We start from the raw sequence: 144,179 nt of genomic DNA, 5'->3' as shown, positions 1-144,179 counted from the left end.
GTGTTGTAAGACTTCTTAATATCTTTCTTTCTGTCACACTCCTCGAAAGATCCTGGTCTGGCTGTTGCCCCTTTATTGCATAGAACATAGAACTGTACAGCACAGTACAGGCCCTTCGGCCCACAATGTTGTGCTGATCTAGTCTGAAACTAAGATCAAATCAACCTACTCCCAATCATTCTAGTGCACTCCATGTGCCTATCCAATAACCGCTTGAAAGTTCCTAAAGTGTCCGACTCCACTACCATAGCTGGGAGTGCGTTCCACACCCCAACCACTCTCTGAGTAAAGAACCTACCTCTGACATCCCTCCTATATCTTCCACCATGAACCTTGCCCCCTTGTAACAGCTACATCCACCCGAGGAAAACGTCACTGAACGTCCACTCTATCTATCCCTCTCATCATCTTATACACCTCAATTAAGTCACCTCTCATTCTCCTCTGCTCCAATGAGAAAACCCCTAGCTCCCTCAACCTTTCCTCATACTCCAAATGTGGTCTAACCAACGTCTTGTACAGCTGCAGCATAACCTCACGGCTCTTAAACTCAATCCCTGTTAATAAATGCTAACACACGATAGGCTTTCTTCACGGCTCTATCCACTTGGGTGGCAACTTTCAGAGATCTGTGGACATGAACCCCAAGATCTCTCTGCTCCTCCACATTCTTCAGAACCCTGCCGTTAACCCTGTAATCCGCATTCAAATTTGTCCGACCAAAATGAATCACCTCACACTTATCAGGGTTAAACTCCATCTGCCACTTTTCAGCCCAGCTCTGCATCCTATCAATGTCTCTTTGCAGCCTACAGCAGCCCTCCACCTCATCCACTACTCCAATAATCTTGGTGCCATCAGAAAATTTACTAACCCAACCTTCAACTCCATCATCCAAGTCATTGATGAAAATCACAAATAGCAGAGGACCCAGCATTGATCCCTGTGGTACACCGCTGGTAACTGGGCTCCAGGATGAACATTTACCATTCACCACCACCTTCTGTCTTCTATGTGATAGCCAATTACTGATCCAATCGGCCAAATTTCCCTCTATCCCACACCTCCTTACTTTCTGCATGAGCCGACCATGGGGCACCTTCTCAAATGCCTTACTAAAATCCATGTATACAACATCAGCTGCTCTACCTTCATCTATGTACTTAGTTACCTCCTCAAAGAATACAATCAGACTTGTGAGGCAAGACTTAACCCTCACAAATCCGTGCTGACTATCCTGGATTAAGCTGTATCTTTCCAAATGATCATAAATCCTATCCCTCAGGACCCTTTCCAATAATTTACCAATGACCGAAGTGAGACTAACCGGCCTATAATTCCCAGGGTTATACCTATACCGTTTCTTGAACAAGGGGACAACATTCGCCTCTCTCCAGTCTTTTGGCACTATTCCTGTAGACAGTGAGGACATAAAGATCAAAGCCAAAGGCTCTACAATCTCATCCCTCGCCTCCCAAAGAATCCTAGGTTATATCCCATCAGGCCCAGGAGACTTATCTATCCTCAGGCTTCTCAAAATTTCTAACACATCTTCCTTCTGAATATCTACCTCCTCCAGCCTACCAGCCTGTATCGCACTATCCTCCTCAGCAACATGGCCCCTCTCCTTTTTGAACAATGAAGAAAAGTATTAATTTAGGGCCTCTCCTATATCTTCAGACTCCATGCACACGTTCCCACTACTGTCTTTGACCGGCCCTAACTTCACCTTTGTCATTCTTTTATTCGTCACATAAGTGTAAAAGGTTTTCCTTGATCCTACCCGCCAAGGACTTCTCATGCCCCCTCCTAGCTCTCCTAAGCCCTTTCTTGAGCTCCTTCCTAGCTATCTTGTATCCTTCAAGTGCCCTAACTGAACCTTATTTTCTCATCCTTACATAAGCCCCCTTCTTCCTCTTGACAAGACAATCAACCTCTTTTGTAAACCATGGTTCCCTCACTCAACCATTTCCTCCCTACCTGACAGGGACATACATATCAAGGACACGCAGTATTTGCTCCTTGAACAAGTTCCACATCTCAGTTGTGCCTTTCCCTGACAGTTCCTGTTTCCATCTTATGCTCCCCAATTCTTCCCTAATCGCACCGTAATTATCCTTCCCCCAGTTATAAATCTTGCCCTGCCGTATGTTCCTATCCCTCTCCATTGCTATAGTGAAAGTCACTGAATTGTGGTCACTATCTCCAAAGTGCTCTCCCACAACCAAATCTAACACTTGGCCCGGTTCATTCCCCAGTACCAAATCCAATGTGGCCCCGCCTCTTGTCGGCCTATCCACATATTGTGTGAGGAAACCCTCCTGCACACACTGGATAAAAACAGCCCCATCCAAACTATTCGAATTATCGTGATTCCAATCCATATTTGGAAAGTTCAAGTTACCATGACAACTACCCTGTGACTACCGCACCTATCCAAAATCTGCATTGCAATCTTTTCCTCTACATCTCTGTTACTATTTGGGGGCCTATAGAAAACTCCTAACAAAGTGACCGCTCCTTTCCTATTTCTACCTTCAGCCCACACTACCTCAGTAGACAGATCCTCCTCAAACTGCCTTTCTGCAGCGATTATACTCTCCTTGATTAACAATGCTACTCCTCCACCTCTTTTTATCACCTTCCCTAAACTTACTGAAACATCTATACCCCAGAACCTCCAACAACCATTCCTGCCCCTGTTCTATCCACATCTCCGTAATGGCCACAACATCGTAGTCCCAGCTACCAATCCATGCTTCAAGCTCACCAACCTTATTCCTGATGCTCCTCACATTGAAGTAGACACACTTCAAACCACCTTCATGCCTGCAGGTCCACTCTTGTGACCTTGGTACCTTCCTCAGTACTGCATGACCCTCAACTTCCTGAACTCCAGCAACGCTATCTCCTAGACTACAAATCAGTTTCCCATTCCCCTGCCAAATTAGTTTAAACCCCCCCAAAGAGCTGTTGCAAATATCCCTCCCAGGATATTGATGCCCCTCTGGTTCAGGTGTAACCCGTCCTGTTTGTACAGGTCCCACCTTCCCCAGAATGTGCTCCAATTATCCAAGTAACTGAAACCCTCCCTCCTGCACCATCCCTGTAGCCACGTGTTTAACTGCACTCTCCCTGTTCCTCACTTCCCTCCTGCCCCAGCCCTGTAGCCACGTGTTTAACTGCACTCTCTCCCTGTTCCTTACCTCCCTCCGACACCATCCCTGTAGCCACGTGTTTAACTGCACTCTCTCCCTGTTCCTCACCTCGCTAGCACTGGCAGTAAACCAGAGATGACAACACAGTCTGTCCTGGCTCTCAGCTTCCACCCTAACTCCCTGAATTCCTGTTTTACATCCCCGTCCCTTTCCCTACCTATGTCGTTGGTACCGATGTGTACCACGACTTGTGGCTGCTCCCCCTCCCCCTTAAGGATCCTGAAAACACGATCAGAGACGTCACAGACCTACTTTTGCATTCATTGTTTGATAGGGCTGTGACATGTTCACCCAAAGGAGAATCCTTAGCTCTATCTGTTCTGTATTTTGTCACAGCAAACACCCCCATGTACAGGTAACAAGGACCAAACAATCAGCCTCAAGCAGGACCACCAAATGTGCGACCACTCATTCCATGGCCGCCACTGGATATCCGGTGGGTGACATTTATAGAATACGACTTCCTCGGGCACTCACCACGCGGCCCGCAACTCAACGCGGTCACCCTGGATCAATCCCGCCCCAAGCAACTACGAAGTTCGATGGCAGAGGTCCAGATAAACGGGTACAGCACGCCATGCCTCTTTAACTCCAGGAGCACCGAGAGCTTTATACACCCAGAGCTGGTAAGACGCTGTTCACTTTCTATCTTTCCGGTGAGCCAAACTATCGCCCTCGCTTCGGGCTCCCACTCAGTCCAAATCCAAGGACGCACCGTCGCTACGCTCACAATTCGAGGCGCTAGTTATTCTAAATTTAAACTTTACGTCCTGCCCGACCTCTGCACGCCACTCTTACTAGGCCTGGATTTCCAGTGCAACCTTAAGAGCCTCACCCTCAGCTTCGGCGGGCCCCTGCCCCCACTCACTATCTGCAGCCTAACCACGCTGCGCATCTCCTCCCCCTCTGCTCTTCGCCAATCTCACTCCAGATTGCAAGCCAGTAGCTACTCGCAGCAGGCGATACAGCCTACAGGATAGGGTCTTTATCCGATCGGAGGTCCGACGGCTGCTCAGTGAGGGGATCATAGAGACCAGTAATAGTCCCTGGAGAGCTCAGGTGGTGGTCGTCAAGACCAGGGAAACATTTTGCATGGTCGTCGACTATAGCCAGACCATAAATCGCTTTACGCTCCTAGACGCGTACCCCCTCCCCAGGATTGCAGACATGGTTAATCAGATCGCCCAATATCGGCTATTTTCCACGGTGGATCTGAAGTCTGCATGCCACCAGCTCCCAATCCGCCCGGAGGACCGCCACTACACGGCGTTCGAGGCCGATGGCCGCCTCTTCCACTTCCTCCGGGTTCCCTTCGGCGTCACCAACGGAGTTTCGGTGTTCCAACGAGCAATGGACCGAATGGTGGACCAGTACGGGCTGCGGGCCAAGTTTCCGTATCTGGACAATGTTACCATCTGCAGCTATGACCAGCAGGACCACGACGCCAACATCCACCGTTTTCTCCAAACGGCACAGAAATTAAATCTCACTTATAACAAGGAGAAATGCGTTTTCCGCACAAACAGACTGGCCATCCTCGGCTACGTCGTGGAGAACGGAGTCCTGGGCCCAGACCCGGACCGCATGCGCCCTCTCTTAGAACTCCCTCTCCCTCATTGCCTCAAGGCCCTCAAACGGTGCTTGGGGTTCTTTTCATATTACGCCCAGTGGGTCCCTCAATATGCGGACAAAGCCCGCCCAATCTTTAAGGCCACAAGATTTCCCCTGTCTGCTGAGGCGCGCCAGGCCTTCAGCTGTATCAAGGAGGACATCGCCAAAGCGGCCATGTGGGCGGTGGATGAATCCACTCCCTTTCAGGTTGAGAGCGACGCCTCAGAGGTAGCTCTAGCAGCCACTTTAAATCAGGCAGGGAGGCCCGTTGCATTTTTCTCCCGTACCCTATCCGCTTCAGAACTCCGACACTCCTCAGTCGAGAAGGAAGCACAAGCCATTGTGGAGGCTGTTCGTCACTGGAGGCACTACCTCGCAGGTAGGAGGTTCACCCTCATCACTGACCAACGGTCGGTTGCCTTTATGTTCGACAACTCGCAAAGGGGCAAAATAAAAAATGATAAAATCCTTCGGTGGAGGATCGAACTTTCCACCTATAGTTATGATATTAAATATCGACCGGGGAAGGTCAACGAGCCCTCAGATACCCTATCCCGCGGGACATGCGCCAGCACGCCGATCAGCCGTCTGAAAGCCATCCACGTGGACCTCTGCCACCCGGGGATCACCCGGCTCGCCCACTACATCAGAGCCCGAAACCTGCCTTTCTCCAACGAGGAGGTAAAAGCGGTCACCAGGGACTGCCCGATCTGTGCGGAGTGCAAACCGCACTTCTATAGACCAGACAGGGCCCACCTGGTCAAGGCCTCTAGGCCCTTTGAACGCCTTGCGATCGATTTCAAAGGGCCACTCCTCTCCACTAACAAGAACATTTATTTCCTCAATATCATCGACGTGTTCTGCCGATTCCCTTTTGCCATTCCATGCCCTGACATGACCTCCCACACAGTCATTAGGGCCCTGCATAGTGTCTTCACCCTGTTCGGTTTCCCCAGCTACGTGCACAGCGACCGGGGTTCGTCCTTTATGAACGACGAGCTGCGTCAGTACCTGTTCGACAAGGGCATCGCCTCGAGCAGGACTACCAGCTACAACCCCAGGGGGAACGGACAGGTGGAGAGGGAGAACGCGACGGTCTGGAAGACCGTCCTACTGACGCTCCGGTCTAGAAATCTCCAAGTCTCCCAATGGCAAGAAGTCCTCCCAGACGCGCTCCACGCTATCAGATCCCTCCTCTGTACAGCTACAAATCAAACCCTTCACGAGCGACTCTTCACTTTTTCTAGGGGCACTACCACGGGAGTCTCACTTCCGGCGTGGCTGAGGACACCAGGCCCGGTCCTCCTGAGGAAGCACGTCAGGGGGCACAAAACTGACCCCCTTGTTGAAAAGGTGCGCCTCCTCCATTCCAACCCCCAGTACGCATTCGTGGAGTTCCCGGACGGTCGCCAGGACACAGTATCCCTTCGGGACCTGGCACCCGCTGGATCCAGCCCCCCCCCTACCCCCACTGAGGAACCCCTTACCCCGTTCCCTATGCTGCCGCCCCCTCGCGCCCCCGATTCCGCAAGCTCACCCCACTGGTTCCACGCGCCAGAACCAACCTGCCCCCAGCGCCCCCAGTCTCCGGTCGAGCCAGAGGTGTATAAAGTTCGGACGGGACCCGCCCTGGAGTCTGCCATCGTACCCCAGCTCTCAACACCCACCCAGCCACCGCAAGAGGCTGCAACCCCGGTGCTCCGCAGATCGAAAAGAACAATTCGTCCACCGGACAGACTAACTCTGTGAGCCACCACCCCCGCCGGACTCGATTGTTTCACAGGGGGTGAATGTGGTGAATGTGATTCACACCGGATTATAACCTGTATATACATGTGTCTATATTGTAAGTGCAGTTGCACTATCTGACCTCCAGGGGGAGTAGCTCTGGGAATGCTTGAGAGTTGTACGGGACTTCTCCCTTGGCTCCGCCCAGGACTCCTCCCCCGGGAGCTGCTGTAAAAAGATCAGTGCCACAGGGTCAGCCGGCCAGTTCACCGAAAGTTCAATGGCTAACAGGCTGGCTCTGTTGTAAGTATATTAAAACCGCTATTCTAATCCTACAAGCACGTGTCCGTAGAATTGTTAGTTCCAACACTCTCGGAGACCATTGCGGTCAGAGACGGACCTCCGACAGAGCCCCCTTAGCGTTTGGCATGAAAAAGGCATTCCCTGACACACTACACGCCCCCCGTCCCGGTCCCACAGTTGCAAGAAGGACAACCAGGGGCAAAACTACGACAGAGACCCCCTCTACAAATGGCTAGCGAGGGACCTTTGGACTTTTGTGGGGGGGGGATGTAATAACCCTGACCAGACACACGGGGATACCCCAGTTGATCTCCCCATGGGTCTCATGGAATAGGAGCTGCCCTGTTAGTGGGGGAAATATTTGTTAAATGCCACAAGGGTTTCTGCCTCTAGCACACTTTCAGCCAGAACCCACCATCCTCTGGGTGAAATGATTTCCCCTCGAACCCCCTCTAAACCTCCTACTTCTCACTCTAAATCTATGCCTCCTGGTTCTGGGCTCCAATTAATGGGAGTGATGCCGTCTATCCATTCTATCTTCTTCTTGAATTTCCTGCCTGAAGGCGAGTCTGGCCACAGCACTGCGATCTTCACTGCAGGTAAGGCAAGGAGGCAGGTCCTGAATCCACCCCAGCCAGAAGGGAGATTGAACCCTGTACCAATCTGCATGTTCTAAAGAAAACAACCCCAGCCTCTCCAATCTATCCTCATAACTAAAATTCTCCAGCCCGGGCAACTTCCTCGTAAATCTCCTCTGTACACTCTCCAGTGTAATTACATCTTTCCTATGACCAGAACTGCACCCAGTACTCCAGCCATAGCCTAACTAGTGTTTTATACTGTTCCAGCATCACCTCCCAGCTACTATATTCTATACCTAGGATAATAAAGGTCATCTAATGCCTCCTATCTGACCTGGCACCTTCAGGGACATGTGGACATGTGTTGTGGGAGTGAGACCCACGCGGACATGGGGAGAATGTGCAAACTCCACACGGACAGTGACCCGGGGCTGGGATCGAACCTGGGACATCGGCGGCATGAGGCAGCAGGGCTAACCCACTGCGTCACCATGCCGCCCTAACTGAGAGGTTTGTAATTTCAGATTTTCACCATCCTCAGAATTCTGCTGATTGCCTTCCCCCTGAAAAGCTGCAATTAAATCCTCTACAGTGCACCATTATTCAGATTCTGCTGTCAGTCCCATGATTGCCAGGCTGCAGCAATTAGAAAGGGGAGGGGGAACATTCTTTCGAAGCAGCTTGCAAGTTTGCACAACACACTTTGGCGAATTCTCAATACCTTTTTCCAATGGGTTTCAACATGAAGCTGTATGCAAAGATGTCAGGGTGAAGCAAATTCATCAAGACTATTTATTTTCTGATGACTGCCGTATTCAAAGCTCAATTTGCATGAGTCACAAAGCGCCTGGAGCAAAGATCTTGTTCTAGCTTGTGTCCTTGTCGAAGCCAGGCATGAAATTATCTCATTTTTTCCCTCCACTGACAAGCAGATGTTAAGCGACCAGCTGGGCGTTTAAACAAAATGTCTCCTAAACCACACTCACCTTTTCAGATCATGTAGAAAATTGAAGTTGCGGGAGCAGTGTAGGGAGACCCGGACAAGCATATAAACTGTCCAGCTCAGGAACCTTGCCTGAATTCTTCTCCGAGAAATGCTTCTGCTCCCAAAGGTTTGCTCTGGGGAACGGGGGATGGACAAGGGGCCAAGATTGGAGGAGCGCGGAGATCCCTGGACGGTTAATAATCTTTATTATTGTCACAAGTCAGCTTACATTAACACTGCAATGAAGTTACTGTGAAAAGCCCCTAGTCGCCACATTCCGGCGCCTGTTCGGGTCACAGAGGGAGAATTCAGAATGTCCAATTCACCCAACAGCACGTCTTTCAGAACTTGTGGGAGGAAACCGGAGGAAACCAACACAGACACGGGGAGAACGTGCAAACTCCGCACAGACAGTGACCCAAGCTGGGAATCGAACCCGGGACCCTGGCGCTGTGAAGCAACAGTGGTAACCACGGTGCTACCGTGCCACCCATATTGTGGGGCATGCAGGAGATTATAGAGAAAGGAAAGGGGATGAGACTTGGGCGAGCTTTGGTAGCAGTTCGAGCGGGAGAGTGATGGGTGACTGGGAATTCTGCCAAGTTTTTCCAGCATTTTATTTATTTCAGATCGACAAGCTGTATTTTGCTTTCATTATGATGGGTGAATGGGACTTGGTATGAGTTAGGAAACAACAGAAGAATTGTGGATGAACTCAGACAGCCAGTCAGGAAGGCATTCTGACTTCACTCAGACAAATCACCATTCAGGTGATATTTGGGAGAAGTTGGTACTTGGGTAAAGTTGCCTGAAACACACGGTAGCACAGTGGTTAGCACTGTTGCTTCACAGCTCCAGGGCCCCAGGTTCGATCCCGGCTCTGGGTCACTGTCCATGTGGAGTTTGCACATTCTCCCCGTGTCTGTGTGGGTTTCACCCCCACAACCCAAAGATGGGTTTGCATTGGATAAGAGCGTAATTGTGATGGAGATTGAAGGGAGAAATCTGCTGAAATAAATGGAGCTCCCAGCCTGAGCAGAGTACACAGCTGTATCTGGGTTACTAGTATTGGGCGTATACTAAGCAGAGTTTAATGCTTGGTTATGTTGATACAGGTTTACTGTTAAGACATGCAGGCCCTCATATTTACAATTCCTCTCAAAACTGTAACAGAATCCCAAGGACATGCAACGTGGGGAACAATTACTCAGTCTCACCTGCCCGATCTCTAGGGCTTTCTGTTGAAAGGAATCTTTTAGTGAAGGGTCCCTTGAGATTGAAAGATTTTATTGTTGGCAGAAAAAAATAATAAATTAAATCAGATCAGCAGGTGACACAGGGCTTGACTGAATCCATTCAAAAAATATATAAATTATGAGTATCCAATCAATTTTTTCCAATTTAGAGGCAATTTAGCATGGCCAATCCACCGACCCCTGCACATCTTTGGGTTGTGGGGGCGAAACCCACGCAGACACGGGGAGAATGTGCAAACTCCACACGGACAGTGACCCAGAGCTGGAATCGAACCTGGGACCTCGGCGCCGTGAGGCAGCAGGGCTACCTGCCTCAGCGCCGTAGGCAGCAATGCTAACCACTGCGCCACCGTGCTGCCTATGAATCCATTTTAAACCACCAATCTGAGCTGAATTTAAAGAATGCATAAGACTTAGGGGGAGATATGTTAAAGATTGTCATGGGCTGCACGGTGGCGCAGTGGTTAGCATTGCTGCCTACGGCGCTGAGGATCCGGGTTCGATCCCGGCCCCGTCTCCCTGTTCGTGTGGAGTTTGCACATTCTCCCCGTGTTTGCGTCGGTCTCAGCCCACGCAACCCCAAAGATGTGCAGGGTAGGTGGATTGGCCACGCTAAATTTCCCCTTAATTGGAAAAAAATTATTGGGTACTCTAAATTTATAAAAATAAAAAGACACCACAATAATGAAAGGTATTTTAGAGACTGAAGCAGGGGTGGTATTGAATTTAAACAATGAGCAGAGTAAGCAGACTAGCAAGAACAAGCATCAAAAATGTATTGTATGTAGGGTGGGGACTCTGGAGCGAAGCACTGAGCAGGGCCAACTCCACCTCCTCCTGTGCAAGGCTCAGCCTAATGCAGCTCAAAGTGGTGCACAGAGTGCACCTGACCAGAACCCGGATGAGCAGGTTCTTCCCGGAGGTGGAGGGTAAATGTGAACAGTGCCAGAGGGGCCCGGCTAACCACACCCACATGTTTTGGGCTTGTCCCAAGCTTGCTGGGTTCTGGGCATCCTTCTCCGAGGTTGTGGGGGTGAAGGTGAAGCCCTGACCGAGGGTGCCAATCTTCGGGGTATCAGACCAGCCAGAACGTCATGTGGGAAAGAGGGCCGATGCCCTTGCCTTTGCTTCTCCAATCGCAATGGGGGGAGTGGAGAGGGGGTGCCAAAAAGGAACAGCATGTAAATTGTAAATAATAACCGTTTCAGTCGTCTCCTGTACAGTGTAAAAATGTAAACATCAATAAAAATATATATTTTTTAAATGCTCTGTATTTTTCCTTCTTTTTCCCTATAGGATAGCACATTTATGTAGCACCTTTCACATCCTCGGGATATCCCATAGTGCTCCTCAGTCAATGGAGTACTATTGTGAGGTCGAAAACGTGGCAGCCAATTTGTGCACAGCAAGCTCCCATAAACAACAAAGTGATAACAGCCAGATCATCTGTTTTCAGTGATGTTGTTTGGGGGATGCACATCAGCCAGGATGCCAGCAATAACTCCCCTGCCCTTCTTCAATTTGTGCTATGATGATGTTTAACTCCACCTAAGAAGGCAGGCATGGGCCTGGGTTTAATATTTCATCTGAAAGCCAGCACCTTCAACAGTGCAGCATGCCCTCAATACTGCACTGGAATGTCCACCTGTATTATGTGGGACATGAACCCACAGGTACAGACCAACACTGGTACACAATCATTTTTCAGGGAGTTATGGAAAGTATTGGCTCTGATAACACAGTCACCCCATGTCAAAACCTGCTGATATTGAACAATGCGGCAAAATTACCTCATGCAAGTATTTTACAGAGAAAGGATGACCACACCCTCACTCAAATATGTTTGCACATTATGAGTAGCAGATTGACTGAAGAATGAACCTTCGCTCCAAATAATACATTCTTGTTTTCTTCAGGACCTTCTGCAACAGCATCCTTGAAAAGAGCAGTTCAACTTCAATCTACCGCTTTCTCCTCTGGGACAGCATCAAGGATAAACAGCAGCTCTTTAAGAGCTGTTTTGTCACCTAGCCTCCCCTGATCTGCGCAACTTCCCATCCTATCATGTCCCGCCGTTATGGCGCAGGATTGTCCGTTTCTGAGGCGAAATGCTGGTGCGAATGGAGAACCCACGGGAGGTTCATGACAGGAAAATCAGCGCGAACCGCTCACCGATTCGGGTACCGGTGAGGGGCGAGCCCCAGCACTGCGGGAAACTACTGCAGATCGCGCCACAAATGGGCGGAGAGTCCCGGTCCGCACATGCGCACGGCTGACGACCTGCACCGGTCGCACCGTAAAATCTAACCCGCCAACCACGACTCCACATCCCGCCTCCTGGTCACCCCGAACAGTCCCCCCAGCCCCAGCAGAAGCCCCACCCGGTCATGGATGGATCCCAGACGGTTGTGGCGCCGTTGGACACTGTCCGCACGCGGGCACGCCGGGTTCCCAATCCCTGGGACCACATGTGGCCCGCTCCGTCGGGATCTCAGCCCATCGGGGGCGGAGCATCGCAGGTGAGCCAGCCGATGACTCGCCAACGGTGTTGAAATGGTGAGCATCAACATGATGACGGTTTGGAAGGGGCAAAGCATGGCGGACCAGCATCAAACTGGCGCTGGCCCCGATTCCGGCATCAGAATCCATTCTCCGCCCGATCGCCGATAACGATTTCAGCGTCGGGCTACGGAGAATCCAGCCCATGGTCTTTATCTAATTTCCTGTCTACCCCCTGGACCCTTTGACTCCCATGTCAGTCAGAAATCGATCTAACTCCGCTATATAAACATACAAAGACACAGGGGACGATTCTCCAAACCCTGCGCCGGGCTGGAGAATCGCCACAACCGCGTCACGCCGCCATGACACCGGCGCGCGATTCTCCAAAGTGAGGAGAATCGGCGGCATTTGCACCGGCGCGGTTGGCGCGGCGGAAGCCGCGGGCCGCTGGAATCGGCAAGGCCGCCGATTCTCCGGCCCGGATGGGCTGAGCGGCCGTGCCGATACGACAGAGTCCCGCCAGCGCCGTTCATCCCTGGTCGCTGCTGCCGGGAACTCTGCGCGAACGGTCGGGGGGTGGCCTGGGGGGGGGGGGGGGGGGGAGGGGGTGGCTCCTTCACCGGGGGGGGCGGGCACCGATGGGGTTTGGCCCGCGATCGGTGCCCACTGATCGGCGGGCTGGCCTCTCCCCCCCCCCTCCCGGGCCTACGTTCTGATGCGGCCGGCCCCTGAACACCGACGCCATGTTGAGTCAGGGCCGGCACACTAAAGAAGCCCCCCGCGCATGCGCAGGTTGGCGCGGCCCAACTGCGCATGCGCGGGGGCCAGAATCGGTCGTACCCGGGCCCGGTTTGCTCCGTTGTGAAGCGCGACGGTGTTCATGACGGCGCGAACACTTGGGCTCCATATTGGAGAATCGCCCCCACAGTTTCCACTTCTCTCCACGAAAGAGAATTAAAAATCCTCTGAGAGAAAAAATTCTCCTCATCTTAATGGAAGACCCCTTATTTTGAACTGAGTCCCGTCATTCTAGTCTCTTCCAAAATGGAGATATCCTGTCAATATCCTGTTGAGCCCGTTCAGAATCTTTATGTTCGATTGCCTCAAGTTCTTCGAAACTCCAAACGCTCAACCTAGAACATAGAACATAGAACGATACAGCGCAGTACAGGCCCTTCGGCCCACGATGTTGCACCGACATGGGAAGTCAAAAACTAAAGGCTTTTCAAAGCGCTGGACAAACATATCATGGCGTTCGTATGGGGGGGTAAAAATGCTAGGATCCCAAAGAAGGTCTTACAAAAAACAAAATCCAGGGGGGGGCTAGCCCTCCCGAATCTACAATTCTACCACTGGGCAGCAACAGCCGAGCGAGTAAGGGGATGGATCCAGGAGCCAGAAGCCGAGTGGGTGCGTGCGGAGGAGGCCTCCTGCATGGGAACCTCCCTCCGGGCCCTCGCCACGGCAGCACTCCCATCCCCACCCAAAAAACACTCCAGCAGCCCAGTGGTGACAGCCACCCTCCAATCCTGGAACCAACTGCGGCAGCAATTTGGCCTGTACAAAATGTCGGACAAGGCTCCCATCTGCAACAACCATAGGTTCAAACCAGCACTGACTGACGCCACCTTCAAAAGGTGGAGGCAGGACGGGGGGGCACTGACAGTCAGGGACCTATACACGGACGACAGGATCGCAACACTGGACGAACTGACAGAGAAATTTCAGCTAGCTGGGGGGAACGAGCTACGGTACCTGCAGCTCAAAAACTTCCTACGAAAGGAGACAAGGACGTACCCACAACCGCCACGACAGACACTACTGGAAGACCTACTGGACGCAAGTATCCTAGAGAAAGGGAACTGTAGTGACATGTATGACCGACTGGTAGATAGGGACGACACCGTACTGGACGCAACAAGAAGGAAATGGGAGGACGACCTGGGGATGGAGATAGGGTGGGGACTCTGGAGCGAAGCACTGCATAGGGTCAACTCCACCTCCACGTGCGCAAGGCTCAGCCTGACGCAACTAAAAGTGGTACATAGAGCCCACTTAACGAGAAACCATATGAGTAGGTTCTTCCCGGAGGTGGAGGACAAATGTGAGCGGTGCCAAAGAGGCCCGGCCAACCACGCCCACATGTTCTGGTCTTGCCCCAGACTTGTGGAGTACTGGACAGCCTTCTTCGAGGCTATGTCCAAAGTGGTGGGGGTGAGGGTGGAGCCATGCCCGATAGTGGCGGTCTTCGGGGTTTCAGACCAGCCAGATCTATTCCTGGGGAGGAGGGCGGACGCCCTTGCCTTTGCCTCCCTGATTGCCCGCCGTAGAATCCTGTTTGGCTGGCGGTCAGCAGCACCGCCCAGAGCTGCAGACTGGCTGTCCGACCTCTCGGAATCTCTCCAAATGGAGAAAATCAAATTCGCCATCCGAGGGTCAGACGACGGCTTCCACAGAACGTGGGAGCCATTCATGCAACTGTTCCGGGACCTGTTTGTGGCCAACGTACATGAGGAAGAATAGTCGGGTGGCCAAGAACCAGGGGAAAATGGACGGGAATCGGGGGAAGGTAGCCGGGGGGAGGGGGGGGGGTCTACGGGCTCGGTATGGGGGTTTGATGGCAAGCCAAGGCCCAAAACCAAACTATAAATAAATGCCTATAAACATGTGCCTCGGCCATATTGGGGAATGTAAAATATGTATGCTGGCTAAAGGGGGCGGCCACAATTATTGTTATGAAGATGCTTACCTGTAAATATTCATGTTAAATTTTTGTGTTTTCCTTTTTTTTTTCTCTCTCTAATAACTTGTAATTTGTCATATATAAAATATGAAAACTCAATAAAAAAACATTTATAAAAAAAAAACTAAAGGCCATCTAACCTACACTATGCCATTATCATCCATATGCTTATCCAATAAATTTTTAAATGCCCTCAATGTTGGCGAGTTCACTACTGTTGCAGGTAGGGCATTCCACGGCCTCACCACTCTTTGCGTAAAAAACCCACCTCTGACCTCTGTCCTATATCTATTACCCCTCAATTTAAGGCTATGTCCCCTCGTGCTAGCCACCTCCATCCGCGGGAGAAGGCTCTCGCTGTCCACCCTATCTAACCCTCTGATCATTTTGTATGCCTCTATTAAGTCACCTCTTAACCTTCTTCTCTCTAACGAAAACAACCTCAAGTCCATCAGCCTTTCCTCATAAGATTTTCCCTCCATACCAGGCAACATCCTGGTAAATCTCCTCTGCACCCGTTCCAAAGCTTCCACGTCCTTCCTATAATGAGGCGACCAGAACTGTACGCAAATGTACCTGTTCAATCATTCTTCATAAAATAATCCCTTCATCTCAGGAATCAGTCAAGTGAAGCTCTCTGAGGTCCTTCAAATGTGATGATATCCTTTCTTAAGAAAGGGGTGATACATGATCAGCTTTGTGTAGCTGCTGGACCTGAATATCATTACTGAACCCAGAATGCATACTGACGACAGTGCAGTGCTAAAGGGAATGCTGCATCGCTGGAGCTGTGTCTTTTAGATGTGACGTTACACAAAGGTCCTGCCTCCCTGCTTTGGCAGTGCACAAGGCCATTAAGGATCCCATGGTACTAATTGAAGCAGAGCAGAATGTGCCTTGGACAACATTCCTCCCTCAAACAACCCCACCAGTAAAAATAGGTTAATTAGTAGCTCATTTCTATGTGGTGTGGGGGCCATTTTTAGTGCAGAATGGCTGTCACGTCAGAAGAAACTGATCGTGTGAAGTTCTTTGAGACATTTTGAGGCGTTTAGCCATCCAACAATTACCATGAAGTTTGTATTTTGAACTGGCAACAGTCATTATTCAGGAATTTAGAATTTACAGTGAAGAAGGAGGCCATTTGGCCCATCGAGTCTGCACCAGCTCATGGAAAGAGCACCCTACCCAAGCCCACACCTCCACCCTATCCCCGTAACCCAGTAACCCCACCCAACACTAAGGGTAATTTAGCATGGCCAATCCACCAAACCTGCACATCGTTGGACTGTGGGAGGAAACCGGAGCACCCGGAGGAAACCCACGCACACACGGGGAGAATGTGCAGCCTCCGCACAGACAGTGACCCAAGCCGGGAATCGAACCAGGGACCCTGGAGCTGCGAAGCAACTGTGCTAACCAATATGCTACCGTGCTCAGAGCTGCAAAGCATCAGCAATGGGAGACTTCTGAGAGTAGGTTTCCCCACCCACCATTCGTGTCCCGAGCGACTTCACTCCCAAATGACATTTGCACCATTCCTGTCGATGTGAAGCTAAAACGACTAACACACCGATGCAAACCTTGTAGCTTAACTGGAAAGTAAGAGTGGGTCACAACCCCTCAGATTCAGCAAGGAGAGGTCAACAGGGATCATCGCTAAACATTCACCACATTGTTCAACTGGTTGTTTGAAGCAGCTCCATAATTACCAGCTTTCCAACTAGTTAAAGCTTGTCAGACACAAAGAATTCTTGTCCTGAACATGGAGTAAAAATTCCTTTTGATGAATTTGTAAAAGAAATGGGAATCTGGCAGAGAGACCTGGACATGCTATTACAGGAGCTGGTTCACAATCTAAATTCCAATCGATTGATTTATCTGGCAACTTTCAAAAGGTTCAGATTCACTTCCTTCCACCCTCCTGTGCTGGATGCATAACGGTACCAAACCTCACCAGCTCCTACTGCAGGGTTTTTCCTCACCTATGCCCAGACTGTATGCACAGAGGAAGTACCAGACCCTGCCTCTACAGTATTCATATCAGTTGAGAGGTAAGTCACGCTCCACCAGCTGCGATGGACGGGCTACATTGCCCACATGCCCGACTCCCGAAGCAAGTGCCCTACTCCGAGCTCCGCAATGGCAGGCGGTCACTAGGAGGGCAGAGGAAACAATACAAGGAGCAATAACAATACAAAGCCTCCCTAAATAAATACAACATTCCCTCAATATGTGGGGATCACTTGCCTCAGAACGCACCAACTGGAGAAAGAGTATCCGCAAAGGGACCAATCACCTTGAGCGACGTGGGATGGAGCACGCGGAGGCCAAGTGAAAACAGCGGAAGGAGAGCTGAGAATCCAGCGCGTCCCACCCACCCACCTCATCACACACCACCTGCCAAACCTGTGGCAGAGTCTGCGGATCCGGGATCGGACTATTCAACCACCGCAGGACCCACCTTGGAAGCAAGTCATCCTCCACCCTGAGGAACTGCCCATGAAGAGAGTCAATTTGGAGAGCCACCTTAACTCACTACATTTAGCAGGGCTGGGAGGAATTGGTACCTCTGGTGCTAATTGCCTTCGAATCATTTATGTCGATGTATGCTTCCTAAGAATGGTTCTTGGGTAGTCGACTCATGCTGGAGTCTGCATGTTCTCCCAGTGTCTGCGTGGGTTTCCTTCAGGTGCTCCGGTTTCCTCCCGCAAGTCCCGAAAGACGTGCTGTGAGGTGAATTGGACATTTCGGTCTACAAAATTATGAGGGGCATAGGCCAGAGTGGATAATCAGAGGCTTTTTCCCAGGGTTGAGGGGTCAATTACTCGGGGGCATAGGTTTAAGGTGCAAGGGGCAAGGTTTAGAGGAGATGTACGTGGCAAGGTTTTTACACAGAGGGTAGTGGGTGCCTGGGACTCGCTGCCGGAGGAGGTGGTGGAAGCAGGGACGATAGTGACGTTTAAAGGGCATCTTGACAAATACATGAATAGGATGGGGATAGAGGGATACAGACCCTGGAAGTGGTGAAGATTTTAGATTAGACGGGCAGCATGGTCGGCACAGACTTGGAGGGCTGAAGGGCCTGTTCCTGTGCTATACCTTTCTTTGTTCTTTGTTCTGAATTCTCCCTCTGTGTACTTGAACAGGCGCCGGAATGTGGCGACTAGGGGCTTTTCACAGTAACCTCATTGTAGTGTTAATGTAAACCTACTTGTGACAATAAAGATTATTATATTGTATTATTATATAGAATCACAACATTTGGGGATTTCAGTGACCAGGGGACAATGGTGGGGACTGAGATTTTAAACTTCCTAATATTTAGTTGAAGGAGATTTATACTCATCCAGGATGTCAGATTAACAAATCAGAGGTGCCATATTCAACGCTGTTTGGGGTTCCAATAATTAACCCCAATCCAGGCCTAACAATGTCCAACAATTTCCTAAATTTGGTTTTAGTTAGAAAGCGTAAAATGTTTACTATGGAGGGCTGACACTAAGGTTGGATAATCCTGGCAAAGAAAGCCAGTTTCAAAAACAAGCAAACATTTGAAGACTATCAGAAGCTCACACAAGCAAACCAAAAAAAACCCACTTTGATTCTATCATTGCACAGCAGAGGCAAGTCTCTCACTTTGCAACTACTCCATGAAGGATAAACCGTTCTATACATCCAGGAGGCCATATGTCACAGGGAGGCACTGACACAGCATCATAGAGGCTGCTTCCCAATCTTCCTCACAGTACTCTGTAGCAGGAACCTAGCCTGTCAATGGTGAGATACCCTTGCAGACATTCCAAGTGTTGAACGGTCAATCTGTTCTATGTGAGTGATACTGCCACATTCACACATGACACATCTCCCATACGATAACTTGCATTCGTATCACTGGTGGCTCAGTTGGTAGCACTTCTGACTCTGAATCACAAAGTTCCAGGTTCAATTTTGCCCTCCAGGGTATGAGTACAAAAGTGAAGGCTGACACTCCAGTGACACTCTGAGGGAGTGCTGCATTGTTGGAAGTACCGTCTTTCACCTGAAATGTTAACTGTACGGCACGGTAGCACAGTGGTTCGCACTGTTACTTCATAGGGTCCATGGTTTGAATCCCGGCTTGGGTCACTGTCTGTGCGGAGTCTGCACGTTCTCCCCGTGTCTGCGTGGGTTTCCTCCGGGTGCTCCGGTTTCCTCCCACAAGTCCCGGAAGATGTGCTGTTAGTGGAATTGGACATTCTGAATTCTCCCTCTGTGACCCGAACAGGCGCCGGAATGTGGCGACTAGGGGCTTTTCACAGTAACTTCATTGCAGTGTTAATGTAAGCCTACTTGTGACACTAATAAAGATTATTATTAAACTCAGGCCCCATCTGCCTACTTGAGTAGATATAAAAGATCCTGTGGCACTATTGTGAAGGGAGCGGGGGGTGGGGGGGGGGGGGGTGGTGGTGGGGTGGAGATCTCCGCGATGTGCTGGACAATATTTATCTCTCAGTTAACATCACAAAAACAGATCACCTGGTTGTTGTCACATTGGGATCTTTCTAAGCGCAAATTGACTTGTGTTTCCTGGATTACAACTCTTCAAAAGTACTCCATTGGCTGGTAAGCATTTTGAGATGTCTGGTGGTTGTGGAAGGTACTGCAAGTCTTTCTTTTTCCTTTTTGCATTTATATAGTGCTTTATGCAAACATAAAGACATGCAATAGAAGCAGGCATTTGCTGCCTGATGTGCAACTGAGTAGTACAGAGCAAAACGATCCTGGGCATGCCCCCCCAGACACTGCCAAGTTTGCTCATCGTAGTTGAGGTGATATTCAGAATGCTATCAACTAGGCCCAAATTGCTCTCGTTATGGAACTAGGCTGAGTGAGGGGAAAAGAGTGCTCCTACTCACTGTCCAATAGCCTCCTGCAGACAGGTTCACCTGTACGGACACCAGGGAGTGAAGACTTTTTAATTTAGAGTATCCAATTAATTTTTTTAATTAAGGGGCAATTTAGCGTGGCCAATCCACCTACCCTGCACATCTTTGGGTTGTGGGGGTGAGACCCACGCAGACACTGGGAGAATGTGCAAACGCCACACGGACAGTGACCTAGGGCCGGGATCAAACCCAGGTTCTTGCCACTGTGATGCAGCAGTGCTAACCACTGTGCTGCCCTGAGTGAAGACTTTCTCGATGCAGTGAATTGTAGCTGCGTTCTTTAGAAGTACACAGTTTCCAGTTCAGCTAAAACACAGCGCGTCTTCATCAAGTTAAGGGTCAGATCACACTCGGCTACAAAGCACTCTCAGTGAAATTGGTTCGCACACGGGCGGCATGGTGGCGCAGTGGTTAGCACTGCTGTCACACAGCGCCGAGGTCCCAGGTTCGATCCCGGCCCCGGGTCACTGTCCGTGTGGAGTTTGCACATTCTCCCCGTGTCTGCATGGGTTTCACCCCCACAACCCAAAGATGTGCAGGGTAGGTGGATTGGCCACACTAAATTGCCCCTTAATTGGAAAAAAATAATAATTGGGTACTCTAATTTATTTTTTAAAAAAGAAATTGGCTCATACATGAAGAAGGGCGAGTGGCAGCGGCAGGGTCGGGGGTGAAGCAGTAGCAGGGATTCACGAGACTTCCGGTGATGGCGGGCGGGAGGCAGCCGCACATTGGAGGGCTCCCGTTCGGGAATGGCATTTTCAGGGTTTAACGCCCGGTCCCTGAGGCAACGGAGGCGGCAAAAGCAGGGAGAAGGCACACTGAAGGGAAATGTCGAAAATAAGTAAAAAATCAGCCGTGAAAAAAGCGGCTGAATGTCCGTCAGGGAGTGGAAAGGCCACCGCGGGGACGGCAAGAAAAATGGAGGCTGGGGCGCCAGGGGAGGCCATATTGCCCACGGCTGCAGAAATAACTACGGTGATGGCCGTGGAACTCGAAAGGCAGTTCACGAAACACATGGAAGCGATGAGGAAGGAGATGGGGACGGTATTGAAAGTGCTGGTGGAGGAGGCGATTGCCCCGGTGAGGGCGGCGGTATTGAGCACAGTGGTGGAGGTGCGGGAGCAAGGGGAGACACTGAAGGAAGTGGAAGAGGTATTATCGCAGCGCGGTGATCAACTCACCTCGATGGGGAAGGAGCTGCGGAGGGTGATAGAGACCAACAAGGGTCTACGAGCCAAAATGGAAGACCTGGAAAACAGATCCAGGCGACAGAATCTGAGGATTGTGGGTCTGCCCGAAGGAGTGGAAGGCCCGAGGCCGACTGAGTATTTTGCCACGATGTTGGCGAAGTTATTGGGGGAGGGGGGCGATCCCTCCCGATATGAACTGGATCGGGCTCATCGGTCGTGGAGGCCTGTACCAAAGGCGAGTGAGCCGGCAAGAGCAGTAACTGTGCGTTTCCGTAGGTACAGTGTGAAGGAGACGGTCCTGTGCTGGGCAAAGCAGAAGCGGGTGGAGCAGTGGGCTGGAGCTGGTATGCACATATACCAGGACTTTACAGTGGAGCTGGCGAGGAGGCGGGCTGCCTTCAGCCGGGTGAAGAGGGCACTATACATTAGCAAGGTGCAGTGTGGCATTGTATATCCAGCGAAGCTGAGGGTGACCTACAAATCCAAGGACTTTTATTTTGGGACAGCGGAAGCAGCGGAGGAGTTTGCAAAGGCAGAAGGACTGTGGCAGAATTGAGAAATGGTCATGTAGCGATGTAGCCTCATGTAACTTTATTTTTCACTGCGTGTTGGTGTATGTACTAAATGAGCCAACGTTGTATATATTTGGGTAAGGGAAGAGATGGGACTTTCATTTGCAATGATGGTTCTTTGGGGCTTGGGTGTGTATGCGGGGTTTGTGTGCTAAAGGGGATCTCTTGGTTTTCCTGGCACCGGGCAAGGGGGAAAGTGACCCGGGCGGGGGCCTCCACGCTGGCCGGTTTAAGCCGGCCGGTAAACGGGGGTGAGGTGGGGGGGGGGGGGTGCTGTGGCAATCGGAGCCCGGCAGAGCAGGGTCCGATGAGTCTAGCCGGATGGAAAATTGGGGGCAAGGAACAGAGGTACGGGGGGAGGAGTTTCATAAGAGGAAGCGGAGGGGAGGAGTCGGGGGGGGGGGGGGGGGGGGTTTACAGTTCATGGCTGTCATTTATGGTACTCTTTCGGGGATTGGATGGAATTGAATGTCAAGGGGTGGGGGGGGGGGGGGGGGGGGCTCTATAGGTCAATCATGACCATAGGCCATTCCTGATTCCTTTTTCTTTTTTTTTCTTTTTTTTCCTTTGCTTTTCCCACCGTGGGAGGGTTTGTTTTATTTGATGCTTTTATTGTCAGGTGGGCCGTTGTTCGGGGTGGTGGGAGGATGGGATTGTTGTTGTTGATGAGGGGACTGACTTTGTATCTGTTACCGTTTACTGCTTGCTGGGGGGGTGTAAATTCTGAAGAAAATGTGAAAATGGAGAATGGGGGGGGGGGGGGGGGGGGGAAGCAGCTGAATAAAAATGTCAGTTCACTGCAATAAAGATGGATCACAAAGTAAGTCAATTTGTAAAAATTCTTACTTAGGGAGTGGTCGAACCTTTTATACCATTGACTCAGAGTCAATGAATAGGCTTCCTTTCTTGTCTGAAGGCCAGATACATCTATGATTCTAATCTGTGCTCAGTGATAGAAATTGCCTGAGGCTTTGAAGAGTATTTCTGTGAATGCTGTTCAGCAGCCTCACAAGATTCATATATTAGAAGCAGGATTTCTCTTTTTTAATAATGTGGATTACCCAATTATTTTTTTCCAATTTAGGGGCAATTTAGCGTGGCCAATCCACCTAACCTGCACATCTTTGAGTTATGGGGGTGAGACCCACGCAGACACGGGGAGAATGTGCAAACTCCACACGGACAGTGACCCAGAGCTGGGATCGAACCTGGGACCTCGGCGCCATGAACCAGCAGTGCTAACCACTTATCACTGATCCCTTATTGCCCTTGAACTGAGTGCCCCCCACCTCCCGATAAAGCTGTTGAGGCTGAGGTGGGCCATAGAAGCACAGAATTCCGGCAGTGCAGAAGGAGGCCAGGGGACTGGAGAATAGCTAATATTGTCCCTTTGTTTAAGAAGGGAAGCAGGCGAGGAACTGAAACACAAATGGGAAGAGGAGTTAGGAGGAATGATAGAGGATGGTCCCGGGCGGATTCGTTGAGGTAGAGTCAATTCATCCACATCATGCGCTAGGCTCAGCCTGATACACATGACAGTGGCCCGGATAAGCAGGTTCTTTGGGATAGAAGACAGGTGTGCGAGGTGTGTGGGAGGACCAGCGAACCACGTTCATATGTTTTGGACTTAGGGGATTCTGGCAGGGGTTTGCGTACGTCATGTCAAAGGTGTTAAAAACAAGGGTGGCACAGAGTCCAGAGGGGGGCGATTTTCGGGGTGTCGGAAGACCCGGGAATCCAGGAGGAGAAAGAGGCAGACGTTCTGGCCTTTGCCTCTCTGGTAGCCCGGAGACGGATACTATTAGCTTGGAGGGACTCAAAGCCCCCGAAGTCGGAGACCTGGCTATCGGACATGGCTAGCTTTCTCTGTTTGGAGAAAAACAAGTTCACCCTGAGAAGATCAATGTCAGGGTCCGTCCGGAGGTGCCAACCGTTCAGCGACTTTGTTAGCGAAAATTAACTGTCGGAAGAGAATCGGAGGGAGGGAGTTTTAGATTAGTGTGTAAGAAAGGTGGGACCCGTGAGGGAGGAAGACGGCCTTTGCACTATGCTTATATTTGTATGTACACTGTTTCTTCTGTTATTGTTACAAAATCACAAATACCTCAATAAAATGTTTTATAAAATAAAGAAGGGAAGCAGGGATAATCCAGGTACTTATAGGCCGGTGAGCCTGATGTCAATGGCGGGGAATCTATTGGAGAAGTTACTGAGGGACAAGATTTATTCAGATTTGGATGTGAATGGACATGTTAGTGATAGGCAACATGGTTTTGTGTGGGGAAGGTCATGTCTTACCAACTTGACAGAGTTTTTTGAGGAGGTGACAAAATTCATTGATGAAGGAAAGGCTGTGGATGTTTACATGGACTTTAGTAAGGCGTTTGACAAGATCCCTCATGGCCGACTGGTACAAAGGTAAAGTCGCATGGGATTCGAGGTGTGCTAGCTGGATGGATAAAGAACTAGCTGGGCAACAGGAGACATAGAGCAACAGTGGAAGGGAGTTTTTCAGAATGGAGATCTGTAACTAGTGGTGTTCCACAGGGATCAGTGCTGGGACCACTGTTGTTTGTAATATATATAAATGAACTGGAGGAAAATGTAGATGGTGATTAGCAAGTTTGCAGATGACACGAAGATAGGTGGAGTTGCAGATAGCGAAGGTGACTGTCAGAGAATACAGCTTAATATAGATAGATTGGAGAGTTGGGCAGAGAAATGGCAGATGGAGTTCAATCTGGACAAACGCGAGGTGATGCATTTTGGAAGATCAAATTCAGGTGTGAATTATACGGTAAATGGCAGAACCCTAAGGAGCATTGACATACAGAGGGATCTGGGCATTCAGGTCCATAGTTCTATGGAAGTGGCAATGCAGGTGGATAAGATCCAGAAGGCATGCTTGCCTTCATTGGCCGGGGTATTGAGTACAAGAGTTGGCAGGCCATGTTACAGTTGTATAAAACTTTAGTTAGGCCACGTTTGGAGTATTGCGTGCAGTTCTGGTCACCATTCTACCAGAAGGGCGTGGATACTTTAGAGAGAGTGCAAAGAATGTTCACCAGGATGTTGCCTTGTCTGGGGGGTGTTAGCTATCAGGATAAACAATAAACTCGGATTGTTTTCGTGTGAAAGATGGAGGCTGAGGGGAGACCTGATTGAGGTATACAGAATTACGAGAGGTATAGAAAGAGTGGATAGTCAGAAGCTTTTTCCAAGGGTGGAAGAGTCAATTACAAGGGGGCATAGGTTCAAGGTGAGAGGGGGAAAGTTTAGGGGAGATGTACGGGGAAGGTTTTTCACACAGAGGGTGGTGGGTGCCTGAAACGCGTTGTCAGTGGAGGTGGTGGAGGCAGGCACAATAGCAATGTTTAAGATGTATCTCGATATATACATGAACAGGCGGGGAATGGAGGGATACAGATCATATGGGTAATAAGTAGGAGGTCTAAATAAGGAGTCTGGATCGGTGCAGGCTTGTTGGGCTGAAGGGCCTGTTCCTGTGCAATAATCTTCTTTGTTCTTTATTCTTGATTCTTTGGTCCATGGAGTCTACACCAGTCCTCTGAAAGAGCCCATGGTTCAATTGAAAATTTCACAACTGAGATTGATAGCATTTTGTTGGATAAGGTTAGGGAAATGGAGTTAGAAGGCAAATCCACCAGGATCTCATCGCATGGTAGAACCAGCTCAAGAGGCTGAATGGCCTCCTCTTGTTCCTATGAATTCCACCAATTCTATTGACGTTACTGCTGCAGACAGCACTACCTCCATTCAAATTATCCAATTCTCCAGCAGAATGGTCATGGTTTTAGCTTGGTTGGTGGGCCCGTGCCGCCCGCCACACTCAGTGTGGTGGAGGATTCGGGCCTGAAGGGTGACTGTCCGAAGGCTGTTAGCTGCCCAGTGTTGGGAGCAGAGGGTGCACATGAGGCTCTGTAGCGGGGTGCGGGTCTCACTCGTGTCTGACACTGTGTCGCCCATCACCCCCTCTGGGGGAATCCCGTAATCTGGGGCATCGTAACTGAAGGTTCTTTTGTTTTCCTGCCTCTGTAGATAGTTCAGGCAGTGCCCTATTGGGGCCCCCCTTCACCAACACCCCAACTCCCTCCCTCCCCACCACCCTCCTTTCCCCTCCCTCCCCACCACCCCCCTTCCTTTCCCTTCTGTTGGTACAGAGCCGAGGGTATCTGGTTTCTCCAGCGGAAAGTTTAGTGCGTGTACCGTTTGTTTTTTGCACAACTGTGTTGTGAACTGTTTTAACAGAGTATCCACATCCCCCTCCCCCAGGGAGGGAACCCTGTTTCTCCAACACAACATGAGTGTACCGTTTGGCCTTGTATATATATTTTAATGTTTTAATAAAAAGATATGGAACAACCAATCTCCTCCCATCTGACGTAAATTAACCTCACAGTTTAAGAACGATTAAATTCAATTTATGCTACTTGTCTAAGGATGCTAAGGATATTGTTGGGTCATGCGTGTGAAAAAATTAATTGCTGGAGGCAAGGGGTGCGGGGTCCATGTAATTGCAGACATGTCATTAACCTTTAAAATCAAGTTTAGACAAGCGGCAATTATGCATTTATAGGGCAGGAACCAGAAAACATAGCAGTGATTACAGTCAGCGAATGGGACAGTGAATACACAATATCACACCAGAACTGGGCATTTCTTTTCTTTATTCCTTTATGGAATGTGGCTGTCATTGACAAGGCCAGCAGTTGTTCCTGAATAATTAGGACTTATTTGACCCATTTCAGAGAGCAGTTAACAATCAACCACATTGCCACATGTCGACCAGACCAGCAGATTTCCTTCTCAAAGGCACATTAGTGAACCAGATGGGTTTTTATGACAATCGATGATAATTTCATGGTCAACATGGCTGAGACTAACTTTATATTTCACATTCATTAATTAAATTTCAATTCCACCAACTGCTTTGGTAATTCTTCCAAGTCACCTACTATTGTTTGAATTTACTTTTTAAAAATAAGTTTAGAGTACCAAATTATGTTTTTCCAATTAAGGGGCAATTTAGTGTGGCCAATCCACCTACCCTGCACATCATAGAATTTAGAATGTACAGTGCAGAAGGAGGCCATTCAGCCCATCGAGTCTGCACCGGCTCTTGGAAAGAGCACCCTACCCAAGGTCAACACCTCCACCCTATCCCAATAACCCAGTAACCCCACCCAACACTAAGGGCAATTTTGGACACTAAGGGCAATTTATCATGGCCAATCCACCTCCCCTGCACATCTTTGGACTGTGGGGGTGAAACCCACCCAGACACAGGGAGAATGTTCAAACTCCACACGGACAGTGACCCAGAGCCGGGATCGAACCTGGGACCTCAGCGCCGTGAATGGGTAGTGCTAACCCACTGCGCCACCGTGCTGCCCCTGCCCCTGGTTGAATTAATGTGAACGAAATGAAACAGGAAATATTTCCTCCGTATTCACTTTATAACAAATTTTCATAGACATTCATCAACAACAACTTGAATTTATATAGCTCCTTTAGTAAAGGAGATGTGCAGATTCGGTGGATTGGTCAGGCTAAATTGCCCTTAGGTTAGGTAGGTTTACTGGGTTATGGGGATGGGGTGGAGGTGTGGGCTTAAGTGGGTGCTCTTTCCAAGAGCCAGTACAGACTTGATGGGCTGAATGGGATCAAAGCCGGGTCCTCAACATCGTAGGCTACAGTGCTAACCACTCCGCCACCGTGCCACCCGATATTCCCAAATCTAGGGCAACTGAAGGCATTGCCACCAATGGTAGGGCAATTAAATTCATAATGTGCAAACAGCCAGAATTAGAGGATCGGAAAGGTTTCAAAGGGTTGTGCAGCTGGAGGAGGTTACAGAGGTGGGGTGAGACAAGGCCATGGAATCCCTGCAGTGCAGAAGGAGGCCATTTGGACTATCGAGTCTGCATTGACCCTCGGATTGTGAGTCAAAAATGACTTGGGTACTCTAAATTTATAAACAGAATTAGCCCCTCAGGATCTTAAAGGTTTCAATCAAGTCACCTCTTACTGGCAACTCAGAACTGGATTGACAATGCTCCCCTCACACCAAACATTTGACATAGGAGGCAGAGAGGAAATTGCTCATCCCCATCAGGTTTGGAGGGTGACAGGACAGTGTCGAAACCTCTGCTGCACTACCAGACGCTCAAGTAGTGGTTAGCACTGTTGCTTCACAGCGCCAGGGTCCCAGGTTCGATTCCCGACTCCCCGTGTCTGTGTGGGTTTCCTCCGGGTGCTCCGGTTTCCTCCCACAAATCCCGAAAGACGTGCTGTTAGGTGAATTGGACATTCTGAATTCTCCCTCTGTGACCCGAACAGGCGCCGGAATGTGGCGACTAGGGGATTTTCACAGTAACGTCATTGCAGTGTTAATGTAAGCCTACTTGTGATACTAATAAAGATTATTTTTTTAAGCCTCTGCTGCACTGCCAGTCGCTCGGGTTAGCTCATTAACCCATTTCTCATTTATTGAAATTATTTTTGAAGCCATTGATGTCCCTGCCATTGAAGTAATTAGAGAACATTCTAAATCTGAGAAAAAGAGAGTCAGACAGTTGATGATTTCTGCCCTCAGATTAATGATAAAGTGAGGCATTAATCAATGGTGAGTCCAGGGAAGGGTGGGGTGGCTGTACAAGGTGAGGAAAGTTTGATTTGGTGGGTGTAGTCCAATAAATCACTGAAGCTTACAACTTTGCTATGCAGCTGACAGCTAAAGAGCGTGAATTAACCAGTTCTGACAAGTTCTATTCTAGGATTCCTCCAAGATTGAATGGGTGCAGTCATTTTACAGAGGAGCTTGTGGGGGTTTTTTTCCCCTCGTTCAAGCCAAGTTTGAATTCTGGCCTGGTGCAGAGACCCAGAGGACCAGCCAGGCCGCTCAGCCATTGCCCAGTCTGTGTTGGCTTCGCTGGTCTTAGTCAAGGCAACAGTTGACGGGCCATAATTGGGCTCAGAAAAAAAATACTTGACAGAGTCCACGCCCCTTACTGGTACCCAATGACCCTTGTCAGAAAATGTGAAGTCGGAGATGCCACCTCAGGGGCGGGATTTTCCGGTCGCCCAGCCCCGTGTTTCTCGGCTGCGCGCAGTTCGCTCACGGCGGGATTCTATCTTCCCGCCGCTTGTCAATGGGATTTCCCATTGTGACCACCCCATGCTGCCGGGAAACCCACGGGCGGGGGTACCCTGCCAGCGGGAAAAGTGAACCGCAACCAGCAGAGAATTCGGGCCCTGGTGTCGTACTTCTCAGCATAATGCGCAAGTTTGTCCGGAAGAAAGGTCGATGAATTAGGAGAAGACTAGGAATTGAACTAATGTAAGAGATCTGTTAATGGAGGAAAGGGTTTTATGGTTCTGAACCTATGTAGGTGGTGTTAAGGGAATGGGAATAACCTTTGCTTGTGCCCCCCCCCCCTCTTTAATTAAAGCATCGTTGTGAGAGGTTAGTTTTGAAGGTCTTAATTTTGGAGGGTGAGGTGTGTCCTGGTGCCCCAGGAAGACACAAGTGTGGTCAGTGCGTTAGAACATAGAACATAGAACAGTACAGCACAGAACAGGCCCTTCGGCCCTCGATGTGTGGTCAGTGCGTTACCTTGCCTGCCTGTGGTTAGGTGATTGAACTTCTTTTGGCACTGATATGCAGTTCAGTGGGTTAGAGAGTCAGCATTAAGTAACTGGTGCCAGCTCCCTCCAGTGGCCCGAGATATTTTTTAGCTGCCGCTTCCTCCCATGGAGACTTGAGTCTTTGCTCGACCTTTCCCAGGAGAGGTTAAAGGTCGCTTCTGCAAACATTGTGGCTCCTTCGCATCAGCGGGACCCCGGTTTGTCAACCCCATCATTTTAAAATTCTCACCCCTGTTTTCAAATCCCTCCATGGTGGCACAGTGGTTAGCACTGCTCCCTCACAGCTCCAGGAGCCTGGGTTCAATTCCGACTTCAGGTGACTGTCTGTGTGGAATTTGCACGTTCTCCCCGTGTCTGCGTGGGTTTCCTCCGGATGCTCCGGTTTCCTCCCACAATCCAAAGATGTGCAGGTTAGGTGGATTGGCCGTGCTAAATTGCCCTCAGGGTCCAAAAAGGTTAGGTGGGGTTACTGGGATAGGGTGGAAGTGAGGGCTCAAGTAGGTCATTGCAGACTCGATGTACCGAGTGACCTCCTTCTGTACTGTATGTTCTATGTATCTTCGACATTACAACAATTTAAAAAAATTTTAAATATAAATTTAGACTACTCAATAAATTTTTTCCAATTAAGGGGCAATTTAGCATGGCCAATCCACTTACCCTGCAAATCTTTGGGTTGTGGGGGTGAAACCCATGCAAACACGGGGAGAATGTGCAAACTCCACACAGACAGTGACCCGGAGCCGGGATCAAACCTGGGACCTCGCCGCCATGAGGCAGCAGTGCTAACCACTGCGCCACCGTGCTGCCCTTCAACAATGACTATGCCTCAAAAAGTGCCTCACTGGCTGCAAAATGCTTTGGGGGTATCCTGAGGTCATGAAATGCTCGAGGGAAATGCAAGTTTTTCCTTAAGACTGCTGTAGTTATGGATCACATCTTTCAACATCTAGGCACTTATTATGTCATGAAGTGTTTTTGTTACGGCTTCGCTTAATTCAAGTTACACCCTGAAGGACTATGACATGTAACTATTTAGGCTGCATTAAATGGTTATCTCCCACATCTGCCGGCTCCATCTTAAAATACCAGCCTGTCTGGAGAGAGATACCACAGGTGAACCCCCCCCCCCCCCCCCCCCCCCCCCCGGGGCGTCCTGTGCACTCAATGGGGTGAGATCAGCTCGTGAGCAGCTCCCAGGTGCGTTTCCCAGCCGGTCTACAGTTAACACTGGAACTGCAATCCTCGTGTTCAAATCCCTCCCAACCTTTGTATTTATGTCAACTGTTGCTGAGCTGGTGGCACTCTCACCTCTGAATCACAACGTTCTGGGTTCAAGTACCAGTCCAGGACTTGAGCACAGAAATCAAGGCCGACACTCTCGTGCAACACTGTCTGGGGTGCTGTATTTTGGATCTTCCCGGCGTACTGGCCAATATTTATCCTTCAAACAACAGCACTAACATTGATGATTATCTGGTCACTATCGCATTGCTGTTTATGGGATCTTGCTCTGCACAAAATCTCTCTCTCTCTCTCTCTCTCCCAAGACACTCCCTAAAATCTTTGATTAAGCTTTTGGTCACCTGCCTAATATCTAATTAGAATCAGGTTGGCACTGCTGCCTCGCGGCGCTGAGGACCCGGGTTCGAATCCCGGCCCTGGGTCACTGTCCGTGTGGAGTTTGCACATTCTCCCAGCGTCTGTGTGGGTCTCACCCCCCACAACCCAAAGATGCGCAGGATAAGCGAATTGGCCATGCTAAATTGCCCCTTAATTAGAAGAAAAGGGATTAGGTACTCTAAATTTATTTTAAAAATACAAGAGGTGTTGACTGTGGTGCTAACATTCGGTTGGTGTTTGAAGGCACCAAGTATTGAGAGACAGTGAACTTTATCATGGAGAATTCAATTATAATCATACATCTCAGAGACGACACACTTTACAAAAGTGATCTGACCTGTTTAAAGTCTTTGTCTTGGGAACGGGTGATAATTCACCACACCCAGGTTTAGCCTGTGGCAACCTGCTTGAAAGGAATGCAGATGCAGGCAGTTTCTAAAGCCATGTAAAATGTGCAGAATAGGTTGCTTTTCCCATGACATAAACTTTGTATCTTTAGACCCACATTACAATAAATAATCCTGTGCAGTTTCGAGAAAATTGGCAACTTGTGACACGTTGTTACATTTCCTTCTGTAAAACCTGTCAAGGTGCCAGACAGGCACAGTTCTTTGACAGGGGTATCATTGAGATCCAGGGAGTGGCTGTATCTTTAAACACAAAGGGACCATTGTCAAATCGCTTCAGCTCATCTCTGTTTTTTAGTTAGCAGTGCCATCTACTGGGCATTTTGTTCACTGAACGCCTCCGAGTTCAATTTGGTGGGGGCCAATTTATGATTCAGGATTCTTGTTCTTTGGCTTTGAGACAATGTGGGAAAGTTATTCGAGACAAAAAACATTCACAGAAGTTGCGCACAAAATTTTCAACTCTCAAAATAGGACAGAAGTTCCTGTCCATTTGCTTTTACAATGATTTTTCCCCCCTTTCCCCAAGGATAGGTCGACAAACACACCTTTTCGATAGGGAATCAGTTACCAAACAGTGTAGAGTTTCATCCTGCGTTAACTGTCAAATGGACAGTGTCACTGGGGTACAAACATTCGATAAACTGTCTGCTCACTTTGAACATAGCGCATCATGAGAACACCTTTCTATTAGACCGGTCACCGTATCCACAGTTTGAATGAAACGGAGCTGGAAAGCTGACACACACATTGGATGGGATTTTCCAGCCATTCCAGGATTTTCCAGTACCCCCCGCAGCAGGGTCCCCAGCAATGCAGAACACCGTAGACATGGGTGAGACCAGGAGTTCCAGCCTGCCGCCTTTGGCAAGGCACCTCCACCTCTGTAAACCATGTCACGCATGGGGTGGAAAATCTTACCCATTGTGTTAAATTTTAGCAGCTCAGGAGTTGCCCCCGCATTAATCTGAGGCCGTGTTTATGCTTCACACAAGCCTCCTTCCAACTTGCTTCATCTAACCCAACAGTATCTGTTGGGGATGGTTTAGCACAGTGGGCTAAATAGCTGGCTTGTAATGCAGAACAAGGCCAGCAGCGCGGGTTCAATTCCCGTACCAGTCTCCCCGAACAGGCGCCGGAATGTGGCTTTTCACAGGAACTTCATTTGAAGCCTACTATTATTATTATTATATCCTTCTCTTCCTTTCTCCCTCATGAATGTAATTACCCTGAAAGGCAACAATGATCAAGAACATACAGACAGGGCAGCACGGTGGCACTGCTGCCTCAAGGCGTCAAGGTCGCAGGTTCGATCCCGGCCCCGGGTCACTGTCCGTGTGGAGTTTGCACGTTCTCCCCGTGTCTGCGTGGGTTTCCTCCGGGAGCTCCGGTTTCCTCCCACAAGTCCCGAAAGACGTGGTGTTAGGTGAATTGGACATTCTGAATTCTCCCTCTGTAGCCCGAACAGGCGCCGGAATGTGGAGACTAGGGGCTTTTCACAGTAACCTCATTGCAGTGTTAATGTAAGCCTAGCTGTGACACTAATAAAGATTATTATTATTAGTTATGGTCTTGCCCACAAGTGGAAATATCTCTGTGTCTAGCGTGACAAGCCTTTTCCCAATCTGTTCGTCAACCTTTCCTGCTTTCTAGAGCAAAGAGCTCCAACCCTTTCAATCTTTCCTAATAAGCAGTTCTGGGGCGGGATTCTCCCGTGTCCCAGCCCCGTTGGTGGTGGGATTCTATCTTCCCACTGCTTGCCAACGGGATTTCCTATTGTAACCGCCCTACGATGCTGGGAAAACCACTGGCGGGCGTGCATTGCCAGCGGGAAGAGCAAATCACAATAACCAGAGAACTACGGCCACTGTTTCAAACTTGCCTGTTTTTCAATTCTGTCCCTGTGGAAACGAAATGGGGTGTTTTCTTTTATTGATGTCAAAAAAGGAGCACAGGAGACCTTCTCTTTGCAGCACTCTTGGTAATTAAACATCACCTCACCAGCAAGCCTGAAGGGGTGCAGAACTGGCAGACGCAGCCAGACACTGCATGAACAAACCAATTAAGAGGTAAAACTTTGCAAGTCTGAACAAGTGAACCAATGCCTCTGCAATGGCCTCAGTAAGCACAAACCCCACAATTGATTCAGAGTTAGACTGTCAGTCGGGGATGCCAACCCTGTGTCGGCTCCAGGGATAAAAGATTCACCTCCGCACTGCTGTGAGCAAAAAGAAAAATCAATTTTACAAAGTGTTTTATCCCCCCATATTCTTTGCAAATCTTTATTCATTAGTTATAAAAATATCAATCAAGCATCTTTGTTCTATCATTGCTCCTGGTTAACGATTGTCCAGAGTCTGTCTGCTTTCCAATTGGTCCAGGAAGAGTGGGCGTGTCGGCTGACCAATAGCAGGAGTGCAGGCGCAGTGTGATTGGAGGTGAGAGGTCATGTGGTGAAACCCCCTGAGATACGGCCAACCACAGTTGACAACCCTAAAGGTCACTTGCAAAAAGCACACTGTGGTGAATGTAACTTGGTAATTCACACTGTATCTTTGTAAGCGCAGTAGCGTTATCCGACCACTAGGGGGAGTAGCTCTGGGAATGCTCAAGAGTTTGCACGGGGCTCCACCCTTGGCTCCACCCATGACTCCTCCCCCTTGTGCTGCTGTATAAATACCCTTGTCCAGAGTCAGCCTGCAGTTCACCGAGAGTTCATCAACAGGTAACAGGCTGGCTCTGTAGTAAGTCAATTAAAACCACTGTTCATATCGGAAAGCATGTGTCTGGTGAATTGATGGTTCCATCAATTTAATCGACTTAAGAACAGTCAAGATTGATCATGGAATCGGCCCTCAAGCCTGGACGCCTGGAACTCGACCCACAGGATGCAGAGGCAAAATAAATCTTCTCCCACTGGCTGCGGTGCTTTAAGGCCTACCTGGCAGAAGCGAGCACAGCCAAAATGACAGAGGAACAGAAGTTAAGTCTACAGCACGCGAGGGTGAGCCACAGAATCTCTTCGCAACTAAAATCAGCCGGTTCATATACTGCGGCGCTAGCGATACTCGATAAGATATATGTAAGGCCCATTAACGAAGTTTACGCACGCCATGTGTTCACGACTCGTCGCCAGCGGCCTACAGAATCACTCGCCGAACACACACTGGCTGAAAGGACTTTTATCCAGAAGGGAGGTTTTGCAATGCATTGTGGGAGAGGCCCCCAACTGCCCCCCCCCCCCCCCGCAAAACCATTCCGCCAGCCCCAGCATCCCACTAGTTCAAGGAGCATCATTATAAAGGCTTTACATTGTCTACCACAAAACGGATTGGAAGAAAATCTGTTCCTGTGGGGATAGGGTGGAAGTGAGGGCTTAAGTGGGTCGGTGCAGACTCGATGGGCCGAACTGTATGTTCAGGTAGCATGGTGGTTAGCATAAATGCTTCACAGCTCCAGGGTCCCAGGTTCGATTCCCGCCTGGGTCACTGTCTGTGTGGAGTCTGCACGTCCTCCCCCTGTGTGCGTGGGTTTCCTCCGGGTGCTCCGGTTTCCTCCCACAGTCCAAAGATGTGCGGGTTAGGTGGATTGGCCATGCTAAATTGCCCGTAGTGTCCTAATAAAAGTAAGGTTAAGGGGGGGCTTGTTGGGTTACGGGTATAGGGTGGATATGTAGGTTTGAGTAGGGTGATCATGGCTCGGCACAACATTGAGGGCCGAAGGGCCTGTTCTGTGCTGTACTGTTCTATATGTTCTATATATTCTATGTCATGTTCCTAGTCCGCACTCCAAATTCCTTCCCTAGTCAAGAAATGCCTTGATTTTAAATTTCTCATCCTTGTTTTCAAATCCCTCCATGTCATCACCCTTCCCTATCCCAGTAATCTCCTCCAGCCCCACAACCCTCCAAGATATCATCGCTCCTGTGGTTCTGGCCTCTTTTGCGTCCCTGAATTTTATTGCTCCACCCTTGGTGATCGTACCTTTAATTGTCTCGACCCCAAGCTCAGAAATCCCCTCCCTATACGTCTACTTCCCTTTCCACCTTTAAGACACTCCTTAAAACCAACCTCTTTGGCCAGGTTTTTGTCGTCTGATCTAATATCTCCTTAAGCGGATCAGGTGTCATATTTTGTTTTATAATGTTTCGGTGAAGCACCTCGGGACATTTCATTAATGTAAAGGTGCTATTGTACGTTTGTAAAATGCCGAATCCAGCCCCCCTCCCCCACCCCCCCCAGTCCCTATCCCCACACTGCCTCCGTGGCTATGGGGAACATGCAATGCTGCCCTAAACAAAGCCGAAGAAGGCCAAAGGTTCTGTAGCCACCTAAGATGGGCACTGGGCTAACAAAATGGAGAACTGCTAAGACTGTAGGGAGAAAACAGTTTTAGCCAGGACAAGCAGTCTGCAAAGGCTAATTAGCATTCTGCACGTAACGAAACTAGTTTATGGCCAGGTGGAAGATCTCAACCAAAGGTGTAAATAGCAAAACGCTTTGCATAGTAATGAGGCGATCCAGATCTGGGCACACACAATAGCAACATTTGGTTTTGAATGGATACTTTTAGTGGACGCCCAGACGAAACGGCACCAGAAGTATCCATCACAAAAGACCCTAGAGACCGCCCCACCCATCGAGAAGAGACCCTCAGATTGGGGGATTTGTAAGACATCGATTGGGAAATGATCCAATCGATACATGGCAGGTAAAGGCCCGCCCCGAAAAGGCACGGACATTGGGGGCCCTATAAAGATAGACCCCGCACATGGTTCTGTCTGTTTTGCTCCGGCCTCGCTGTTTTTGTGCTCCGGCTTGGACTGCTGTTTTGACTCCGGCCCAGATCTGCTGTTGTATCCTGACTCCGACTCCAGCCGTTGATCCTGTCTTCCATCACCAGCCGTTGAGCACCAGCCATCGTTCAGTAAGTGCCAAAACGACGCTCGCTACGTGAACCCAGCCTTGCCTATACATTAATCGACTAGTAACGAACAGAAGGTGCAGCCCAGAGAGGAACAAAGGCCTTGTCCCCTGACCTTGCTGGTTCCTACTTAGATAAGTATTTAGTCGTTTAATAGTAGAAATAGGTATTAGTCTTTAGCGTGTGCATGCATATTTATTATATTTGTATAATAAATATTGATCGTTGGAACTTACTAATCGGTGTATAGTTTTATTACTTTGAACCTGACCTTGAAATACTTGTGAGGTGTCTATATACGGCACCTGGCGACTCCGAGCTGAAAATACACACACAGAGCTGTAGCAGTGTTAAGCACACGGCCTTTAAACGGAGGCGTGTTAATACACTCCAATAAACGCGTAATACACTCAAGTAAAACGTGCAACAGTTCAATCGCCAGCCTTTGGCTGATCTCAATTGTGGCAGCATTAGGAGTGAAATATTTGACTTTATGAAAAGGGGCTTTATCAGATTCCCGCTCCTGATCGCTATCTTGCTGGAAAGGTACGGAGGGGAGGATTGTTGCCTCCTTTGGTGAGATGAATTCCTGAATGTTTGGTGACATTTGTTGCCCATCCCTAATTGCCCTTTGAGAAGGTGGGTGTGAGCTTCCTTCTTGAACCGCTGCAGCCCCTGTTGTGTAGGTACACCCACCGTGCTGTTAGGAAGGGAGTTCCAGGATTTTGACCCAACAACGGTGAAGGAACGGCCGATATATTTCCAAGTCAGGGTGGTGAGTGACTTGGAGGGGAACGTCCAAGTAGCGGTGTTTCCAGGTATACAGCTTCTTCCCCACAGCTACTAGACTCCTCAACGACTCCCCCTCTGACTGATCTGTTCCCTGTAAGAACACTATTCACGGTGCCCTATGCTGCTCTTGCTCATGTATTTGCTTTGTTTGGCCCCTTGTTCCGCACTGTAACCAATCACTATTTGTTGATATGCCATTTGTCAATGTTCTCTGTTGATTATTCTTTTGTCTGCGATGTATGTACTGTGTACGTTCCCTCGGCCGCAGAAAAATACCTTTCACTATACTTTGTTACATGTGACAATAAATATGAATCAATCTGCTGCCCTTGTCCTTCTAGATGGTCATGGTCATGGGTTTGGAAGATACTGTCTGAGGAACCTTAGTGTTTTTTTATTTGTTCATGGGATGTGGGTATCGTTGGCTGTGCCAGCATTTATTGCCCATCCCTGAGGGCAGTTAAGAGTTTCCCACATTGCTGTGGGTCTGGAGTCACATGTAGGCCAGACCGGGTAAGGACGGCAGATTTCCTTCCCTGAAGGACATTAGTGAACCAGATGGGTTTTTACGACAATGATTTCATGGTCACTTTTTTATTCCAGATTTCTTTTTGTAAAATATTTTTATTCTCCATTTTCACATTTTCTTCAGAATTTACACCCCACGAACAAGCAGTAAACGATCAACGATCCCATCCTCCCACCACCCCAAACAAAGGTCCACCTGACAATTTAAGCATCAAATAAAACAAACCCTCCCATGGTGGGAAAACATAGTGAAAAAAAAAAAGAAAAAGGAATCAGGAATGGCCTATGGTCACCATTGACCTATAGAGCCCCCCCCCCTCCCTCTAACATTCAACGCCATCCAACCCTCGAAAGAGTACCGTAAATGACACCCATGAATTGTAAGCCCCGCTGCCTTCCCGACTCCTCCCTCCGCTTCCTCTTGTAAACTCCTCCTCCCAACCTCGGTTCCTTCCCCCAACTTTCCACCCTGGCTAGGCTCACCGGAATCTATTCTACCAGGCTCCGCAGCCCCTCCCCCCATCTCACTCCCGTTTACCGGCCGGCTTAAACCAGCCAGCGTGGAGGCCCCCGCCCGGGTCTCTTTCCCCCTTGCCCGGTGCCAGGAAAACCAAGAAATTCTCTTTAGCACACAAACCCCGCATACACACCCAAGCCCCAAAGAACCATCATTGCAAATCACGTCCCATCTCTCATATATACAGCGTCACCTCATTTCGTACATACACCAAAATGCAGTGAAAAAATAGTTACATGAGGCTACATCGGTACATAACCATTTCTCAATTCAGTCCTTCTGCCTTCGCAAACTCCTCCGCTGCTTCCGCTGTCCCAAAATAAAAGTCCTTGGATTAGTAGGTCACCCTCAATTTAGCTGGGTATACAATGCCACACTGCACCTTGCTGATGTACAGTGCCTTCTTCACCCGACTGAAGGCAGCCCGCCTCCTCGCCAGCTCCACCGTAAAGTCCTGATATATGCGCATACCAGCTCCAGCCCACTGTACCACCCGCTTCTGCTTTGCCCAGCACAGGACCCTCTCCTTCACACTGTACCTACGGAAACAAACAGTTACTGCTCTTGGCGACTCACTCGCCTTTGGTACAGGCCTCCACGACCGATGAGCCCAATCCAGTTCATATCGGGAAGGATCGCCCCCCTCCCCCAATAACTTCGCCAACATCGTGGCAAAATACTCAGTCAGCCTCGGGCCTTCCACTCCTTCGCGCAGACCCACATTCCTCAGATTCTCTCGCCTGGATCTGTTTTCTAAGTCATCCACCTTGACTCCCAGACCCTTGTTAATCTCGAACACCTTCCGCATCTCCTTCCCCATCGAGGTGAGTTGATCACCGTGCTGCGATAATACCTCTTCCACTTCCTTCAGCACCTCCCCTTGCTCCCACACCTCCACCACTGCGCTCAATACCGCCGCCCTCACCGGGATAATCGCCTCCTCCACCAGCACTTTCAATACCGTCCCCATCTCCTCCTTCATCGCTTCCATGTGTTTCGTGAACTGCCTTTCGAGTTCCACGGCCATCACCTTAATAATTTCTTCAGCCGTGGGCAATGTGGCCTCCCCTGGTGCCCCAGCCTCCATTTTTCTTGCCGTCCCCGCGGTGGCCTTTCCACTCCCGACGGACTTTCAGCCGCTTTTTTCACGGCTGATTTTTTGCTTATTTTCGACATTTCCCTTCAGTGTGCCTTCTCCCTGCTTTTGCCGCCTCCGTTGCCCCAGGGACCGGGCGTTAAACCCTGAAAATGCCATTCCCGAACGGGAGCCCTCCAATGTGCGGCTGCCTCCCGCCCGCCGTCACCGGAACATCTTCCAGATTCTTATTGAATTGAAATTTCACCAAATGCCATGATGGGATTTGTACCCGAGTCCCCAAAGCATGAGCCTGGGCCTCTGCATTACTTGTCCGGTGACTATACCACTGACTATGCCACTGTCTGCCCGTTACTGCAGTGCATCTTGTAGATGGTACACACGGCTGTCACTGTGCGTCGGTGGTGGACGGAGTGAATGTTTGTTGAAGAGATGCCAATCGAGCGAGGCTGCTTCATCCTGGATGGTGTTGAACCTCATGAGTGTTGTTGGAGCTGCGCTCATCCAGGCATATTGGTCATTAATGTGAAATTCATTGGATTTTGAATCTGGAGATCTGAAATCCAGTGGACATTACATTGAGATCCTTAGAAGATCTATTCTGACGTTTGGTAATTTTAGTGAACAAATGCTGAACAGATGATGTTTTAAAGGAGGGGAAATGCATTGAAAACAAACAGGTTAACCTGTGTGTTAAAATAGATGGCGAATGAGCGTATTTATACAAGCTCACCCATGAATAGCACCAACACAAAAGTTCTTTGAGAAGGTGACTGAACAGGTAGATGAGGGTAGAGCAGTTGATGTGGTGTATATGGATTTCAGTAAAGCGTTTGATAAGGTTCCCCATGGTCGGCTATTGCAGAAAATACGGAGGCTGGGGATTGAGGGTGATTTAGAGATGTGGATCAGAAATTGGCTAGCTGAAAGAAGACACAGGGTGGTGGTTGATGGAAAATGTTCAGAATGGAGTTCAGTTACGAGTGGCGTACCACAAGGATCTGTTCTGGGGCCGTTGCTGTTTGTCATTTTTATAAATGACCTAGAGGAGGGCACAGGAGGTTGGGTGAGTAAATTTGCAGACGACACTAAAGTCAGTGGAGTTGTAGACAGTGTGGAAGGATGTTGCAGGTTACAGAGGGACATAGATAAGCTGCAGAGCTGGGCTGAGAGGTGGCAAGTGGAGTTTAATGTAGAGAAGTGTGAGGTGATTCACTTTGAAAAGAATAACAGGAATGCGGAATATTTGGCTAATGGTAAAATTCTTGGTAGTGTGGATGAGCAGAGGGATCTCGGTGTCCATGTACATAGATCCCTGAAAGTTGCCACCCAGGTTGATAGGGTTGTGAAGAAGGCCTATGGTGTGTTGGCCTTTATTGGTCGAGGGATTGAGTTCCGGAGCCATGAGATCATGTTGCAGCTGTACAAAACTCTGGTACGGCCGCATTTGGAGTATTGAATACAGTTCTGGTCGCCTCATTATAGGAAGGACGTGGAAGCTTTGGAACGGGTGCAGAGGAGATTTACCAGGATGTTGCCTGGTATGGAGGGAAAATCTTATGACGAAAGGCTGATGGACTTGAGGTTGTTTTCGTTAGAGAGAAGAAGGTTAAGAGGTGACTTAATAGAGGCATACAAAATGATCAGAGGGTTAGATAGGGTGGACAGCGAGAGCCTTCTCCCGCGGATGGAGGTGGCTAGCACGAGGGGACATAGCCTTAAATTGAGGGGTAATAGATATAGGACAGAGGTCAGAGGTGGGTTTTTTACACAAAGAGTGGTGAGGCCGTGGAATGCCCTACCTGCAACAGTAGTGAAGTCGCCAACATTGAGGGCATCTAAAAGTTTATTGGATAAGCATATGGATGATAAGGGCATAGTGTAGGTTAGATGGCCTTTAGTTTTTTTCCATGTCGGTGCAACATCGTGGGCCGAAGGGCCTGTACTGCGCTGTATCGTTCTATGTTCTATGTTCTAACACACACACACACACAATCCAGCAGCAAACTAGGATATATGCAAAATAGCTGAAGATATATGCAAAGTAGCTGACAAACAACCAGTTCACTTCTAACTGCCCCTCCCTATGCCACTCTCACCCATTCAGCAGAGCTGGCAAAACAAACCGCCATAAATTGTGCGGTTTGAATCACAGAATCACTGAATAATACAGTGCAGAAAAGGCCCTTCGGCCCATCGAGTCTGCAGCGACACATGAAAAACACCTGACCTGCCCACCTAATCCCATTTACCAGCACTTTGCCCATAGCCTCGAATGTTGTGACGTGCCAACATCCAGGTACTTTGTAAAGGATGTGAGGCAACCCGCCTCTACCACCCTCCCAGGCAGTGCATTCCAGACCCTCACCATCCGCTGGGTAAAAATGTTTATCCTCAAATCCTCCCTAAACTCCTGTCTCTGTCTTTGAACTTGTGTCTCCCTCGTAACCGACCCTTCAACTAAGGGGAACAGCTGCTCCCTATCCACCCTGTCCATGCCCCTCATAACCTTGTCCACCTCGATCAGGTCGCCCCTCCGTCTCTGCTCCAGTGAAACAACCCAAGCCTATCCAACCTCTCTTCATAACTGAAATGTTCCATCCCAGGCACCATCCTGGTGAATCTGCTCTGCACCCCCTCCAATGCAATCACATCCTTCCTATAATGCAGTGACCAGAATTGCACACAGTGCTCCAGCTGTGGCCTCACCAACATTCTATACAACTCCAACATGACCTCCCTGCTTTTGGCGATACATTCGGGAATTGATGTATTTTGTGTATGTTTCCCAGGATCCCACTCTCTCTGCCAGTCAATTCAGCTCAATCTGACCTTCAGAACCTGCCTATACGTCCCCATCAGCATGGAGGGACGGGACTGGACATTATTTGTGTCGTTGATGAGGCCGTAGCCAGCGGTGGAGCTAAAAACAAGTGAAGATGATGGGACCTTCCTACTTTATCCTCCTCTTCACATCCCACTTCCCCCTCATCCCACAATCTCTTCTGATTTACAAGCTGCAGATGCTGTAAATATAGATTCTTGCTTTCCACCCTGTTCCTCCCAGAGTCACAGAGTCCCGAAGGAGGCCATTTGGCCCATCTACATCGACCCTCTAAAAGAGCACCCGACCCAGTCCCACTCCCTCACCCTACCCCTACCCCTGTAACCCCACCTAACCTGGCCAATCCACCGAACCTGGACATCTTTGGACTGTGGGAGGAAACCGGAGCACCCGGAGGAAACCCACGCAGACACGGGGAGAACCTGCAGACTCCTCACAGACAGTGACCCAGCGGGGAATCGAACCTGGGACCCTGGAGTTGTGAAGCAACAATGCTAACCACTGTGCTACCCTGCTCTCTCTCTTTCTCTCTCTCGGTTCCTGAATAGCATCAGGAGCAGGAAATGTGTCTGACTGATTCCCTTCCTGGTCCAGCAGTTGCTGTGACCACACTGCAGCTGAGAGGAGGTATAGCCACGGGAGGGGCAGAGCTGCCGGCGGGAAAAGAGCATCCCAACGGCTGGAGAATTCCCAAACGGGATTGCAAACTGTATTCCTGGAGGTTCTGTCACATGACTCGCCTCCATCCTCCAGCCATTGGTCGGCCAACACATCCATCCTTGTGACCCAGTGACCTTCCTGCACCGATTGAAAGCAAAACGACTCATTACCCAATTGGATGATGTTCAACTGTCAGCGTAACAGCCTCCCCCCCCCCCCCACCCCCTCAACTACACCTCCATTTTGTAACATGGAGAGAAATATTCAAACCAAATGACAAAAGAAAACAATCTTCCTTCATGTCCTGATGGTTTTTCTGCGGGATTACCCCCGGGGAGAAAATCTTCAATTCCTGGACACTCCAGGGCAATCCTGATGAGTTGGCAACTCAAAATGAGCATGTCCCAGTGCAGGGATCAAAGCCGAGAGTTTCAGCTGACTCAGTCTCCAATTACCAGGTTAGTCACATCCACTTGGCTGTCAGAGGAGAAACTAGGTGGGAGGAGCCCTGTTCCCAAAAGTGCAAGGTCAGGGAGTTACTTCTGCAGCTCCTGACTCTGAGTCTGCATTCCGGGATGTACTGCTGTTCGCTGGAGCTAATGGAGGCTCAGTAAGTCTTCACAGGGAGGGAGGAGATGGAAACCCAGTCACCCGGAACACACCAGATGTGCTGAGCGCAGGATTTAGATCTTGGCGACAATGCAACAGGGAAGGCCACCGATGAATTACATAGAATTTACAGTGCAGAAGGAGGCCATTCAGCCCATCGAGTCTGCACCGGCTCTTGGAAAGAGCACCCTACCCAAGGTTAACACCTCCACCCTGTCCCCATAACCCAGTACCCCACCCAACACTAAGGGCAATTTTGGACACTAAGGGTAATTTAGCATGGCCAATCCACCTAACCTGCACATCTTTGGACTGTGGGAGGAAACCAGAGCACCCGGAGGAAACCCACGCACACACGGGGAGAACATGCAGACTCCGCACAGACAGTGACCCAAGCCGGGAATCGAACCTGGGACCCTGGAGCTGTGAAGCGATTGTGCTATCCACAATGCTACCGTGCTGATGAAGTAATGAGACCCGGCCTCAGGCTCCTTCCTCAGAGGATTTCCTGATCCCAGTCCAGTTGTTTAGGGGGAGGAAGAAGGGGCTTCCCCCATCCATAGGAACCCACCTTTATTGTAACCCTGCAAAATGGTGCTCCGTGTTCGTCCACCCCAACCCAATAGCCCACCTCCTGGCCGCCCCCTACTACACCCCCCGGCCCGGGCAGAAGCCGCCCAGCGAGCGGCACAACTGTCAGCAAACTCTAGCGATGTTGGACACTTTCCGTACCCCTCTCTCTCTCCCTCAGTAACCACGGTGCCCGTTTCACGATTTTTAAAAGCACAAGTGAATCGCGCCGTCGGGAATTCAGCCCATCGGAGGCGGAGAATCACGGAGGTCCCGGAGAATATCTGGTCAGACCCGTTAATGATATGCCAACGGCGTTCACTGTGCGTGCGTTCCGGAATGCATGGACGCCGCTATCGAGTCGACGGAGAATTACGATTTGGCGTGAAACTGGCGCCCGCCATGTTTTCAGCGTGGAAACTGATTCTCCGCCCAATCGCGTTTCCCGATTCCGGCGTCAGCTGACGGAAAATCCTGCCTGTCAATTTTAAGGAGTGTCTTAAAGGAGGAAAGCGAGGTAGTGAGGCACAGTGGTTTAGGGGGCGAATTCCAGAGCCCAGTGTCCAGGCAGATAAATGTGAAGCCACCAAAGGTGGAGCGACTGAAATCACAAGACGCCAACGGGCACAGATATCTCAGAGGGTTTCGGGGCTGGAGGAGAAAGAATTGGCAACCCTCCACGATTGGCCTGGCGCTCAATCTCCAGGACAGTGCTGTGTGTGACCCTGGAGACAAATCATCCTGAAATTTGAAAAATTGGGCGCGGTTTACTGGCCGTGTCACCCAACCTGGTGACACGACCAGGCCATCGAATCTCACAAGAGATCTCTCGGGGCGAGAGACGCCTCGGGGCGAGAGACGCCTCGGGAGATTCAATTAAATTATTAGGCTCATTTAAATATGTCGGTGCCGGACAGTCCAAAGATGTGCAGGTTAGGTGGATTCTCCCGACACCCGGGATCTAACGGCCTCCCCAGCGAGGCCTTGACCAGACGTGTTTAGTGCTGAGCCACACAAACGTGGACCCAAGCGTTACGACATTTGGGGGGTCAGCCAGGCAATTGGAGACCCCTGGGCGGCCAGACACAGGGCAGTGTGTTACCCTGGCTCTCCCTCTGGCACCCGGGCACCTTGGCACTGCAAGGTGGCACTGCCAAGGGTCGGGGCCTGAGGGGGGCCATGCCCATGAAAGGGGAGATGAAGGAGGTTATGAAGAGTGGGGAAGGGAAGGGCGGGTATGAAGGGGCCTCATAACGATTGGGGAGGGTTAAGATTGGGGGTCCTGAAAGGGTGGGGGGGGGCCTGAAAGGGGGTGGGTAAGCCTGAAAAGAGGAGGGGCCTCAGCAACCGCAAAACAGAGTGTGCTCACTTGGGGAGGAGGGGAGGGGAGGGGGGGGGGGGGGGGGGGGTTGTAGTACTTGCACATAATTTAAAAAAATAATAATTTAGAGTGCCCAATCCATTTTTTTCCAATTAAGGGGCAATTTAACGTGGCCAATCCACCTATCCCGCACAGCTTTGGGTTGTGGGGGTGAGACCCATGCAGACACGTGGAGAATGTACAAACTCAACACAGACAGTGACCCAGGGCCGGGATCGAACCTGGGACCTCGGCACTGTGAGGCAGCAGTGCTAACCACTGTGCCACCGTGCTGCCCGTACTTACACATCATGACTGACGGACGTTCACCAGTTTATCTGCGAGAACAACTCACCTTAAGGGCAGCACGGTAGCACAGTGGTTAGCACAGTTGCTTCACAGCTCCAGGGTACCAGGTTTGATTCCCGGCTGGGTCACTGCCTGTGCGGAGTCTGCATGTTCTCTCCGTGTGTGCGTGGGTTTCTTCCGGGTGCTCCGGGTACCTCCCACAGTCCAAAGATGTGCAGGTTAGGTGTATTGGCCATGATAAATTGCCCTTAGTGACCAAAAAACTTTGGGTGGGGTTGCAGGGATAGGGTGGAGGTGTGGGCTTCAGTGGGGTGCTCTTTCCAAGAGCCGGTGCAGACTCGATGGGCCAAATGGCCTCCTTCTGCACTGCAAATTCTATGAAACCCACTGAGCTCCCCTTTCCCAATTGTCCAGTAATTCTTTCTCTTCCGATAATGATCCAATTCACTTTTGAAAGCCCTCAATTCAATCTGCCTCCAGAACATTCTTAGGCAGAACATTCCAAATCTTAACTAGGTGAAAGTTTTTTCTTATGACACCATTGCTTCTTTTGCCAATTGCCTCAAATCTGTGTTGCCTACATCTCGATCATCCCCCCCCCCCCCCTCCCCCACCCCCTGCAATGGGAATGGTTTCTCTCTATCGATTCTGTCCAGTCCCCTCATGGTTTTGAATCCCTCCATCAAATCTCCTCTCAACCTCCTCCACAGAGAACAGCCTCAGCTTCTCCAATTCATCCATGTAGCCCTCATCCCCAGAACCATTGTCGTAAAGGACATCTTTGTCAAAAACACCAAAGCCGTTTATAACCAGCACTGAGATGGCAAAGGCTGTTTTTTCACGGAAAACATTGGGAACAAAGTGAACTCAACCCTCGAGAAGTCTCCCTTCTTTATCTGTCTAATGTCACATCACAGTAGCGTGGCTGTCACTCTCGGTAGGAGATTAGATGTTAGCTCAACATACCATGGAACTAAAAAAGGAATTAGCCGCAGGGCATAAGAGTAACTATCTTATATATTTGCTTAAACCGAAAAGAACAAACATGTCAAAGGGCTGAGAGAATCTGAACTAGCCAGATCTATAAATGACAGGCTACATCCAAACAGAGCTGTTGATATTCTACAGATATTGCCTTTGAGGTACACTTTTCAATTGTAAGATTTTAACTATGAGCTAATGGAATGAAAGCAACCCCAGTGATTCTTTTAGGCAAAATGGATTGCAGTTGCAAGCTTGGCACTTCACATAAGGGTAGGCCTGGCTCTATTGAGTTTGAGTGTTCCCATTAAGCTGTTTACCTGTGTCCCAGTAGAAAACGCCCAAAGCCCAACTAACTGCCCTTGGCAATAAGCCTCGTTTAGCTGAACAGGCAGATTAATTGCAAGTTTGAGCACTCTCCCAGTTTAACTCAAGAATTTGCCTGAAGACCAAGCTCTCAGATTGCTACATTCTAGCCACTAACTTGGAGCGAGCCTGGGAAGCAGTCATCTACTGTCAATATTGGAGGAACTAAATATCCCAATATTTTTCCCAAGTTAAGCTGGAGGGTTGCACCATTCACTGGCACCAACCAATTCAACTGTCTAGGAAAGCAGGGCATAGCACAGTGTGGAAAAACATGGCTTGGCATAACATGGCAAGCTGTGGCACAATATAAATTCAAAGACTTAAGAGTTAGCTTTCGTCTCCATTGCCCTCTCTTCACAATGCCACTTCTCTGAAATTGTTTGGGAGGATTCATCCATGGGATGTGGGCATCGCTGGCTGTGCCAGCATTTATTGCCCATCCATGAGGGCATTTAAGAGTCAACCACATCGCTGTGTGGGTCTGGGGTCACGTGCAGGCCAGACCGGGTAAGGTCGGCAGATTTCCTTCCCTGAAGGACATTAGTGAACCATATGGGTTTTCAATGGTTTCCTGGTCAGCTTTAGACTTTTAATTCCAGATTTTGTTTTGAACTGAATTCAAATTCCACCATCTGCCGTGGTGGGATTCGAACCACGGGCCCCCAAAGCATGACTTTGGGTCTCTGAATCACGAGTCCAGCAACAATGGCACGATGCCACCACCTTCCCTGCCCTGCCCGGTGTGCACAGAGCCACTTCCACTTCACCCGCTGCCCATGATTTACAAACTCCAGCAGTCTGGCTACACTCTGTTGGGGTGATCCTTCCTCAGCCACACATCATTGCACATATCCCACACCTTCAGCCACCCTCCATGTATTTTTACTGGCCTGCGATTTGTTAGGATTGCATGTAGGTGGTGAATCTGTGGAACTCTTTACCGCGGAGGGCTGTAGAGGCTGGGTCGTTCAAGACTCAGAGAGACAGATTTTTAATCAGCCAGCGAATCAAGGGTTCTGCAGATAAAGCAGGAAAATGGAGTTGAGGATTGTATCAGATCAGCCATGGTCTCATTGAATGGCGGAGCAGACTTGATGGGCCGAATGGCCTACTTATGCTTCTACGGTAAGCTGCTGATTACTTTAATACATCAGTTTCTCACATAATGTGTGAGCCATGGCTTTGCACTCATGCCTTTAAATCACAAGGTTCCGTGGTCAACATAAGAACATAAGAACTAGGAGCAGGAGTAGGCCATATGGCCTCTCGAGCCTGCTCCGCCATTCAATGAGATCATGGCTGATCTTTTGTGGACTCAGCTCCACTTTCCCGCCCCAACACCATAACCCTTAATCCCTTTATTCTTCAAAAAACTATCTATCTTTACCTTAAAAACATGTAATGAAGGAGCCTCAACTGCTTCACTGGGCAAGGAATTCCATAGATTCACAACCCTTTGGGTGAAGAAGTTCCTCCTAAACTCAGTCCTAAATCTACTTCCCCTTATTTTGAGGCTATGCCCCCTAGTTCTGCTTTCACCCGCCAGTGGAAACAACCTGCCCGCATCTATCCTATCCATTCCCTTCATAATTTTATATGTTTTTATAAGATCCCCCCTCATCCTTCTAAATTCCAACGAGTACAGTCTCAGTCTACTCAACCTCTCCTCGTAATCCAACCCCTTCAGCTCTGGGATTAACTGAGTGAATCTCCTCTGTACACCCTCCAGCGCCAGTACGTCCTTTCTCAGGTAAGGAGACCAAAACTGAACACAATACTCCAGGTGTGGCCTCACTAACACCTTATACAATTGCAACATCACCTCCCTAGTCTTAAACTCCATCCCTCTAACAATGAAGGACAAAATTCCATTTGCTTTCTTAATCACCTGTTGCACCTGTAAACCAACTTTCTGCGACTCATGCACTAGCACACCCAGGTCTCTCTGCACAGCAGCATGTTTTAATATTTTATCATTTAATTAATAATCCCGTTTGCTGTTATTCCTACCAAAATGGATAACCACACATTTGTAACAACAGTGACTACACTTCAAAGTATTTCAATGACTGGAAAATGCTTCAAGGCATCTGGTGATCAGGAAAGGCGCTATATAAATGCATGCCTTTCTTTCAGATAAACATGTAGATATTTCCCTTCGGCAAAATTCAATAGATAGCACAAGGAACCAAGACAAGTAACAGCAAGTAATAGCTAAATGGTAAAATGTGGGCTGTGAACAATGTTATCCTCATATCTAGTTCCTGACCCGATGTTATTCCAGTTCACATATACCCAAGACCTCTTGATTTTTAACAATAACAGCCGCCTATACTAACAATATCTAGCAATGATAAACAGAAAGGTTCTTCCACACGAGCCTGTGATTTAAATATTTAACAGACTGAGCATTAATATTTCAGCCAGTGCTGAATGATAACCGAGCTGTTTTGCCAAGACTACTGTACCTGAAGTGAATGGCAATGGAAACATTTTAACCCTGGATCACACAGAACTATAGAATCATAGAATCCCTACAGTGCAGAAGGAGGCCAATTGGCCCATCGAGTCTGCACTGACGCTTCCTGAAAGAGCACCTCCCATCCCCAGGCCCACCTGACCTGCACATCTTTGGATGCTAAGGGTCAATTTGACATAGCCAATCCACCTAACCTACACATCTTTGGACACTAAGGGACAATTTAACATGGCCAATCCACCTAGCCTGCACATCTTTGGACACTAAGGGACAATTTAACATGGCCAATCCACCTAGCCTGCACATCTTTGGACACTAAGGAACAATTTAGCGTGGTCAATCCACCTAACCTGCACATCTTTGGACACTAAGGGACAATTTAGCATGGCCAACCCACCTAACCTGCACATCTTTGGACACCAGGGGACAATTTAGCACGGCCAATCCACCTAACCTGCACATCTTTGGACACTAAGGGACAATTTAACATGGCCAATCCACCTAACCAGCACATCTTTGGACACTAAGGGACAATTTAACATGGCCAATCCACCTAACCTGCGCATCTTTGGACACTAAGGGACAATTTAACATGGCCAATCCACCTAGCCTGCACATCTTTGTTCTTTGCATCTGAATGGGTACATAAGGAGGAAATAGAGGGATACGGATCGAAGGTGGGCAGAAGGCTTTGCTTTTAGTTGGGGTATCATGGTCGGCGCAGGCTTGGACGACCGAAGGGCCTGTTCCTGTGCTATGCTTTTCTTTGTTCTTTGCATCTTTGCACACTTCGGGGCATTTAGCATGGAGCCCAGGTCCATGCCGCTGTGAAGCAGCAGTGCTAACCACGGTGCCGCGCTGGAAAGTTTCCTGTTTGCATCGTGAGGGTTTTCTGGGCTGTTGCTGTGTTTGCAGCTTTAAGAACCTAATCAAGAGAGAAAAATAAATTCTGTATTAATTTGAAAATTAGCCCATTTGTAAAGTTTTGGCACAATCTGCAGAATGGAGGGGGTGGGGGTGGGGGTGGTGTGGAGAATGGGCATGGGGAACTTTACTGTTCTTGTCCCACTGATTATGGCAGCACGGTAGCATGGTGGTTAGCATAAATGCTTCACAGCTCCAGGGTCCCAGGTTCGATTCCCGGCTGGGTCACTGTCTGTGCGTAGTCTGCACGTCCTCCCCGTGTGTGCGTGGGTTTCCTCCGGGTGCTCCGGTTTCCTCCCACAGTCCAAAGATGTGCGGGTTAGGTGGATTGGCCATGCTAAATTGCCCGTAGTGTCCTTAAAAACTAAGGGGGGGGGGGGGTTGTTGGGTTACGGGTATAGGGTAGATATGTGGGTTTGAGTAGGGTGATCATTGCTCAGCACAACATCGAGGGCCGAAGGGCCTGTACTGTTCTATGTTCTATGTTCTATGATTTGGGGAGCAAGTTTTTAAAAATCAGACTTCCAATGATATTATGCAAAAGTACATGTGGTTATAGCTGAAGGATTATTTAGCAAGGATGATTGCTGATGGAGATGAGAGCATTAACACAGAAGCCAACTCATTATTGAACTAATAATTCATGAGAGCGTGTTAACACTGCGACTTTGACTAGAAGAGCCTTTTAACAGGTGTCTTCCATTTAGTAATGACTTTGCATCCTTAATTTTGGAATAATAAAACAGAGGGATAATTTGGAAAATAAACTGGTCACCACATTCGGCAACTGTCACTTATGCCTTTGAAATTGCAAACCGTGTTTGAGAAATTTACATTTTGTCTGGGAGACACACCGATATGCATATCACAGGATAAAATTTGGCTATGCCTCAGCTGGGTTGCTCAGTGGCGTTACGCAACCGATATGCAAATTCTTACGCCCTTCAGGGATGAGCTGAGTTGCATTGCACACCTCACTGAAACCTGTGCTTCACAGACAAGTTTGCACAGTGCAAGACTGCCATCTAATGGCACATACATAATACTGCATGGCCCTCAATGCTACAATGCAGGAAACAATACTTCTGCTCACTTCTCAAACAGAGTCATGTTGAGCAGTGGAAATACTGCCGATGGCCTGTGCAACTAATACTGACAGTAAGGTATGTTAGTGGCACCCTCAACACAGCCTGGGCACCTGACATCTCAACTAAACAGATGCTTGATCAAACAAAGGGAGGTATAATATTACAAAACATTCCCAGAATACCTGAATGCTTCACTAATAATAATGCAGATATAAATGTCCAGTTTCCATTAATTACAGATATCATCTCGATGTATTGGTTAATTATAGATCCCAGTGCTGTGCCTTATAGATTCACCTCCACATAGCTGTTACTGTTCATTATAAAACACCAGCCTCCAGGCATCTATGTTTCAAAGGAAAATGTTCCCCCCTTGTCCTTCTCTCCCTGTCCGCAGCCTTTGACACGGTTGACCATCCCATCCTCCTCCAACACCCTGTCCACTGTCGTCCAGCTGGGTGGGGATGGCTCCCACCTGCTTCCATTCTTATCCATCTAATTGTAGTCCGAGAATCACCGGCAATGGCTTCTCTTCCTGTTCCCGCACCGTTACCTCTGGTGTCCCCCCCCCAAGGATCTATCCCTGACCCCCTCCTATTTCACATCGACGTGCCGTCCCTCAGTGACATCATCGGAAAGCACAGCGTTAGTTTTCACATGTACACTGAGGACAGCCAGCTCTACCTCACCCCCACCTCTCTCTCGACTCGTCCACTGTCTCGAAATGATCAGACTGCTTATCCCACACCCAGTTCCGGGTGAGCAGAAATTCCCTCCAACAAAATATTGAGAATTCTGAAGTCATTCGTCTTTGGAAATTCCACTCGCTGCCTATGGCACAGTGGTTAGCCTTGGGTCACTGTGTGGAGTCTGCACGTTCTCCCCGTGTGTGCGTGGGTTTCCTCCGGATGCTCCGGTTTCCTCCCACAGTCCAAAGATGTGCCGGTTAGGTGGATTGGCCATGTTAAATTGCCCCTTTAGTACACAAAGATGTGCAGGTTAGACGGGGCTGTGTGAATAGGGTGGGGGATTGGGCCTAGGTAAGGTGTTCTTTCAGAGGGTCGGTGCAGACTCGATGGGCCGAATGGCCTCCTTCTGCACTTTAGGAATTCCATGGTTCTATGGTGCTCCATCCCTCTCCCTGGCAACTATCTGAGGCAACGAGATTGCTTCCAATTTTAGTGTCATATTTAATCCCAAGGTGAGCATCTGACCACATATCTGCACCATCACTAAGACCACCAATTTCCACCTCTGTAACATTGCCTGACTTTGTTCCTGCCTCAGCCTATTTGCTGCTGAAATCCTCACTCATTTTTATTTACAGGATTAACTATTTTTTTTAAATTTAGAGTACCCAATTATTTCCGACACATTGGTTGTGAAATCGCTTAGCTCTCTCACTTGCTGCTTGTGTTGTTTGGCACACCAGTAGTTCTGTGTAGTGTAGCTTCACAAGGTTGACGCCTCATTTTATAAGTACTGTATATCTAGTGCTGCTCCAAACATGCCCTCCTGCAGTCCTCGTTGATTTTGGCACAATGTGCAGCATCTATTAGCAAATGTTTGAACAAGATCAACTAGGGTTTGTCTGACATCCTAGCGATTTCTTTCAGCAAGCCATAGCAATCCAAAGCCTATTTGAATCTTTTATTTTGAACCAATCATATACATGGTGAATATAAACCTATTAATCTCCACTCGCCTGTCCGTGTGGAGTTTGCACATTTTCCCCATGTCTGCGTGGGTTTCACCCCCACAACCCAAAGGTGTGCAGGGTAGGTGGATTGGCCACGCTCAATTGCCCGTCAATTGGGGAAAAAAGAATTAGGTACTCTAAATTTATTTTTAAAATAATAATAATCTCCACTCGCATAAACAGAGAAGACTTGCATTTCTATAGCACCTTTCGCGATGCCAGGATATCGCAAAGCTTTTTACAGTCAAGGCGCTTTTGAAGTGTTGATGTTGTAACGTCGGAAATGTGGCGACCAATTTGTGCACAGCAAGATCCCGCACCTAGCAATGTGGTCATCTGTTTTTTGTGATGTTGATTCATGGATAAATATTGGCCAGGGCAGCAGGGAGAGCTCCCTCTCACTCAGAGCTCATTGGCTGACTGGGATTGGAAATAGAATATGTCTCCCTAGTAGCCCGGCGGAGGATTCTTCTTCAGTGGAAGGATGCGAGGCCCCCAAGCGTGGAGGCCTGGGTCAACGATATGGCGGGGTTTATTAAATTAGAGAGGGTGAAATTTGCCCTAAGGGGGGTCAGTGTAGGGATTTTTCAGGAGATGGCAACCATTCCTAGATCTCCTGGCAGAACGTTAAAAACAAAAGGTCAGCAGCAGCAGCAACCCGGGGGGGGGGGGGGGGGGGGGGGGGGGGGGGGGGTGGTTGTCTCTTTGTTTCTGTTTTGGGTTAAATATCTGTTTTTTGCCAATGACGGGCGTTAATTTATTGTTTCTCTTTTGTATTTACGGCGGGGGGGGTTTCTTTTTTTTTGTTCTTAGAATTTTCTGTTATTGTTTTCTTTTTTGTGAAAATGTGAAAATTTGAATAAAAATTATTTTTTAAAAAAGGAAATAGAATGTCAGAGTGACGCAATAAGGAGGGGTCACTCTTCTGAGATTGGAGTTGAGCTATATGGTTGGGGGACAGTGCAGGGGGAGCTTTCGTCCTGTACCTATGCGTGCCCTGGGAGTGCTTTCTCCCAACCCTTTGATACACCGCAGTATAAGACATCCCTCACTTTGATGAGCACTCAAACAGGGCAAATAAGTTGCAAGACTTTGACATGTGCTCCAAATTGTATTCATGCTCTCAGCCCTTTGATATTTGATATTCCCGTACCAGCCTCCCCGGACAGGCGCCGGAATGTGGCGACTAGGGGCTTTTCACAGTGACTTCATTGAAGCCTACTCGTGACAATAAGCGATTTTCATTTTTCATTTCATATACCGCGTGATTGTTGCACAAAGCTGTCTTCAAGCTGCAATTTCCCAAAAAGCAAACAAATTAAATGTTTGCATTGCACTTACGACATTGATATTTCTGAACTTTTTGTTTTGCACAGAATCAATATATTTATGTCACAGTCTCAAAACAGGAATATAATGGCATTGTTCAAGACATACACATTCATTGTGGTGAGATTTTGCAGAGCAAACCAGAAATATTGAAAGCTTCCAGTGGGTTGGGAGGACAACCTCAGAATCGCTCCCAACCTCTTCATGTAGTAACTCAAGTCTTGGAATCAAAATACTGAATAAATGCATGTGAGGAATGCTCGCAAACTAGCAGGGGTGGCCAATAACCACTTGAGTGCATGTTTCCACACAGGGTGTGTGCAGTCAACATTCTACAGCAAAGGACCCCTTGAGGCTAAAAGTTATGAATTGGCTATTGTTTGAGAATGAGAACAAAAGGCAAAACTTCAATGTCAGAACCAGATAAAAAGAAATGTAAAAACCATGGGCTGGATTCTCCGTTTCAGCGGCTAAGTGCCGGGTGAAACGGAGAATTCGCGGGCGTTTTACAACGGCAAAATCAGCGCCGACCCCTTACTGATTCCGGGACCAGTGAGAGGCTCGCAGCAGCGCTGGGTGAGACTCCCGGCTCCGAATGGCTGGGTCTGTGGCCGAGCATGCGCACAGCGACGACCTGCAGCGGTCGCGCGTACAAAATGGCACCGGCCGTGCGCGGACCTGACCCACTATCCGTGACTCCACAGGCCATCCCTGGCCAACCCTCACCAGTCCCCCCAGCCCTTGCAGAAGCCGCCCCGGCCAGCGGCACGGATCATGGCCGAGGGTGGCGGCGCTGAACACAATCCGCGGCCGCCGCGCCGGGTTCCCGTCCGCCCAGACAACACGTAAACCACACGGTCGGGAACTCGGGGGCAGAGCATCGTGGGAGAACCTTCAGGTGACACGCTGAAGTCATCCCAACGGCGTGCAGCGCAAGACGTAATTACGCCACTTCCGCTGCTGCAGAGCATGGCTGACCAGCGTCAAACCCGATTTGGGCGTAGGAATGGATTCTCCGCACAATCGGCGATTACACTATCGGTGTCAGGCAAAGGAGAATACCGCCTCAAGTATTTCTGACAATGGTGGCTCGCCACATTTACCCTGGAACTGGGCTCAATGTGTCTTGTATGTTTTGCACAGTGTGCTGCAGAGAGAAGCATTGTTTAGGAACAGCCCTTAGAGAACAGAGTCCACCACATCAAACTTCCGCATCGCTTCCCCCGTTCCTGAACCATGAACGCCAATGTCCCTTTACAGCCTCTCATCTGGTCCATGAGACACACATCTGGGTTACGCGGAGAGGGTAGAAGTGAGGGCTTAAGAGGGTCGGTGCAGACTCGATGGGCCGAATGGCCTCCTTCTGCACTATGTGTTCTATGTTCTACATTCTCTCAATACTGTTCCCACCAAACTGCTGACCATCCAAATGTTGTCCTCGGCCTCATGTTAGCCGTTATTGTTAATCACACCTCCTCCTTTGGTCCTGTCTCAATTCGGAAGATAGGTAAGCGGATGTTGTGCATTTCGATTTTCAAAAAGTGACAAATTATATCCTATGTGAGTGTGACAAGGGTATAACTATCCCACCCATCCTTCTCAACCTGTCTTTTATAGAATTGAATCTCTACAGTGCAGAAGGAGGCCATTCGGCCCATCGAGTCTGCACCGACCCTCTGAAAGAGCACCCTACCTAGGTCCACGTCCCCGCTCTGTCTACCATAACCCCAGTTAACCCGCATATTTAAGGGTCAATTTAGCATGGCCTGTTTTTATTTTATTTTAATAAAAAATAAATGTAGAATACCCAATTATTTTTTCCCAATTAAGGGGCAATTTAGCGTGGCCAATCCACCTACCCTGCACATCTTTGGGCTGTGGGGGTTAAACCCACGCAGACACAGGGAGAATGTGCAAACTCCACACAGACAGTGACCCAGGGCCAGGATGGAACCTGGGACCTCGGCGCCATGAGGCAGCAGTGCTAACCACTGCGCCACCATGCAATTCAGCATGGCCAATCCACCTAACCTGGACATCTTTGGACACAGAGGCAATTTGCCATGGCCAATCCACCTAACCTGCACATCTTTGGACACTAAGGGGCATTTTTTTTAACATGGCCAATTCATCTAACCTGCACATCTTTGGACTGTGGGAGGAAACCGGAGCACCCGGAGGAAACCCACGCACACACGGGGAGAACGTGCAGAGTCAGTCAGTCACCCAAGCTGGGAATCGAACCTGGCACCGTGGAGCTAATCACTGTGCCACTGTGCTGCCTCTGACACGGTTGACCACACTATCCTACTCCAACTGCACAAAGTCCCATTCTCCCAACACCCCTGTGCTCGCTGACCTACAGTAGCTTCTGCTCCGGAAACACCACAATTACAAAAATTCTCATCCTTGTTTTCAAATCCCTCCAAGGCCACACCTCCTCCCTATTTCTGAAAATCTCCGTCAGTCCCACAACATCAGAGATCTAGCTTCTTGAGTATCCCAAATTTTATCGTCCGGTCAAAACTGTGCACAGATGTGAAATAGCCAAGCGATAGATGTCACAGGGCAATTTCATTCCTAAACCTCTTCACACGTCCACCTTCTTTAAGGCCTAATAGCTCCTAATGTGGCTTGTTCTCAAACTTTGCCTGATGATGCCTCTGCGATGCGCGGTGGGAGACTTTACCGCATTAAAGGCGCTATATAAATGCACGTTGATGTTGGTGTTCCATTCTCTGACGTGCAGTTTTGCCAGTTCATTGTGAGGCCAACTTTTCAGGCCCAGTTTCTGATGCTGCAACCAAATGGAAGCAGGATTTTTGACCCAAACACCCTCAGCTAGGAGTTGATTGCCTGGTAGTTTTGAGAATTAAATATGGGCAGTAGAAATTCTTGTTTTCACCTTTATTATTTAAAACTGCGCTAACGTGAGGCCTAGTTTGTACCCATCTGACTACTTTTGCATCTGTGTAAGCCAAGTTTGGACTGGGCAACATCAAAGCATTGCCATTTGGGTTCTATGCTGCGTAGGCCGCAGCCTCAAGGCTTTGATAATTCATTCGAGAATCTCTGTAGTATCGGGTGCGGCCCAAGATTTACTTCCTCTGAAAGAATTTGCTGTGGTATTTAATTGTAGTGTTTTCAAGCAGGAAGGGCCCAATTTGCCAACATGTACAACTGCAGCAGTGCGTAAGCCTGGGAACAATTCTGGAAAAATAAACCCAGAATCTCACTTCAGCACAATTACTGGGATGACACAGTGTGTTTCGCAAACAAAAGAATTTGTCAAGCACTTTTTCCCCACACAATCTTCAGTTCACACAGCTCGTAAAACATTCAGCAAGTTCCCACAAACAGCATTGTGATAATGGTCACATAATTGCTTTCAGTGATCCTGGCCCAGGACACTGATGATTTGAATTGAATTTGATTAACTGTCACATGTACAGTCCAGATAGATCGTTCCATACAAAATATAAGACAAACGATAGATACACAATGTAAATACACAGACATCGGGTGAAGCATACGGAGTGTAGTACTACTCAGTAGAGAAGATGTGTGGAGAGATCAGTTTAGTCCATAAGAGGGTCATTCAGGAGTCTGGTAACAGTGGGGATGAAGCTGTTTTTGAATCTGTTAGTGCGTGTTCTCAGACTTCTGTATCTCCTGCCCGATGGAAGAAGTTGGAAGGGTGAGTAAGCAGGGTGGGAGGGGTCTTTGATAACGCTGCCCGCTTTCCCCAGGCAGCGGGAGGTGTAGACAGAGTCAATGGATAGGAGGCGGGTTCGCGTGATGGACTGGGCTGTGTTCACAACTCTCTGTCGTTTCTTACGGTCTTGGGCCGAGCAGTTGCCATGCCAGGCTGTGATGCAGCCAGATTGGATGCTTTCTGTGGTGCATCTGTAAAAATTGGTAAGAGTCAATGTGGATATGCCAAATTTCCTTAGTTTCCTGAGGAAGTATAGTAGCTGTTGTGCTTTCTTGGTCGTAGCGTCGCCATGGGTGGACCAGGACAGATTGTTGGTGATGTGTATCCTATAGGCCGATCTCTCTGCTCAATGTGGATGCAAAATTACTGGCCAAGCTTTTGGCTTCTAGGATTGAGCAGGACGTTATTATGGAAGACCAAACCGGGTTTGTAAAGGGGAGGCAGCTGGTGGCCAATCTAAGAAGGCTGCTAAATGTGATCATGATGCCCCCGGAGAGTAGGGAGGTAGAGGTAGTCGTGGCAATGGATGCCGAAAAGGCTTTTGACCGGGTTGAGTGGGACTATTTATGGGAGGTGTTGGGACGATTTGGGTTCGGGGAGGGGTTTATCGACTGGGTTAGGCTGCTGACTTCCAGTGGCGTCTATGGAGGAGTAAGTCGCACATTTGGTGGCTCTCGATCCGGTCGGACTTTTGGATGTACCAGACTCCGGAGGCTAGTGTAAGGACGAATAGGACAAAGTCTCGTTATACGCCGACGACCTGCTCTTATCCGTCTCGGATCCAGTGGCTGGGATGGATGGAATCATGGGAATCCTGAGGGAATTCGGCCGGTTCTCAGGATATAAACTGAACATGGCAAAGAGTGAGTTGTTTGTAGTCCAGGCGAGGGGCCAGGAGGGTCGGTTGAGGGGGCTGCCGTTCAGGCTAGTCGGGGACAGTTTTAGATACTCAGGGATACAGGTGGCGCGGGACTGGGGCTAGTTGCACAAGTTGAACTTATCCTGGTTGGTGGAGCAAATGAGGGTCGAGTTCCGGAGGTGGGATGCGCTCCCACTGACACTAGCGGGGAGGGTGCAGACGGTTAAAATGACGATCCTCCCGAGATTCCTGTTTGTATTCCACAGTCTCCCCATTTTCATTCCGCCGTCTTTTTTTAGAGGGTCAATAAAATGATTATGGGATTTGTGTGGGCGGTGAGGAGATTGATGCTCGAGAGGAACCGAGGGGAAGGGGGGCTGGCGCTATCAAACTTTAGTAATTACTACTGGGCGGCCAACATAGCTATGATAAGGAAGTGGATGGTGGGTGCAGGGTCGGTTTGGGGCGGATGGAGGCCGCTTCGTGCAGGGGCACCTGTTTGGCAGCCCTGGTTATGGTGCCCCTCCCGCTCCTGCCGGCACGGTACTCCACCAGCCCGGTAGTGGTGGCGGCTTTGCAGATCTGGGGCCAATGGAGAAGGCATGTGGGGGAAGTGAGAGCATCGGTTTGGTCACCAATTTGCGACAATCACCAGTTTGCCCTGGGGAATATGGACGGTGGGTTCCGAACATGGCGGAGGGCTGGGATTGAGAGGATGGGAGATCTGTTCTTGGAAGGGAGCTTCCCGAGCATGAGGGCACTACAGGGGAAATTTGGGCTGGCGAGAGGGAATGATTTCAGGTACTTGCAGGTGGGGACTTTCTACGCAGGCCGATTCCATCCTTCCCACGCCTGCCACTGAGGGGGATCCAGGACAAGGTAGTGTCCATGGGTGGGGGAGGGGAGGGTCTCGAATCTTTATAAAGAACTTATGGGGCAGAGGAGACGCAGACCGAGGAGCTGAAGCTTAAGTGGGAAGAGGGTCTCGGAGGTGAGATAGAAGAGGGATTATGGGCGGAGGCGTTGAGGAGGGTAAACGCGACTGCAACATGCGCTAGGCTCAGCCTGATTCAATTCAAGGTTGTTCACCGGGCCCACATGACAGTGACCCGGATGAGTAAATTTTTCAGATTGGAGGACAGGTGCGCCAGATGTGCGGGGGATCAGCGAACCATGTCCACATGTTCTGGGCATGTCCAAAACTCAGAGGATACTGGCAGGGATTCGCGGACGTTATGTCCTGGGTACTGAAAACAAGGGTGGTGATGAGTCCAGAGGTGGCAATTTTGGGGGTTTCGGAGGACCCGGGAGTCCAGGAGGAGAAAGAGGCTGACAAGCACGGTAGCATTGTGGATAGCACAATTGCTTCACAGCTCCAGGGTCCCAGGTTCGATTCCGGCTTCGGTCACTGTCTGTGTGGAGTCTGCACATCCTCCCCGTGTCTGCGTGGGTTTCCTCCGGGTGCTCCGGTTTCCTCCCACAGTCCAAAGATGTGCAGGTTAGGTGGATTGGCCATGCTAAATTGCCCTTAGTGTCTAAAAATTGCCCTTAGTGTTGGGTGGGGTTACTGGGTTATGGGGATAGGGTGAAGGTGTTGACCTTGGGTAGGGTGCTCTTTCCAAGAGCCGGTGCAGACTCGAAGGGCCGAATGGCCTCCTTCGGCACTGTAAATTCTATGAAATTCTGGCCTTTGCTTCCCTTGTAGCCCAGTGACAAATACTGGAGAGGGGGGGTTAGGGTAACGTAGATTAGGGGGTTAGTTAGGCGGGTCCTTGTGGGATGGGAGCTGGTTTTTGCACAGTGTTTATTGTTCTTTGCACACTGTTCTGTTTTGTTGCTGTTTACTATGCCAAAAATGCCTCAATAAAATTGTTTATTAAAAAAAGATCTGTTTTCCGGTGCAACGCGCTCCTGTCGGCAGCAGGACCCTCCATCCCGGCAGCCGGCCAATGGGGTTTTCCCATTGTGGCCACCCCCACGCCGTTGGGAAATCCACGGGCGTAAGAGCGCTGCCGGCGAAACAGAGAATCCCGCCGATGGAGAATCCCGCCCAATGGCTGGAATTCTCTAGTTCTCTGTTCCCAGAGTTTCCCAGCGGCATGGGGTGGCTGTAATGGGAAATCCCATTGACAATGTGCGGGGGTAGAGAATTCCACCACTGAGGAACATGTGGCTGGGAGAATCCCACCTCAGCATCTCCTACAACACAGCCCTTAGATACTGGAGCATCAGCCAAGACGTTTATGCTTGAGTGGGATACGAAGACACAATCCAGTGCCTCAGAGGTAAGTGTACTCCCAGCTGAGCCACAACTGAACCCTGCCTCATTGACCCATGTTTTGTTCATGCAATCATGCATCAGCTTCAATCTTGTCTGAGCGGCTGCTATTCTTTGAGCGTGGCATTAAATCGATGGTCTGTCTACCTGTCCCTTTGCTTAACGAAGACTCTATGGAACTGTTCAAAACAAATCCAGAATTCCCCTTGATGTTCCGGCCAATGTTCCACCCTTCATTAAGAAAAGAACAGCTAAAAAAAGGGATTAACTGATTGTTCGTGTTGATACCTGCTTGTTCAGGGGCAGAATGACTACAGCACCAGTTTGCCTAATAATAGTTACCACATTACGAAAAGGAAGTTATCTTGTGAAGCATATATAGATAGAACAGTACAGCACAGAACAGGCCCTTCGGCCCTCAATGTTGTGCCGAGCCATGATCACCCTACACAAACCCACGTATCCACCCTATACCCGTAACCCAACAACCTCCCCCTTAACCTTACTTTTATTAGGACACTACGGGTAATTTAGCATGGCCAATCCACCTAACCCGCACATCTTTGGACTGTGGGAGGAAACCGGAGCACCCGGAGGAAACCCACGCACACAGGGGGAGGACGTGCAGACTCCACACAGACAGTGACCCAGCCGGGAATCGAACCTGGGACCCTGGAGCTGTGAAGCATTTATGCTAACCACCATGCTACCCTGTGACATTTGCAAGTGGAGACAACACGACAATGTCAAATTAGTGAGTGGGCGAAGACCAAATGGCTGGCAGACTAATTTGGAGGGTTACGTCATCCAAGCAACTCTCAATATTTTCTCTAGCAGTTAAACACTTGGTACACAAGAACTCTAAAAATAAAAGCTTTTCACTTATGGGAGAAAAATATGCAGTCAAGCAAACAGAGTATTCTTTCTTTTACCAGTTTGGACATCAGTCTAGATTAGTTTAGCTTCCCTCGATTGATTGAGGATCTCATAACATAAAAAGGGATGATGTGAGGAGCTATTCAAAGATTCTTTTGTACAGTACGATTTATTAAGCGCCCAAATTCTTAAACCTTCAAGGAACACCTGACAAGAACTACAGAAATCACACTGTTCAACCCGAGGATCTCAATCGGTTACACAGGAAAGCTTAGCTTGTTTTGACATACTTAATGTTGATAAATCCCAGCTCGTAAGTATTTGAATGGGGGTTTGGAGTGGGTTCATTCTTGCAGAATACAAAACTCATTGTTAGCATTTTCCTGATGTGCGCACCTTGCGTTTTACACTGTTTAAGATATTTCCCCCAACTCCTTTCCTGCTCCTGCTACCATTTATAATCTAGAGGGATTGGCCTGCAGCCAATGTTCTGTCAATAATCTCCTGATAATGTGTCTAGGGCTGGTTTAGCACAGGGCTAAATAGCTGGCTTTTAAAGCAGACCAAGGCAGGCCAGCAGCACGGTTCAATTCCCGTACCAGCCTCCCCGAACAGGCACCGGAATGTGGCGACTAGGGGCTTTTCACAGTAACTTCATTTGAAGCCTACTTGTGACAATAAGCGATTTTCATTTCATTCGATATGGGAACTACCCGGGGTGAATTTTTATTGTGAGGAGCCCCTGGATGCAGTCTGCCCAGAACATACACAGCAAGTTTTCAACAAGTAGACAGACCCTCAGTTACTTGTCCGTCTCAAGATTGTTAATAGTATGTTCATATAAATTTAGAATACCCAATTAATTTTCCAATTAAGGTGCAATTTAGCATGGCCAATCCACCTAACCTGCACATCTTTGGGTTGTGGGGGTGAAACCCACGCAGACACGGGGAGAATGTGCAAACTCCACACGGCGGGATCGAACCCGGGACCTCGGCACCGTGAGGCAGCAGTGCTAACCACTGTGCCACCGTGCTGCCCCTGTTTGTTACATTGTTAAGATGCGTAGGTGAAGGGCATTGTTGAATTAAGTGTTGTGAGCCCATATAAATAGGGGACCTTTCACATCTCGACTCCACGTATTGACGCTTTGGTTTGATTTTGTAAACTTCCTTTGACATTTTGATATCTTTTTCTCACAGTGTCCCAGCAGGGGCGACCATTTTTGATTATTTATTATTGTTTTATTAAAATGTATAAATAGGGGACCAGTTGGGGGGGTCATCCGAGCCAACTGTCTGCCCTGCTACCATGGGTACATTCGCAGTTGGGTGTCCTTGGAGAGGGAGCTTGCGTGTCCACTGATAGGCTTCGGGCCTTCCATGCCTAGTGGACACCACCAGGGCTGAGGTGCATCATCACCCTTGGGAATGACATGTTAGTTTGATTAGTTAAGTTTCCTTTTGTTTCAGTTACAGTGCTCCACCAGGGCCTGTCTCATTCTTTGTTTAATTTATTGATTTTTTTTGTCATATTAAAAGAACATAAATAGGTGACAGCTGGGACACTGGGGGTTGAGACTGAGCAGAGTCAATAAACTCTCACAGTAAAGAAAAGGGGCAGGGTTCTCCGTTGGCCGACGCCAAAATCGGGAAAAGCGATTGGGCGGAGAACAGCTTCCGACACCAAAATCGCAGCAGGCGCTGATTTGATACCAAATTGCGATTCTCCGTTGCCTCGAAAAGGACTGCCTCCGCGATTCTCCGCCTCCGATGGGCCGAATTCCCGACGGCGAGGTTCACTTGTGCGTTTAACAATGGTGAAACAGGCACCGTGGCTGCTGAGGGAGAGAGAGGGGGTACGGAAAGTGTCCAACATCGCCATAGTTTGCTGACAGTTGTGCCACTGGCCGGGGGGCTTCTGCCAGGGCTGGGGGGGAGTGGCACAGGGTGGCCAGGAGGTGGGCTGTGGGGTTGGGATGGACGGGCACGGAACACCATTGCCGCCGCCGGCAAGGCAGCCATGCAGCTGCGCACACCGCTGACTGCCCACTGTCAACTTAGGGCCATGGGTCGTATTGGTGTCCCCTCAGGGCACCCCCCTCGGTGCCCTCTGGCCCCAGCTGACCCATCAGCTGTATGGGCACACTCCAGCACAACCACTGCCATCTTGTTGTCTGGGATGGTGTGTGTGTGGGGAGTGTAATGTGTGTGTGCGGCTGGGATGAGTGTGTGTGGTGAGTGTAATGTGTGTGTGTGGCTGGGATGAGTGTGTGTGGGGAGTGTAATGTGTGTGTGTGGCTGGGATGAGTGTGTGCGGGGAGTGTAATGTGTGTGTGCGGCTGGGATGAGTGTGTGTGGGGAGTGTAATGTGTGTGTGTGGCTGGGATGAGTGTGTGTGGGGAGTGTAATGTGTGTGTGAGGCTGGGATGAGTGTGTGTGGGGAGTGTAATGTGTGTGTGCGGCTGGGATGAGTGTGTGTGGGGAGTGTAATGTGTGTGTGCGGCTGGGATGAGTGTGTGTGGGGAGTGTAATGTGTGTGTGCGGCTGGGATGAGTGTGTGTGGGGAGTGTAATGTGTGTGTGCGGCTGGGATGAGTGTGTGTGGGGAGTGTAATGTGTATGTGCGGCTGGGATGAGTGTGTGTGGGGAGTGTAATGTGTGTGTGAGGCTGGGATGAGTGTGTGTGGGGAGTGTAATGTGTGTGTGCGGCTGGGATGAGTGTGTGTGGGGAGTGTAATCTGTGTGTGCGGCTGGGATGAGTGTGTGCGGGGAGTGTAATGTGTGTGTGCGGCTGGGATGAGTGTGTGTGGGGAGTGTAATGTGTGTGTGGGGCTGGGATGAGTGTGTGTGGGGTGTGTAATGTGTATGTGCGGCTGGGATGAGTGTGTGTGGGGAGTGTAATGTGTGTGTGCGACTGGGATGAGCGTGTGTGGGGAGTGTAATGTGTGTGTGCGGGGCTGGGATGAGTGTGTGAGGGGAGTGTAATGTGTGTGTGGGGCTGGGATGAGTGTGTGTGGGGAGTGTAATGTGTGTGTGCGGCTGGGATGAGTATGTGTGGGGAGTGTAATGTGTGTGTGCGGCTGGGATGAGTGTGTGTGGGGAGTGTAATGTGTGTGTGCGGCTGGGATGAGTGTGTGTGGGGAGTGTAAGGTGTGTGTGCGGCTGGGATGAGTGTGTGTGGGGAGTGTAATGTGTGTGTGCGGCTGGGATGAGTGTGTGTGGGGAGTGTAATGTGTGTGTGCGGCTGGGATGAGTATGTGTGGGGAGTGTAATGTGTGTGTGTGGGGAGTGTAATGTGTGTGTGCGGCTGGGATGAGTGTGTGTGGAGAGTGTAATGTGTGTATGTGGCTGGGATGAGTGTGTGTGGGGAGTGTAATGTGTGTGTGAGGCTGGGCTGAGTGTGTGTGGGGAGTGTAATGTGTGTGTGGGGCTAGGATGAGTGTGTGTGGGGAGTGTAATGTGTGTGCGCAGCTGGGATGAGTGTGTGTGGTGTGTGTAATGTGTGTGTGGGGCTGGGATGAGTGTGTGTGGGGAGTGTAATGTGTGTGTGCGGCTGGGATGAGTGTGTGTGGGGAGTGTAATGTGTGTGTGCGGCTGGGATGAGTGTGTGTGGGGAGTGTAATGTGTGTGTGCGGCTGGGATGAGTGTGTGCGGGGAGTGTAATGTGTGTGTGGGGCTGGGATGAGTGTGTGTGGGGAGTGTAATGTGTGTGTGTGGCTGGGATGAGTGTGTGTGGGGAGTGTAATGTGTGTGTGGGGCTGGGATGAGTGTGTGTGGGGAGTGTAATGTGTGTGTGCGGCTGGGATGAGTGTGTGTGGGGAGTGTAATGTGTATCTGCGGCTGGGATGAGTGTGTGTGGGGAGTGTAATGTGTGTGTGTGTGGCTGGGATGAGTGTGTGTGGGGAGTGTAATGTGTGTGAGCGGCTGGGGTGAGTGTGTGTGGGGAGTGTAATGTGTGTGTGGGGCTGGGATGAGTGTGTGTGGGGAGTGTAATGTGTGTGTGGGGCTGGGATGAGTGTGTGTGGGGAGTGTAATGTGTGTGTGCGGCTGGGATGAGTGTGTGTGGGGAGTGTAATGTGTATCTGCGGCTGGGATGAGTGTGTGTGGGGAGTGTAATGTGTGTGTGCGGCTGGGATGAGTGTGTGTGGGGAGTGTAATGTGTATCTGCGGCTGGGATGAGTGTGTGTGGGGAGTGTAATGTGTGTGCGCAGCTGGGATGAGTGTGTGTGGTGTGTGTAATGTGTGTGTGGGGCTGGGATGAGTGTGTGTGGGGAGTGTAATGTGTGTGTGCGGCTGGGATGAGTGTGTGTGGGGAGTGTAATGTGTGTGTGGGGCTGGGATGAGTGTGTGCGGGGAGTGTAATGTGTGTGTGCGGCTGGGATGAGTGTGTGTGGGGAGTGTAATGTGTGTGTGTGCGGCTGGGATGAGTGTGTGTGGGGAGTGTAATGTGTGTGTGTGGCTGGGATGAGTGTGTGTGGGGAGTGTAATGTGTGTGTGGGGCTGGGATGAGTGTGTGTGGGGAGTGTAATGTGTGTGTGTGGCTGGGATGAGTGTGTGTGGGGAGTGTAATGTGTGTGTGCGGCTGGGATGAGTGTGTGTGGGGAGTGTAATGTGTATGAGCAGCTGCAGCTTGTCAGCCTCCCGAGTGTCAATCACGGACCCGGTGAATCCGGCACCGTTTCCCTTTGGAATCGATTGGGCAGGTGAACCACTGGGATCGGCGTGAATCACGCGACGATGCCCTGGGACCTCGGCGTGGATGCTTCCCCTGCCCCGACCTGGTGGGGGCGGTGTGGTGGGGGTGACGGGGTCCGACCCCGGGGGGCGGGCTCCACTGTGGCCTGGCCCGCCATCGGGGCCCACCGACCGGCTGGCCGGCCTCTCGGGCTGGTGGCCTGTTTTGTTCCCCGCCGGCCCCTGTCGCCCTGCACCATGTGGCGTCGGAGCCAGCGCGGAGAAGGGAGCCACTGTGTATGCGCAGCATTGGCGTCAGCCCCACTGTGCTTGCGCAGACGTGCGGCGCCCATTTGAGGTCGGTATCGGCAGCTGGAGCGGCGTGGGTCACTCCAGTGCCGTGCTGGCCCCCTGTAGGGGTCAGAATTGCTGATCCTGAGGCCATGTTGTCGCCGTCGGGAAACGCAACGGAGTTTAGGACGGCATCAACACTTAGCCTCAGGATCAGAGAATCCCGCCCATCGTGTTCCACACGGCACCAGTGCTAGCCCCTCAATGGTAGCGGAATCAGTGCAGGTGTGACTTCGGTTTTTCTGTCATAAAAGTTCACGGATTCTGCATTGGCATCAGCACCTAGTCTCAGAAATAGAGAATCCCGCCCAAGATCTGTGTCTTGGTTTTAACTTCACTGGAGGGCTTTGATTCTATTAAGAATGATGGCATCTGGGCAGCACGGTAGCCTAGTGGTTGGCACTGCTGCCTCACGGCGCTGAGGTCGCAGGTTCGATCCCGGCTCTGGGTCACTGTCTGTGTGGAGTTTGCACATTCTCCCCGTGTCTGCGTGGGTCTCACCCCCACAACCCAAAGATGTGCAGGGAAGGTGGATTGGCCACGCTAAATTGCCCCTTAATTGGAAAAAAATTATTGGGTAATCTAAATTAAAAATAAAAAAATGTTGGCATCTCCGACATCACAGCAAACCCTCAGCACAACACTGAAGTGCTGGATTGAATCAAAAACTGATCCTACAAGAGTCTAGCCCAGAGGCAGAGAGCTGCCAACTGAGTTGATTTGTAATCTTAATGCTTGACTTGTACATTTCTTGGCCTCAATGGAATTTTGTTTATTTCATTTTCAAAGTGACAGCCCAACAATAGCTCCACACAGAAGACATTTTCTTTTCAAATATTTGCTTCATCCACACCTTAAACCTATTGCACATATTTTGATTTTAATAGCTGACAGAGCACTTAAAACAGGTCAGTGTCAATCAGCTAGTGGCATGTATTCTATCGTTAAAACGAAGGTCAGTCATAGGGTCAAAGGCCAGATAGCACCGACTGTAGGTTTTCAGCTACACAGACTTTTTAACCCTTCTTTCATTTCTTAGTCATGTCAATTTGCTTCCACTCGGGTTCGACAGGTTCCGAGATGGCTGATAAGTCCAACACCCGGTCTGCACACCCTGCCACATGCGGGCAGATGGTGCTCGAAGGGTTGGCAGGGATGGGTGGTGAGGATAGAGGCTCCCCACATCACAGGCCGGGTGCCAGTCACCGATTGGCACAGAGATGCAGTGGCGACTACAACATCTCGATGGGGGCAGGGGGAGGGGATGGGCACATGTTGAGGGTGGCGCAGCAGGACAGTTCATGGTGATCATGTCACCTGGTGGCATTGGATGGTCTAGGGAATCCTCATCTTGCTGACATTCTCTGGGCGTGATGCAGTGGACGGAGGTTAACGTCCGTTGAACAGTGCGTTTAGCGGAATGTTTCTCGGTGGCTGCAGCGCCGAGGAACACCCGGCTATTCAACGGCACTTTGTCCTTTTGTTTGGTCTCGGGGAGATTCAATGCTGCGGGCGGCCATTTTGATCGCCAACCCCAATCTTCCACCCCTTTTATTTCAGGCATTCTCTGCGTTGTTAAGCCGCCACCTCACTCCACCCCCTCCCCACCCCCTCTCTAGCCTTCCACTCCACCCCACTACCACAGCTCTCCCTCCTCCCTCGGAAGGTCATACCAGCATCACCACAGGGTGTTGGCACTGGGTTGGCAGTATCAGGGGATCTTGTCCACGGGAGGGAGGATGGTGACAACCCTGTGAGATGAGCTCTGCCGCTCCTCATTGTCTGAAGTGTGCCTCCTGTTTTTAAGATAACAAGCCACTGTCGGGCTAGAAGGAGGGGGTGGGGGCGCACCCAGCCAGCGTACAACACCCAGCCCCAGCACATCCCTCACAGCCGCAAGACAAAGATCAGACGCAGATTGGGCTGGTGGTACATGTTCATGTGAACATTTACAATATGGAGAGGCGGTGGGATAGTGGTATTGTCACTGGGCCAGTAATCCAGAGACCCAGGCTCCTACTCTGGGGACCTGGGTTCAAATCCCACCATGGCAGATGGTGAAATTTGAATTCAATAAAAAATCTGGAGTTATAAGTCCAATGGTGACCCTGAAACCATTATCAATTGTTGTAAAAACCCATCTGGTTCACTAGGAAATCTGCCGTCCTTACCTGGTCTGGCCTACATGTGACTCCAGACCCACAGCAATGTGGTTGGCTCTTAACTGCCCTCAGGGATGGGCAATAAATGCTGGCCCAGCCAACGATGCCCACATCCCATGGACTAATAAAAACAAAATGTGTGCCCTTCTCCCTTACTATCTACTGTGCCAACTTCTATCTTTCTAATCTTTCGTGGCCTACCGCTTCTTCTAGGTGTTACCCCAGATAGCACATCAGAAGTGGAGGCAGCCTGCGGCTTGTCTCGCCCTCTGATGCCGTTAGCATTTGTCCTTGAGAGGACCTGGATGTCACAGGTAAGGAGGTGTCAGCCTGTTCTGCCTGCTGCCCAGCAGACGTGCCAGTCTCAGGTGGGGGGTGGGGGTGGATTCGAAAGGTCTTCCAACACCTGATGGGCCCCATCACTTTCTCCTCCCTTGGGATGCTGACTGGCCCCCGGGCCACACCATGGGACAGAGGGGAGGCCAGAGTGGAAGTTCTGGAAGCCAGCCCTCGTCTTAACCATGGTGCCCTCAGCCATGGTGCACTGATTTCATAGAATTTACAGTGCAGAAGGAGGCCATTCAGCCCATCGAGTCTGCACCGTCCCTTGGAAAGAGCACCCTACTCAAATCCACATCTCCATCCTATCCCCATAACCCAGTAACCCCTCCTAACCTTTTTGGACACTAAGGGGCAATTTATCATGGCCAACCAACCTAACCTGCACATCTTTGGACTGCGGGAGGAAACCAGAGCACCCGGAGGAAACCCACGCACACAGGGGGAGGACGTGCAGACTCCGCACAGACAGTGACCCAGCCGGGAATCGAACCTGGGACCCTGGCGCTGTGAAGCAACAGTGCTACCGACTGTGCTACCGTGCTGTCCGAGACTGGGACATGTCCCTCAGCGACTGAGTCGTGTCCCTCTGTGACCTGCTAAGGTCAGTCAGTGCCCGGCCAATGCTCTCGATGCCCTCAGCCATGACCCTTTGTGAACGGGCCAAGCTCTGGAGTGGCACAGCAATGTCCCTCTGTGCCCAGGACATGTCTGCCTGCAGCTGGACCCTCCTGTCCTGCGCCTCTGTCATGGACAGCACAGTGTGACCCAAGCCTTGGACGTCCTGACACACAGCTCTGACATCTTTCCCCAGGCCTTCCACCGCAGATACCGCCCTTTCAGTGTGGACTTGGCTGCCACACATTGTCGGCAGCGACCCTGATGGCCCGGCCTTATCTGATGGTGAGCCTGCAAGAGAAAAGACATGGGGTGAAATCTTGACAAGGACTGGGCTGTGAGAGAGGGGTGACCCACTTGCAATGGGACATCTGCGTTGCATTGGACTCTCAATTGTTTGGCGCATGCCACACTCCATTGCAGCCATTTCCCTCTCCTCGGCCTCTCCCGCAAGTTGCAGGGTCTTTTCCTCAGAGGGGGTGTGGACTCGGATATCTGGGAAGCCCCCTCTGGTCATTATGGCCCACTTTACCCTTGGGGACATGGGAAGGACATAGCGAGGCACTGCGACGTTGAGTAGTTGGTGGCATGTGAGTAGAAGGATTCATGCCACAGTGTCTAGTGAAACACATGCTTCTCTCCAAAAAGTGTCAGAGGCTGCTCTCAATGTTCAGACCAGGTTGTACAAAATTACATATAAAAGGTCTTAACCTCATGAGGACTAAAATACAGAAGAGATGGAGGTTATGCTATTGTTGTCTATGCTATAGTTAGACTGCATCTGGAATGCAGTGTTCACTTCTGGGGCCTGTACCACAGGATGCATATATTGGCCTTCAAGGAGCTGCTGTGTTGATCTACCAGAATGATACTGGAACTAAAAGAGTTAAATCGTGAAGAAATATACTTATATTTAAGCTTCTATTCCCCTGAATAGAGAAGATGAAGGGATGGATGAATTGAGATGCTTCAAATAATTCTAAGGATTCAGTAAGGTGGTTGGAGCAAGACCTTTTCCTCGAGTGGAGGAAAAGTAGATCTAGGTGAGGTGTTCTTTGTGTTGCTTATTTCAGAATGATTGGCGCAGTGTCCACAAAGACCACGGAATAGCTTAAACTTGAACAAAGCTATAAATTTATTAACACTACTAATTTGGATTCGACACATACTCCTTAACAATACACAATTGGTTATTAACATTTAAACTACAGCTAATCTTAATACTGATATAAACTGTGATCTGCTCTCACTCACACTATTTGTACTTCTGATTCTCTGGAGCTAACTCCTGCACACACTCGCCCCCCAAGGCTCAGCATCACTGCCTTCTATACTTGTAACTGTAGCTCCCTCTAGTGGCTACTCTTGGCACTTCATTAACCCTTCTGACAGTTATGATAATACCCCACTAGGCCGGTTAGGAGGTGATCAGGAAGCATTTCTTCACACAAAGGGTTGTGGAAATCTGGAACTCTCTCCCCCAAAATACTTGGGATTAATAATCAAAAGCCTCCAAACTGGGATCAACAGGTTTTTGGACTCTGAGGGGATATGGGTGGAGTCAAGTAACAGATCAGCCATGATCTAATTGACAGGAGGCGCGAGAGGATGAATGGCTTCCTCCTGTACTGCACAAGAGAAAAAGTACTGCAGATGCTGGGAATATTCAGTAGATCTGTTGAGAGAGAAACTGAGTCAGAGACTTTTACAGCACGGAAATAGGCCCTTCGGCCCATCGTGTCCACGCCAACTGTCAAGCATCTAACTATTCTGATCCCATTTTCCAGTGCTTGGTCTGTAGCCTTGTGTGCTGGGGTGTTCCAAGTGCTCATCTAAATGCATCTTAAATGTTGTGAGGGTCTCTGTCTCCACCACCCTTTTCAGGCAGCGAGTTCCAGACTCCCACCACCCTCTGGGTGAAAACGTTTTTACTCAAATCCCCTCGAAATCTCCTGCCCCTTACCTTAAATCTATCCCCCCCCCCCATTGACCCCTCCACAAAGGGGAAAAGCTCCTTCCTATCCACGTCCCTCATAATTTTGTCCACTTCCATCAGGTCCTCCTTTCTACTCCAGGGAAAACCACCCCAACCTATCCAGCCTCTCTTCATAGCTGAAACGCTTCAGCTTCCAGGTCAATGACCCTTCACTTGACTTTGTTCCAAACCTTTTCTTTAATTCCCATCCCTAATTGCCCTTGAGCAGGTAGCGGTGAAGTTCCTACAACTGAGTGGTTTGTTAAAGCCATTCCTTAGAGTGGTTAAGGATCAACCACATTGTTGTGGGTTTGAGGTCATGACGAGGCCAGACTGTGACAGGTCGACAACCTAAATGAGGACAGCGTTTTGTTCCAGCCTTTTCGTAATGAACTGAATTGAAATTCCTCCAGGTCCTGTGGTGGGATTTGAACTTGCCTCATTAGAGCATTAGTGAGGGCCTCTGGATTACTAATTGAGCAACATTACCGCTGTGCTCCTGCCCTGTGAACAGACTGAGAGTCCCGGTGTGTGCAAACCATAGCACAGACACACACTTTGCGCAAAGAACGTCAATACTTGGCTGTTGACTTGGCCAGGCAAGTGATGGAACAGCCTGACTTGATTTACCAGTAACAGAGACAGCCATGCAGTTTTGCTTCAGTCAGCACTCCCGAGGGAGGCTGCTGACGAGGCGGACCTCAATGTTCCTGGAGGCAGACCCCAGTGACACATAGATAAACGTTAGCTACACCATTCCATAAAGGATTACTTTCTCCAAGGTGGCCTTTCAAAGAAGCAAAGTCGGAATAAACGGTTGTCAGCAAGACCTTGATGTCGTATTAGCTGAGTCTTAAGGTTTCAAATAAAAGCTACTGCAAATATTGGTGACTTTGAATGAGTGATGAAAGGGCCCAGACCGCACCCATATCTTCTCCAATTTCACAATGGGAATGTTACACCTCTTTATTTCACACATCACTGTTTTTGTTTTTGATGCAGAGTCGGCAAGTTCTGCTGCTAGCTGAGGCAAATTCAGATACAATAACACACATAAATCTCCCTTCAGTCACTCATTGGCCATCGCCTCTCAGACATCGCCCTGCATGCACACCCTTTGACTCTGTACTTCTCACCCCTCCCTGAAACCCCTTGCTGTACGCTGTTGAAGGGAGCAGAGCATCATTATTGGGTGGTTCATTTGCAAGCGAGCAGCTCGAGACCTCATTTTGAAACATGGCCTGAAGTTGACCTGACCGTTTAGCACTGCTGCTGAGGACCCGGGTTCGATCCCAGCCCCGGCTCACTGTCCGTGTGGAGTTTGCACATTCTCCCCATGTCTGCCTCAATCTCTTTAAGGTGGATTGACGCATTAGAGGGGCTGCAGTGCCGACGATGCACAGCATCATCACCCACCTGCTCCTCCGCACGAGATGGGTCAGCCCTCGGCTCAGTTGGTGCCCAATTATCGAAGGCCAAAGGTTCGGGGTTCAAATCCCACTCCAGCACAGAAATCAAGGCGGACACTCTCAGTGCAGTACTGAGGGGTTGCTGCACTGTCAGAGGAGCTGGGCGTGTTCCTCGGCTGCGTGCTGTTTGCTGGCGGTGGGATTCCATCTTCCTGCTGCTTGTCAATTGGATTTTCCATTGAAGCCACCCCCACACCACCTGGAAACACGCAGGCGGGAGTGCGCTTCCAGCTTCCAGCGGTGAATCCTGATGACCAGAGATTTCTGGCCTCTGTCTCTCAGTTGAGGCCCTGTCTGCCCTCTAACGTTGATACAAGGATTCCATCAGTTTGAAGAAGAGCAGGGAGTTAACCTTAGTGTTTCAGCCAATATCCATCCCCCAATCAACATCACTAAAAACAGATGATCTGGTCACTATCTCATTGCTGTGTGTGGTGTTTCCCACATTACAACAGTGACTACACTTCAAAAGTACGTCATTAGCTGTGAAGCATTATGGGATGTTCCCGAGGTCATGAAGCACATCATACAAATTCAAGTCTTCACTACAAATCACAGAATCCCAAGATTGCAGAAGGAGGCCATTTGGCCCATCGAGTCTGCACCGACCCTCCAAAATAGTGCACTACCCAGGTACACGCTCCTGTCTACCCCGCCCTACCCCTGTAACCTAACCTGCACGTCCCTGGACACTAAGGGACACAGCGTCCCTGGCGCTGTGAGGCAGCAGTGCTAACCACTGTGCCACCTGATGGAGAGGCGGTAGCTTTGACCCCCTTGTCTAAGTTGTTTGGTAGAAAGCCACTAGGATGTGTAACGCGGGCCTTTCAACATAGCTTTTTAAAAATAAATTTAGAGTACCCATAGACATCTCTTGTGCCCCCTCTCCCTCTTGCCAGTCCACTTTAACCAGATTACCATTTTTGGTGTGAGGCGAACAGAGATTTGTCCAACGCTGGCAGATCTATCCCTTTAAACAACATGATAAAGAAGCTGGGGATAGGGTGGAGGTGTGCGGTTGGAAGGGTGCTCTTTCCAAGAGCCAGTGCAGACTCGATGGGCCGAATGGCCTCCTTCTGCACTGTAAATTCTATGTTTTCAGAAGGTGGCCATTCAGCCCATCAAGTCTGCACCGACCCACTTAAGCCCCCACCCACCCACCCACCCACCCCATCCCAGTAACCCACCAACCCAATCCTAACCTTTTTGGACACTAAGGGCAATTCAGCATGGCCAATCCACCTAACCTGCACATCTTTGGACTGTGGGAGGAAACCGGAGCACCCGGAGGAAACCCACGCAGACACGGGGCGAACGTGCAGACTCTGCACCGACAGTGACCCAGCAGGGAATCGAACCTGGGACCCTGGTGCTGTGAAGCCACAGTGCTAATCACTTGTGCTACCGTGCTGCCCTAATTCTGATTGGTGTTTTCAATATAGTTGGCACGGCAGCACAATGGTTGGCACTGTTGCTTCACAGCCCCAGGGTCCCAGGCTCGATTCCCGGGTTGGGTCACTGTCTGTGCGGAGTCTGCACGTTCTCCCAGTGTCTGCGTGGGTTTCCTCCGGGTGCTCCGGTTTCCTCCCACAAGTCCCACAAGACATGCTGTGAGGTGAATTGGACATTCTGAATTCTCCCTCTGTGACCCGAACAGGTGCCGGAATGTGGCGACTAGGGGCTTTTCACAGTAACTTCATTGCACTGTTAATGTAAGCCTACTTGTGACAATAAAGATTATTATTATTAAGGGGGTAGACTGAGGGGAAACTGTTAGTGCTACTTGGGGAGTGGAGGGCACAATTAAAAAATTAGAACCAGACATTTCAGGAGTGAGGAAACATTTTCACGAATGCAGAGGGTGGTAGAAGTTTGGATTTTGCTTCTGCAAATGACAGTTGATCAACTGTTAATCTTGAAACCAAGATTAATACATTTTTGTTAATCATTGGACAGGCAAAGGTGGAGTTTGGTCACAGATATCGGGGACAAATTGAGATTTTGATCTGAGGAGCACATCAGAACAGGAAACGAGACTGATGTTGTCATTTAAGATGGTTTTCTGGGAGGGAAAGGTTCTTACCTCTTCACCCAGCTTAATCGTTGCAAAGACTCAATACTGAGTGTGGCGATATAAATGAAAAATGTTCAATTCTCCAATGCAAACATTATTCACCTAAAAGAGGGCAGCACGGTGGCCTAGTGGTTAGCACAACCGCCTCACGGCGCTGAGGTCCCAGGTTCGATCCCGGCTCTGGGTCACTGTCCGTGTGGAGTTTGCACGTTCTCCCTGTGTCTGCGTGGGTTTCGCCCCCACAACCCAAAAATGTGCAGAGTAGGTGAATTGGCCACGCTAAATTGCCCCTTAATTGGAAAAATAATTGGCTAATCTAAATTTTAAAAAAAAAAGAAAAAAAAAATTATTCACCTAAAAGAGCACTCAAATAGTTGATATATGTAGTTGATGTCATTTATAAGACTCCACAGGGTGGCATGGTGGCACAGTGGTTAGCACTGCTGCCTCACGGCGCTGAGGTCCCAGGTTCAATCCCGGCCCCGGGTCACTGTCCGTGTGGAGTTTGCACATTCTCCCCATGTCTACGTAGATCTCACCCCCACAACCCAAAGATGTGCAGGGTAGGTGGATTGGCCACACTAAATTGCCCCTTAATTGTAAAAAAAAATGAATTGGCGCCTTTAAAATAAATTTATAAGGCTCCACTGGAGTTGTATAGAATTTACTGACAGAATATTTGCTGATTTTCTTGATCACAATATTCCTCAGTGTTATGAAAAAACACGGAATTATTCAAAATTGGACTTAAAAATACAGTTTTATATTTTAAAAATGGACACAGACCCCCCAAAGATGGTTGAGAATGTACAACTAGCCACTGACAGGAATGGCTGCAAAGTGTTTCTCGAAGGAACAATGATACTCCTCCACATGCTTCCAGGTAAATTACTTGCAAAACCACTCAAAGACTGATTACCATCTCCAGTAAAGGCAAAGGAACATAATTGCTATCTCATCTCAAAGACCCTGGGCATAATTACCTCGGCGAGAGTGTGTATCCTGCGTCTCCAGTCGGAATATACATGGGAAGTGGTTAAAAGCCTGCTACCGGCCTGGGTGTCGGTGTGTGTGTGAGCTGTGAGAAACAGCATCTAGAAGTTTGCCACACTGAAGGTGATACAGTATCCGAGGCAGGGCCCCAGCAAAAATAGGCAGCTTTTGCAGGAAGATCTAAAACTCTCTCTCTGACTGTGAACGTCAAATCAGCCAGCGGAAGGATCACAGCTGGAAAACAAAATGAAATCTCTCTGCCAAACGACAGAGCATCTGAACCGAAGAATCAACGACTGGAATCAACCTGTGTTGGCCCAACACATTATCATCTACTCCTCGTAGAAGTGTGTGTGTTTTCCTATTTCTCGTTATCTTTTTAAGCGTTAATAAACTTCCTCGATCTTAACTCAGGAAAGCCTGGTTAAATTGGCTCCTTTTTCCAACATAACTGTTGGGTCTGAACAAGGTATCCAAGGGAAAGGGAACCTTATGAATTCAACCTTTGTTGCTACCAGCAGAGGGTGAGTTTAATAAAGACATAGAGTCAGTCACCCCTCCTCCCCCCAGGTTTGTACAATTTGGGGATATCGCAGTCGGACGGTGACAAATCGAGGAGTCTCGTCCCGGATCAGCAACTTTTGGGGAACCTCATCAGGGGCTGGCAGTGACACAAGTCATAGAGATAAAAGAGAAGGAACACATATACATCTTCCAGGTGCATGTGAAGAAATATGTGTACATGCTAACAATATATGCAAGTTACAGAGATACACATGAAAGAATATACACACATTAGAGATACAGGTGATGAATATATGTACATATTAGGGAGATAATTGTGCAGACATACCTGTGCACATCATAGACTTTGGAGAGGGAAAAACAAAGTTACTTTTATCCAATGAAAGATTTGAAAAGTGTTTGGAAAATAATACAAGTGTACCTGCATCTTTCAGTACCAGTAAAGTGAGTCAAGGGTCTCACCCAAAGCCATATGATCTATATTGCTCAATATGGGGAGGCAGTAGCATAGAGGTATTGTCATTGGACTAGTAATCCAGAGTAATGCTCTGGGGACTGGGTTCAAATCCCGTCATGGCAGATGGTGAAATTTGAATTGGATAAAAATTGTATCTGGAATTTTTAAATATATATTTTTTCTTTTAAATAAATTTAGAGTACCCAATTCATTTTATCCAATTCGGGGGCAATTTAGCGTGGCCAATCCACCGACTCTGCACATCTTCAGGTCGTGGGGTTGAGACCCACGCAGACACGGGGAGAATGTGCAAACTCCACACAGATAGTGACCCAGAGCCGGGATCAAACCTGGGACCACAGTGCTAACCACTGCGCCATCCTGCTGCCCAGAATCTGGAATTAAACGTCTAATCATGACCATGAAACCATTTTCGAATGTCGTAAAAACCCATATGGTTCCCTAATGCCCGTTGGGGAAAGAAATCTGTCGCCCTTACGGTGGCACAGTGGTTATCACTGCTGCCTCACAGCTCCAGGGACCCAGGTTCGATTCCGACCTCGGGTGACTGTCTGTGTGGAGTTTGCACGTTCTCCCCGTGTCTGTGTGGGTTTCCTCCGGGTGCTTCGGTTTCCTCCCACAGTCCAAAGACGTGCAGGTTAGGTGGATTGGCCATGCTAAATTGCCCTTAGTGTCCAAAAGTTTGGGTTGGGTTACAGGGATGGGGTGGAGAGGTGGGCTTAAGTAGGGTGCCCTTTCCAAGGACTGTTGCGAACTCAATGGTCGAATGGCCTCCTTCTGCACTGTAAATTCTATGATTACCTTTTTAAAAATTAAATTTAGAGTATCAATGATCTTTTTCCAAGTAAGGGGCAATTTAGCATGGCCAATCCACCTACCCTGCACATCTTTGGGTTGTGGGGGTGAAACCCACGCAGACACGGGGAGAATGTGCAAACTCCACACGGACAGTGACCCAGGGCTGGGATACGAAGGATTCTATGATTACCTGGCCCACGTGTTGGTTGACTCTTCAATGCCCTCAGGGATGGGTAATAAATGCTGGCCAAGCCAGCGACACCCCCGTCCCATGAACAAGTTTTTAAAAATTGTTTGGAATTTGCTCATTTCCTCCCTGTTGTAAATATCAAAACCTGGTTTAATGTACATTTTCCCTCGGTATATAGTTTTTTTTTTTGTTTTTTTTTTTAAATTTAGCGTACCCAATTATTTTTTCCAATTAAGGGGCAATTTAGCGTGGCCAATCCACCTACCCTGCACATCTTTGGGTTGTGGGGGCGAAACCCACGCAGACACGGGGAGAATGTGCAAACTCCACACGGACAGTGACCCAGGGCCGGGATTCGAACCCGGGTCCTCAGCGCCGTAGGCAACAATGCTAACCACTGTGCCACCGTGCTGCCCCCCTCGGTATATAGTTAAAATGTATCACGAAGATGCCTGCCATTGATTGTACGTCAGAAACTTTAATCAATGCTTGAACTACATCAATTGGTTGAGTGTTTTTGACTTATGCCTAAACAATGTCTGAGGTGCAAAACTCTGTAAACCTGTCACTGATTATTATCTGGATCACCAGCCAGGACTGCGCATATTGGCGAAAGTTTCACTCTGACACAATGCAAATTACTTCTGAGTTTGGGAATTTGGAAGGTTATTGGGGTGGAATTAGGGAACTTTGTTCTGCATTTGGACCTGGCAAAACCTGAGCCAGCAGTGAGTGGATAATAGACGATGGGTGAAAATTGCAGAAAAGGTGCTCGGATTCCAAGGAAAGTCACGAAAATGCCTGTCGGTGGCCCAAATATCAGGGAGTGTTGGCCCAGAAAGAGCTCACCATTGAATGTCAGTGAAGACTTGGTGTCTAGCCTATGTCACTCCTGCACACCTTCAGGTAGTGATGCAGTGGTTATTGTCGAGGTGCAATCTGAGCAGCTTCTTAACGCAGGACTCTGCTCTCCGCGCTGGTCCCAGAGACACACACCAAGATACACATACCATCAACTCAATGAAAGACACAGCATCACAGCATAGTACAGCACAGAAGAGGTCCTTCGGCCCATCGAGTCTGCAGCGACACATGAAAAACACCTAGCCTATTTGCCTGGCCTCTAATCCTATTTAGCAGCACTTGGCCCATAGCCACGAATGTTATGACATGCCAAGTGCTCATCTGGGTACTTTTTAAAGGATGTGAGGCAACCCACCTCTACCACCCTCCCAGGCAGCGCGTTCCAGACCCTCACCACCCTCTGGGTAAAAATGTTTATCCTCAAATCCCCTCTAACCCTCCCGTCCCTCACCTTGAACTTGTGTCCCCTCGTAACCGACCCTTTAACTAAGGAGAACAGCTGCTCCCTTCCCACCCTGTCCATGCCCCTCATAACCTTGTCCACCTCGATCAGGTCACCCCTCAGTCTTCTCTGCTCCAGAGAAAACAACCCAAGCCTATCCAACCTCTCTTCAGAACTGAAATGTTCCATCCCAGGCAACATCCTGGTGAATCCCCTCTGCACCCCCTCCAGCGCAATCACATCCTTCCTATAATGTGGTGACCAGAATTGCACACTGTACTCCAGCTGTGACCTCATCAACATTCTCCAACTCCAACGTGACCTCCCTGCTTTTGTAATCTATGCCTCAACTGATAAAGGCAAGTGTCCCACATAGCTTTTTCTCCACCCTATTAACCTGCCTTCTGCCTTTGTTCTGCCCAAAACCCGTTGGTCCAGTGGAGCAGAGCTGTCAACGATGAATTGTTGCAGATTAACACTAATAACATTTGAAGTGTTCTCACAGATAGCAAACCAGGAATTAAAAAACCTTGGAATCCCTTCACTATTCATGTTTTAATTTTACATTCCACATCGAGGACTATGTACCGAGACACGCACTGGCATGGTAGCACAGTGGTTAGCACTGTTGCTTCACAGCGCCAGGGTCCCAGGTTCGATTCCCGGCTTGGGTCACTGTCTGTGCGGAGTCTGCACGTTCTCCCCGTGTCTGCGTGGGTTTCCTCCGGGTGCTCTGGTTTCCTCCCACAGTCCATAGATGTGCTGTTAGGTGAATTGGACATTCTAAATTCTCCCTCTGTGACCCGAACAGGCGGGGGAATGTGGCGACTAGGGGCTTTAAACAGTAACTTCATTGCAGTGTTAATGTAAGCCGACTTGTGACACTGATGCACCATCAATTGGACGAGGCAAAGATGTGATCCAAACAAAAGGCTTTAATACACAAGATGTGTGCCCGGCAGCAGACGTACAGAAGAATGGCCGACTGCCGGGGAACACGGGTTCTTATATCCCGCCCTGTAGGCGGAGCTACCTACCTCTCAGCCAATCGGCTGAGAAGCACATGACTTACCCGGGCCAATGGGCAGCGAGTCCTCTGCACCAATGGCAACTCTCTTCTGAAGGTACCGTAATACCCCTAGTCATACTACCACAGACACTAATAAAGATTATTATTATAAAGCTTGGGGCAGCTGCCACGAAGGCTGAATAGGGAAAGACCACTGTCTAAGGCTTCTCCGGAAGCGTGGTACATTGGCGAGACCATGCAGACGCTGCGACAATGGATGAACGGACATCGCGTGACAATCACCAGGCAGGAATGTTCCCTTCCAGTCGGGGACACCAGCAGACAAGGGCATTCAGCCTCTGATCTCCGGCTAAGCGTTCTCCAAGGCGACCTTCAGGACGCACAACAACGCAGAACCACCGAGCAGAAACTTATAGCCAAGTTCCGCACACATAAGTGTGGCCTCAACCTGGACCTTGGATTCATGTCACATTACATTCAGCCCCCACCATCTGGCCTGGGCTTGCGAAATCCTACCAACCGTCCTGGCTTGAGACAATTCACACCTCTTTAACCTGTGATTATCCCTCTCTCCAGTTGCTCCGTTGGACCTGTAGGGGCTGTTTAGCACAGGGCTAAATCGCTGGCTTTGAGAGCAGACCAAGGCAGGCCAGCAGCACGGTTCAATTCCCGTACCAGCCTCCCCGAACAGGCGCCGGAATGTGGCGACTAGGGGCTTTTCACAGTAACTTCATTCGAAGCCTACTCGTGACAATAAGTGATTTTCATTTCATTTCATTTAAAGACTTAATTACCTGCAAAGACTCGCATTCAAAGCATCGTCTTGCATCTTTGACTTTGTCTATATATATGTTTCGGGAACCTATCTCTTCATTCACCTGAGGAAGGAGCAGTGCTCCGAAAGCTAGTGATTTGAAACAAACCTGTTGGACTTTAACCTGGTGTAAGACTTCTTACTGTGCTCACCCCAGTCCAATGCCGGCATCTCCACATTAAGGCTTCTCTGCCATGGTACGTCGAGGGGTTAGATGCACCAGAGAATATTTTATATGAAATATACATTGTAATTGCAACCTACAGCTGTAATTGGTTGTGAAGTGCCCTGCGACTTTGTGTGGTCGCGAAAGGTGCCAATTGATGGCAGTCTTTCTCTCCAAAGGAAGAGAGGTATGCAAGTGACAAGGGTTTATGGAGGAAATTCCCGTTTACAGCCAGGCAGCAATGAAAATTAGGTGAGAAAGAACCAGCTGCGAATCTGACAAATAAAACAAACAGACGGCTAACCACTCCCAGACCGTCGGGCATCTCCTGACAGCCTCATCTCCGAAAAACTGCACACCTGTTTCAATAAATCCACAAAAGGTGCTGCCTGTGCTCAGAAAAGGAGGCCCTGGGAAAACATTAGTTGACAAATGAGGGGTGGCAACCAGAGAAACCCCAGAGGCAAGATCAAATGGAGTTCTGAATCCAACTCAAAGGAGGGCTATCCATAATTGATCATTTTCCACACTAATAGCCAAGGCAGTATTGTATTGTCAGCAGTTATTCAATAATAGAGGTGTGGAGGAGGGCTTGGTAAAAGTCAGTGGTGAACAATTTCTGAGGCAAAGTTGGCACGTTGGTGACACCTTGTGGTAAGCACTGGTTACAGCACTCTCCAGCCATGAGACAAGAGGTTGGGTCTAAAGAAAACCAGGAGCTCAGATTTTTTGATCAGCAACGCAGTGGCAGTGCTCGCCGCTGACCTCAAAGAAAGCTCCCTGTTGAGATCTAGCAATCTCTGCTGCGTAGTTTTCTTGACAAGTATAAAATTTGTTTTTGGGGGCCAGCAGTGTTTGGCAGTAATTATGTCACCTTTTCCAATGGCTTTTGCCGTAAGACTATTTCATAAAAGGATTGCGGTTCAATGATTTGTACTTGATTGCAGACTGGAGGGAAAATTCAACAGGAAGATGAACAGATTCAAGGAGAGCAACTTCTGGATTTCTCCATTTAAGTGTGCAGACTTCAGATGTGAATCTTGGAGGAGAAACAAGAGCAAACATTGCTGGCTTCAGAATCATTGCCACTGCAAAAGCCAGTAATCTCAATGTAGACCAAGAGCTCCAATTTTGATGAGGCAGCTATGAACATACGAATTAGGAGCAGGAGAAGGCCACTTGGCCCCTCGAGCCTGCCCCGCCATTCAATAAGATCGTGGTTGATCAACTCCATATTCCTGCCGACCCCGATAACCTCTTGTTCATCAAGAATCTATCGAGCTCTGCCTTAAAATAGTCAAAGATTCTGTTCCCACTGCCTTTTGAGGAAGAGATTTCCAGAGACTCACCCCACTCTGAGAGAAAATAATTCTCCTCAGCTCCGTTTTAAATGAGCGACAATCTGGGCCGGATTCTCCGGTCTCCGATGCCGAAATCACATTCAACGATCGGCGGGTGAATCCAAGTTGGTGACAAAATCTGGGGCGCCGCTTTGACAATGCTCCGCTCCCTCCAAAACGGCAGACTCGAGGAGCACGCCGCACGGACGGCCTCAGGACGTTACCCAAGGCCCTCCCCCAATGCTCCGCCCCCGACCGGCCGAGTTCTCGACAGCGTGGGTCTCTCATGCTATTATTTGTCGGGAACCCGGCGTGGCAGCTGCGGACTCAGTCCAGCGCCGCCACAGTCGAGGGAGAGCAGATCCGCGGGCGTGGGGGGTTGGGGGGTGGACTTTGGCAAGGGCTGAGGGCACTGTTGGGGGGTAATCCGGGGCTCGTGAACCTGGTCAAAGGCAGAACACTATTTTGCAGTCCGGGTCCGTGAGCGGCCGGCGCCATGTTGCACGGTGCGGCCGCTGCTGGCCGCCACGCGCATGCACAGCCACGGACCCGGCAATTTTACGGCCGTATCTGCAGCGAGAGCCGCCTGCTCTACGCTGCCTGCCTGCTGGCCCCCAGCAAAGCAGAGGATCGGTGGCCATTTTGCACTGATTTTTAGGTCGTAAAACACCACCGTTCCCACGCCGGCGTCAGGACATAGCCTCAAAATCGGAGAATCCAGCCCACAAGGTTTAAACAGTGAACGCGAGTTTTAAATTCTCCTCCAAGAGGAAACATCCTGTCAATACCCCTCACGATCTTATATGTTTTAATCAAATCACCTCTCACTCTTCTAAACTTCATTAGATACAAGCCTAGCCTGTCCAACCTTCCCTCATAAGACAACACACCCGTTCCTGGTATTAGTCCAGGGAACGTTCTTAGAACTGCTTCCAACACATTTACATTATTCCTTAAATAAGGAGACCACTACTGTGCATAATCCTCTTCGGCAATCACTTGCTAATGAGTATGGTTGTCCACCTAAGAAACTACGTGTTACTGGCCATGGGTTCTGTGAGTTCTTTCATAGTTGATGAGCCCCATCAGAGACACGCATCTTCGACTGCACACTGAAAAGGTGTTTCCGGGAGGTGGGATCTGTCCTTGGACTGTAGATCGCTGGTAATCCTTTCTCATGCTCCTTTACTGGGCCTCCTCACGCCGCTGGATGTCCTCTAAGAATGGTGTCCCTTCAATCAAAAGGTTCCTCCAAATAGATCTGTTCTGAGCAAGGGCCTCCCAGGCACTGATGTCTATGTTGCATTTCTTGAGATAAGCCTTTGAGGGTGTCTTTGAAGCACTTCCTTTGCCCTCCTCGTAAGCCTTCCTTGAGCTGGGCAAAAAAGATTTGCTTTGGAAGTCGGGGCTGTCATCCGAAGCACATGGCCGACCAAGCAGACTTAGTTTGGGATGATCTTGGCCTCGATGCAGGTACTCTTTGTTCCTTCAAGGACATTGATGTTAGTAAGCCTGTCCTCCCAGCTGATGCAGAGAATCAGTCTCAGACAGTGGTGATGGTACCTCTCCAGGGCCTTGAGGTGCTGTCTGTACGTAGCCCACGTTTCTGAGATGTATGGAAGAGTTGGGAGGATGACCACCTTGTAGACGAGGATCTTGGTGTCAGCACGGATGTCGCGGTCATCAAAGACACTCGTCCTTGGGTGTCCAAAGCAATCTTGCAGATTGGATAGGATGTAGAGGGCAGCACTGTAGCATAGTCGTTAGCACTGTGGCTTCACAGCGCCAGGGTTCCAGGTTCGAATCCTCGCTGGGTCACTGTCTGTGCGGAGTCTGCACGTTCTCCCCGTGTCTGCGTGGGTTTCCTCCGGGTGCTCCGGTTTCCTCCCACAGTCCAAAGATGTGCAGGTTAGGTGGGTTGGCCATGCTAAATTGCCCTGAGGAGGTTAGGAGGGGTTATTGGGTTACGGGGATAGGGTGGAAGTGAGGGCTTAAGTGGGTTGGTGCAGAGTCGATGTTCTATGTTGGATCTCCGCATCGATGTCAGCCTTTGAGGAGAAGAGGCTCCCCAGGTCTGGCTAATGTTCCATGTGTGGGAGGGTTTCTCCGTTGATCTTGATGGAGGGAGAGACCAGATCTTGCCCTGGGACAGGTTGGCAAAGGACTGGAGTCTCCTGGAGGTCAAGGGTGAGACCGATTCTTTGGTATGCTTCCGCGAAGGTGCCAAGTATGGCTTGGAGATTCTCTTCCGAAGGAGTGAAGATGACATTATCGCCTGCGTACTGAAGCTCCACGAGCGATGTCAGTGTTCTTTTCTTTTCGCATTTTAACAGGTTGTGATTGAAAGATTTTCCGACCAGCCTGCAGACGATGTCTACTCCACTGGAAAGCTTGCTTGTGAAGTGAAGGAGGATGGCAATGAAGATGGAGAAAGGGGTGAGGGTGATGACACATCCCTGCTTAACTCCAGTCTTGGCGTCAAAGGTCTCTTATTGGTGAGGACTGTCGCCCACATCTGGTCAGATCGATGAAGGCGATGTAGAACGGTTGATGTTGCTCCTGGTATTTCTCTTGGAAGTTGCCGAGCAGTGAAAATCATGTCCTTTGTTCCACAGTGTGGTTTGTCGGAGCCACACTGGCTTTCTGGAAGGATTTTGTTGGGGCTGGGGAAAGGCAACGAGGGAAGATTTGGGCGATGGGCCTCCCAGCGATGGAGTTCGGGAGATTCCTCGGTAGTTCCCACAGTCGGCTTAGTCTCCTTTCTTGAAGATGTTGGTAGGAATTTCTTCTCTATCCCAGATTTTCAGCAACAGTTGATGAAATGATGGGCGACGTCTTCACCTCCAAGTTTGAAAATCTCCGTGGGATCCCCTCCACTCCTGCAGCTTTTCCGTTCTTCATGTGTTTAATGGCGGCTTCAACTTCAACCACATTTGGTGGATCAACTTTGATGGGGAGTTGGGGGATTTCCTCAAACATCGCCTCATCTATAGTTGTCTCACGGTTTACAAGTGTTCTCTCCATTGAAGGCCAATGTTTTCTTAGTCTCTCAAGAGGGTTTCGACCTTACTCCGCACCGGTTTGAGGCCTAGACTATTGGGTCCTGGCCTTGTTGCCAGTGAAACCCCGGGTGTAATGCTCATCAGTGAGGAGTTGCAGCTCCTTAGCTTTCTCAGTCCACTATTGGTTCTCCATTTCCCTGGTTCTTTGTATCTCCGCCGTGGCTAACTGATGAACTCTCCTCTTTGCCACCTGAAATCCAGTTTAACTTTGATTTTCTGACCACAGGCAGATGAGCCTGCTGGATGCCATTCCAGCAGGCTGGGAACGGAACAGACTATTTTTAGGGCACCTTTTCTCACCCTTACCCCATGCGGGATGAGCAGAGTGGATCCGGAAGAGAAGATTCAGTTGTGAAGAAAGCTGCTGTAGCGCTCTCCTGTTCCTATTCCAAGAGCGAGATGACTGAATTAAACCACCTGTCGGTCCGAAGCTTGGGACTTTCAGATCGCACGATCCTATCTCGGTCACCTTCTGTCGATCGCCACATGGCTGGTCTGTGTGGGGGTGCGCTGGTTTCCTCTAGGTAGACGCCTGGTACAGAACATCTTTAACGTGGTATGTCATTGCACATCAGCAGACACATGGTCCTTGACAGAGGGTAGGTCCAGTTCCATTGGCAAGGGAACCTTGACGATTGGGTATCTCTCTGCTGCTGCAGCCTTCATCCGCCATCGCAGCCGTTGAGACCTCCAAGTATCTTCCACCTGTTGAGGACTTGTTTGGGATTGCGTTTTCCTGGTTCCTCCCCTCCAAACGTACTCCTAGATTATCATAGAATTTACAGTGCAGGAGGAGGCCATTTGGCCCATCAAGTCTGCACCGGCTCCTGGAAAGAGCACCCTACCCAAGGTCAACATCTCCACCCTATCCCTATAACCCAGTAATCGAACCTGGGACCATGGAGCTGTGAAGCAATTGTGCTATCCACAATGCTACCGTGCTGCCTGTACTGTCGTGGATGACTCTACCAGGAGCTCAAGAACCCCGATGGCATTGATCCGGATCAACGGAACGTTCAAGCCTCTCCACCACGGCAAGGTAGCAATCCAAGGAAAGGACTGTACACCATACTCCAGATGTGGTCTCACCAATGTCCTGTACAACTGTGCAACGTCCGTACCTTTGTAATCAATTCCCTTCACAAATGAGAACATTCTATTAGCTTTCCTACTTACTTACTGTACCCGCACTCACCTTTTGCAATTCACCCACTAGGACAGCCAGATCCCTCTGCATCTCAGAGCTCTGCAATCTCTAACCATTTGGATAATCAGCTTTTTTATTTTTCCTGCCAAAATGGACAATTCCACATTTACCCACATTATACTCCATTTGTTAATGTGCACACTCACTTAACCTATCTACATCCCTTTGTAGCCTTACGTCCTCTTCACATCTTACTTGCCTACCTAGCTTTGCATCATTCAGCAAGTATAGCAACCTTGGATGCCTCCAAATCATTTATATAAATTGCAAAACGTCGAGGCCCCAGCACGGATCCCTGTCGCACACCATTTATCACATCTCGCAACACAGGAGAAATTAAAACAAACGTCCTGAGGAGGCCCATGGCAGATTAGTCGGAAAGAAGCACAATTTCAAAATAAGGGGAAAGCCACTTAGGATTAACTCAGAGGGTTGTGAATCTTTGGAATTCTCTATCCCAGAGGCTGTGGAAACTCAGTCAGTGAGTTTGTTTAAAGTAGAGATCGATAGATTTCTGATTAACAATACAGTAAAGGGTTATGGGGATAGTGAGGGGTAAAACATATTGAAGTGTTCAATCAGCCATGATCATATTGAACGGTGGAGCAAGCTCGACAGGCTGAATGGCCTCCTCCTGTTCTTAAGTTTTTTTTAAATGAACGTTTTTTATGGGCAGCACGGTGGCGCAGTGGGTTAGCCCTGCTGCCTCACGGCGCCCAGGTCCCAGGTCCGATTCCGGTTCTGGGTCACTGTCCGTGTGGAGTTTGCACATTCTCCCCGTGTTTGCGTGGGTTTCGCCCCCACAACCCAAAGATTTGCAGAGTAGGTGGATTGGCCACGCTAAATTGCCCCTTCATTGGGAAAAAATGAATTCGGTACTCTAAATTTAAAAAATGTTTTTATTGGAATATTGAACAAAGTATATTAACAGTTATGTACACAGAATAATATATATGTATATATAGAACAGAAGAGAAAAAGAAAACACTCCTCTTCCTAAGTTAACAGCAGGGCTACGCGGCTCCTGTGGTACCATTCGCAGGTACAACAGTAGCACAGTGGTTATCACTGTTACTTCACAGCTCCAGGGTCCCAGGTTCGATTCCCGGCTTGGGTCACTGTCTGTGCGGAGTCTGTACGTTCTCCCCGTGTCTGCGTGGGTTTCCTCCGGGTGCTCAGGTTCCTTCCCATAATTCCCGAAAGACGTGCTGTTAGGTGAATTGGACATTCTGAATTCTCCCTCTGTGACCCGAACAGGCTCCGGAATGTGGCGACTAGGGGGTTTTTACAATTACTCCATTGCAGTGTTAATGTAAGCCTACTTGTGACAATAATATAGATTATTATTCAGACCTTGGGAGCCAGGTCTCCAGCCAGCTGACATCTCCCAGCCCCCTCAGCTACCACAAGGTAAAGCAGAGTAACTGGTTATTTCCATCTTCACTATCTATGGAGCCGACCCCAACAAAAACCAGCGGTCGCATTTGCAGATTATATGTTTGAGAAGACGGCATCAAGTGCAGGCGTCTCTGCTACGCTCAATAATAAGCAGTTGGAAGACCAACAGTTGGGCTCAGAAAAGATTGGGCGCAAATACAACCTCATAAAGTCACGCACAGGCAAAGAATTCTAATGAGCTGTTTGGAATCCCCCGAAGACAATTCCTTACTGATGGAAAAGTCTAACTGCAGGATTAATACCTTGCATTTTTATTGTATTTTTCAAGGCCACCAGATGTCTCAAAGCAATTTATAGCCAACAAAGGAATTTTTGAAGTATCGTCACATGAGAATCACAACAGTTAATTTGCTCTCAGCAAGCTGCCACTACCTGCACCGTGATAATGGCCAGATGTGTTATTATGACGTTGATTGCGGGTGGACAAATATTAGCCAGGACATCTGGAATAACTCACCCGCTCTCCTTCGAAAGAGTGCGACAAGATCTTTTGCATCCATCCCAGCTGCAGATGGGCCTCATCCAAGAGACAGCACCTCCGGCAGTGCAGCATTCCCAGCCCCAGTCCTGCTCGGGAGTGTCAGCCTCGATTTGGGGTGCTCCAGTCTTGCTGCGGAACCTTGGAACTCAGAAGTAGGAATGCTGCTGACCTGAACCAGTTTTCTTTTTAAATTTAGAGTACCCAATTAGTTTTTTTTCCCCCAATAAAGGGGCAATTTAGTGCGGCCAATCCACCTAACAGCACATCTTTGGGTTGTGGGAGTGAAACCCATGCAGACAATGTGCAAACTCCACACGGACAGTGACCCAAGGCAGGGATTCGAACCCGGGTCCTCAGCGCCGTAGGCAGCAGTGCTAACCACTGTGCCACCATGCTGCCCTACCTGAACCACAGTTGACACCATTTCCACCAAAAACATGAAGAAATTGCCCGGTAGCATGGGGGTTAGCACTGTTGCTTCACAGAGCCAGGGTCCCAGGATCGATTCCCGGCTTGGGTCACTGTCTGTGCAGAGTCTGCATGTTCTCCCCGTGTCTGCGTGGATTTCCTCCGGGTGCTCCGGCTTCCTCCCAAAAGATGTGCTGTTAGGCGAATTGGACATTCTGAATTCTCCCTCTGTGTACCCGAATGTGGCGACTAGGGGCTTCATTGCAGATGAAAGAGACAATTACGGTTCGGAGAGATTTTAAATTACCTGCTCAGAGGCGAAAGGGAGTGTTCCGAAAATGTATACAGGACTCCTTCCTCAAGAGCGTGGAGGTATGTCTATAAGAGGTGTTGCTAGATCTAGTTAAATGGCTAAAATAGGTAGATAAAAGGAATAGTGACAATAATATGATTTGGTTTAAGATCCAATTAGAAAGAAAAAGTGAGAAACAAAACACAAGGGGTTGGAATGGGGCAGATTTCAAGAGGGGAGGACTGGGATTGCTGAGGCAAGATGGAAAATATTGACCTAAAGTTCTGAGTACCAATCTCAACGGGACATGGGGGAAAAAAAGCTGCAGAATAAATTATTTTAAAGTGTAGTCCGAATTTCAACTGTGGATGGATTAGGAGCCAACTAAAATTGAAGAGTGTCAGAAGTCTGTAGGTAGGATAAAAAAAAATGAGAGGTTTAGAAAGGGACAAGGGAGCAGAAGGAAACCATTTGGCCCATTGAGTTGGCTTCACAATTTAATGGGATCAGGCAAAATTCCCAAATATTAACATGAAAATATTGTACCAACATCAGGTGAAAGAGTAGGAAAGGGATTATGTAAAAGGTTCAACTGAAAACTCTACAGGAATACTAAATATTTACAAATGGGAAGGAGGCAAATCTCAAACTGGTTAAAAAATGATCAAGAACATACAGACAGGGCAGCACGGTGGCACTGCTGCCTCACGGCGCCAAGGTCCCAGGTTCAATCCCGGGTCACTGTCCATGTGGAGTTTGCACATTCTCCCCGTGTCTGCGTGGGTTTTTCACCCCCACAACCCAAAGATGTGCAGGGTAGGTGGATTGGCCAGGTTAAATTGCCCCTTAATTGGAAAAAAATGAATTGGGTTGTCTAAAAATTTATATTAAAAAGAACATACAGACATTAGTTTGGCTGAAGGCCAAGGTGCCAGGACTACTAATGGGATACATCCTGCAGGAGGTGGGGATGAATGGGGTAGGGACAGAAAAGGAACAGCCAAATCCATGGATTTCACAGTTCACACAAGTGGTTGTGTGCTAGAGTGGCCAATGTAACACCCATATTGGGTCACACAATGGTTAGCACTGTTGCTTCACAGCGCCAGGGATCCGGGTTCGATTCCCAGCTTGGGTCACTGTCTGTGTGGAGTCTGCACGTTCTCCCCGTGTCTGTGTGGGTTTCCTCCGGGGTACTCCGGTTTCCTCCCACAAGTCCCGAAAGACGTGCTGTTGGATGAATTGGACATTCTGAATTCTCTCTCTGTGACCCCGAACAGGCGCCGGAATGTGGCGACGAGGGGCTTTTCATAGTAACTTCATTGCAGCGTTAATGCAAGCCTACTTGTGACAATAAAGATGATTATCATTCTCAAGAAAGAGCTAACCTGGATAATTATCGACCAGTTAGCTTAATGTCTGTTCAAGGGAAAATAATCTGTCTCAAGTCAGCCAAGATGAATAAAAACAGATCGTTTCAGTGTAGTTTTTTTTAAAATGTTTTAATTTGAAACGCAGAATAGAATAAAGTGCCTTGTGAACAAATGGCAGCTGCTTGAAACGTTTGGCTTATTCAGTCTTGGCTCAAAGAACTTTTTTTAAAAAGCAGTAAACTCCTGTCCCAACTGGTGCTTCCAAAACACCGAACCAGTTCCATCTTGCAATCAGTTATCAGGAACTGCTGAATCTTCTGGGCCACGTCCCCTTTAATACAGAGGCTTTTGAAATGGTCAAACTTGCTGTGGCCCAGCTTGCGCAGTCTGCGGGCTGCAGAGCGATAGCACTTCCAGGGCTGTGGTTCAATCAGCAACGCCTTGCAAAGTCCCGATACACACAATAGGAAATCCAGTAGCCCCTGGTCGCCGTGGTTGAGATGGATCCACATTGTTACAGACATACAAAAGCAAATGTCAAAAGCAGTGCGGTCGAATTTACCCAAGTAAGGCTTCAACACGGCCACTCGGGAAGCAGGGTCCATGACATCCAAAGTAACATACGAAATGGATTCAGGAAAGGAGTTGGATTCAGTTGCTCTTTGAATCAGGTCAGCATCAATGTCACAACCAAGGAGCTTCAGGTCCATTCCACCCGGAGTAACCCACTTCAGGTTTTCTTTCAGGTCACACAGGTGCTTATACATGGCAATGCTGAAATCCTAAGGAAGACATTGACATTCTAACTTACAAAGCATAAAAGACAAACATCCATGAAAATCAAAAATCTAAAGACAGTGTTTATGGATTACAAGCAAAGTAAATTCCTGTTTGCTTGGTGCATTATATTATAAACAGGCACATTTAACATATGTTGTGGGTGTGTGTGTGCTCAACATGGTGTTTTCAGATGTGGTCAAGAGGCAGCATGAAGATGGGAAATGGGAGGAGTTCTGAGGATAGATCCTCAGGGGCACGAGGCAAGAGTGAAGGAAAGGAAAGAGAAGCCACTGCAGTGATTCTCTGGCTGCAACCCGATAGATAAGAACAGAACCAGGCAAAGGCAGTTCTACCCCAAGATAGAGAACAGTGAGATTTTGGAGATGACCTTATGGTTTACCACGTCAAAGGATGCAGAGATATCAGCAGACAGTGAGTGCATCAAGGTCACAGTCTCAAAGGATGTCATTTGTGACTTTGATCAGGGCCGTTTCATGGCTACAGCAAGGGCAGAAACTTGATTTAAGGGGAGACATGAAGTTGCAAGAAAGAGGAGCATGTATTTGGGTAGTAACAGCATGTTAAAGGACTTTGCAGGGGAAAGATGTTGGAGATGGGGTGGTGCATTGCAAGCAGAGGGATTCATGGTGGATTTATCGAGGGATGCGTTAATGACAGCAGATTTGAGGAGGAAGGTGCGAGTAACCGAGGAGAGGGAACTGCTAGCAATAGCGACGAACATGAGGGGGGTTGGTCAGGATGGCAAGCTGTGTGGTCAGCAAGGTTCCTTCCAAGCTGTGCACCAATCCACGTGTTCCCTCACAGGCCAGACCTTCAGTTAGAACAGCACACTCAGAAATGAGGGGGAACATTGGTGATTAGCGTTTTTTTTAGGATCAGGAGGTGCATCTCATGGGAAAGATGAGCTTGGAGAGGGCATGTGGGGAGACAGGAGAAAGCGAATGGAAAATGCAAGTTCAGGGCTATGGGAGGGGTTTGATTCGGTGGGCTGGAGGAAGGAATGGCAGCATGATCCAATGTAGTCCAGCCAGGTCGGATGGCAAATGTTTAAACCAGTTGTTCGCCATCAGACTTCACATTTGCACTCCCTGCATGATGTGGCCCATACCAGGGAGAACAACCAGTATGAAAAGGTTTAATGGGGAGGAGGATAAAATTAGGGGCAGGGGAGTGAGTCAGGGGTACTTTTCTTCAGTTGGAACAATGGCACACATTCTTGGGACAGAGCAGAGGGAGCTTTACTCTGCATTGGTCTGTATACCAGCGCCTGATTCAGACAGTGATGGTGGAAAATAAAAGTTAAACTACTGTTTGGGCTTGGAATGCACTGCCTGATTTGGGGGATGGGAATAGATTCAATATTAGCCCCAAAAGAAGAGAGGACTGGAGCAGAAAATAAAATGTAGGGATATGGGGTGAAAGAAAGTGGTACTAATTGGACTGTTCTTCCAAAGAGCCCAACTTGTTGGACCAAATGGCCTCCTTCTGTACTGTACTATGTCCCATGTTAAACAACATGGAAAAATGCACAGCCAAATGGACACCAGTTTGGAAAATAGCACAGCTTGCTAAATCTCCAGCAGTTGCACACTACTAATAATAAGCTACTACAAAATAGGGCAGCACGATAGCATTGTGGATAGCACAATCGCTTCACAGCTCCAGGATCCCAGGTTCAATTCCAGCTTGGGTCACTGCCTGTGCGGAGTCTGCACATCCTTCCCGTGTGTGCGTGGGTTTCCTCCGGGTGCTCCGGTTTCCTCCCACAGTCCAAAGATGTGCGAGTTAGGTGGATTGGCCATGATAAATTGCCCTTAGTGTCCAAAGATGTGCAGGTTAGGTGGATTGGCCATGATAAATTGCCCTTAGTGTCCCAAATTGCCCTTAGTGTTGGGTGGGGTTACTGGGTTATGGGGATAGGGTGGAGGTGTTGACCTTGGGTAGGGTGCTCTTTCCAAGAGCCGGTGCAGACTCGATGGGCTGAATGGCCTCCTTCTGCACTGTAAATTCTATGTAAATTCTATGTAATCTATGTAAAAGCTCTGCACCCAGATAAAGGAAAAACACTGCGGATACTGGGAGTTTGAAATGAAAACAGAAAACGTTGGATAAACCCAGCAGGTCTGACAGCACCTGTGGTGAGAGAAACACAGTTTTGAGTCCATATGACCTTTCTATAGGACTCAAAACGTTTGCTGTTTCTCTCTCCATAGATGCTGCCAGACCTGCAGAGTTTGTCCAGTATTTTCTGTCTTTAGCTCTGCACCCAGGCCTGGTTAAAGCTGGACAAGAATTGTCATTGGAGGATTACTGATTTCCCTAACCCAACCACATCCACTGATTTGCAAAACTGCCTGGACATGGGATTTGTACTTGACTGTATACAAATCCGATGTTTTCCTTTTCGACATGTGGCGGCTCAGTGGTTAGCACTGCTACCTCACAGCACCAGGGAACCGTTCAATTCCGGCCTTGGTTGACTGATTGTGTGGGGTTTGCACTTTCTCCCCGTGTCTGCGTGTGTTTCTTCCGGGTGCTCCAGTTTTCTCCCACAGTCCAAAGATGTGCAGGTTAGGTGAATTGGCCATGTTAAATTGTCCCTTAGGTTCCAAAGACTAAGTGGGGTTACAGGAATAGGGTGGAGGAGTGGGCGTTGGTGGGATTCTCTGTAGGGATTCTATAATAAACTCAGCACTGCTGCCAAGATATCAGTTGGTGTGGGGTGTGGGGTGTTGGGGGGGGGGGGGGGGGGGATCACACCGTTTTAAGTGCAAACATATACTAATATTTAAAAGGCTGGCTATGAATTAGGCCAGGCATTTTTAAAAGTCGGGGGCGCGACCCGCAGGTGGGTCGCTGGCAGGCGTCATGAGAGTCGCGGCGCTCCTGATTGCGCAAATTCGCACGCAAACGTCAGCTTTTAACAATGCCAGCTGTGAGCGATCTTCAAAAAGACTGCGACCATACAAAAAAAAATGCGACCGCACAGCGCATGCGTGCCCGCTCATCGGTGCGCATGCAGAGTTTTGCACATGCGCACCAATGAGCGGTCACACCTGCGCAGTGCGGCCACAATTTTTTAATATGGTTGCAGCCTTTTGGAAGGCCGCTCGCAGCCAGCATCGTTAAAAGCCGGCTTTCTGAACTTTGATGCTGATGAAGTAGAAATCTCTTACTCCAAGAATGGTCAGGATCTGGGTGTCGCATTTAAGATTGGGAAAGACAGTCTCGCTGACAGAGCCTTATTTCCGCAGGTTCTATGCCACAATTGTGCTGTGGAGCTTAACTATGGGTAGATGGAGACTCCATACTTTCCAACACAGGAAAGCTTCACCTTCATCTAACAGGTTCCATTGGAGAAGCGTGTACAAGGGCCAAAGGGACCCAAAACCATTTCTTCCATTTTGTCAGCTAGCAAACAAGGCGAGAGAAAATGGTGGGTCACGAAGGTCAGCCGGCATCGACCGTGAAGGTCGGCCGGCGTGGGCTGCGAAGGTCGGCCGCTGGTAAAAATGGGTCCCCGGAAAGAAAGTTTGAAAAACACTGAATTAGGAAGATGCACAAGTCAAAAGACTGCTGAGAAAAGGGAGCAATTTGCGATGAATTATGCCAGAACATTAAGGGATGTCATTTTTGCTGTACTAAAATGAATCTGACGACAGCATTATAACGGCTAACAGTGAGACATGCAGAAAATATCATTGTCAGGCGGCAGGGTTACACAATGGTTAGCACTGCTGTCTCTCGACACCAAGGACCCAGGTTCGCTGCTGACTCCAGGTCACAGTCCGTGTGGAGTTTGCACATTCTTCCCGTGTCTGCGTGGGTTTCACCCCACAACCCAAAGATGTGCAGGTTAGGTGAATTGGCCACTCTTTTGAGGTCCACCAACGAAACAGAAGAAAGCAAACAAATTGAGGCACTGCCCGAACATAGCGAAGATCAATGGAAACTTAAAAACATCAAAGAAGAGTGCAATTAAAGGGGTCAATAAAGCCTCCCAACCCCTACAGTGTCCACCGGGCACAGGGGTGGATTAGCCAGGCTAAATGGCCCCTTAATTGGGGGAAAAATAATTAGGTACTTTAAAGAAACATGTTATTTGGACCTCCTACAACATCTGGGCGATATGCAATCGTGGCAAAATCTATGATTTTTTTTCAAGCATTCAAATTATGAGGTAAAAATTTACTTCACGTGATACTATGGTGGATTTTGCGCCTTTCAGATTCATTGTTAGCTGCTCACAGCCGATTCTAACTGGAGGCTCAGGCCTAGGAGATTAGGCTCCTACCCCACAGTTACAGCCCACGTCCAGCGCCACCGTTCTTCCTCCCGGGAACACTGCCGCTAAATCGGCGGGCGGAATCAGTCGCAGCCGCTCCCCTGGAGGATTAAATCGATAATAGTTAACGAAGTTGCCGTACGGCGCCGCTCCAGGCTCACACTGCTCATTTTCCACCCTCCCGCGTTCAGGCTGCACCTCACACATGGGGGCCGCCATTGCTTGTCCGTCACAGAACCACGCTCTCCCCGCCACCGCGACCACGGCGAAAGGTTCCACCTGGCTTCCGACACAAGCTTGCCTGTCCTCATCAGAGGAAACATTTATGGGGAAAGCATTTGATTTTAGGTTTCAACAAACTAATTTCTCCCAAATTAAGTGAACAGAATTCATCTTTTGGTATTTTAGAAACTTAAAATAAAAATCTTTCCATAATTTTCTGAAATAAATTAGAGTACCCAATTTTATTTTTCCAATGAAGGGGCAATTTAGCCTGGCCAATCCAAGGCACCTTCTATGCCCAGTGGGCACCACAGCAGTCGGGGTGCTTTATCAACCCCTTTAATTGCATTCTTATTCAATGTTTTTTAAGTTTCTGTTGATCTTTGTTATGTTCGTGCAGTGCCCCTAACAGGAGCAGCCCTTTTTTTCTTTGTCCCTCAGTTTGTTTCATTGGTGGACCTCAAAAGAGTGGCCAATCTACCTGGCCTGCCCACCTTTGGGTTGTGGGGGTGAGACCCACACAGACACAGCCCAGGGGGGAGTCTTTAAATAATTGAAAACGCCTAAACAGCCAGTCTTTTCAGGTTGATCATCTGATTATACTAAAAGAAACAAACAGACACATTAAAAGGGACCACTCCTGATAAGGGCAGTGCCCAAACATAACAAAGAGCACCAGAAACATGGCAAACATCAAATCAAAATGTGATTTCGAGGGTATATAAAGCAATCCGGCCCCTACGGCCCCAACCAGGCATGGAAGGCCTCGATGGCTAAACAGCCACCTGTTGTAAAATGTTTCCTCCCACAGAATTAATTCAATATTGATGAACTCACTTTGTTGAACAAATATTAAGCATGCAATCTATTTGTCCAATCTAATACTAATAATCACTTATTGTCACAAGTAGGCTTCAATGAAGGTACTGTGAAAAGCCCCTCGTAGCCTAGATCTGCATTTGTAACTCAATTTTCCCACCTCTTATCAACTTACTGAAGTGCAGCAGTCTGGGACCTCATTGGCCTTCAATCACCCATTAGCCAGATGATTGGCTATTTCGCATTTATGGGCTTCACAATCAAGTCCAATCCTGTTCTTAATTAGTTGGAATCCTGACTGACTGACAGATTTCCCCAGCATTAAACATCAATTCAGCCAAGCTATAGCCATTTACTTGTGGGAGACTTTGATTCAAACCCTTTTCCACTTGCTGATTTTGTTTCAATTCATTTATGATATTGATAATAGGGTACTACATTTTAAGACCTTAAAACATGGAGAGGTATATTTGAAAAATGTTACAAGCACTTTAATAAACCATCTACAAATTCCTGTCAGGCCAACTGTAAAGTATTTCTCTGTCTCGCATTTCTTTTTGCGCTTGTACAAAGCTTTGAAAATGTTTCAAAGTGCAAAATATTGAATCTTCAGCGAATATGACTGAATATGGTATCAAATCTTCAACATTGAGTTAAATCTTCAATGATTAGACTGTCATTATGGCACAGTCATGATGTGGAGATGCCGGCGTTGGACTGGGGTGAGCACAGTAAGAAGTCTTACAACACCAGGTTAAAGTCCAACAGGTTTGTTTCAAACACGAGCTTTCGGAGCACGGCTCCTTCTTCAGGTGAATGGCACAGAAGTAGGTTGTTCTGCCCATCCAATTTCATTTTGAAATCATTGATCATCTCTACTTCCACCCCTCTCGTAGGTAGCAAGTTCCATTATAGTCGTGAGGTTATCATGAAGGCCCCACCTTCTCAACCTTGCCCCTCGTCGGAGGTGTGGTGATCCTCAGGTTAAATCACCACCAGTCATAGGGCGGCATGGTGGCACAGGACCCGGGTTCGATCCCGGCCCTGGGTCACTGCCCGTGTGGAGTTTTCACATTCTTCCTATTTCACCCCCACAACCCAGAGATGTGCAGGGGAGGTGGATTGGCCACACTAAATTTCCCCTTAATTGGGAAAAAAAGAGAATTGGGCCCTTTAAAATTAAAAAAAAATCACCACCACCAGTCAGCTCTCCTTCAAGGAAAAAGCAGCCAATGGTCATCTGGGACTATGGCAGCTTTACACTTAATCTTGGATTTTCATTGTATCTTCAAATGAATATTTTATTGAATCTTCCCTTGAGATTATCTTCAATGGATATTCCATTGAATCCTACTGATTTGAATCTTCTACAGCAACCTGTATTCGTTTAACACATAGTGCCTTTAGCATATAAAAATGTCCCAGGGTGCTTCACCAGAATGTTATCAAACAAATTTGACACTGAGCTGCGTAATGAGATGTTGGGACAGGTGATCAAAAGCTTGGTCGCAGCAGAAATGAAGAAAGTTTGCCAGAACCTGGAGCCTGGGCAGCTAAAGGCATGATCACTAATGATCAGGTGATGCAGGAATTGAGAAACGGGCGGGAGGGTGGAGGTCAGAATTGGAGGAGTGCAGAGATCCCGGAAGGTTGTATAGCTTCAGGCATTGTGGTGAATCTTCGTAATCCTCTCAAAATGGAGCCCAAGTGTCAATGTTTGATATAACCTCAGATTCCTAAATTAAATTTACACACTGTCCAGTCGCTGATGTTCAGGGTGAATGTTCCAGTACCCTTTCCACCTAAGCACAGGGTCAGTTCACAATTAAATCAGACTGGAACCCTCATTTAGGCATTAATGGGCCATGGTTAGGGCAATATCTCCTGCAATAGTACAAAATCCATTTTATGCTGTCAAAAAGGTTTTTGGTGAATGTCAGTATCTGTCTCCTTGTTTTCCCTCCCTATTATTCTCCCTGCTGGAGTCAGTGTGATGTTCTCCCACGGAAGCTGTCCCAGCTGAGCCCAGTTGTGTTCTGATCTTCTGGCTGCAGATGGACAACGTCATCTAAAATTACTGGTTTTCAATTTGTGAAATATTCATTCACGGGATGGGGCGTCGCTGGCTAGGCCACAGTTATTGCCCACCCTTAATTGCTCCTTGTGGTGAGCTGCCTTCTTGAACGACTGCAGTCCATGTGGTGTAGGTACACCCACAGTGCTGTGAGGGAGGGAGTTTCAGGATTTTGAACCAGTGACAGTGAAGGAACGGACGATACATTTCCAAGTCGGGATGGTGAGTGACTGGGAGGGGAACCTGCAGGTGGTGGTGTTCCCAGGTTTCTGCTGCCCTTGTCCTTTCTAAGTGATCAAGGTCACTGGTTTGGAAGGTGCTGTCTAAGGGGCCTTAGTGAGCTCCTGCAGTGCATCTTGTAGATGGTACACACAGCTGCCACTATGTGTCATTGGTGGACGGAGTAAATGTTGAAGGTGGTGGGTGGGGTGCGAATCAAGCGGGGCTCCTGGATGGTGTTGAGCTTTTTGAGTGTTGTTGGAGCTGCACTCATCCAGGCTAGTGGAGAGTATTCCATCACACTCCTGACTTGTGCCTTGTAGATGGTGGACAAGCTTTGGGGAGTCAGGATGTGAGTTGCTTACTGCAGGATTCCTAGCCTCTGACCCGCTCTGGTAGCCACAGTATTTATATGGCTGGGTCCAGTTCAGTTTCTGGTCAATGGTAACCCCCAGGATGGTGATAGTGGGGGTTTCAGCAATGGTAATGCCATTGAATGAGTGGCAGCTAGCGGTATTCTCCGGAGGTTGATGCTGGGGCATCCTGACAAACCCGAAGAGAGAACAAAAAGGAAAGCCCTGGCAGCACAATGGCGCAGTGGGTTAGCCCAGTTTCGAGGTCCCAGGTTCGATCCCGGCTCTGGGTCACTGTCCGTGTGGAGTTTACACATTCTCCCCGTGTCTGCATGGGTCTCACCCCCACAACCCAAAGATGTGCAGAGTAGGCGGATTGGCCATGCTAAATTGCCCCTTAATTGGAAAAATGAATTGGGTACTCTAAATTTATTTAACAAAAGGAAAGCCCTGCATTTATATAGCGCTTTTCATGACCATCAGATGTCTCAAATGCTTTACGGCCAAAGAAGTGCTTTTGAAGTGTAGGCACTGTAGAGGAAGCGGCAGCCATTTTGCGTACAGCAATCTCCCAGAAACATCAATGTGATAAAGATCAGATAATCTGTTTTTGTGACGTTGATTGAAGGATATGTATTGGCTACCGGAGAGAACGCTCCTGCTCGCCTTTGAAACAGTGCCACGGACATCCACCCGAGAGGGAAGATGGGAGCCTCCCTTTCATGTCTTATCCAAAAGACAGCACCCCCAACCATCCAACACTCCCTCCATAATCCAGCATCCGCCTTGGCTTGAATGCTCAGGCCCTGGAGGGGAACTCAAACCTAGAACCTTCTGGCTCAGAAGCAAGAGTGCGACCAACTGAGCCAAACTGTTGCCAGGCACACTGATGTGCCATCAATTGAACGCGAGACGAGTTGCTGTACAAAGGTATGGCTTTAATCAGCTAGATGTTAGCCCTGCGATCGATTACAGTATAAGGACGACCGCCGGGAGTACTGGGTATTTATACCCTGCCCTGGAGGCGGGGTTAACTCAGCCTCTCGACCAATCGGGGAGCCGTCACATGACTGGTCTCAACCAATCGGTCGAGAGGCACATGACCGACCAGGGCCAATGGTAAGCCGGTGTTCTGCACCAATGGCAGGCAGCTATGCTAATCATACCACCACACACACCTCACTCTGATTAGCACAAAGTTTGAGATGTTACTGTTCCTTTATTTCATATCCCACAATCCAAAATAATGAAGCGATCATGACACAAAAGGAATGAGCCAGTTCTGATGGGTTTCGTTTGGTTCTTTATTAGCGAAATGGAAGTACAAAGTTGACAACAAACAAGTCAAAACATTCAAGCAAACTAACGTAAAGCCCACAGGCAAAAAAGCAAATGAGCAGATGGTATCACCACATTTTACTGCAGAAAATATAATCTGTACGCCCCTTAGAATAGTATTTTGGGCCACAGAATTGACCTTCAGGAGTAAAGACTTGAAGGTACACAGTGGGCGAGAAGTCAAACTTTGCGATCGAGACATACTATAACAAAACAGAAATGCTCAGAATACAGCTTATTCTATTAGGATTTGAAAGAATGCTCTGGTGGGACTATTCATGGTAGAAAAAAAATCAAATAATCACTCTTAACCCGAGTTAAATAGTTAAATGATCAAGAAGAATTATAAACAAGAGCTTGCATTTCAGTGGTGCCAATGAAGTACTTTTTGCTTCATTTTTGCAGTGCAATCACTGTTGCTATTTAGGAAATGTGGCAACCAATGTGCGCACAGCAAGATCCCACAAACGGCCTTGTGGTCAGGACCAGGTCTGTTTTCCTGATGTTGATTGAGGGTTGGGGAGAACTCCCCATGTCTGCCTCGGACGAAGCCTAAGTTTAACATCTCATTTAAAAGATGGTACCTCAGACAGTGCAGCACTTCTTTGATATGCCACTGGAGTGCCAGCCTTGATTTGTGCACTTAAATCTCAAGAGTGGAACTTGAGCCCGCAATCTTCCAACCATGAGGCAGGAGGTGCTACCAATAAAGTCACAGCTGATACTAAGGAGAAAATGTCAGGGAAAATACTCTCAACCAATCGGAATTAAAGTTGTAGAGTAGGTTACCAGAAAAGATGCTAATTAGATCGGCAGCATAATAATAATCTTTATTATTGTTACAAGTCGGCTTACATTAACACTGCAATGAAGTTACTGTGAAAATCCCCTAGTCGCCACATTCCGGCTCCTGTTCAGGTACACAGAGGGAGAATTCAGAATGTCCAAATTACCTAACAGCACGTCTTTTGGGACTTGTGGGAGGAAACTGGAGCGCCCGGAGGAAACCCACGAAGACACGGGGAGAACGTGCAGACTCCGCACAGTGACCCAAGCCAGGAATCGATCTGGACCCTGGCGCTCTGAGGCAGCAGTGCTAACCACTGTGCCACCATGCTGTCCATATGAAAAAAATGTTTGGCTCATTGGTTCCATCCAAAGCAGTAATAAAAATCAGCTCAATTGATTTTTCTGATCCTGAAACTTAAAAAAAAATAAATTTAGAGTCCCCAATTGATTTTTTTCCAATGAACTTAGCGTGGCCAAGCCACCTACCCTGCACATCTTTGGGTTGTAGGGGCGAAACCCACGCAGACACGGGGAGAATGTGCAAACTCCACACAGAAGTCACCTGAGGCGGGAATTTGACCCTGGTCACTAGAGCTGTGAGGCAACAGTGCTAACCATTATGCCACCATGCCACCCTTTTAGATTGATGTTTCTGGGCTGCTCTTAATTTGTTCTTGTGTCAACTGGCCGAACGTTAAGTTAAAATTGTTTACCTGACCCTTGTTCTGAACTGGCAGATCTCCCATGCCATTACTCATTGTAAACCAGGGATTATTCTGTTATTAAAGGACCAGGTGATTGCTGTATAACACACAATGTAATACTCTCTTGCGAAGGCCAAAGCTATAAATTACTTTGTGTGTGCCTTTAAGACCAAGAAGCCAATTGCATTTCAGAAGATACTTTGAGCCAATTAGAGGTCAGCTGGAAATGTCCTTTAGACTTTAAAAAAAAGTAGGATACTAAAATGTACCACATAGAATTGTAAAATCGTTACAGCATCAATGAGGCCTTTTGGCACTTCATGGCTGAGCTGGCTTCTGCAAGCGCTGTTCCTCATCACCTCTCCCTGCCCTTTCCCAGTAACCCTGCAACCGTTTCCCCTTCAGATAGTTACCCAATTCCCTTTTGAAAGCCTTGACTGAATCTGCCTCCACCACACTCTCAGGCAGCGCATTCTGCATCCTAAACGCTCTGTTAAAATATTGTTTATCCTCACGCCAGCTTTGGTTCTTTTGCCGATCACCTGAAATTGGTGTCTTCCCGTTTCTCCCACTCTCCTCTGGCCAGACCACTCATGGTTTTTGAAAACCTCTATCAAATCTCCTCTCCAGCTTCTCTTCACAAGGAACAGCCCCAGCGTCTCCAATCTATCGACGTAACTCAAGTCCTTCAAGCCTGGAACTATTCTCATGAATCCTTTCTGCCCACTCTCTAAAGCCTTTACATCCTTCCCAAGTGTGGTGCCCAGAGTTGAACACAATATTCCAGTTGAGACTGAACCGACATTTCATAAAGGTTCATCATAACGTCCTTGCTTTTGTACTTTTGTCTCTATTTATAAAGCCCAGAATCCTGCCTGCCTTATTAGCCACTTTCTCAGTCTTTCTTGCTACTTTCAATGGGGTTATAGCCTATCCATGCTAACAAATCCCAGCCATAACTGAACCTTCTCAAGCTAATCAGGGAAGATCTCTAAATATTTTAACTCCTCAGGATATGCTGATAACAGACACACAGCCCAGAGGCCAGGGCTTTCATGATTCATTCCCTCACCAGACATAATCCTGAAGACACGTCTTGAAGAAGAATTGTTTACAAACCACTTTAGCTCAGATCATGGGGCATACTGGCTGGGTCATAGAAGGCAGAGAGTAGCAATGGAAAGGTGCTTTTCTGATTGGAGGGCTCTGACTAGTGGTGTTCCGCAGGGATCAGTGCTGGGACCTTTGCTGTTTGTTGTATATATAAAGGATTTGGAGGAAAATGTAACTGGTCTGATTAGTAAATTTGCGGACGACACAAAGGTTGGTGGAATTGCGGATAGCGACGAGGACTGTCAGAGGATACAGTAGGATTTAGATCGTTTGGAGACTTGGGCGGAGAGATGGCAGATGGAGTTTAATCCGGACAAATGAGAGGTAATGCATTTTGGAAGGTCTAATGCAGGTAGGGAATATACAGTGAATGGCAGAACCCTCAAGAGTATTGACAGTCAGAGAGATCTTGGTGTACAGGTCCATAGGTCACTGAAAGGGGCAACACAGGTGGAGAAGGTAGTCAAGAAGGCATACGGCATGCTTGCCTTCATTGGCCGGGCCATTGAGTATAAAAATTGGCACGTCATGTTGCAGCTATATAGAACCTTAGTTAGGTCACACTTGGGAGTATAGTGTTCAATTCTGGTCGTCACAGTACCAGAAGGATGTGGAGGCTTTAGAGAGGGTGCAGAAGAGATTTACCAGGATGTTGCCTGGTATGGAGGGCATTAGCTATGAGGAGCGGTTGAATAAACTTGGTTTGTTCTCACTGGAACGACGGAGGTTGAGAGGCGACCTGATAGAGGTCTACAAAATTATGAGGGGCATAGACAGAGTGGATAGTCAGAGGCTTTTTCCCAGGGTAGAGAGGTCAATTACTCGGGGGCATAGGTTTAAGGTGCGAGGGGCAAGGTTTAGATGAGATGTACAAGGTAAGTTTTTTACACAGAGGGTAGTGGGTGCCTGGAACTCGCTGCCGGAGGAGGTGGTGGAAGCAGGGACGATAGTGACGTTTAAGGGGCATCTTGATAAATACATGAATAGGATGGGAATAGAGGGATACGGACCCAGGAAGTGTAGATTTTAGTTTAGACGGGCAGCATGGTCGGCACAGGCTTGGAGGGCCGAAGGGCCTGTTCCTGTGCTGTACATTTCTTTGTTCTTTTTTCAAATTCTGCAACTTTAACTCATTTATTGGCAGGAACTCAAAAATGTGGAATTCCCTTACCTCCCTCAGCCAACTCTCTCCTAAAATCACTAGGCCATCAAAACCCAAATTTGGTGTCAGCCAAAAGACTCACAAATTTACCCAAGCTTCTTTTTCAACCTCGCCGGTGTTCTGCACCGTGAATCTTTGTCCTTCACCTTATCCTTGATCTTTCATTCCCGTTATTCAACCAGAATAAGATTCTGAAGGGTCAGGAGTACAATGGCCCAGTTCCATTACGTCTGACGCAAACCAACGGCGACTCTGGTCATTCAATATCAGTCACGTCATTGTGTCGTGTGTTTGCAAGCAAGTGACAGAAAGTAAAAGCAGTGCCCCTTTAAGACTACATTCGAGCCATTGAGTCTGAACAACTCTTAAAGGGACCATGTCCCTTTTGTTGAACTGTGTTGGCTGCAACGTAAAACAGCTGAAGTGACACTTGCACAGCATTTTCCTGTCTCAACACAGTGTCCACCAGAATAAATATTTGAATACACTTAGCCCGAGAAAATAATGCCAGCATCAAAGGAAGTCAATCTATTTGTTTACCCTCCTAAATTATATTACAAAATAAATTAATACAGTGATGTCCCAGATCATTATTAAATCACTTTTATGACTCATGAAGCTCCTCTCCTTTTCTCGCTCTCTCCTTCGAACATGATATTTATCGTTTGATTCATGCTAATGTTTCAGGGCCACAGTGTTGAGCATGATCATTTTTAGGTGAATCATTGTTTTAACTTTCAATGCAAGGCAGCATGGTGGCGCAGTGGGTAGCACTGCTGCCTCACGGCGCCGAGGTCCCAGGTTCGATTCTGGGTCACTGTCCGTGTGGAGTTTGCACATTCTCCCCGTGTTTGCGTGGGTTTCACCCCCACAACCCAAAGATGTGCAGGGTAGGTGGATTGGCCACGTTAAATTGCCCCTTAATTGGAGAAAAATGAATTGGGTACTCTAAATTTATTTATTTAAAACATTTTTTAACTTTCAATGCAACAAAATGCAGAAGTTCAGACTGCAACGGCCCACGTAGATTATCGACCATTAGTTTTGCAAGTGTGTCAAAGATTTCATTTCTCTGCTGTATTCGAGCATGGCTCAGAGACACAAAGGGAATATGGTTTCATTGAGAGTAAGCATCTCCTCAGCTTTCAGGATATAGGACACTTCCTCAGGTCAATGGCACCCAAGCCAGAAGGAAATTCAGCCCATTGACATTCTAAAGGACGCAGGCGAGGATTTTACAATGGACAGGAGTTGAAAGATCTCACTCCAGATTGTGAAGGAAGGTCGGACAAGGCTGGTGGAGAACAGCACACGGTGTCACACTGAACTGAACAGTAGGTGCCATGATGGCCTCGATCAATAGGTGATAATATCATAATGAGGGAGGCCATTCAGCCCATCTTGTCCATGCCAGCTCGAGGACACTCAGGTGCCCTTTCTAATCCCACCTTACTGCACCTGGTCCCTCGCCCTGTAGCTTAGAGCAGTTCAGGTGCAGATCCAGGTATCTTCTAAAAGAGTTTAGGGTCTCTGCCTCCACCACCAACTCGGGCAGCGAATTCCAGACTCCCACTACCCTCTGCGTAAAAGAAGTTCTTCCTCATGTCCCCTCTACACCTTCTGCCACTTATCTTGGATCTATGTCCCCGATTCTGGAATTCTTCACCAAGGGAAACAATTTTATCCTGTCCACTATCTGTTCCCCTCATAATTTTGTCCACCTCAATTAAGTCACCCCTCAGCCTTCTTTGCTCCAAGGAAAATAATCCCAACCTATCTAATCTCTCCTCCTGGCTACACTATTCCAGCCCTGGCAACATTCTTGTAAACCTTCTCTGCCCTCTGACCAGGGCAATAACATCCTTCCTGTAATGTGACGACCAGAACTGTACACAATACTCCAGTTGTGGCCTCACCAGTGTTTTATACAATTCCAACATTATATCCTTACTTTTATATTCTATACCTCTGCCAATGAAGGAAAGCACTCCATATGCTTTCTTCACAACCTTGTCTACTTGAACTGCAGCTTTAGGGATCCGAATACCTGTACGACAAGATCCCTCATGTCATCTACCCCTCTTAGTATATTCCCATTTATTGTGTATTCCTGACAACTGTTCGACCTCCCTAAATACATGACCTCACACTTCTCTGTGTTAAATTCCATCTGCCACTTTATCGCCCACTCCACCAATCCATCTATATAATTCTGGAGATTATGTCCTCTACACTGTCCACCACTCGGCCAATCTTTGTGTCATCTGCAAATTTCACAATCATCCCAATCTTAACTCACAACAAGTCCCATTCGCCCATCAACCCCCCCCCCCACCCCGTGCCAGTCAAGCAACATCTTGATTTTAAAATTCTCATCTTTGTTTTCAGATCCCTCTGTGGCCTTGCCTCCTCTCTATCTCTGTAATCTCCTTCAGCCCCCACAACCGTCTGAGATCTCTGCACTCTATTTCTGGCCTTTTGAGCATTCCTGATTTTAACCACTCTACCACCGGTGCTTTCAGCTGTAGGCCCGAAGATGAAGATTGTGTCCAGCGCTGCAAAACAAACGTTTTCCAAAAATAATGACTTGGATCTGCCTCCATCCTGGCATTTTTATTTGATACATCATAAATGGCCCCATTGTCTGGCACCCTGATTGTTGGCAGAATTTTCATGGAAGCAGCTTTGCAGAAAGCTTCCTTTATCATTGGGATTTCATCTTCCTTTCCCCATGAATAAAACATTGTGTCTCTTTTGTTACTTGTTTGATACAATTTCAAAAGCACTTGGTCCACGTGATCTCCGCGACTGGTTCCCATTGGCCAAGGGAGGCAGAGAGGAATTGCCCAGGCTATGATTTCTCTTATTGGCTCTGGGTTTCAGCCCACTGGGAGGGGGTTTAGGGATGTGTTCCCGCCGGCAGTGCACCCCCACCCGCGAGTTTCCCACTGGGGGGTGTCTTCGATGGGAAATCCCATTGACAATGGCTGGAACGGAGAATCCCGCTGCCAGAGAGCGGCATTGCTGAGAAACAAGGGGCTGGAATAACCTGGAGAATCCAGTCCCAGTATTTATTGCCCATCCCTAACTGCCCTTCAGAAGGTGGTGGTGAATTGAGTGTGCTGCTGGGTTATTTCAGACGGAATTGCTGTGATTCTGGAACCACGGGCAGGAGTCTCCCAGCACTGGGCCGGGCCGGAGAATCCCCGTGACCGGGTCACACCGCCCCGATGCAGAATGGAGAATCGGCGCTATTGGCACTGGCGTGGTTGGCACGGTGCCCGTCGCGGGCCGCTCTACGCGGCCGGCCCGCCGATTCTCCGGCCCGGATGAGCCGAGTGGCCGTGAAAAAAAAGCTGCATCCCTCCGGCGCCGTCCACACCTGCTCACAGCCGGCGGGAACTCTGCGTGCAAGGGTCGGGTGGTGGCCTGTTGGGGGGGGGGGGGGGGGGGGGGGGGGGGGGGGGGGGGGGGGAGCCTCCGATGCGGCCTGGCTCACGATCAGGGCGGTAGGCCAGCCTCCTTTCCTACACGCCAGCCCCTGTACTCCTGTGCCATGTTGCATCGGGGCCGGTGCGTTGAAGGAGGCCACCGCGCATGCGCACGTTGGCGCCGGCACCACTGCGCATGCGCGGATCCCGCGACGCACAGTTGGTGCCGGGATCGGCAGCTGGAGCAGCGTGAACCGCTCCAGCCCGTGCTGGCCCCCTGTTGGGGCCAGAATTACACCTGACAGAGGCCCGTTCACACCGTCACAAAACGCGACGGCGTCTACGACGGCGTGGACACTGCCACAGGATGGGAGGATCGCGCCCCACATGTAGGCCAGACCAGGTAAGGATGGCAGATTTCCTTTCCTGAGGGGTATCAAATGAACCAGACAGGTTTTTTACAACATTCCAGTATTTCACACTCATTACTGACTGTCACCAGCTTCTTAATTCTAGATTATTTAACTGAATTTGAATTCCCCGCCTGCCTGCCATGTGGGATTTGTACTCATGTCTCGGGATTATTAGTGTAACCCTCTGAATTACCAGTTCAGCAACAGAACCACTGTGCTAGTCTTCCACTAACTTTTGCTGGCCATTTTATTCTGAATGTTGGTCAAGGTTTGCAGCATGCAACTGAGCGCTTTGCAGATGGAATCTTAGAACAGACGGCAAGAAAGAAGCAATTTGCGTTTCTATAGCGCCCTTTACATCCTTCCCAAATGCCTCAAATCATTCCTTTTCGGGTGCTGTGTCACTGTCGTCAACATTCACGGCAGCCAATTTGCGCGCAACAAGCTCCCACACACAGCAAATGAAATAAATGATCTCATTTGCTTTTAAAGCGGGGATCGTGGAGAGCTCATCTTCGAAACAGTGTTGTGGGGTGTTTCACGTCCGCCCAAGAGGGCAGACGGGGGCCTCAGTTTCAAATCTCACCCAAAATGGTGGTTAAGACATCCAACAGTGCAGCACCCCCTCAGGACTGTGCTGGGAGTGTCAGCCTAGATTTTAGGCCAGGTCTCGGCAGATAGTCTAAAACCTCCTACCTCCTGATTCAGAGGTAAGAGTACTACCCAATGAGCCACTACTGATACGTACCAGTGTGCAAGAGCAAGAACGAGACGAATTTCTCCCTTCCGCCATGTTGAGATTTTTTTAAAGAAATGCTGCGATTTTCTTTTGACGATGGGTGGGGAAAGGATCCTGGCCCCAAATCTACTTCAGCCAGAACAGGGAACTAAACCCTGTGCAGTTAGTATTAATCTAACCCACATACTAACTGTCTGGTCAACAGAGCTAACAAGCCCCCCCCGCCCCCCCCCCCCACTCCCCCAAATATTGTTCAGCACCCTTCAAAAAATAAATACAAGTTTGAGAAAAGAGGAAGCTGAACATGGACTAGCAGCCTCGACCAATACAAGGAATTAGCAGCTAGGTCAGGAATTGCGACTAGGAAGTTTGCACAGAGAAAGCTCAAAATACACTAGTATATGTTTTGTGGTCATGCTTCTACCGATAAGCGTGTGCAGTTCCACCTTATACTAGATTCACGGTTTGTTAACACAAAAGAATTCCAATATCAAAAAGTTACTGGACAAGCTGGAGAGAATGGATTCTCTCGGCGAATCCACGTGCTGTAACTGCGGGTGTTGCTGTGGCCGGCATTCTTACACCCGGTGGTCCATGTCGAGCAAAGACTGTCCATTCTGGCTGGCTCATTCCCTATTGGTGCCAAAAATCTGTAGCATGAAGGTGAAGATGTAAATGATGTCCAGGTAGATATTCAGCGCTCCGAAGATGTACTCCTCAGGGCTGATCGCGTACCGGCGATTCCCTATCAGCAGCTGCGTATCAAAGGCCAGGAACTGGGGAAGAATAAGCATAATGCATGTGGGAATGGTCTCTTTCAGTGGAGCTAAAGTAATTACAGTCTTTTTTTAAAAAAAACGTATTTTATTCAAACTTGTATTAAAGTAGGTTACAGCAAATAAACACCCCGGGAAACATTCTTCCCAACAATCAACTATACAGTTTGTACAGATTTTTCTCCTTTTTCATCCCCCCTCCCCATCACCCATCCTCCCCCCCCCCCCCCCCCCCCCCCCCCCCCCCCCCCCCCCCGGCGATGAACAGCTCCTCAAACACGGTCACAAACATCCCCCACCTTTTCTCAAACTCCCCTGCTGAGCCCCTTAACTCATACTTTATCTTCTCTAACCGCAGGAAGTCATACAGGTCACCCAGCCATGCTGCTACCCCCGGTGGCGATGCCGACCGCCACTCCAGCAAAATTCATCGCCGTGCAATCAGAGAGGCGAAGGCCAAGACATCGGCCTTCCTCCTCTCCATGAGCTCCGGCTTCTCTGAAACCCCAAATATCGCCACCAAAGGGTCCGGGTCCACTCCCTCCTCCACTATCCTGGCTAAGACCGCGAACACTCCCGCCCAGAATCTTCCCAATTTTTCACAACCCCAAAACATGTGCGCATGATTCGCTGGCCCCCGCCCACACCTCACACACTCATCTGCTACCCCCTGAAAGAACCCACTCATTCTCGCCCGAGTCAAATGCACCCTGTGCACCACCTTAAACTGTATCAGGCTCATCCTTGCACAAGAGGAGGTCCCGTTTACCCTTCGCAGTGCCTCACTCCATATTCCCCAATTGATCTCCATTCCCAACTCCGCTTCCCATTTCTCCTTGATCTTCACCAGCCACACGCCTCCCTGCTTCCCCAGCCACTTATATATATCCCCAATTCTTCCCTCCCCTTCCACATCCGGAAGCAGCAGTCGCTCCAGCAGGGTGTATCCCGGCAATCTAGGGAACCCCTTCCAGACCTTTTGTGCAAAGTCCCTAACCTGCAGGTACCTGAACTCACTACCCCTCGGCAGCTCTACCCTCTCCCTTAGCTCCTCCAGACTGGCGAACCCTTCCTCCAAATACAAATCCTTCACATTGACCAGCCCCACTTCCCTCCACCTCCTGTATACACTATCCATCCCCTCCCGGCTCAAACCCATGATTCTCGCACAGTGGCGTTAGCACCGACATCCCTTCCACCCTAAAATGCCTCCTCAGCGAATTCCATATCTTCACCGTGGACTGGGCCACTGGGCTCCCTGAATACCTACTTGGAGCCATTGGCAATGCTGCTGTCACCATAGCCCTCAAACTAGACCCCTTACAAGATTCCTCCTCCATCCTAACCCACTCTACCCCTTCTCCTTCCCACCACCGCCGCACCTTGTCCACATTCACTGCCCAATAATAATGAAGCAAGTTTGGCAACGCCAACCCCCCCTGCTGCCTCTGTAGCAGGGTCCTCCCCACCCTCAGCACCTTCCCCGCCCATACAAAGTCAGAGATGATTGTGTCCACTTTCCGAAAAAAGGCCTTTGGTATAAAGATCGGGAGAGCCTGAAAGATAAACAAGAACCTCGGCAGAATATTCATTTTCACCACTTGGACCCTCCCCGCCAACGTTAAGTGCAGTGTATCCCACCTCTTAAGATCCTCCCTGGCCTCCTCCACCAGTTTCGTTAAGTTCCACTTATGGAGTCCCATCCATTCCCTCGCTACCTGAATCCCCAAGTACCTAAACCTATCCCTCACTACCGTAAATGGCATCCCCCCTAAATTAGCCCGCTGTGCCAGCTCATTCACCGGGAATACCTCGCTTTTCCCTACATTCAGCTTGTATCCCGAAAACCCTCCAAACTTCCCCAACAGGCCCATAATCCTTCCCATACTCTCCAACGGATCCGAAACATACAGCAAGAGGTAATCGGCATAGAGCGACACCCGATGCTCCCTCTGTCCCCTCATTATCTCCTGCCACACTGCCGACCCCCTGAGAGCCATCGCCAATGGCTCTATGGCCAGCGCAAACAGCAGCGGCGACAGCGGGCACCCCTGCCTCGTACCCCTAGTAATTACAGTCTTGCATGCAGATTAGAAATGAAGGCAATGGATGACTTGCATTTACAACCACAGGCTGTGGCAAAGCGCTTTACGGCCAATGAGGTACCTTTGGAGCATGGGCCACCGTCGGAATGTCAGGAACGCGGCTGCCAATTTGCGCACAGCATGATCCCACAAATAGCAGCGCAATCATGACCAGTTCATCTGGTTTAAGCTCTGGTTTGAGGAACACATCTCAGCTAAGGGATCCTGCTTTTCTTTCAAAAGTGCCGCATTTCCTTTTCAATCCAGTTCGGGGAGGGCTTGGACGTCACAAGTGAAAGACAGCACCTCCGACAGTACAGCACCACCACTGGTACAACACTGGCAGTATGAGCCTCGATTTATGCTGAGGTCTCCGGAGACGGTCTCAAAACTGCAACATTGGAGCTCAGCTGACATGTGACAGGCGCTTCAGCGAGGCGCCACCAGCCAGTAGCCTGCCTGCCCGTGAAACCGATGGTGCGCTGGTGGAGAAGGCGGCAGTTAAACCTTAAAAGAAACTGCAGCCAGCAACAAACGGAGGCCATTGTTTGGCTATTGGTTGCAGTGGGAGGTAGAAATACTAAACTTACCTTGTTCCAGCAGTCTTGGACACGCACCTTTTCTTAAATCTTGTGGGCAGCTTGTCAAATCTCCAATCGGCAACAACCCCAATTGGGAATTGAAAATGGGAGGAATGTGGAGGGACAGGCTGGGGAGGAGGAGGGGGGAGGGGGGAGGGGGGGGGGGGGGAATAGGGTTTGTGTTCAATAGCTTACCTGCAAAGTAAAAATTCCCCGTGAATCACTCACCATTGTAAAAATGATAGCGCCAAGCACTGCATAAACAGCGTGAAGCCAGGGAACCTGAAACACAAACCAGAGACAGCATCAGCCAGGGCCTTTTACTTTGTAAAATAGTCTCATTTAGTGGCAACTGTTGTCAGCAACATTGGTCTCTGCTATTGACTTACTTAGTCAATAATAGCGGCATCCAATGGCCCACAGATTCAAGTTGTCTCTGTCGTGATTCAAGTTGTCTCTGTCATCGCTCCGTGGCGTCAATAATTTTTCCTGCCAATGGTCCATCTTATCAATCGGCATCACACGCTCAGATCGCATGTAATGCACCGTTAATAACCTCCTAAACCCTAACCCTGTGGCGTCCTTGTGTTGCAGTGAGTAGCATCCCTCCCTCTGAGCCAGAAGCTCTGGATTTGAGTCCCACCCCAGGATTTGATTTTTTAAAATAAATTTAGAGTACCCAATTATTTCTTTTTTTTCAATTAAGGGGCAATTTCATAGAATTTACAGTGCAGAAGGTGGCCATTCGGCCCATCGAATCTGCAACGGTCGTTGGAAAGAGCACCTGACTTAAGCCCACGTGTCCACCCTATCCCAGTAACCCCACCTAACCTTTTTGGACACTAAGGGACAATTTACCATGGCCAATCCACCTAACCTGCACATCTTTGGACTGTGGGAGGAAACCGGAGCACCCGGAGGAAACCCACGCACACACGGGGAGAAAGCCCACACAGTCACCAGAGGCCAGAATTGAACCTGGGTCGCTGGAGCTGTGAGGCAGCAATGCTCACCACTGTGCCACCATGCCGCCCATTCAGTGCCCATCTAGCGTGGCCAATTCACCTGCCCTGCACATCTTCGGACTGTGGGAGGAAACCGGAGCACTCGGAGGAAACCCACACAGACATGGGGAGAAACCCCAGGACTTGATGGCCAAGGAAGGTGTGTTTACAACTAAGTCAAGTGTCTGCCTGTAAATTCTTCCAAACACATCAATGGTCGCCGGTAAGAGCGGGAGAGACTCCTGGTCGGCCATTTTTGATGTGGAGTGGCGCCCCCTCAAGCTATAAGCCTCTGGCGACTTTTGGGAATTATTAGCTGTAGAAACAGATGAAGTCCGCCTTAATTCACTGCTAGGCATGGGAAGAGAATTGGAATACTAAACCTTCCAGAGGTGACCCTGAACCCCAACACATTCCCCAGCCCTAAGCAGAGTTGGGTGGGTGATGGAGGACAACTGTGGCGTCAGTAGTCATTCTGTTTTGAGATACAATTTGTCCTGCGAGACTGAGGAAGAGGTGAATGTGGAGCGCTTCCCTCGTTTGAAAGGAGCGGCAATCATTTGTGTCCATTAAGTGAGAAGTTGGAATGGTGGAGGAGTTTACGTACATAGTGAAACGGCAACACAATCGCCAGGACAAAACCACTGATGCAAAGGACGATCAGCAACACAAACAGAACCCCATGGCAGGAGGTAAAGTCAAACTGGAAAAAAACGTAAGAGAAAAGCTTGGTCGTTAGATCTGTGATTAGATTCAGAAACAATGAAAATCAACATGAAGTAGACATGTCAAAAAAAAATCTAAGCTCTATCCCCACCACCCGCTGCTGTGAATATTTGCCCATCATACAGGCTCTATGGACAATGCCCAAACATATCTCAAGCCTCTGCTGTTTGTGGACAAATATTGGGAGATGCCCTCGATTAGAACACCATGCATTCTCTCCAATTTCCGTTCCCCCCCCCCCCCCCCCCCCCCCCCCCCCCCCCCCCCCCCCCCCCCGTATAGAGGTACCTGTGTTTTCCAGATCAGACCGCCAGCTATAGCATATGAGGAGCGAGAGGGGCAAACACACTATTGCAAAAATAAAGTGTTTTTGTTGATATGTTATTTATTACAGATCTCACCCTTACTTATTCTGGTATGTACAGGATTAAGTTGCAATAGCTTGCATCTATATTGCGCCTTTAATGCAAAAATGTCAATCTGAGGAACTTCACAGGAGCATCATTAATTTTTATTATTGTCACAAGTAGGCTTACATTAACACTGCAGTGAAGTTACTGTGAACATCCCCTAGTCTCCACATTCCGGCGCCTGTTCGGGTCACAGAGGGAGAATTCAGAATGTCCAATTCACCTAACAGCACGTCTTTCGGGACTTGTGGGAGTAAACCGGAGCACCCGGAGGAAACCCACGCAGACACGGGGAGAACGTGCAGACTCCGCACAGACAGTGACCCAAGCCGGGAATCGAACCCGGGACCCTGGAGCTGTGAGGCAGCAATACTTTTTTTAAAATTTAAAGTGCCCAGTTCTTTTTTTTTTCCAATTAAGGGACAATTTAGCATGTCCAACCTACCCTGCACATCTTTGGGGTGGGACCTGCGCAGACACAGGGAGAATGTGCAAACTCCAGTGAGGCAGCAGTGCTAACCACTGTGCTACTCTGCCACCCAGAGGTTGCATCTCTGTTTCAGCTTCAGCACTGGCCATCTGGCCCTAGAGGAAACCTAGCAGCTAAAGGGAAGCAAGGGCTACTGGATGGGGGAGGTAAGTACGTTTCCAGCACTGCTTGTGGACCAAGTGGAACAGAGGGATTTTCTCCTTGCTTCACAGGTAAACCAGTTTCCCTTTGAATACCTCCTGCTTTCTGACCCCCCCCCCCCCCCCCCCTCACAAAATAAACCGCCCCTGCACGATTCCCTTTGTTCCCTTGCCCCTTTGTCCCCTTAACAACACCCCGTGATTAACCCTGTCCCTCCATAGCCACACTGTACCCACTGGCAATCATTACCCAGAGCAGGACTATCTTCCCTGCTCCTGGGCTACGGTCTCCTGCAATGTCCTGTGTCTGACAGGACGTCAAGCAGGGACCATGGTGCAAACAAAACTAACGCACGCCATGGGGTCAACACTCAAATCAGAACCCTGCTCCCCTTCGATTCTGGAAGTTCTGTCTCAGCAAGTATCAGGGCCAGTGTCCTGCTAGTTCATCCACCCTCAGAACAAGGGGGGAAATTGATCATTCAGAGGTTTCCTCGCCACTTACCTTAGTTTGAAAACTGAATATTGTAACCGCAAAACACACCAGTGCTGTGATGCCGAAGCAAATCAGGACAGATTTCGTATTGTAGAAGCTAGAAAACGAAAGATCAAAAATAATCAATGCAGATCTTTTTCTTGGTATCAAAAATGTTACCCATTTGAAATGGTGGTCTGTGGTTTGCTCACAGCCTGAGCGGATTGCCTCAGCACTAATCCCCATAGCCCTTCATCTCACTCAGAAGCTGTCTAAGGACAAGGGTCACAGCCAAGGAACCCACCAAGGTTAAAACAGGAGGACGGAAGACAGGCCACGAGAGGAAGCAGAGGTTAGTTGGTGCCAAGCCCAGGTTTTAAACCCTGTGGAGTGCAGAAGGAACAGAATGTGGGGTGGCAGGGCAGGAGGTGCAGAGAAGAGTGGGGGGTGTTAAGGGAAGGAAAAAATTGGTCACAATCTGAAGGAATTTCAGAAAACGAAGAGGACTGCTTAGATGCAGTGATCGTGAAATACATGTATACAGCAATAACAGAAACTGCAGGTACCTGAAACCTCTTAACCTTGTGTAAATGAACATTGTGAGATGGACAGCAGAGATCAAAGACCCAGAGCTGTCAATCAAGCAATGTTTTACCTGGGGCTTAGACGTTTCTTCAGAGTAATGGATGTCTGGCCTCTCAGCCAAGTCTCATGTATTCTTGGCTGACAGCTTGACATGGGGGCATGAGGGGTGAAGAGGCTGGGTGAGGAGCATAGCTTGGTTAATTTGAGAGGTCCTGGCTTGGATAGGAGGCATGAGGAGAATCTTGTCAACTGACCTTTCAAAAGGGTGGCTCATGCAGACTATGGTTCACAACTCCTCTGATGGGCAATGAATCATAACTCTTCAAAAACCTGTCCCAACTCTGTGAAAATTGCATGAGACTAGGACATGCCTATTTCCGCAATGGAGCCGGCCAAGTTAGAACATAGAACATAGAACAGTACAGCACAGAACAGGCCCTTCGGCCCTCAATGTTGTGCCGAGCCATGATCACCCTACTCAAACCCACGTATCAACCCTATACCCTTAACCCAACAACCCCCCCCTTAACCTTACTTTTATTAGGACACTACGGGCAATTTAGCATGGCCAATCCACCTAACCTGCACATCTTTGGACTGTGGGAGGAAACCGGAGCACCCGGAGGAAACCCACGCACACAGGGGGAGGACGTGCAGACTCCACACAGACAGTGACCCAGCCGGGAATCGAACCTGGGACCCTGGAGCTGTGAAGCATTTATGCTAACCACCATGCTACCCTGCTGCCCCGAAGTTAGGAGTGCTTGGCTCACAACCCCAACCGGCCCACATACTGAAAAGGCACTCCCGAGTCATTCCGAAATCCAGGCTAAGGAGTTCATAGTAAGAACAGGAAAGAGTTGGGAACCCCTCAAAAAGCAACCCTGCAGCAATTAGTAACTCTGAGAAATAATAGTGACGCTATCGCCAAGATTTAGCCATGAGGTTCGAGTCTGTCTATCGTGTTAATGCAGCCACTTGAGAACGCAGGCTAACAGAATGCGATGCACAACAGCCTTTACTGAGAGGAACTCCTGCCATTACCTAACCATGAGGTGTCGGGCAGCACGGTGGCGCAGTGATTAGCACTGCTGCCTCACGGCGCCGAGGTCCCAGGTTCGATCCCGGCTCTGGGTCACTGTCCGTGTGGAGTTTGCACATTCTCCCCGTGTCTGCGTGGGTTTCACCCCCACAACCCAAAGATGTGCAGGTTAGGTGGATTGGCCATGCTAAATTGCCCCTTAATTGGAAAAAAGGAATTGGGTACTCTAAATTTATTAAAATAAAGAGATGAACAAGACCATGACAGATTTAGATAAGGCAGACAAAGAAAAGCTGTTCCCATTGGCTGATTGTACAAGGATTAGGGGTCACAACTAGCACGGATCCGATGGGCCGAATGCCCTCCCCCTCTATCTGGTGCCTAGACAGTAAACCATCTGATGTTCTTGCCACCTGACTCAATGTGAAACAATGGCATACCATGTGACAGACTCAAAAGTAGCATTGACCTGAATCAGGGCAACAAAACCCTCAGAGATTTGGGATCATTCAATTAAAGAATAAAAGCATTTAACCTGCAGGCAAGTGCCAACAAAATAACTCCAATATTGGAGAATATGTAGGCCAGAATTCTCTGGCTGGCGGGATTCATGTTTCCTGCCGGAAGTGCACTCCCGGGTTTCCCAGTGCATGGGATGGCTTCAATGGGAAATCCCATTGACATGTGGCAGGAAGATAGTATCCCACCACCAGCGAACGGTGCGCTGGCAGAACGGAGAATTCTGCTCCGTAAAACCAACTGTTTAAATCTTTTGTCCATGTAACATCTACAATCTTCTATTTCGATAAAGAGTAAGATGGGTTCTCCCTGTTGGCCTGCCCAAGGGATGAAGGGATATGAAGATAAGGAGGGAAAGTGGGGTTGAGGTAGAAGATTAGCCAATAGTCTTATTGAACAGCAGAGCAGTCTCAAAGGGCAGAATGGCCTACTCCTGCTCTTATTTCTTATGTTCTCACAGGTACTAAACCAAGAATTCAATGCAGCTTGGAGGTAGTTTAGTCATGACTGGATTTGGGAACATAATTCCCCTCTCAACAAATTTCTCCCTTCCTTGCAGTTTTGGACTCTGGTACTGAGGGGACTCGACAGAGTGGATGTTGAAAGGACGTTTCTTCCTGTGAGTGAGATTAAAACTAGGGGACACAGTTTAAAGATAAGGGCTCTCCCATTTAAGATGGTTATGAGGAAACATTTCTTCTCACAGAGGGTTGTTAATCTTTAAAATTCCCTTCCGCAGACAGCAGTGGAAGCTGGGTCACTGAATATATTCACTGAATTAGACAGATTTTTGATTGACAAGGGGGTCAAGGGTTATGGGAGTTGGCAGGAAAGTGGAACAGGGACCAATCAGAGCAGCCAGGATTTTATTGAATGGCAGAGCAGGCTTGAGGGGCCGAATTGCCTCCTTCTCTTTCCTATGTTCTCCAGAAGAACCTTTGTTAGGTACAGATCCACAGACACTGGTTGCCCTTGACTACGTTGTCCAAGTGATCATTATTAACATGCCAGCCTCGATGCTGAATGTTAATATGCCATTCCATCACTCAGGGCATCTTACCAGAGTCTGATGTCCTCTTCCCAACAACTGCAAGTTCCTCAAACCCAGCAACAGAGGTTTTTATCCCTGTGACATTCAAGTGAACAGAAACCTGCAAAGTAACATCCCTCTGAAAGGTACACTGCTACAGGGTCATAGAAATCAATGATGTTTTCCAGGCCTTCAATGGGCAGCAAATCATTTCCCCCTCACAAGAAAATACAAGGAGAAATTCTTGTTGATGATATAGCAGTTTGATGCTTGATATCCTTTTATGGCAATGACAAACGGCCAATCAGAGGAACAGTGTATTGGGGATCTAGAACACGGGAGATTGTATGATAGCACCGGGCAAAACCATGGAGGCATTTGAAGACATGGATAAGGATTTTAGATTCACTGGAGTGGGTTTTAGGGAACCAATATCAATCAAACATTCTCCGTCCTATCATTCCAAAAAGTCTCCTTATCTCTCATTTCATTATTTTGTTGATGATTTTAAATCAGTACCTTCAAATCATCGGCTCAATGACCAGTGGAAATAGCTCATTGTCCCTATTTATTGTCATTCTAAGGAATATTCTAGAATGCTGCTTTGAGGTTGTGTGCTTTACGCATTAATCAAAGGTTCAGCAGCCTTCTCCTGCTGTGCAAAATTGAGCTCAATATTTAACACATTAACCACAGTGTTATCTCCATATTTGCTTTGAAAACTGTGGTGGTGCATGGTCTCTTTAAGAAGTGGTTCACATTTCTACTATGGATCGTCCAGTTTGATTCTGTTCCCATTTCTGATAAGTGACCATTCTTAACGGCAGTCCCTCCAACATTCAATCATTACACTGCTGACTGCTGTTCATTTTGGATTTCACAGCGAGTTAAGCCAAGGTGGAATGCAAACCAAAAAAATGGCAAAAGACTGCCTGATCAACACACATTCACTACAAAGCAAGAATCAATTCAAAAAATAATACCTTGAAATAAATCCAAGCATGCATGCAAAACTGCCGGTCTTTGGAAAAGTTAAAGACAAACAAAGGGAAGCAGTTAGTAACAAGACAGAGAGAATGAAATGGGTGGTGGGACTAATTACTGCAATACCTTGACATCATTCCCGTCATGTAAGACATGGCCAGAGTCTGCAGGGAGTGATTAGAAACATAATTGGTTAATGCTATCTGACCTTTATTCCGCTATTAACATCTGCTTTAGTCTTCAACATTTTCACGGCCACTCCCTTTGTCTTGTGTCCGTGACATCTTTGTCATTTTATCTCTCCTGACATTGAACCCATCCCTGACCTTCAATTGTGCTCCACCTGCTGCATTGTCAACAGTGCAACACCCATCACATTTCTATCTCCTTTCAACTCTGAAGAAGTCTCAAAACATTAATTCTCTTCAGACCTGTTGGGTTTTTCCAGTGTTTTCTGTTTTGTGTTGGTTAATGCTGCCCAGTTTGGATCGGGAATGAAACACCATATTAGTCCTAATATATTGATGAGAAACAGCAAAGACCATGGGAACAGCAACATAGCGAGTTCAAATCAAACCAGCACCATATTAGTTGGTGGGATTTAAATTCAATTAATAAATCGGGAATTTAAAGCTAGTCTCAGTAATGGTGGCCACAACAACCCACCTGATTCACTAATGTTCTTTAGGGAAGGAAATCTAGGGCAGCACGGTGGCCTAGTGGTTAGCACAACCGCCTCACGGCACTGAGGTCCCAGGTTCGATCCCGGCTCTGGGTCACTGTCCGTGTGGAGTTTGTACATTCTCCTCGTGTCTGCGTGGGTTTCACCCCCACAACCCAAAGATGTGCAGAGTAGGTGGATTGGCCACGCTAAATTGCCCCTTAATTGGAAAAAATAATTGGGTAATCTAAATTTATAAAAAAAAAAGGGAAGGAAATCTGCCATCCTTGTCTGGTCTGGCCTACATGTGACTCCAGACCCACAGCTAATGTGGTTGATTCTTAAATGCCCTGAAAGGCCCGGCAAGCAGTAGCGTGTAGCCTATTGGTACATTTTGTAATACTCGGCAAGTCACTGGTAGCACAGAGCACAATTGTCTGTAGAAAAAGGGAGGCATAGAAACAAAGGATTCTTCTATCCTCCAAGTCACAATACTTACAAAAATGCTCAGGAGGATTAGGTTCCATGGAAAATGCCTCCTGTAATGCACAAAAGCATAGTTTAGTTTGATATTATCTATTACATATTGTCAATTGTTTCCTGAGACTCACTAAAGGGGGTGCTACAAAACAGCTGGGCAAATTTTTCTCCCCACTGTTCTGCAAATTTGTAATATGACAAACTTTCAGCTCCATGCACATAATGTAAAGAGTGGTGGGGCTGGTGTTGGAGGTTGGTTGTGGGATAGTTGTTACAGGGGCCTGCTAAGTTCAAGACACTGTGACAATCCCCTTTAAGATCAATGGTTTGGCCTGTTGCTTGTAAACAAGGACCAGGAGCTTTCACTAGTGAACTGAGGGACTCTGGGCCAGGTCCCATCCCAGGACAAGGGAAGCGAGTATCAACCTGCAAAATGCTTCCAGCACATACTGGTGGCATGTGGTAAGACTGGGAGAGATTCCTGGTTCACCATCTGTGATGGAAGGAAACTGGAGTCTCCACCATCATGCTCCATAGTTCCAGGCTACAACATGCATGGAAAAATGTTGTTACAGTATCTCACCTTGAATGGACTGTACTACCCCCCCAGAACAATATGGAAAACATCAAGGATGAGATTCTGAGGGCGAGATTCTCTCGCCTCCCCATGGCGTGTTTCCCGGTGGTGGGAGGTGGACCGCCATTGGCCAGCAGCGGCATCGACTGGTCCTGCCAGTCATACCACATTTACATGCAAGTTGTAGTCTGGAGCTGTGGATTGCGATGGTAGAGACTCCCAACTTTCTTTTCATCACCTGGCTATCCAGGAATTTCCCCCACTCTTGCTGCTTGCCATTGGTGTGTGTTGGATGGAGTTACACGCTGATAGTCAACCTGTTTGGCCACGATATTGGGCATCAAGTCCTGGGGTGGGACACTAACCCACTGCACCACAAATCCCACCCTTCATTTATACAGGATGGAGATCCAAATACCTTCCCTTTAAACGATTACCTGGTCCATTTTCGAACCATAGAAAACTTACGGTGCAGAAAGAGGCCATTCAGCCAATCCTGCCTGCGGCAGCCAAAAAAAAAGAGAACAAAGAAACTAGTTGCTGGTGGGTAGCCTTGCACGTTACAGCACTTCAGATGCTGATCCAGGTACTTCTTCAATGAGATGAACATTTCAGTCTCAATCACCCACCTTAGGCCGTGAATTCCAGACGCCCTCTGGATGAAAAAGTCCCCTCTAATCCTTCCACCAATCACCTTACATCTATGCTCCCTGGTAATTGATCCCTCAGTTGAGTAGTCACAGAGGAGCCCGGAAAAGGAGTTAAAACAAATGGTTTATTACTAAAGTATCGGCAAGTAACAGTCCCAGTCCCAGCTGGGGCTACCTGGGCTGTCTTTTAATATCCTGAGTTAACTGTCCCGCTGACGGGCCTGCGCCCCTCAGTGGGGGGGCTCGTACTCCACGAGGCTCATGGGGGAGATTAAATCGGGTTGTCCCCATGGGTCCCTTGCTAGGGGAAAACACGTCTTTCCTGTCTATGCAGTCTCTGGCCCTCATCATTTTGTCCACCTCAATTAGGTCACCCCTTGGCTGCTTCGGGAAAACAACCCGAGCCTACGCTATCTCTCTTCATAGCTGCAATTTTCCAGCCCTGGCCACATCTTTGTAAATCCCCCCCCTGCACTCGCTCCAGAACAATAACGTCCTTCCTGTAATGTGGTGACCAGAACTCTACACAGAACTCCAGCATTTTATGAGTGAACTCATCGTTAAAAACTCCTAATTTGCCGAATAGCGAGGTGAAAGAAAACATAAAGAGGTTAGGAAAAATATTCAAGTTTTCCTCCTCGGAGTCAGTTGGAAGGATTAAGGCCACGTTATGAGCACACCTTCTGTGGCCATCAAGTCTGGAGTGGGACTTGAACCTACTGGCTCAGAGATCAAAGGCACCACCCACCGCACCACAAGACCTCTGTAAATTATTACTATTGATTTTAATAGTTAATGAGGTAGAATGATCAACAGCAGAGGGTACATTTTCACTTCTGTCCAAACATAATTACCTTGGGCCAGGGCAGCAGGCCAGGGTCATGTAGGTAACAAAGAAGACAGCACTGTGAATAGGAAAAGAGATGTTAAAGTGACTGCAGTGAGGGCTGTTAAATGTTCACACAGTATTTACAGCAGAGAAACAGGCCATTCAGCCCAACTGGTCTATGGTGACATTCGTACTCCACCTCCTATTTCATGTTACCTGCTATATTCTTCCATTTTATTTGTGTACTTCTCCAGGGTCCTTGTAAATATGGTCTGGAAATTGAACCTTCTTCCCTCATACAAAAAACATGGCCATATAACGCACATAGACACACACACACAATAACACAGACACATGACTGTACCACACAGGTAAGGAGATAGAGGAATTGGGACATTAATTAATTCACACTTACTATGAAGCCCAGTACCAGCCAGGATGTGCCTGAATGTAAATCTTGACAGGGTCGCTGTACAGAAGGGGTAAAAGGAAAAAAACAAGTGAATACAATTTCAGAATGAACATCCAGGGACGGAAATGAAGGAGATAATCAATGCTTTAATTGGAGGGTAACTTGACTCCCGTTACGAGGGGAGAGCCCGCCCTCACTGCTGGAAGAGGCGCAATGAGCCAGTCCCTCTGACTGGCACTGCTCACCCAACCGTAAAGCCAGGGCTGCGGGCTGGTGGCATCATTAACATAGGGGCAAAGCAAAGGCAGGGTACTGCTCGCTATGTAACCCAGCCCTTTGCTCTAGCAATGTAGGTGGCACGCAACGGAACCTGCCCAGCGAAGGCACTGACGTTCAGACTTGTGCCTGCTATGGGCAGCTCAGTAGTTAGCACTGTTGCTTCACAGCTCCAGAGTCCCGGGTTCGATTCCCGGCTTGGGTCACTGTCTGTGCGGAGTCTGCACGTTCTCCCCGTCTCTGCGTGGGTTTCCTCCGGGGGCTCCAGTTTCCTCCCACAGTCCAAAGATGGACAGGTTAGGTGAATTGGACATTCTGAATTCTCCCTCTGTTTACCCGAACAGGCGCCGGAGTGTGGCAACTAGGGTCTTTCCACAGTAACTTCATTGCAGTGTTAATGTAAGCCTACTTGTGACAATAATAAAGATTATTATTATATGAATGGAGAGCGGCACCATGACCTTACCATCAAATCCATCCCTGGCCTCCCCCTCAGAACCCACTGAGTCTTCAGTTTGAGAAGAAAGTGTCCATTTGTTACGCCCTCTGTACCTTTCCAGAAATGATGTTACTGCGCCCATTTCATTTTCTTCCCCTCTTCCCCATTTATCCTCCAGTTTCTTATGCCAAGGAAGAGAGGGAGATAATCATGCACAGACTTGACGCTTTAACAATTGTTTGGCATTGGACGCTAGTACCCTCAAATGCCCATGGGATGAATGTGCGATCTTCACCGTGCCAGTCGGGATCGGAAGAGGGGCACAGCACAAGTGAGGTTAGAAATTCCTCAAGAAGGAAAGAGCAAATCAGCCTGGCTGTTTCCATTCGGATTCTGGAACACAGTTGCAGGAGTCAATTGTTGAAAGGGAGTTCCTGTCAAGCCATTTATGAGGGAATGTGAAGGTATTGTGGGGCCCTGGATTGGGGAATAATCTCACACATTGACAAAGGTGGTCATGGACAACTCAACTCTCACCTCTGGGTCAAAAGGAAGTTGGTTTGTAGCTCACTCCAAGTTTTCGGTTTATAATTTAAGTTCATGATCCAGTTCTGTACAAAGGGAGTGCTGCGTTGACTGAGGTATAACCCTTTAACAGGTGAGCAGCATTGCTGCCTCATGGCGCCGAGGTCCCAGGTTCGAATCCCGGCTCTGGGTCACTGTCCGTGTGGAGTTTGCACATTCTCCCCGTGTTTGCGTGGGTTTCGCCCCCACAACCCAAAGATGTGTAGGGTAGGTGGATTGGCCATGCTAAATTGCCCCGTAATTGGAAATAAATGAATTGGGTATTCTAAATGTATTTTTAAAGAAGAAGATTTGCTGGGCAAAGAGCAGATTGGCACTGGCCAATTGGCAATATGGGGAGAGTGCTGGCATTGGCTGGCATGGCCCCCACTTTCCCGAACCTTAATCCTGGCCGGAATTGTAATATCCACTGATGTTCCGCCAACACTTTGGTGATTGATGCATCAAAGCACATAGGCTGCACTTTCCTTTCATCTCTCGCTGAATTGTATGATCCTGTTATCCATCATTGCTGCTTTTCCCAAAGTACAGGGATCACCAACTGCTGGATATGTTCAACTTGGAGCCTATCCTGGATGTCAGGAGGCAATGGTCTCCCTGAAATGCCTCTCTTTCATTTTGTACCACCTCAATTGTAAAACAACTTAGGGTCGTTTGTCAACCAACTGTGCTTGGGTTAGAAAAAAGGACTCCCAGAAAATGCATGATAAAAATACTTGTAAATATGGAAAAAATGTCCAAAACCTACTGAAAAAAAGATACTGTGACATTCCATTCAGAAAGAAAGTGTTAAGTTGAGAGCTTCTTCACCCATGGTGCTTTCCTCTACTCCCATTCCAACAGACATACAAGGGGAACAAAAAAGAGAAATAAATAATGGGGTATTGTAGAATGTATTTATTGTAGAATGTTTATTTGATGTGTTTTTGCCTCATAGCTGAGGGCTAAGCAAGGGGGGCTCACAACATTCGAAGTCCAGTTCAAAACTCCAGTTCAGACCACGATAAATGCACCTTCCCATTCTCTATTCCCCCCCCCCCCCCCCCCCGTAAATCCTTCCATATTCCACAGTCACTTTGCACTCACACAGTGTGAAAGACTTCACCCGTAAAACAGCACTGGAGTTAAAACAGAAGCTAAAGCCTCCTACCAGAATGTGAACAGAGCGATAACTCCAGCTGTGAAGGAGAGCTGAATCATCAGGATAATATAGACCTGCGAGAGGGCAGAACATGCCATTAGCCACTGGCACAGGATACAGGAATGACAAAGAAAGAAGTAATAGTAGCTTTCAAAAGGGCAAATTGGATATATAATTAAAGGGGAAAGATTTATAGGGCTCTGGGGAAAGATCAGAAGACTAATTATAGCGCTCTTTCAAAGAGATAGCAGCGTACTGCATGCCCTTCCATATTTCCTCAACTTCATTTGCTATTTTTGTGGAGGTGTTAACCGAGTTAGAATGAACCGGGTCACACTTACCTAAAGACAGATATCCAGGACTATTTGCACTTTAATGACACCGTGGGCAGTTCAAATATTTCAGCACCAGTTTGGAAGTGACCACCAGATCAACCCTTGATGCCCTCAGTGAACTGGAACGTCTCAGCGGGCACATTTCAAAAAGGCGCCTGTGCCCATTCAGCTAATGCCAAGTTTTGCTCAAACATTCCTGCCAGTCCCATCAAAATATGACCAAATGTAAAAATGAGCTCAAATCAAGGAGAGTGCCAAACACACACCGGATATTTATTTTCTTCAAACAATGACAGTTTAAGCTTCAATTCACTTAAACTGTATTTCTATGTTTGCTTAATCCAAATTTAACAATCTCACACAGGACTGGTAAACTAAATGTTAGGTTTATTTGAAGATATAGTACAGGATTGCTCAGTGGATTTGCTATAAAGATTCAACAGCTATTGTTAACATTTAAAAAAAAATTTTTTTTTTTTATAAATTTAGAATACCCAATTCATTTTTTCCAATTAAGGGGCAATTTAGCATGGCCAATCCACCTACTCTGCACATCTTTGGGTTGTGGGGGCGAAACCCACGCAGACACGGGGAGAATGTGCAAACTCCACACGGACAGTGACCCAGAGCCGGGATCGAACCTGGGACCTCAGCGCCGTGAGGCAGCAGGGCTAACCCACTGCGCCACCGTGCTGCCCGGGCTATTGTTAACATGAAAGTACAGCTGCAACTCCTTCACACCACCGGCTGCTAACTCAGCCGAAAGCGACTTTGCACAATATCTGAAGCTCACATTGTTTATATCCTGGCTACTTGCTCATTAGCATAATCTCTCTTAAAGCGAAATCACGTGTTTTTCAACCTTTTTCTCAAAGTGACCTTGTTTTAATTGGAGGGCGGGGGAAGCTTTCATCTCTTGGGCTGTGAGGTCCTGGCTGCCATTGCTGCCTCTGGGCTTACAACCTAAAATCTTGCTTTGTGACCTTGTGGGGTGGGGGTGGGGGGGGGGGGGGGGGGGGGGGGGGGGGGGATTTGGTGGACTCATAACCCACAGTTTGGGACTTAATCCATCCTTCAAGCACATCAAACATGCTTAGAATCATAGAATTTACAGTGCAGAAGGAGGCCATTTGGCCCATTGAGTCTGCACTGATCCTTGGAAAGAGCATCCTACTTAAGCCTACACCTCCACCCAGGAACCTCACCTAACCGTTTGGACACTAAGGGGCAATTTATCATGGCCAATCCACCTAACCTGCACATCTTTGGTTTTAAGAACCAACGTTCGGGGAAACGTTTCCAATTTTGATGCAATGGATGACATAAAGTTGTATTCAACAGAAAACATGACTGCAGGTCAAGGACAGGCTTGCTTAAAAACGCCAAAGAATTTGCAACGAGAGAGCTTTTTTACTGTGCGCAAAAAACTGGTTGCAATTTGTCGAGTGCTTCTGGGCAAAAACAATTGCAGGCAACCCGCCGACGGGGTCTTGTCACTTGGGGAAGGGACCAATCTTATGGACGAAGCTATGTTCGGGCAGAGTGACAGGGCCAAAAGACCAAGGAGTTTCTAGTGTGTTGTGCCCTCATGTGTAACATGCGCGCAGTCAAAGTTCCACAATCTTTAAGGCCATGTAATTGATTTGTGCCCAATTCTCCTTGTCCCTGGGCATCAAACATCGCTGCGAGCCAGTTTATTTCAAATTGGTTAATAGTTTCTTGAAAGAGCCATCAGGGATTTGCCCGCTTTGCAATTTGCTTTGAGTGGGAAATCTGTAAAAATTAAGCCAAAGGGGAATGTACACGAGAGAGAAATGACAGCACAGAAACCTGCCGCTGGGCCCCACCGCGCCCTGTGACACTCGATCCCACTCCCACCCGACCACAGCTGAGAGATTAAAGACAAATAGACAGGAGGGAACTGTGCAATGGAGAGAAAAGGGTAAACTAGGACAGTTCAAAGGTCGACAATCGCAGAGGATGGAAGACAGCAGACAGAGGCAAGTTACACTTGCTGTCCTCAGCGATACTCCCCGCAGTCAACACTCCTTTTACCTTTCTGATGAAAATACGTCGGACATTCTTATCATCCCAGCTGAACGAGGAAAACGGTCCACTCTCGCCAGAGAAAGCTCCACTCCCATAACTCGGGCTGTGACCTGAACAAAGCGAGAGATGGAAAACACCCATCAGCCCAGCACCAGGACACAGACCTTTATAAAACAAGCGGAAATACACAGGGCCCAGTGTGGCTCACTCACTCCAGAGGTCATGGGGTCAAGTCTCACTCCTGCGACACAAATGTAAATTTCAAGGGTAATATCCTGTGCAGTACTGAGGGGGTGCTGCACTGTCAGAGGGTCAGTACTGAGGGAGTGCTGCACTGTCAGAGGGTCAGTACTGAGGGAGTGCTGCACTGTCAGAGGGTCAGTACTGAGGGGGTGCTGCACTGTCAGAGGGTCAGTACTGAGGGAGTGCTGCACTGTCAGAGGGTCAGTACTGAGGGAGAGCTGCACTGTCAGAGGGTCAGTACTGAGGGAGTGCCGCACTGTCAGAGGGTCAGTACTGAGGGAGTGCTCCACTGTCAGAGGGTCAGTACTGAGGGAGTGCCGCACTGTCAGAGGGTCAGTACTGAGGGAGTGCCGCACTGTCAGAGGGTCAGTACTGAGGGAGTGCCACACTGTCAGAGGGTCAGTACTGTGGGAGTGCCGCACTGTCAGAGCTGATGTCTCTTTTGGAAAAGACATTAATCTGAAGCTCGATCTGCCCTCTTGGATAAATGATCCTGTGACATTACTTTGAAGAAGGGCCGATGAGTTCTGTCCTGGCCAATATTTATTCTTCAATCAAACTCAATTAGAGTTATAAATTCTCTGATTATTGCTGTTTGTGGAATCTTGCTGTGCACACATTGGCTGCCACATTGCCTACATTACATCAGTGATTGCATTCAAAACATATTTAATGGAGGTGACAGGGGTGTCGCCTGCTGGATGGATTGCCAGGAAGGGCTTCTTTGGAATAAACCAATGAAAACTCAGGGTGAAATTAAAGGAAAACTATTACAAACCACAAAAATCCAAAGGAAACTTAATCAAACTTTAAAATAAAATGTGGTTTGATGGGTCCACTATGGAGCCGACGCCCCCATGCCTCCAACCATGAGCTCCCCTTCCAGGGACATCCAGAAGCGAACATAGCTGCGGAAGAAAAGCAGGCAGTCCGGATGGATGACCCCTGCGACCGCCCACTGCCTGAACCTATTAATGACCAGCTTGGCCAAGCACAGGAGAAGGCCCACAATGAGATCCTCCTCCCTCCTCCGTACCAAGTGGCCAAAGATCAGCAGCTTAGGGCTGAAATGCAACTAGAACGAAAGTAACAGATGCTAGGAAAACAAAGGTAGTCTTAAGGGATTTATATTTGCATTTGGTAAACTTTAGAAATAAGGATAGATTTAAGTGTGTTTCTTATTATTTCTGTGCCTGGAAGGATAAAACCTAGAATACTGCTGGATAACGGTCTTTGTATCTGAGGGGGTTGGTTTCAATTCCAAAGATGATTCTATTGAGCTTAGAGAGGGTTACGGTGTGAAGATTAAATGGGACTAGAGTGTTTGCTTAGCAACTGGAGGTGGCGATGAATGTCGGAAATTGTTATATTTCATATTTTATATCTGTTGCAGTAATGTTTTTAAAACCCTGGTTTAGCATACATACAGGCAGTATGTCTGCTAAAGCTATGATTAAGGGGTTGTAAAAGTGAGGAAATCATTGCTTTTAACCGTTTACTTGTGTACAGCTAGCTGGCTAATGGATTAGTGTTTTGGTTTTGGAGGATTCCTGGGGTGTAGATAATGTATGGTGCTTAGTCCTGCATAAACAGGTCAGGGGACATCTTAGTGGGAGGAGACGGGAGAATGCCTTATGATGTAATTATTGGGTGGAGCCAGGTCTGTCTGTAGTTTTGCAGATTGCCGTTGGATTTTAGTCTGGCAAGACAGGATTTTAGCTGACTCCTGGAAGGTTCTCGCTAACCATATTCTCTTTGCACAGAGAAAGATGGTAACGTTTACTAATTTTATAAAACATGGAGGAACAGACTTACAGGACCATTAATTAGTTTTAACAACAAGAAAAAAAACATTAAAAAACATGATAAATTGGATTATACTACAATACTACTTTACTCCCCCTTTTTCTGAACACATACACACAGATTTGAAGATTAACATAAATCGCGCCACGCCGCCGGCACGCGACTCTCCGCTCTGCGGAGAATCGGCGCCATTGGTGCTGGCAATGGGGGCTCAGCGGTCAGGTTTAAGCAATTGCCTCCAGAGAGAAGGTAGTCATCCAGGCCTCAGGAGAGCGCATGAGAGGAAAAGGGACAGGAAGGAAACGGAGGCCAAACTCCCTAACACAGGATCTACCACCGCAGTTACGAGAGGTGGGCGAAGCAGAAGCGCGAGGTGGAGTGGGATGGCAAAGGTAAACGCATATACCAGGACTTGACAACGGAGTTGGCAAGGAGCTGGTTGTAGAGCCCCCCCTGTGCTGAAACAGAGTTATTGCAGCAATTACAAAGCACTGAACATCTACCCCGCAGCTCCCCCAGTGGCTGCCTATTGCCATGACAACAATGTTGCATTTTGTTTCAAAACCTGTTTCAGCGTGTGGCAAACTGTGGGGTCACGGTTGAGAGTCCTGTATGGAATTTCTTTCTCGAGTAGGCCTGGGAGCCTTTTACACCTCGGTGCGGGCTTGAAAAATGATCCATTATTTGCCATTATTGGCAATGAAGCTGGAGTTGCTCATTCCGCAACAGCATCCTGCATTTATATAGCACCTTCAGCATATTAAAACATTCCGAGGTGCTGCACAGTAGCGATTTATCAAACAAGTATGAGACCAAGGCACAGAAGGCGATGGGGAAAGGTGAGCAAATGTTTGGTCCAGGCAGCAGATTTCAGGAAGAGAGATGGAGAGGCAAGAGAGGCTTCGAGAGGGCATTCCAGAGTATGGCCACCAATGGTGAAGCGATTGAAATCGGGGATGAGCAAGGGGCCAGAATTGGAGGGGTGCAAGGATCTTGGACGGTTGTAGGGCTGGAGGAGATTATGAAGATAGGGAGGTGGCAATTTAATTTGTGGGGTGTGGACATCATTGGCAAAGCCAGTCAGCTGCCTTCTTGAATACAATTAATTGGCTTACAGGCCATATCGGAGGGCGTAGTGGGTCTGGAGTCACATGTAGGCCAGACCGGGTAAGGATGGCAGATTTCCTTCCCGAAAGGGACATTAGTGAACCAGATGGGTTTTTAACGACAATCTGATCGCTTCGTGCTCACCATTACTACCATTAGCTTTTTGTTCCTGATTTAATTCACGAGTTAAATTTTGATTCCCGTGATGGAATTTGAACTCGGATCTCGAGATCATTTTGCGCAGAACTACTAGAACGAATAGCAATGATGTTGCCAATCACCCTCTTGAGGTCAAGAAAGGATTTGAAAGAAAGGGGGGGTGATTTTAAAATGGAGGCATTACTGGAGCAGGAAACAAGGTCGATCAGCGAGCAAAGGGGATGGTGTGTGAATGAGACTTGGTGTGGTTCAGGTACTGATAGCAGTGTTTTGGATGAGCTGATGTTTGTGGAGTTTGGGGCAGCTGACTGGGCAGCACGGCAGTACAAGTGATTAGCACTGTGGCTTCACAGCGCCAGGGTCCCAGGTTCGAGTCCCCGCTGGGTCACTGTCTGTGCGGAGTCTGCACGTTCTCCCCGTTTCCTCCAGGTGCTCCGGTTTCCTCCCACAGTCCAAAGGTGGACAGGTTAGGTGGATTGGCCATGATAAATTGCCCTTAGTGACCAAAAAGGTTCGGAGGGGTTATTGGGTTACGGGCATAGGGTGGAAGTGAGGGCTTAAGTGGTTCGGTGCAGACTCGATGGGCCGAATGGCCTCCTTCTGCACTGTATGTTCTATGTTCTGTCCCACTTTCCAGCTACAAAGAAGTACAACAACAAATTTGATTGCCTCACTCTCAGGCCTGTCCTGCTACATCACTGAGCCAACAGCGTTCAGGGGAAGTCACCTAACGCTTCCCAGTAATCCTCACACCCTGTACTCTGCACAGTAAAGGGGTAATGCAGAGAAAACACAAGAGAATGGTGACGGAGGAAGGAGGAGGCAGAGAGATAAAGAGAGGGGTAAAGGGATAGAGTATAGATATCCAGATCTCACTCTCTCCATATGTATAGTGAGAGAGGGAAAGAGATAGATAGAGAAAGAGATAGCGAGAGTGAGGGAAAGAGATAGAGAGAGTGAGGGAAAGAGATAGCGAGAGTGAGGGAAAGAGATAGAGAGAGTGAGGGAAAGAGATAGCGAGAGTGAGGGAAAGAGATAGCGAGAGAGGGAAAGAGATAGCGAGAGAAGGAAAGAGATAGCGAGAGTGAGGGAAAGAGATAGCGAGAGTGAGGGAAAGAGATAAAGAGAGTGAGGGAAAGAGATAGAGAGAGTGAGGGGAAGAGATAGCGAGAGTGAGGGAAAGAGATAGCAAGAGAGGGAAAGAGATAGCGAGAGAGGGAAAGAGATAGCGAGAGTGAGGGAAAGAGATAGCGAGAGAGGGAAAGAGATAGCGAGAGAGGGAAAGAGATAGCGAGAGAGGGAAAGAGATAGCGAGAGTGAGGGAAAGAGATAGCGAGAGAGGGAAAGAGATAGCGAGAGAGGGAAAGAGATAGCGAGAGGGGGAAAGAGATAGAGAGAGAGAAAGGGAAAGAGAGAGAGGGTAAAACAGAGAGAGATATAGAGAAAAAGAGAGAGGGAAAGCGATAGTGAGAGGGAAATTGAGGGAGAGAGAGAGAGAGGGATCATGGGAGAGAGAGAATTCTCATGATCTTGAACCGATGGGGAGAGTTGTGACCAGTGAAACGAGCAGGCACTCGAGCAGCATTCTAATATTAACATGCATAAGAACTATCAACCATACTCACTGAACCATGGTGAGAAAGGTAAACAGGTAGATACACGAGCACAGATCAAGTCAAAAGCTACAGCGGTGCTGGACTTTCTGCAAGCTTCCCCACAAATTAGGTGGGGGGGGGGGGGGGGGGGGGGGCGATGTTGATTTAACCTAGTCGCCAGGCAGCTGACGGGATTGCCTGCAACACTTGCTTTCCAACTCCGCCCCTCCCCTCCCCCAAGGGAGCTCGGTTAAAATTGCCCCCAGGGTGGGCAGCGCAGTGGGTTAGCCCTGTTCCCTCACGGCACCGAGGTCCCAGGTTCGATCCCGGCTCAGTGAATAAGCATTCATAGAACATACAGTGCAGAAGGAGGCCATTCGGCCCATCGAGTCTGCACCGACCCACTTAAGCCCTCACTTCCACCCTATCCCATAACCCAATAACCCCTCCCAACCTTTTTTAGACACTAAGGGCAATTTATCATGGCCAATCCACCTAATCTGCACATCTTCGGACTGTGGGAGGAAACCGGAGCACCCGGAGGAAACCCACGCAGACACGGGGAGAACGTGCAGACTCCGCTCAGACAGTAACCCAGCTAGTAATCGAACCTAGGACCCTGGAACACTGTGAAGCCACAGTGCTATCCACTGTGCTACCGTGCTGCCCCCGTGTGTCAGTGTCACTGTCCGTGTGGAGTTTGCACATTCTCCCCGTGTTTGCCTGGGTTTCGCCCCCACAACCAAAAGACGTGCAGGCAGGGTCGGTGGATTGGCCACACTGAGGTGCCCCTTAATTGGAAAAAAACTAATTGGGTATTCTAAATTTATTTATTTTTTAAATTGCCCCCAGGGTTTCTGCCACACGTCTGCCAAGGATATGCCAGCTGAGCGGGCAGAGGGTCTAAGGGCCATTATTCCCAGTGGACACTATTTTCTGGAGCCTACATTTCATGGTCGGTAGGCAGCTGAACAGGATTATCAATGCACACACAGTCACCATCTGCTGTTATCACCTCTTAAACCCCATTTCTCAGTTCCATGCAATGAGTTTCCTGTCAGGTATGAACACAACAGATTGCGCTACAGGTGACCCTCAAGTCCAGGTCATTGCCATGGCAACCTACCTAGCAAGCCACTTCACATTAGTTTAGCAGGAGTTAATGGATCGGACAGCTCTAAGCTGATGGAGAGCCTATAAAAATAAAAACCTTGCATTTAGACAGCGCTTTTCAACACCGCCAGATATCTCAAAGCCCATTCCAGTCAAGGAAGTACTTTGGGGGGTGTAGTCACTGTTGTAATACAGGAAATGCAGCAGCTAATCTGTGCACAGCAAGATCCCACACACAGCAAACGTGATCTGTTTTTTGTGATGCTGATTGATGGATAAATATTGGCCAGGACACCGGGTAGGGTTCCACAGCTCTTCTTCAAAATAGGATGCCCTGGGCTGCAAAACAATCCGAGGCATATGGATTGGTATGCAGTTTGTTCCCAGGACCCACGCCAAACCCGGTCCGTGGCTGACTGCGACTGTGCCAGTGCTCAGGTGAGATGCTCGCCATCTTGTACCTTCGCCCCCTACCGCACCCCTCCTCTCTCTCCCCCACCCCACCCCCTCACAGACCCGAGATCCGTAACCCATCAAGGAGGGAAGTGTTCCTTTTGAAAAGTGACCTTGTGCTATCATCTCATCACCCCACTAGTCAGCCTGCCAACCCTCCAGAAATTAAAAGATTAATCTCCAGGACCCTCCTGTGAAGGACAAGGAACAAAAAAAAGTATTTTGTGCATTTTGTTTTTTGGTTATACGAATATCGGACATGCTCAGGGAGGCAAAAGGGTTGTTTAGTTCATAGAATTCGTACAGTGCAGAAGGAGGCCATTCAGCCCATCGAGTCGTCAGAAAGAGAACCCAACCAACACCCAATCCACCGGCCTATTTCCGTAGCTCCACCTGAGGGCAATTTAGCATGGCCAATCCCACCTAACCCGCACATCTTTGGACTGTGGGAGGAAACCAGAGCACCTGGTGTAAACCCACACAGACACAGGGAGAACGTTCAAACTCCACACAGAGTGACCCAGCGGGGAATCGAACCTGGGACCCTGGAACTATGAGGCAGCAGTGCTAACCACCATGCTACCGAGAGTCAAGAATCAACCAATTCAGTATTGAAGAGTCTACTCACTTTCCCATTGGTGAAGGGAAGGTAGGAAACCAGGAGGACACGCATGCTGGCTAACCAATGGCAGGTGTATGGAGGTGAAAGGTCATGTGATTAAACCTCCAGGACGAGGTCAAGCCAAAGTTGGCAACACCTAAGAATAACTAACACTTATATAGCAGCTATAACGTGATAGAACATCGCAGGTGCATTATAAAACAAAATGGCAGCAAGCCTCATAAGGAGATATTCAGTCAGATGGTCAAAGAGGTCGTTTTTAAGGCCTGCAAGCAGATGATGGTGCTCACAACTGGGGACCCAATGTATGAGGAAAAGGAAGCAAAACACAAACATTATAATAAAAGCTACCAATGAGGGTACAATAAGGGTACAACTACAATCTTTCATGCGCTTTTGTCTTCACGTTTTGCTTACTTGGATCCACATAGGCCCAACTGGGGTGCATAGGTGCTGATGGTGAAGGGCTGTTATTCTTGGCGCCCACAATTGCCTCCTCATAAGTCGGGGGGGGCGGTTGATGCTGACATGTGTTCGCTTTTCTCAGGGCCTCCCTGTTCGCCTTCTGAATTTGGGGCTTTGGATGTGGCGAAAAGCTGCAAGTAAACAAGGACAATATATGTCACGCTGAGTTAGGACAGCCATAGTGACCTGGGGGACTCTTTTGAATGACACAGATCACGTGGCAACAGAGAATGAATGTATCCTCCTCTTTGCCCAATTTGGGAGTTTTGGGTTAGTGTTTCTCATGTTGATTGGGATATAAGAACTGGGCCGAATCCACGATAGGAATTGTGCTGACTGAATTTTTCTTCTGTGCAGAAAAGACATCGGGGGCGATTCTCCGATATGGAGGCCCCGTGATTGCGCCAGAATAGTCCAGGGAGGGGGGGGGGGAAGAGGCCGGCCCGCCGATCGGTGGGTCCCCCCCCCCCCCCCCCCAGGCTGCACCCAAGCGTTCCCGCAGAGTTCCCGCTGGCAGCGACCGGGTGTGAACGGCGCCAGCGGGACTCTGTCGTGTCGGAGCGGCCACTCGGCCCATCCAGGCCGGAGAATCGGCAGCCCCGCCAATTCCAGCGACCCGCCAAACGCGCCGGCGCAAATGGTGCCGTTTCTCCGCACCTCGGAGGATCGCGCACCGGCGTCAGGGCATCGTGGCATGGTTGCTCCGATTCTCCGGCCCAGCGCGAGGCTCGGAGAATCTCCCCCATCAGGCCCCAATGGAAAAGGCCAAACGATTCACCCTGTGCTCAAGAGCTGATACATGTTACAAATCTGCTTACCTTTTTGTGTCTCCGTGAAACTTTACTTCCTATATCAAGCTCAAATTGCTTTGAATGTGAGCTTTCCAAAACCAGGAGCCATGAAGAGGTTTTGAAATGATGTCCCAGCTGTTCCTCCCAGGTTACATGCTGAAAGAGCATTAGTGAGGAGGATTAGGTTGGCTGTCAGATCAGGTGATGCTGACAATTCCCATCACTTGGAGATTACTAACACACTTAGACTAATACTCAAGATTCAGCCCTCGCCGCCGACCTCCCTCATGATCATGGTGGTAGGGGAGAATGGGTCTGTTTCCATGCTGTAAACATCCGTGACTCTATTCCCATTTCAGACCTTATGAGGCGAGAAAGCCATTGATGAAGCAGCTGAAGGTGGTTAGGCTGAATCAGGACAACTTTTTAAAAATAGTTAAGGGGCAATTTAGCGTGGCCAATCCACCTACCCTGGGCATCTTTGGGTTGTGGGGGTGAGACCCACGCAGACACAGGGAGAACATTCTCCCCGTGTCTACGTGGGTTTCCTCCGGGAGCTCCAGTTTCCTCCCATAAGTCCCGAAAGACGTGCTGTTAGGTGAATTGGACCTTCTGAATTCTCCCTCTGTGACCCGAGCAGGCACCGGAATGTGGCGACTAGGGGCTTTTCACAGTAACTTCATTCACAGATAGAGTTTCATAGAATTTACAGTGCAGAAGGAGGCCATTTGGCCCATCGAGTCTGCACCAGCCCTTGGAAAGAACACCCTACCCAAGGTCAACACCTCGATCCTGTCCCCATAACCCAGTAACCCCAGCCAACACTAAGGGCAATTTTGGACATTAAGGGCAATTTAGCGTGGCCAATCCACCTAACCTGTCCATCTTTGGACTTGTGGGACTTTGGACTCATCCTCTTTCGCTCCAATGAGAAAAGCCCTAGTCCAAAGATGTGCAGGTTAGGTGGATTGGCCATGCTAAATTGCCCTTCATGTCCAAAATCGCCCTTAGTGTTGGTTGAGTGGGGTTACTGGGTTAAGGGGATAGGGTGGAGTTGTGGGCTTGGATAGGGTGCTCTTTCCAAGAGCCGGTGCAGACTCGATGGGCTGAATGGCCTCCTTCTGCACTGTAAATGCTATGATTCTATGAACCCCACCACCTGGAGGTTCCCCTCCAAGTCAGTCACCACCCTGACTTGGAAATATATCGGCCGTTCCTTCACTGTCGCTGGGTCAAAATCCTGGAACTCCCTCCCTAACAGCACTGTGGGTGTACCTACACCACATGGACTGCAGCGGTTCAAGAAGGCAGCTCGCCACCACCTTCTCAAGGGGCAATTAGGGATGGGTAACAAATGCTGGGCCCAGCCAGCGACGCCCACATCCCTTGAACGAATAAAAAAAATTCAAGCAGAATAATGGTACGGGGAGAGAGCACAACAGACAGTCCATTTGCCCCCCATCTGTTGGGCAGCACCTCATACATGTCACGCTGGTACAATTTCAAACCTGTCGCTGCTCATCCCTCTGTCAAGCATGGTACGAAATTGTCCGACTAACCCATTACCAGCTGATATTTAGTCAGTGCACAGAACGTGCCAGTGCAGTAACAACCAGCAGAATCAGTCACATGGCCCAGATAATGCTTCTCGTCAAATCGTTGACACAAGTGACTTTTTATCCCAGATTCCACATCACAGCAAACAACAAAACCACTGAGCGAATGCCATCCGCTCAGACTGGAAATCAACCAGCTGCATCCGAATTTTAAAAGGATATGTTAAAATCTATACCATGCCCTGTTTTCTCCTGCAGTCACCCCCCCCCCCCCCCACCCCCCCCCCCCACCCATCTCCACAAAGGGCGAGCTGCTGCCAAGACTCTGCCACCACTGATGGGCACCAGCCCCCTGATTGGCACTGCATTTCTTCAGCCAAGCCAGTTGGTGTGAGCAGTCGGAGCCAGGCTAGTGATAGAGCTGACAGTCTTTCTCTCCCTGACGTCTCCATCTCCCACCTGCCCGCTGTAGGAAAGGCTGACTTGCATTCATGTAGCACCCGTCACGGCCTTGAGGATGTCTCAAAGCTCTTTACAGCCAATGAAGTGCGTTTTGCAGTGTAGACACGGTTGTAATGTAGGAAACCCGGCAGCTAATTTGTGCATAGCAAGATCCCAGTGATCATGTCCAGGTTATCTGTTTCAGTGATGTTGATTAAGGGAGAAATATGGGCCAGGACACCGGGGAGGACTTCCCTGCTCTTCATCAAAACAGTGCCATGGGATCTTTTACATCGACCCAAGAGCAGGGCACACACGGCCTGAAAAATCTATCAATGACCCCTCTGACTGTGCAGCACTCCTTCGGCACAGCGCTGGGAGTGACCGTCTCTCGTTTTTGATGCTCAAGGCTCTGGGGTGGGATTTGAACCCACAACCTTCTGACTCAGGTGACACCCGACTCTGCCCGTTGGTCCCATCTCGGCTTTGGCCCCCCAAAGATCTTCTATCGTACAGCACACAATCCCTGCCCATTGCAACCTTCTACTGCAATACACTGTTACTGTTGACCATTCCTCATTACGCCTTTTGCGTTGCTCCATAATTGTACAACTCACCACCCTCATGGCTTCTGCTTCTGTGTCAGCACGTACGACTCAACACAACCTCAGAAGTGATGGCTCATGCTAGCTTAACTTGCTCTCTCTTTCATCTCCCAGTGCATTCCTGCCCACATCCCCAAATGGGGCCGGTTTAGCACAGTGGGCTAAATAGCTGGCTTGTGATGCAGAACAAGGCAGCAGCGCGGATTCAATTCCCGTACTGGCCTACCCGAACAGGCGCCGGAATGTGGCGACTAGGGGCTTTTCACAGTAACTCCATCGAAGACTACTTGTGACAATAAGTGATTATTATTATTATTAAATGGCTCCCAGCACAAGCACCACCAGCCAAAGCATCTCTTTCTCACATTGCCCTCCTTGTATGCAAGCTCACCCACCAACTCGCCATTGACAGGGCAAAGCTGAAACTGGGGCATAGACATGTTGGTGGATTGGGCAGACAAGTGGCAGATGAAGTTCAATACGGAGAAGTGTGAGGGGGATTAGTTTTGGCAGGAAGGATGTGGAGAGACAGTATAAAATAGAGAGAGAAACTCTTAAGGAGGTGCAGGAAAATTGGGACCTGGGTGATTATGAACATTGAAGGTGGCAGGGCATGTTGAGAGAGCAGTTATCCTAGATTATATTAATAGGGGCATTGAGTACAAGAGTAAGGAGATCATGTTCAACTTGTATAAGACACTAAAACAGAAAATGCTGGAAAATCTCAGCAAGTCTGACAGCATTTGTGAAGAGAGAACAGAGGTAACGGGTGTGATTTAATGGTCTCATCGTGCCCAGCTTGGTGACACGATGAGGCCACTCTGGCTCCTTGCCCGATGCCCGAGGCACAATCATACCATTTCTCTCGTCAGACCTAAAACGGTTCCAGAATTCAGAATAGAGCCTCTGTTAATCTTACACAGGAACAGCAGGAGGCCATTCAGCCCCTCAGGCATGTCCTGTGCCATTCAATTAGCTTATGGTTGATCTGTAGCTCCAAACCATTCACCTGCCTTTGCCTCCATATCAAAGAACAAAGATACCTAACAAAATCTGTCTACCCCAGGCATGAAAGCTCGAACTGACCCCCAGCAGGGTAGCACGGTGGTCAGCACTGCTGCCTCACAGCGCCAGGGACCCGGGTTCAATTCCGACCTCGGGTGACTGTCTGTGTGGAGTTTGCACTTTCTCCCCGTGTGTGCGTGGGTTTCCTCCGGGTGCTCCGGTTTCCTCTCACAGTTCAAAGACGTGCAGGTTAGATGGATTGGCCATGATCAATTGCCCCTTAGTGACCAACTATATGCAGGTTAGGTGGGGCTATGGGGATAGGGTGGGAGAGTGGGTCTCGGTAGGGTGCACTTTCAGGGAGCTGGTGCAGACCCGATGGGCCGAATGGCCTCCTTCCGCCCTGTAGGGATTCTATAATCCAGAGCGTTTTGGGGAAGAGCATTTCTGCTTCCTAGTGTCCTTAACGCTCGGCCTCTCAATTGCTGATGGTTTTGATGCCGAAATGGTCAAATATACCTCAGATCTCTGCCAAGATGGAACTAGTTTATATGTGTGTAACAGATTTTATTCAATATACTTTAAAATGTCTGCTCCATGCTTCAGCTCTGTCTCCCAGCGGCCATCTCCAGCTGTGTTAAGCTTTCTCCAAGGCGACACCCAGTAACCAATCAAGCACAGTGAGCATCAACCGTAAACAGACTCACATAATAAAACAGAACAATTGAACCATTGAACGCCAGCGTGAGGTCTGATACCGAGGCAGGCAATTCGGAAATCGCTCCATTTGGTGTTCTTCACCCTCGATTGACAGGGAGGGAGAATCAGAGATCAACTGCAACAACTCGGAGACAGGTAACTCCAAGCAAGAGCAGCCTGAAAGTGCATCAACTCCAGTGTGTGTGATGTGGAGAGATCTGGCACTGAAGTAGCATGCAAAAATGCCTCGACAACAACCCTTTTTGCCGTTTGATATCAGGGATCATAAACAGCCACGCACTGCATACCCATCAGTGTGCCCCGTTTATGTATTTGCCCTGCGGTTAATACCTGTGCCACTTGCTGCCAACCAAAATGGTCTTTTCCCACACATATTTCCTCTCTTCCCCCCCACCTCCTACAACCACTCCCTCAGCATAGCCCAACCTCCAACCCACTGCTGTACATGTGTCATGAGACTAATGCCATCATGTAACTGGTTGGCATAAGACATCGCAATTGGCAAGGGTCAACAAGTCCCAGGACTGAGGCAAAGGATGGGCCAAGTGAGTTCAGATGCCGACACGGTAGCACAGTGGTTAGCACTGCTGCCTCACAGCACCAGGGTCCCGGGTTCCATTCTGGCCTCGGGTCACTGTCTGTGCGGAGTCTGCACGTTCTCCCCGTGTCTGCGTGGGTTTCCTCCGGGTGCTCCGGTTTCCCCCCACAGTCCAAAGTCGTGCTGTTGGGTGAATTGGCCGTGATCAATTGCCCCTTAAGTGTCCAAAAAGGTTGGGAGGGGTTACGGGGATAGGGTGGAAGTGAGGGCTTTAAGTGGGTCGGTGCAGACTCGATGGACCGAATGGCCTACTTCTGCATTGTATGTTCTATATTTTATGTATGTGTGTTGGATAGGATGCTCTTGATGGTGGATTAGCTTGTCGTTAAGGAAGGACGCTGGTAGCCATGGCAACGTAACTTTGCCTGAGTCAGAGCCTTCCGGAGAGGAGGGGAAGGAAAGTGGGAGAGAAGGAAATGAGATAAATGTTCAGCCTGAGCACAATAACTGCAAATGAATCCAATGTCGCACCGTTTGGGGTTTAATACACAGCAGCAGGCTGTGCGATAAACAAGGACATTAGCAGCTTAAAGTGCACACATTCACTCAAATGCTCAGAATGGCCGTTATGCAGGAGGAATTAGAGAAAGCAATCCATTCCTAATCTTTTTCTCAACTCAACCGACAGAATGAGCTTCCAGCACCAGTTTAACATTTGACCCCCAGGGTTTATTAAAAAATAAAGCAAGCAATGGGGTTTATTTTAGATGAACATAGAACTGTACAACACATTTTAGCACTAATGTTTCTAACAATGTTTATTGCCTATTGTGCGGAAGAAAGTCTGAGATTGGAGTGGGGGAGGCGCATAATAACTGTATAACATCTGAAAAGAATATGTTTGGAGGAATAGGTCGGTCAAACCAGAGCAACACATTTGGAATAAAACAAACAAGTCTGTCAAGCAATAACTAAAACAGCAAAGTGCCCAGCCAGATGGATGTACTTACTTTCCCTTGTGTCATTTTGAGGGGTTGATTTGCAGCGCGGGATGACAAGAGAATGTTCTCTCCTGCTGGTTAATTTCCAGTGAAACTGACCGGCTCGCTTGTTATTACCGCAGGAGCTCTGTGATAATATGGTTTCTAGCAATATCTAGCATGCGAGCTGGAAGGTACCATTGCGAGTGTAGCAGTCGTGGGGCGGGGGGGGGGGGGGGGTAGGTGGATTGGCCACGCTAAAATTGCGCCTGAATTGAATAAAAATAATTTGATACTCTTCAAAAACAGAAGGATTGCTTACATAAACGTTTTAGGCAGCTGAAATTCAATAGATGGTTGTACGCACAGCGCAGTTCCAAATTCACGAGTAAATTAAAAACCTGCTTGGGGGGGGGGGGGGGGGGGGGGCGAGAGGTGTTGAGATGATTTTTTTTCCTCCAGGAATAGCTGGCAGGACCAATATTTAGATTTAGATTTAGAACAGTACAGCACAGAACAGGCCCTTC

General features: G+C 48.7%; 2 protein-coding genes across 2 annotated transcripts; both read right to left on the bottom strand.

Moving 5' to 3' along the window:
* Positions 1–91,824: 91,824 nt before the first annotated feature.
* Positions 91,825–98,556, bottom strand: LOC119958140 (RNA 5'-monophosphate methyltransferase). Its single transcript, XM_038786434.1, has 2 exons — positions 96,807–98,556; positions 91,825–92,493 (listed from the first exon to the last, which is right to left on the bottom strand). The coding sequence occupies exons 1-2, from the start codon at positions 97,014–97,016 to the stop codon at positions 91,912–91,914; spliced, it is 792 nt and encodes a 263-aa protein (XP_038642362.1). The 5' UTR covers positions 97,017–98,556; the 3' UTR covers positions 91,825–91,911.
* Positions 98,557–109,072: 10,516 nt separating this feature from the next.
* Positions 109,073–143,697, bottom strand: LOC119958139 (protein lifeguard 2-like). Its single transcript, XM_038786432.1, is given in 13 exon segments — positions 109,073–110,949; positions 113,843–113,896; positions 115,226–115,321; positions 116,890–116,977; positions 121,146–121,183; positions 122,180–122,219; positions 124,242–124,292; positions 124,632–124,685; positions 127,079–127,143; positions 129,460–129,563; positions 136,969–137,062; positions 137,064–137,147; positions 143,683–143,697. Coding segments are annotated over 13 exon segments (933 nt in total). The 3' UTR covers positions 109,073–110,799.
* Between the last annotated feature and the right edge of the window lie 482 nt (positions 143,698–144,179).

Source organism: Scyliorhinus canicula, chromosome 28 (genome assembly GCF_902713615.1).
Source record: "Scyliorhinus canicula chromosome 28, sScyCan1.1, whole genome shotgun sequence".
NCBI classification, from domain to species: domain Eukaryota; kingdom Metazoa; phylum Chordata; class Chondrichthyes; order Carcharhiniformes; family Scyliorhinidae; genus Scyliorhinus; species Scyliorhinus canicula.
Note: the sequence above shows the minus strand (reverse complement) of the source record. Positions and strands in the feature narration are given on the sequence as shown.

What these genes read in the sequence shown, in the direction of transcription:
- LOC119958140 (XM_038786434.1), bottom strand. Translation starts at nt 97,016, where the DNA reads ATGGCGGCCCCCATGTGTGAGGTGCAGCCTGAACGCGGGAGGGTGGAA. An exon ending in ACGTGGGCTGTAACTGTGGG is followed by an intron (nt 92,494 to 96,806) that starts GTAGGAGCCTAA and finishes TGTCTTCCTTAG; the next exon opens with GATTTCAGCATTGCCATGTA.